Source organism: Cryptomeria japonica, chromosome 7 (assembly GCF_030272615.1).
Source record: "Cryptomeria japonica chromosome 7, Sugi_1.0, whole genome shotgun sequence".
In the NCBI taxonomy this organism is placed as follows: Eukaryota; Viridiplantae; Streptophyta; class Pinopsida; order Cupressales; family Cupressaceae; genus Cryptomeria; species Cryptomeria japonica.
Genome location: NC_081411.1, coordinates 87,846,932 through 87,991,110, shown reverse-complemented (window position 1 = coordinate 87,991,110; position 144,179 = coordinate 87,846,932).

Here is a 144,179-nt window from a genome sequence, read left to right as displayed (position 1 = left end):
GTTTTAAACATCATCCATATGTTGTAAATTGTAAGGTTAATACTATACCATGTTACCGAGCAAAGAACCTAGTCGATAAACCCTAAGGTTATCGCTATCGGTTAATGAAGGCAGAATGTCTACCAAGTGAAGTTTAGTATTCACCGAGTTGTAACCGAGCTATAACAGAATACATTAAATGGTTACATGCATTATTTAATGAAGGAAGCTCATGAGCTGGAACTGATTAGATGATTGGTATGCCGTGCATGAAGTTTGTTAATGAATCTATGGCAAAGGAAAATCGACATGAAGATCTACAACTCAGTTTGAACCGCAATACCCTAGCACAATTTCCAAGAAATGTATGCAAGTTCCAAGGAAGGGTAAAATGTTTTCAGATCGAAGGATACATTGAACCTGGTCAAAGTTTGAAGATCTGATGGCTATGATTGATCATGGGAAATGTGATCAAGGAGATTAAGCAGTTGGTGAATTGTTTATAAATAGGGAACTATTGATAAAACAATGTATGCAGGCAAATGTATGCACATGGATGCTACATAGTGATTATCGAGCACATAAGCTTGAAGACCTATTTAAATAATAGAGTATAGAAGCCCAATAGATGGACAAGATGAGTTCTATGTCTAGATTATATTGAGAAAATAAGAATATGCTTTAGCATTTTAGATGTGAAGTTGCAGAGAGATTTTATTACTGTTATTTTGTGAAGTGACATAAAATCTCTTAACCAAGTGGACTTAACAGTCTTATTTGTAAAACCCTCTAGCAAGGTGACATTTTGATTGAGTGTTTGAAATCCTTTAACAAGGTCACTTCTAACAAGGTGAAGATACTAATAGATCTGAGGGAAATCCCTTAACTGGATCACATCTAGCAATGTGTTTGTAATCTTTAACATGATTTGCTTTAAACTGAGCATACTCTAGAAGAGTATATTTCTTAGTGGATCCAAAATCCCATAGTGGTTTTCCCCTATTTGGGTTTCCACATTAAATCTAGTGTTATGAGGTTTATGATGTTTATATGGTTTTGAGTTTTCATGTTTAGCAGTTTGGTTATTTTACTGATGTATATGTTACTGAGGTTCAATCTGATGTTTTTATGGAGGATTAAGTTTGTATGATTCACCCCCCTCTGCTCACATCTTGTTGGCTATTAGATCTGTACATACATTAAGTATCAAAACTATCAATTGGTATCAGAGATTTGAACTCTGAAAGAAAAGTTTTAAGGTACTTGAGGTAAAGATCCGAAGATGTATAAGAGGGATGCACCGAAGTTGAACAAGTCAAGTTTCTCTACATGGCAGAAAAGGATGAAGCTGCACCTATTAGGAGTTGGAGAATATTTTGTATATTATCTGGAGAATGATTTCATCACACCGAGCACCTATCCATTGACAATGGAAGAGATAAAGGCAAAGTAAGAACATATCCAAGCAATGATTTAAATAACATCTAAATTGATCGACTCAGAGTTTAATGATCTAGAAGGCTGCAATTATGCAAAGGCTATGTGGGATAAGCTCATATCAGTATATGGAGTAGATGAACATGTTAAAAGAGCAAAAGTAGACAGTCTAAGAGGACAAATTGAATCTATGAGGATGAATGAAGGTGAGAACATAACTCAGTACAGTACAAGACTAAAGGAGATTGTCAATCAAATCAAAGGAGCAGGTGGAACTATTGAAGAAAAGGATATAACAAGTAGGTTGTTAAGAACCCTTCTACCAGCTTATGCAATCCGAGTCTCTGCAATCAATGAATTGAGGTCTATACCTAATATGCCAGTTTCTTTAGATGCTACTATTGGTAAGCTACATGCATTTGAGTTAAGTATTTTTGATAATAGTGGATCTTCGTTAAATAAAGTTGAATCTGCATTTAGTTCTTTCCATCTTGATGAATCTAATGATTACAATGAAAGAAAGTATAAGTACTCCGAAGGAGATCATAGTGGAGCAAGTGAAAGATTTCATAAGAACATGGAAGAAGTACACAAACTGTATGAGGAAATCAAAAAGTAGGAAGAGTTTGAAGCACTATTAGCCAGAAGTTTACCGAGAGGCAAAGGTAAGTATAAAGGAAAATTACCTCTAAAATGTTTCAATTGTGATAAGATAGGACATATGGCTTCTAATTGTCCTGACAAGGATTCTACTGAAAATAGAGATTACCGAGATGATAGACAGAAAGACAATCATTACAGAGGACATCGAGACTTCAGAAGAAGAGATAGAAAGACATGCTTAATAGCTGATGAGGAATCCAATGATGATAAATCAGATGAAACTAATACAGAGGAAGTAGTTTATGTGGCTATCAAAGATGGATTAGATGAAGAAAGGTATGAATAAAAATCCCTAATATCTCACATAAACACTAATGATTCTTGGATCATAGATAGTGGATGCTCACATCATATGACAAGTGATAAACACAAGTTTATTATGTTAGAAGATTATGATGGAGGCTATGTTAGATTTGTTAATGATGCACCATGTCCGATGAAAGGTAAAGGATCTATAACACTTCTTGACAATGCAAGATGAAATGATGTTTATTAGGTTGAAGGTTTGAAATACAATTTGTTGAGTGTAGCATAGCTAAACAATACAGGTTACCAAATAGAATTTCAGAAAGGAATTGTCAAAGTTCATGACAAGAATGGAAAGTTAGCTGCTACTAGGACACAAACAAATGGTAACACATTTTACCTTGACTCAAATTGGAACAAGTGTCTGTATGCAAAGATAGATGATACCTGGTTATGGTATAAAAGCTTTTGTCATGTAAATTTTGATAATCTGATCAAAATAAGTAAGAAGCACCAAGTAAGAGGTCTACTGAGTCTTGAAAAACCTGAAGATGCTATGTGTCGAGAATGCCAGATGGGTAAGATGACAAGATCAAGCTTTACAAGTAAGTCTTACACTTCTAAGGGAATTTTAGATCTTGTGCACACTGATCTTTGTGGTCCTATGAAAGTTCAAAGTTATTATGGTGATAAATATTTCATATTATTTGTGGATGACTATTCAAGGATGATGCCAGTAATATTTTTAAAAGAAAAATCAGAAGATTTTCAAATGTTTAAATGGTACAAGGCAAGAGTTGAAAATGAAACAAGAAGACAATTGAAATGTCTTAGATCAGATAAAGGAGAAGAGTTCACATCTGATGAGTTCAACTTATTCTACAATGATCATGGTATAAAGAGGCAAGTATATGCACAAAGAACACCTCAGCAAAATGGGATAGCCGAGAGAAGGAATAGATCAATTGTGGATTGTGCCAGAACCCTGATGATAGAAAAGAGGGTACCTCAAACATTTTGGAGAGAAGCAATCAGCACTACAGTTTACACCCTGAACCGAGTACAACTGAAGAAAGGTACTTTGAAGACACCATATGAAATCTGGTATGATAAGAAACCTAATGTAAGTTATTTTAAAATCTTTGGAAGTAGATGCTATGTACACGAAGATGATAGAAATGGCAAGTTTGATCAGAAAAGTGAAGAAGGAACATTTCTAGGTTATTTTTCTAAAAGCAAAGCATTTAAATGTCTGATCAAATCATCTAACAAAATAGTAGAAAGTGCAAATGTGAAAATTGATGAATTTGTAGAAAGCAATGATGAAGGAAATTCCAAAGAACCAGAAGATTATGATGAATTTGACTATGTTCAACCGACAAGTCCTACCGAGAAAACTGTTGAAGAAAATGAAGAGAATATCCAATTACCGTGTGATGAAGAAGATCATACAGAGCCTACCAAGCCTGTATTAGCCAAGTATGTCAGAAGACATCATGCACCAAGTCAGATTATAGGAGATAAGGATGATCCAGTGATGACAAGGAACAAACTGAGACAGAACACATGTTTGATATCTGAATTTGAATGGGGAATAGTGAAAGAGGCATTTAGCAGTGAATATTGGATAAATGCTATGATAGAAGAGATTGATCAAATCAGGAAGAATGACACATGGACACTAAGAATCTGCTTTGAGAAAATAAGAATTTGCTTTAGCATTTTAGATGTGAAGTTGCAGATAGATTTTATTACCGTTATTTTGTAAGTGACAGAAAATCTCTTAACCGAGTGGACTTAACAGTCTTATTTGTAAAACCCTCTAGCAAGGTAACATTCTAAATGAGTGTTTGAAATCCTTTCACAAGGTCACTTCTAACAAAGTGAAGATCCTAATAGATCTGAGGGAAATCCCTTAACCGGGTGACATCTAGCAATGTGTTTGTAATCTTTAATAGGATTTTCTTTTAACCGAGCATACTCTAGAAGAGTATATTTCTTAGTGGGTCCAAAATCCCACAGTGGTTTTTCCCTATTTGGGTTTCCATGTTAAATCTGGTGTTATGAGTTTTATGATGATTATATGTTGATGAATTTGCATGTTTAGCAGTTTTTTTTATATTGTTGAAGCATATATTACCGAGGTTGAATCTGTTGATGTTATGGAAGTTTAAGTTTGCATGATTCACCCCCCCGCCCCTCATCTTGTTAGCTATTGGCATCAGCTCTTTACATTAAGTATCAGAACTAACAATTGGTATCAGAGCTTTGGACTCAGGAAGAAAAGTTTAAAGGTAGTTGAGGCAAAGATTTGAAGATGTATAAAAGGGATGCACCAAAGCTGAACAAGTCAAGTTTCTCCACATGGCAGAAAAGGATGAAGCTACATTTATTAGGTATTGAAGAATATGCAACATATTATCTAGAGAGTGATTACATTGCACCGAGCACTAACCCAATGACCTTGGAAGAGATAAAGGCAAAGCAAGAACATATTCAAGCTATGATTGAAATAACATCAGCATTGACCGACTCAGAGTTTAATGACCTAGAAGGTTGTACTGATGCAAAAGCAATATGGACTAAGCTCATATCTATGTATGGAGGTGATGAACATGTTGAAAGAGCAAAAGTAGATAGTCTAGGAGGACAACTTGAATCCATGAGGATGAATGAAGGTGAGAACATAACCCAATACAATACAAGACTAAAGGAGACTGTCAATCAAATTAAAAGAGTAGGTGGAACTATTGAAGAAAAGGATATAACAAGTAATTTGTTGAGACTTCCCATTTTGTAATTGAGCAGTAAGCTCTAGGCACTTGGCCTTCCTACATGTGTAAGCCCCTATTGTAGCAGTAATATTCTCTTATTGCCCAGTAAGTGAATATTGTGGGTCACAAATCACACCGAGGTTTTTCCCACACTATGTTTCCTCGTTAAAATATTTTGTTATAGTGTCATTTTCATGTGGTTGCTTTTATCTATTTTTATTGCATTACTTTTTGTTTACTGGTATGCAGTATTAATATGTTCTACATGTTTTAAGTTAAGAAAATCTAATTACCGGTTAGATACTAATTCACCCCCCCCTCTCAGTATCTGTGGGAATCCTAACAGGAATTTGTATTGTTTATTTGATATCATTGTATACTTGGACTTATATTGTTTTATTATGATCTATATGCAAACATGGACTCTATATGATGATCTTTCTTTATTATGCATGTTACTCTATTTTAGTATGATGTTTTATGTGATGATGCTTAGATGCTTGGATTAGATTGATGATGATATTTATGAATGTTATTCTCTTTTTATGATAATCTATATGCATGGATTATATGTATGTAGAGATTGAATGGATGATGAGCTATATATGAATGATGCAATGATAAATGCTTTTGTTGATTTTCAATTTTGATTATCTTGGATGCAAATGAAATTGATTACTATCTTAAATGATATGCAAAATTAGGCAAATGTAATAATCTATATGGAAATGCAAATGAATGATTGATTTTGTTTTTGATGATGTAATGCAAATGATCTACATAAAATGTTTTTTATTTTTAAATGTAATGTTTATAATGATTATGAATGTAAGTGCAAAGATGCAACTAAATGATCGTTAATGGAATGATAATGTAAATAATAATGAAGATATTATACATGATTAATGAAATACACTTAATTGAATGCAACCTAATGCAATGATAAAAAGAAACTAAATGAAATGGATAATGATTAAAAAATGAATGCACCTATAATGATTTAAATGCAATTATTTTTGTTTGTCCAAGTATACTCAATCTTTATTTATGACCATTGATCTATTAATGAAATGATATTCTTATAATGAAACTGACAAATGAATGCTTATAATGAAGATGAATAATGAGCTAATGAAATGATCTAACTAAAAATTATACTACCATTCTTCATATGCTATCTTGTAACAGTGCTTTGATTTTATCATTGAGCTTTAAAATGTTGTAAGAAAATACAAGCAACTTGACATAATGATTCGAGATGACCTGAGTATTTCTTACATGGATTTTGATATAGCAAGTTAATACAAGAAACTTGATATAATGGATCAAGTTGACCTGAGTATTGCTTGTAAAACAGACAAGGATTATCTCCTTTCATGCATGACTTGGAACGTCCTCCTTGATCTTTTGCCGATCATATCTTGAGACAAGTTCATACCGGATTGAGAGATAAACCACAGACAACAATCAAAGAAAAATAATCATACCCTATCATAGCTTCTGTAGTCATGGACATCCTTGAGTTGCATAGAGTACATGATTAGCAATAAAATTGAGATATAAACACTGAATCTTGCATGTCATTCACATGTTCTAATGGTCATTAACTGATATAATCATCTTGATGAATGATCTTTGATAATCCTTTATTACTTACTAATTGATTCTTGGTTTCCTTGTTTTATGATTCAGTTATTAATGAAATGACTTGATTTTCGTTACTTTATTGCTTGTTATCTATTTCAAAATCCTAGATGTTTTTTATTTTTCTAAGTTTTCCGAATGTTTTAGATTTTCAAAGATTCAAAAGATCACCTTAGCAAAAGTAAATAGGATTTTGCCCCTAGTCGAAACAAAAATTTATTATGGATGTATAAATTGATCAAGATCCAAACCATAGCGGGATACAAATGCAGATTGATTGATTCTGATAAGATCTAAGACAGTGAGTATGACAAGTATGTCAAAGATTGATAATTGTTGATAAGCTGCATATTTATTGCTAAATAGTTTAGAGCAATGGATGCGAAAGACGGAATGGATTGGATAGGGTAAGATATGATGGAAGCAATAGATGCGGTAGAATGGAGTAGATAGGTGTGCAAAATGATCATATAGATGGAGGAACTTACTTTGTAGATAGCGGGTGTTTACCAAGTTTTGACCATCTAAATTTATTGCATATTTTGTTTGGATTTTTTTTTTTTAATTGATATTTTGAGAACTTTATATGCTTTTTATTGATTTTTTCAGAACTTTATATCTCAAGCAAATAATTTCTTGAGATGGATAGAATTGATAGGTTCGTCAAACCAATCACCCTCAGGGATGGATAACTTGTATGCTCCTGATCCATATGCTACTACTATAACAAAAGGTCCTTGTATACACCTAAAAATTGACTATGAGCAATTAAATAAATATTTAATATTTATTTAATAATTATTTGTCTATTAAATAGTTAATTTGAAAAGATTATTTTATTTAATTCATTTTCATGTCTTTCTATTAATTAATATTTTATTAATTAATTCATCTATCCTATTCTTCTAATTAATTAAATATCTAATATTTAATTATTCCTCTAACTAAGTTAATTAAATTTCTAATATTTAATTATCTTCTCCAATCAATTAAATATCCAATATTTAATAGTTATTCTCTTATCCTGTAGTCTCAAATATTAAATAATTTCTAAATTATTTAATCCCATCATCCAACTCATTCTTCCATCTCCACTTCACCTTCCCTTTGCCAACACATCAAACATGTGGCTAAGAGAAATATCATTTATCTCCAACTTCCAAACTTAATGAAAATTGTGTACGTACACATATTTCATAACCATTTCCTATATTCTCTTCAACACCCCTACATCTTAGGAAGGACTTGAGTCCACTTGTCCTAGCATGCCTAAATTTCCTCCAACCATCCCTAGATTCTCTTAGTCAGCAACCCAGTCAAGGTGAGATGAGTGACACTTGTCTTCTCCTTCCCCCTTTCTCTCAACCTTCACCTTTGCTCATAGCCATTCAAATCTGTAGATTTGATCATGACCGTTGATCTGAGCCACATCATCTAATCCTCTCAAAGTTTATAAAATCAAGAGCTTCAGTTGAGAGAGATTTAGACTTCAAGAGACTTCAAGTGCATTTTGCAAGCTAATCATAAGCATTCGTGAGTTTTACTTTTGAAGCAAATAGCAATTATCATATAGTATCATTTATCATAATCATTTAGTATAATCATGTAGCATTTGCATATCATAGTATCAGTTAACTACAAGTTATCAGTCCATTCTTCATATGCCATCTTGGAAGCCAATAGTGCATTGTTTGAGAGCACACCATCTGCAACCATGAATAGTGGAGTTAGGACACAATGAGACATAAATCATGAAGGTAAAATAATGTTTTATTTTAATATGCATTTTATGCAGTTTAATTGGTGGATTTTGGATTTCCTGTATGCATTTCTATTGTATTTTGTGAAACTAACTTATTGCAGGTAACATTCTAAGGATGAAATTCAAGCTCACACATTTTGGTGCCCACTGTGGGGCTAGATCTCATATATAACTTTAAGAATCTCACAAAAAAATAAAATTAATGTATTTGTAATGTAGATTCATGCATGTGTGAATTTTAATAGCACTTTTGTTTGATAGGTTAGCGCATTTGCATCATAGGTTAGCGCATATGTCATGTAGGTTAGCGTTTTTATCTAAAAATCAGCGCTTTCACATCCTAGGTTAGCGCATATGTCATGTAGGTTAGCGCTTTTGTCCGAAAATCAGCATTTTCACATCTTAGGTTAGCGTATATGTCATCTAGGTTAGCATTTTTGTTTGAAAATCAACGCTTTCACATCTTAGGTTAGGGCTTTTCTTACGCAGGTTAGCGCTTTTGTAACAAGGACTAGCACATTTGACAGATAATTTAGCGCAATGAAAAATTTTTAACCGTGATTTGAAATTAGGCTTGTGGAAGCCCACCTAAGGGTTTTGGATTTTCACTAACTTCTTTTTATTGCAGGTTTGGAGGAGTTAAGTTAGGATTTAGTGATTTCTTTTCTATCTTTTTCAAAGTTGGTTAAAAAGAAGTCATATTTCCTTTTGGGTAAAAAGAACTTCATTTTTCAATTTGGTGTTCTAAAAAGTACCTCACTTGTTTTTTGGGCTCTAAAAATAATTACATTTGCAAGGTAAAAAGAACAACAAATCAAACATTTACGTTCTTGCAAAGTTAGGACATTCACACCTCAAATTTTGGGCTCTAAAAAGAACAACAATCTTTTATTTTCTTGCAAAGGTAAAAATCACAATCAATCTTATATTTTGCAAGTTAAAAAGAACAATCAACTTGTCCTCTTACAAAGCAAGTTACTTTTTGCAATTATTTTCATTTTGTTGACCAGGATTTCCAATTCCTAGTTTAGAAAATCATTTGCTATGTGGGGCTAAAATAAACACCATGCTTGTTAAAGCAACATCTCCAAATAGGACTTAGCCAACAAATTGCTTTGAAAAGGTTAAAAAGAACGCTTGTATTTCGTGTCTTGAAAATTGTAGGTATATTCTCTCCCCTTAATTGGGTGATCAAAAATCTAAACCCACTCTTTTACACTTTCTTTACTTTCAAGAAATTAATCCTTTAGAGGGCCTGCCTTCCTGAGCTGCCTTGAGGGGGCCAGTGAGAGGGGAACGACCTAAAGTGGAAACGGGCTAATATAGAGTCCTTCTGATCCACTATAAATAAATCATGTTTGTGATGAAATTCAAACAACATGTGCTGATAAGTTCATACCGACACTACGTTTCCCCATAAACCGTATGGAGTGTAACCTCTATAGGCTAGGAACCTTCTGTATTTACAGAGCTGAAAGTGCCGCATGTATGGCCACATGATCGAAAGCCTTTACTAAAAACTATTTGTACTAGTTGACAAAAACCTTTTAGTTGTTCGCACAGGAGGTCGGACCTCTGAAGCAACTCACACACATACGGTTCCTAGTAGAGATATAAAGTTTGCCATGAGGAGATTTCATGGAAACTGGTATTTGGCTACCCTAAAGAAGTGAGTGCCGAGGGTGGACCCAGTAGGGTCAAACATCTAAATATCTGCTTTGAATAGTGTAGCCTCAGGGGAAACTCCATGTGAGATTCAACAACTATTGTCTCAGCCTACCATAGGGATTTATACTTGCTTGTGCTTTTCATTTATTAAAAATTGTGTCTGCTATGTCTATAACATGTTCCAAATGGTCAAAAATTGAAGAAAATTATCATCTACAAAAGATCAAAAATCAATAAATTTCTGAAAAAGTGTGATCAAAAGGATAAAACAAAAAGCATTTCAACACTTGAAACACCAACTCAAAATCAAAGTATCTAAACATCAAAATATCAAAATAATTCTTGAGGTAGTTTTTGTCTCTAAACCATCACGTATTTTCAAACTAGCTCAAACAACTAGGTTGCTAATCCTATAGGTTATTCCCAAAAGGTTCTATAAACATCAACATTCAACAAGCTATTGATTTAAACATCTTAAGTGCAAAAATCAACATCCTTGTCAATTCTCTCATCAGGATAATCAAATCCTCTATCACAAAGCTTGATCAATCTATACTAAGCTCCTAATCTTGGATATATCTTTCCTATTTTGAACTTAGGTTACATCAAAACCAAAATTGCACCAACATTGGAATCAAACTTGTAAACTGTCAAATGCTTATATGACTTTTAAGTATCACCTTAAGAAAAAAAAACCCAGCTACAAAGATACTCAGAAAAGAATAAGATTCTTGTATATCAATCGCAAGATCTTGCTGAAACATAGGACATTCCTACACTATTTCCGTCACTATTTACGTGGTTGCGGTACAAAATTTGATAGTGAAACTCTACAAAGATGTGCTTTTCAACAAAGAGACGCTTTATCCCAATGAACAAACAATAGTGGTAAGATCAATAAATCATATCTTCCTAAACCAATAATCACCTATTGACCTTGTCCTTGGGAACTTTCGACAACTTTGAAATAAACACATGTCAGTTTGGACTAGAGCCCAACATGGACAACTTAGAAAACAACAAGAAGTGGAGGAAGAAGATACTCTTGTATTCCACACTTTTAGTTTTACCGTTGTTAATGAAGAAGAAGTCAATAGCACCATTAAAGACCTTGAACAAGATTTCAAATTTGATAGGCTAATGGAAAAATTGTTGGCAAAACAAAAAGAGAAATATCTCTTGATGTTGGCAAAATCTGGAGCTAAACTACCACAAGACTTTAACATAGAAAGCTTAAAACAAGATGCGGAAACAAGTAACACCCAAAACACAGATGAGCAAAATAATAAAGATGTGAACAAAGAAAGTAACGAAGAAACAAGAAAAGAAAGGGATGACAAAAGAAAAGAAAGTAATGATAAAAGAAACAATGTGGATAATCCATTATCAAACCTTACTCAATAAATACAAACTCTACAACAATAGATACAAGACATGGAAAATCAGACAAGTTCCAAGAAGTATTCATTAGAAGACAAATGCCCATATCCCTTTGATAAAAAGCTAAATATGATACCATTTTCACAACATTGCGAGATTCCTAAATATGAAAAATACGATGGAAGATTCGATCCTCAAGATCACATTAGGGAGTTTTGTACTATGAGCATGGAATTTGATCACGATGAATTTTACCTTATGCGTCTTTTTCTTAGGAGTTTAAATGGACAATCAATGGAGTGGTTTTCAAGATTTCCATCTGGAATCAAATCCTTTGAAGAACTTGTAAATAGATTTATTTCACAATATTCCGACAATATAAGGAATGAAATAACAATGCTAGATCTTTGCAATGTTAAACAGAAGAATGGTGAATCCTTTATGATCTTTTTACAATGATGGAAACGCATGTTTAATAGGTATCCCTGGGATGTACCTGATCAAGAAAAAATGGACATGTTCATTGATAATCTTATTACTGAAATGAGTTATCGACTAAGGATGCAATGTCCTCCCTCTTTTGCCAAAATGATCGAAAATGGTCTAAAAATAGAGAACGCAATGGTAAAGAAAGGAGAACTAAAACTTTACAATAATTCATACAACAACAACAACAACAACAACAACAACAACAACAACAACAACAACAACAACAACAACAACAAAAACAACAATGACAAACCCAAGTTCTGGTCAAAGAATAGGAATGTCAGTAATGAAAGAAATGATGATAACAATACTGCGAAACAACAACAACCAAATTTCAATCTATCAAGTAAAATCCCAAGCAACAACAATCTAGAAAACAATAAAGCCAAGTCCTTTTTCTCTAATCCTCGAAGAAAATTTACAAATATTGGAGAATCTTTAGAATCAGCTCTAAAACCTTTGCTTGCTAACAAATTGATTGTTTTACCAGAAGCAAGAATTTATGAACCACCAGTCAAGCCAAATTGGTGTAATGATAATCATTTTTGCAATTATCATCGGAATAAAGGACACCTAACAAATGATTATCAAAGATTGAAACACATTATCCAAGATCTAATTGATAATGGAAGCATCGCGGTGGATAGCCATAAGATGAATGAATCACACTTGGCTTTTAAAACTCCACTTCCAAACTATGATAAATTGGAAAATGACAAAGGAAAAACCAAAGTTAATTACACTTATACATACGATGATTTAGTAAATGTTATCATTGTTAACAAAAATCAATCTTCACAGCCAATTAACATTATCACAAGAAGCAAAGCAAAGGTTACCTTTCCATGTATAGAAAAAGACTCAACATCCACATCACAACAATACAATTTAGTAGAGAAATTACAACGAATACCCACTCAAATATCAATTCTGGAACTTCTCAATATTTCACCTATGCATAAGGAAATTTTGGAGAAAGCTTTAGTGGAAACAACGGTTTCAAAAGATTTGGATATAGATCAATTCCAAAACATGGTAGGAGATCTTATAGCTCTTCATTGCTTATCATTTTCCAAAAATGATGAGGCATCCTTACAACATCCTCACAATGCTCCTTTATATGTTGAAGTCTCCATTAATAAAAATTGTGTCAAACATGTACTCATAGATGGAGGAGCTAGCTTAAATATTTGTGCATTAAGTTTGATAAAAGCTTTGGGATATTCAGAGAATGCAGTGGACCCGAAAAAGAAAATAACTATCAAGGCTTACGATGAAGCAGAACGTTCTTCTAAAAGAATTGTTGTGCTACCAATAAGGATAGGACCCATGGAAAAGGATACATTGTGTCAAGTTTTAGACCTGAATCTCTCCTACAAAATTCTTCTAGGAAGACCCCAGATTCACAAGATACAAGTAGTTCCTTCTATATATCATCAATGTGTAAAATTTCCTCATGAAGGGAAAGAGATCACTATAATTGCAGATTCTAGTCAATATTGCAATAATTTGAAGCAAACACAAGATACAAGAGTTCCACATAACAAAGAATTAGTATATCCTACTAAAGAAGTTCAAGCAAAGTTATGGGAAAATTTTGAAGAAAATCTCAAGTTAAATGATGAAGGAATGGGAAAGTATTCTTTGAATAATTTTTCACTCTCCCCTAAGTCATATGGAAAACCTACAGATATTCAATCACAGACATCAAGAAAATCAAAACATATGTTTAAAGGAGCCTTTGTTAGTGCTAGAACCCTTGAAGAGGAAAATGAAGACAAAGACATTCTTGGTTGGTTATACAAAGATGAAGATAAAACTATAGCAACAATAGTAGAAGTCAATATTCCCATAAAACAATATGGCAAATGATATGAAATCATGCAAAAGATGGGATATGAAGGAAAAGGACCAATTGGCAAGCAACATCAAGGTATTTCAGAACCTATTTGTCTGCACTCACAATCCATAGAAGATAAATCCAGTTTGGGATACCTAAAGTCTAATCAAAAGCAACACAATACTCAACAACAAAAATGGAGAAAGAAATCAGTCTCTAAAGGAGACAATTGGCAAGAAAAGCTACATCAAGCGACCGAAACAGTAACCAGTAAGCAAAAGAAGCAAGAAGAACATGAAAAGAAAGAAGAGGAGACTACCATCAAAGAGGAAGAAAAATATTGTCAACAAGTCCTAGAAATACAAACAAAAGAAAAATCTAAACAAGATATTCCAAAAGCAGTAAAAATAGAGATGACATAAATCAGAGAACTTTTTGCACCATACGACATTCCAGTATGGTATAGTGGAGTAATCTTAGATCAGGATTCAGAAACAGATTCCAATGAGTATGAATGGGGACCAGATGCCTTATCTACTACATCAAGTAAAGAACAAAATGAAGATCAAGAAGCTATTACAAAAGAAGACTTGTCTATTACAGAACAAAAGATAAAATTATAAAGAAGACAAGAGAAACTCAGAATTCAGAGAAAAGAGGTGTATGCAAAAAGAAAAGAGATGACAAAAACAATGACACAATGCCACAAGAAGTGTAAACAAGGATCAGATATGCAAGAACCATAGAAGAAATAAGCGATAGTCAAGCTGGATTAACTATTAGTCCAGAAGAAGCTGAATTTGAAAGGAGACAAAATCTATTAAAAGAATCCTCTTTATCATGTACACAAGTCTATCAACTCCAAAATGCAAATCAAGTCAATCAAGAAGAAATTTGTAGTACCAAAGACGTGTGTGTTGATATAATCCATTCATTTAAGGGACAAACATCAATTGAAGAATCAGTTGAGTGTGAACTACAAAATGCTAATATTAATCTTGTTAAGACTAATTCGGAAACACTTGAGAAAGACAACTCTGAAAAACATTCAATCTATAAAAATAACTATTCTATGCTAAATTATGATCGTTATGTCATGAACATTGAAACACCTAATGATGACAATGATTATGATTTACCCCTTCTTCATCCTAAACTAATTGATTCGGATAATTTAGATAACCTTGAACTAAATGTCTTTTCCAATGATCATGACTTAGCTATGTACCTTAACATTATTGAACCCATCCCACCTAAGATATCTCCCACTACAGAATCAAGTGATGTTTCTCATAGTCAAGAAAATGCTAAATTTTTCAGTCACAAAAGTGAAATAAAACAAGGAAAGAGACCTATTGTTGAAAACCATTTCATGGCAACATTAGATCAATCAAAAGAGAAAATAAATGGTGTATCTGATGGTGAAAACCTCCTTGAGGTGCCCGAAGATGGAAATTTTGACATTTTCCTGCATATTTTCAAGAGAGATCTGCTATCTTGATAGAACCAATAGAAGCAGTAAATATTGATACATCAAAGGATCCTAAAATACTTCATTTTTTTGCCTCATTATCAGAAAGAGAGAGGAAATAATAAATGGAATTCTTTAAGAAAAGACAATAAATTTTGCTTGGTCTTATGCAGATATGTTAGGGCTTAACCCAGATCTTATCATTCATCATCTTAATGTGGATTTAAAAGAAAAACCTATTAAACAAAAGCTAAGAAAGATGCACCCACATATTGCTCTCCTTGTAAAAACTGAGCTCAAGAAACTATTGGAAGTGTGTTTCATAAGACCAATGTCTTATCCAGAATGGGTTTCAAGTATTGTACCAGTATCAAAACTAGATAAAAGAATAAGGGTTTGTACACATTTCAGAGATCTAAATAAAGCATGTCCAAAAGATGATTTCCCACTACCAAACATCGATATCATAGTGGACTTATCGGTAGGACATGAGATGTTTTCATTAATGGATGGCTTCTCAGGATATAATCAAATAAGAATCACACCTGAAGATCAAGAGAAGACAACTTTCACCTATGCATGGGGAATATACTGATGGAATGTTATGCCATTTGGGCTTAAGAATGCAGGAGTGACTTATCAAAGGGCTATGACGACAATTTTCCATGATATGATGCATACATTTATGGAAGATTATGTTGATGACATACTTGCAAAATCTCACACAAGAAAAGAACATTTTAACATTCTAAGCAACATTTTTGATAGGCTGGAAAGATATCAATTGAGATTAAATCCAAAGAAATGTGCATTTGGGGTAGCCTTTGGAAAGCTCCTTGGGTACATTATATCAGCTCGTGGCATTGAAGTCGATCCTGGAAATGTTAAAGCTATCATGGAGATGGAATCACCTAAGAACATAATTCAATTGCAATCTTTATAAGGAAGGTTGCAATCAATCAAGAGATTTGTGTCCCAACTGGCCAATAGATGTCTTCCATTTACCCATCTTCTACATAAAAATGTTCCATTCAAATGAGATCTAACATGTGAAGAAGCTTTCTTGCAAATAAAAGAATATCTTATGAGTCCCCCAATATTGATATCACCAACCAAAGGGAAACCATTGTTACTCTATGTCTCAGCAACAAGTGTATCATTAGGTGCTCTCCTAACTCAGCATGATGATGAAGGAAAGGAAAGAGCAGTTTATTATATCAGCAGAACACTTGTTGGATATGAGTTAAATTATTCATCAATTGAAAAGATATGTCTAGCAGTTGTATTTGCAACTCAGAAGCTATGACATTATATGTTGATTCATTCTGTAAAACTAATAGCAAAGATAGATCCTCTCAAATATTTGTTGAGAAAGTCAACATTAATGGGGAGACTAGCCAAATGGGTTATGATACTGAGTGAATTTGACATAGAATATGTTGACCAGAAAGCCATCAAGGGACAAGTCATTGCTGATCAATTGGCTGATGCACCTTTACAAAATGACATGCCTTTGCACATCGAATTTCCTGATGCAAATATCTTGACAGTAAGTACAAACTTTTGGGAATTATACTTTGATGGTTCTTATACTCAATATGGATTAGGTTTAGGAATATTTTTTATCACACCTCAAGGACATACAATTCTGAAATCATATAGACTGTGATTTCCATGCACCAATAATACTGTAGAGTATGAAGCATTGGTTATAGGGCTAAAAATGGCCATTGAATGGAATGTCAAAGAACTACATGTCTATGGTGATTCACAACTTGTCATTAATCAAATAAATGATGAATATCAAACAAAGGATGATAAGCTTATGCCATACAAGGAGGAATTTAAAGGACCTTTTAAAGAAATCACATTCACTCAGATTCCCAAAAATGAGAATAAAGTAGCAGATGCAATGGATACAATAGCATCTCTCTTGCAAAATAAAGAGAATCAACAATGTTACAAAATTCTTGTGGAAGATATCTTAACCCCTACCATTCAATCGCAGCATACCTATTGAATTTGCCATATATCAGGAACCAGCCAATCCTTATACGATCAAACCTACCAATATTTGAAAGATCATATCCTTCCTTTGGAATTATCTCATAAACAATGAAGAAACTTTACCTGTCAATCCTCTTGCAATACCATTTTTGATGATATCCTATATAGGCATGGTCTAGATGGTACATTATTGAGATGTCTTGAAAAAGATGAATCTGAGAGAGTTCTTAATGACATTCATGCAGGTATTTGTGGTACTCACTCAGGTGGTTTAACATTGGCTAAGAAACTTATTCATATGGGTTACTTTTTTCCTACTATGGAAAGAGATTCATTCACCTATGCTAGAAAGTGTAAACAATGTCAAATTCGGGGAAATCTAATTCATGCACCAGCACAAGAGTTATATCCTATGACAGGATCATGGCCATTTTCACAGTGGGGCCTGGATTTGGTAGAAAAGATCAATCTCTCATCTTCTAATGAACACAAGTTTATTTTGATTGCTACTGAATATTTTACTAAGTGGATTGCAGTGCCTTTAACAACAGTGACAGGAAAACAAATATCATCATTTATTTTAAATTATATAATCTGTCGCTATGGAGATCCTATGACCATTATCACTGATAATGGAAGACCATTCAAAAATCAAGATGTAAAAGAGCTATGTGAAAAGTTTCATATCCAACATAGGTTCTCTACTCCATATTATCCACAAGGTAATGGTCAAGCTAAGGCATCAAACAAAACTATTTTAAAAATCTTGAAGAAAACAGTGAATGAAGCTGGAAAAGACTGGCACATTCAGCTAAATCCTACTCTTCGGGCATATAGAACTAGCTTCCGCACTCCAACAGGGGCAACTCCATATTATTTGGTCTATGGATCAGAAGATATATTACCTATAGAAGTAGAGATACCTTCTCTATGAGTATCCTTGCATGGTCTTATACCAGAAGAAGAACAAAGAGTCTCTCGATTCTAGGAACTAGAACTGATTCAGGAGCATCACCAAAATGAAACAGATCATTTAAAAGTATATCAACAAAGAATGGCAAGAAGCTATAACCACAAAGTCAAGCCACACATTTTCTAGATTGGAGACATAGTTCTAAGGGAAAATCCAAGAAATCAGCAAGATCGGGAAAAGAAGGGAAAATTTGAACCAAATTGGCTAGGACCTTTTGTCATAGTAGAAACATATGGATCAAGAGCATACAAATTATCTACCCCAGAAGGTGATTGGTTTGATGAACCTATCAATTCTATCCATCTCAAGAAATTATATGCTTGAGATATAAAGTCCTGAAAAAAATCAATAAAAAGCATATAAAGTCCTTAAAAAAAATCAATAAAAAGCATATAAAATCCAACAAAAATGCAATAAATTTAGATGGTGAAAACCTGGTAAACAAGCACTATCTAAAAAGTGAGTTCCTCCATCTATGAGATCACTTTACGCACCTATCCGCTCCATCCTATCGCATCTATCGCTTCCATATATCCTAGCTTTTCCATTTCTCTGAACCATTTAGCAAGAAATAAGTAGCTTATCAACAGTTATCAATCTTCGACATACTTGTCATTGTCACTGTCTTAGATTTTATCAGCATGTATCAATCTGCATTTCTATTCTATCATGGTTTGGATCTTGATCAATTCATATATCCATAATAATTTTTGTTTCTATTGGGGGCAAAATTCAAAATTCCTTTTGCTAAGGTGATCTTTTGAATCTTTAAAAAATCCCAAAACATTTGAAAAACGTAGAAAAACCAAAAACATCTATGGTTTTGAAATAGATAACAAGCAACAAAGCAATGAAAATCAAGGCATTTCATCAAACAACTGAATCATGAAACTCAGAAACCAAAGGATCAATCAGCAAGCTATAAAGGATTATCAAAGATAATTCATCAAGATGATTATATCAGTTAATGACCATAAGAACATGTGAATGACATACAAGATTCATTGTTTATATCTTGATTTTATTGCTAATCATGTACTCTATGCAACTCAGGGATGTCAATGACTAGAGGAGCTATGATGGGGCATGATTATTTTCTTTGATTGTTGTCTGTGGTTTATCTCTTACTATGGCATAAACTTGTCTTAGGATATGATCGGCAAAAGATCAAGGAGGATGTTCCAAGTCATGCATGAAAAAGGATAATCCTTGTCTATTCTGCAAGCAATACTCAGGTCAGCATGATCCATTATATCAAGTTGCTTGTATTAACTTGCTATATCAAAATCGATGTAAGAAATACTCAGGTCATCTTGAATCATTATGTCAAGTTGCTTGTACTTTCTTACAACATTTATAGCTCAATGATGAAATCAAGCACTGTTACAAGATTGCATATGCAGAATGCCAGTACAATTTTTAGTTAGATCATTTCATTAGCTCATTATTCGTCTGCATTATAAGTATTAATTTGTTAGTTGCATTATAATCATATCATTTCATTAATAGATCAACGGTCATAAATAAAGATTGAGTATACTTGGACAAATAAAAACAATCTGCATTTAATCATTATAGGTGCATTCATTTTTTATCATTGCATTAATTGCATTCAATTAAGTGCATTTCATTAACCATGTAAAGTATCATCATTATTATCTACATTATCATTTCATAAAGATCATTTAGTTGCATCTTTTTCACTTAGATTCATAATCATTATAAGCATATCATATAAATAAAAAACAAATCAATCATTCATGTGTAAATCCGTATAAATCATTGCATTAATTGCATTCAATTGAGTGCATTTTATTCAATTAAGGTACATATCATTTATCATGTAGTGTATTATTTGCATTATCATTCCATTTATCATTTAGTTGCATGCATTAAAAAAAAATAAAAAAATCATATAGATCAGTTGCATTTTCATCATTTAAGTTAAGTAATCATTTTCATTTGCATCCAGGATAAGTAAAATAAAAAATCAAAAACATTTATCATTTGCATCATGTAAGTCATTATCATCATATCATTATTCATCTACTCATTTGCATCCATAAAATCAAAGCATATAAACATATAGAACATCATCAAATAGAGTAACATACATTATAAAAAGCATCCTCATATAGAATCCATGTCTGCATATAGATCATCATAAAACAATAAAAGTCCAAGTATACAATGATATCAAATAAACAATACAAATGCTCCAAATCAAGTCACGGCTATCCTATACCACTACCACCTGATTTTGTCCATCTTTGTGGCTGTGGGCGAGAAGATCCTCCAGATGCCTATCTCCCATGCTCACCACTCCTCTGAGGAGGTCCCATGACCTCACCACTACTAGTGTCCATCAACATGGTGGTCTAATAACTACCTACTCTCTGCCTCTCTACAACTACCTCCTCATATCATCCTCGCCAATAGGAAGTCTCCTTCCTGGGCTGAAATAATGCTCTAATAGTGTCTGCTGAGAGAGTACCTGATCCAACCTACTGAATATGATCTAGAAGACCCTCAGTATCTTGTTGTCTCCTAATAGTTGTGTCTCTCTCGGTCATAAGAGTCTATATTTGTGCTTGAAGCTGATCAATCTATGCTCTCAGACTATCAATAGTATCATGTCCTGGCACATCATACTCTGGTATAACCACATCTGGCATATCCTGCACTAGTGCAACCTGCTCTGGTAAATCCTGTTGTGGTGCATGTTTGTATTTTGGTATGGTTTTGACATTGATGTCAACACCTACTAAAATCACTTTTGGAGATCTAGCAAACATTCACCAACAAGCAACTAGAACACAGTTACTAGTATATGGTACACCGACAGGACATAATGATCATTGGCACTTGGAATGGCATGGAAGACACTTGGTAATGTTGAAGACATCGTGTGGACATCTTATCTTGGAAGATTGGTCATTGGTATATTCATATTTGCATATTTTCTTTTACTGGCAAATAGGTCCAGGGTTATCTAGGGTTACACCAACAGACTTATCTTTTCTAGATCAGCATGGCATGCTATGGAGATGATTAATTAATGTTGTAAATGTATTAAGCTAACATGTTCAATCGGTTATTGCATAGGATATTATATTGTTTGTAAAATGTTTTTATTGTAATATCTTGTAGAGCCGACCTACTAAAATTAGGTCTTAGGTTATGGTATAAATGTAAGGTCTTAATTGTAAGATCAAGTGTGGAATGCGAAGAAGGCATACTGTGAAGGGATATGCGAGATTAAGCAAAGCTATACACAAAGACATCATTTGAAGGTGAAGCTATGGTTTTGTGAAGGCATATTAGCATTACACCAATACTGAATCTAGCATATGAAAATGATATTTCATGCAGTACATTCTTATTGGATTTAACCATCCAAGTTGTAGTCAGTGTAACTCCCATTTGTGTTTGAGCAGTGAGCTCTAGGTGCTTCGCCTTTCTGCATGTGCAGACCCCATTTATGTACACTTACTATCTACAGTAGTATCATCTAATTGTGGGTAAGGTTTCCCACTTTGTTTTTTCCCCTTACAGGGTTTCCACGTACAAATATTGGTGTCATGTGTTGTGGATGATTCTATGTTTTGATTTCATGCATTAATCTTTATCGGTATTGCATTTATCTATTAAATCTATCCACCGGTCTAACAGACTGTCTCACCGGTATTAAAGCAGTAATTGATTAAGTTGTTTTTGGTTTAAATTTTTTAGACAACTGATTCATCCCCCCTCTTTTTTGTCCCTGAGACCTAACAATTGGTATCAGAACTAAGTCTTCTTTTGTAAAAATTTAACAACTTTAGGAGATCCAATGTCTACTAATTATTTCAAGAAGGATAGTGCTAAACTTGATGGAACCATGGGATATGGAAAATTAGAATGGAGACACATCTAAATTGCATTGGAAAAGACATCTGGGATATTACAAAGAATGGTTATATTGGTCCTACTCAAAGTCATCCTAATCCACCTAACCTGACAAAAGATGAGGAAAATGATTGCAAAGCAAGAGAAACACTTTTGAGCACATTATCAGATTAGCAGATCATGGGACTATCAGATAGGTCTACTGCTAAAGCTATTTGGGATCATTTGGAAACACTGAATGAAGGATATTCCACAGTCAAAATTGCAAAACTTGAAAGCTTTCGGGTCAAGTATGAAAATCTGAAAATGGAAGAAGATGAAAGAATTTCTACTTTTATGGAAAGAGTAAATGAAATTGTTTTGGGTATAAAATGTTGTGGAGGAACTATAAGTGAAGATGAAATTATGTCAAAAGTTTTAAGAGGATTGCCATCAGCATACAAAATGAAGGTAACTGTTATAAATGAATTAAGAACAATGCCTAATACATCAGTAACTAGGGATACACTGATTGGAAAACTTTCAGCCTTTGAAATTGAGGAATTTAGTCCTGTTGCTACTATAAAGATAGATTTAGCTTTCAAAGCATCAACATCATCTACATCATCATTTGACAAATCTGATTGAAAAGCCTTTTATGTAGGAGAAATGGAAGAAAGTAGGAGAGAACTTGAAGAACTTGAAGAACTTGAAGCACTATTTGCAAGAAAAATATCTAAAGGTCTAGTTGGAAGTAAGTATGAAGGTAAAACACCCTTTAAATGTTTTAACTACAATAAGATTGGTCATATGGCTTCAAGATGCCCTGATAGACATGCTAGACTAAGAGAAGAAGCTATAAGGACATACAAACCTAACCCTGAATATCAAAGATACAGACTCAAGAAAAATAAGGACAAATCTTGTTATGTAGCTGATGAAGGAGTGACTGATGATTCTGAGGAAGATCCGGTAGATAATGGATGGGTTTTTATTGCTATAGTAGAAGATCAACTGACACCTATAGTGCAACTGGTAGAACAGGCCTTGGCAGCTAAAATTGAGGTAAAAGATGAATGGATAAATGATTCTGGATGCTCACATCATATGACAGGTGATAAAGGTAAATTCTTAGACTTTCAAGAATACAATGGTGGCTTAGTAAGATTTGGAGATGAAAAAGCTTGTCAAATAAGAGATAAGGGTTCAATATCTCTTGATGGTAAACATAACACTGACAATGTCTACTATGTTGAAGGTTTAAAGCATAATCTTTTGAGTGTTGGTCAGTTAGTTGAGAAAGGATTTTAGTTACAATTTAAGAATGGAAAATGCAAAATCATGAATAGAACTGGTTTAGAAATTGCAACTGATAATTAGACTAGAGGTAATATCTTTCATTTGAATAATAGTGAAAATACATGCTTGATTGCACATATAGATAAAATTTGGTTATGGCATACGAGACTTTGTCATGTAAATTTTGATTGCATGGTAAAGATCGGTACTACTAAGGCAGTTAGAGACTTACCTAAGATTGTCAAACCTCACAATACAATATGTAAGGAATGTCAATTTGGAAAATAGGTTAGAGCTAGTTTCAAAAGTATTCCTGAAAAATCTAATAATGCTCTTGATTTAATTCATACTGATTTATGTGGTGCAGCTAGAACTAAAAGCCTACAAGGTGATAGATTTTTCATGCTAATCATTGATGACTATTCTAGAATGTGTTAGGTTACTTTTCTTAGAGAAAAATCAGAAGCACTTGGAAAGTTTAAACTATTCAAAGCAATGGTTGAAAATGAAACTGGTAAGAAAATTAAGTGTTTAAGATCAGATCAAGGAGGAGAATTCACATCTAAAGAGTTTAATACATTCTGTGAAGTGAATGGAATTAGAAGACAGTTATCAGCACCATAGACACCTCAACAAAATGGAGTTGTTGAAAGGAAAAACATAACTATCTTGGATGTAGCAAGAAGTGTGTTATTAGAAGAAAATTTACCACGTGTATTGAAGAGAAGCAGTCAATACAGCGGTCTATACATTCAACAAAGTTCACATCAAAGGTGAAACTGGTAAGACCCCTCATGAACTATGGTTTGGTATCACTCCTACTCTTAAATATTTTAGAATATTTGGAAGCAAATGCTATATTAGAAGAGATGAGTATATTGGGAAATTTGATCCTAGAAGTGATGAAGGTATATTTCTTAGTTATTCATCTAAGAGTAAAGCATATAGATGTTTTAACAAGAGATTGCATAAAATTGTTGAAAGCACAAATGTAAAGATTGATGAACAATTCAGAGGGACTTCAAGGTACATAGATTCTGAACCGGCAACAAAAATTCTAATAAATGAACCTACACTAAACCCACCGGTATCATCTGAAAATTCCACTATGACTGAGGAACAACAACAAACAAAGACACCCCGGTATATAAGATTGAATCATTCTGAAAATCAAATAATTGGAAATAAATACAAAGGAGTTATGACAAGAGGAAGATTGGAAAATGAAGAGGTATGTCTTATTTCTCAAATTGAACCATCATCAGTTAATGAAGCATGTGAAGATAAGTATTGGACTAAAGCTATGGAAGATGAATTAGAACAAATTGAGATAAATAATACTTGGACATTACTTCCTCAGCCTAAAGATAAAAATTTAATTGGAACCAAATGGGTATTCAAAAACAAACTTAATGAAGATGGTAAAGTTATCAGAAATAAAGCAAGACTAGTGTGTAAGGGATATTCTCAGAAAGAAGGAATTGACTATAATGAAACCTTTGCACCGGTAGCTAGAATTGAGGAAGTTAGATTATTTTTGGCTTTTGCAACACATAAGAACTACAAAGTATATCAGATGGATATTAAATGTGCATTTCTGAATGGAAATCTTGAAGAGGAAGTCTATATTGAACAACCTGATAGATTTTCTTTGACAAATGACAAAGATATGGTTTGTAGGTTAAGGAAAGCTTTATATGGGTTGAAGCAAGCTCCAAGAGCTTGGTATGCAAGATTCAATAAGTATCTTTTGAAAATTGTTTTTTCTAAAGGTAATGTTGACAATATCTTATACTATAAAGTGACTAATGATGACATCTTGGCTATTGAAGTTTTTGTTGATGATATATTTTTTGGAGGAGAAGATGAATTGTGTAAAGAATTTTCTATCAAAATGCAGCAAGAATTTGAAATGTCTATGATTGGTGAAGTAAAATTCTTTTTAGGATTGAGGATTTCCCAGACTGAAAAAGGTATATTTTTGAGTCAATCAAAATACTTAAAGGAGTTACTCAAGAAATTTGGGATGGAAAAATCTAAACCGATAAGCACACCTATGACTACAAATGACAAACAATATTTAAAAGATGAATCTACACTAGTTAATCCAACAAGGTACAAATCTATGATAGGAGGTTTACTGTATTTAACACAAACAAGACCTGATATGATGAATGCAGTGTGTATTGTTTCAAGATTCTAGAGTAATCCTAGAGAAAATCATGAATCAACAGTAAAAAGGATTTTCCGGTACTTACAAGGCACCACAAATCTTGGTTTATGGTTTCCAAGAGATGAAAACTTTGAATTATGTGTATACACAGATGCAAATTGGGTAGGAGACATTGATGATAGAAAAAGAACCACCGGACGAGCATTTTTTCTTGGAAACAGATTAGTTTCTTGGTTGAGTAAGAAACAGAGTTGTACATCTTTATCAACAGCAGAATCAGAATATGTTGCAACAACAACTAACTGTACACAGGTAATTTGGCTTAAACAAATGTTGAAAGACTTGAAGGTAAAATGCAAAGAACCTATAACCATCTATTGTGATAACACAACAACAATTCATATATCTAAGAATCCAGTATTACATTCTAAAACAAAACATGTCTCTATCAAACTGAATTTTCTAAGGGAAAAAGTGGAAGCAAAAGAAATACAACTGGTTTATGTGAATACTAAAGAACAACTTGTAGATATTTTCACTAAACCTTTGCCTAAGGAGACCTTTGAATATCTTAAAGAAGAGCTTGGGGTCAAATCCCCACCGGTAGAAACTTAGAAAGTTGATGTCTGTCATCAACAACCAGAATTAATAGAGATATATTCTTACTCCAGCTTTGATGAGGAAGCTACTTCTCAGGGGGAGTAGTTGGTATTTTGTATAAAACAATTGGTATGTTGTAACTTAGGCATTTGACGTCAAAGGGGGAGAGATATCTATGGAAAAACACATTATCTTTATTATCTTTTAAGGAAAGATTGGTGTGAGAAAAATTTGGAAATCAGATGTTGCTCCCAGGGGAGAGATTGTTATTTAGGAGAGATTGTTATTTAGGAGAGATTTTGATTTCTGGTTATGATATTTTTGGAGATTGTTGGTTTTTGGTACTTGGCATTTCTGTTTTGGCAGATTGATAGTTTTTCCATCTTGTGTTGCCATCAATGCCAAAGGGGGAGATTGTTGGTATTTTGGTATGGTTTTGTCATTGATGTCAACACCTACTAAAAGCACTTTTGGAGATCCAGCAAACATTCACTAGCAAGCAACTAGTGCACAATTACTAGTATATGGTATACTGGTAGGACATAATGATCACTGGCAATTGGAATGGCATGGAAGATGCTTGTTAATGTCAAAGAAATCATGTGGACATCTTATCTTTGAAGATTGGTCATTGGTATATTCATATTTGCATATTTGCTTTTACTGGCAAATAGGTCTAGGGTTATCTAGGGTTACATCGGTAGGCTTATCTTTTCCAGATCAGCATGGCATGCTATAGAGATGATTAATTAATGTTGTAAATGCATTAAGCCGACATTTTCAATCGGTTATTGCATTAGATATTATATTGTTTGTAAAATGTTTTTATTGTAATACGTTGTAGAGCCAACCTAATAAAATTAGGTCTTAGGTTATGGTATAAATGTAAGGTCTTAATTGTAAGATCAAGTGTGGAATGCAAAGAAGGAATATTGTGAAGGGATATGTGAGATTAAGTAGAGATACACACGAAAACATCATTTGAATGTGAAGCTAGGGTTTTGTGAAGGCATATCAGCATTACACCGGTACTGAATCTAGCATATGAAGATGTTATTTCAAGCAATACATTCTTATTGGATTTAACCATCCAAATTGTCATTAGTGTGACTCCCATTTGTGTTTGAGCAGTGAGCTCTAGGCGCTTGGCCTGTCTGCATGTGCAGACCCCATCTATGTACACTTACTATCTGGAGTAGTATCATCTGATTGTGGGTAAGGTTTCCCACTATGGTTTTTTCCCTTACAGGGTTTCCACGTACAAATATTGGTGTCATGTGTTGTGGATGATTCTATGTTTTGATTTCATGCATTAATCTTTACCAGTATTGCATTTATCTATGAAATCTGTCCACCAGTATAATAGACTGTCTCACCAGTATTAAAGTAGTAATTGATTAACTTGTTTTTGGTTTAAATTTTTTAGACAACTAATTCATCCCCCCCTCTCAGTTGTCCCCGGTACCTAACAGTGCATGAAATCCAATCCCCTCCCCACCCACCTATCCAACTGCTAGAATCTCAGTTCGAGTAACTCTCTAAACCCATCGTCTAATCAAGGGAACATGATCCTCATCATCACCATCTGGCTGAATCTATCCAAAATCAATACCTCTCCCGCAACCCCCATCCAATCCAGTCACCCTACCTCCTGTCAATGGTAATCCTCTAGGTGATCTCATCCCTACCCTTCCAGTATCCCTCCTAATCCGTTCAACATCTCTCCCACCCATAGGATGAGGTCTCTCAATCCTACCAGCCAATCCAAATGGTCCTTTGCGGACTCTCAATCGATGTCCTCTCCATCCAGGTCTACCACCTCCATCCCCACCATCATCTCCACCTCTCCCAGCCTCATGAGAAGCTCTAAGCTCTCATCTATGTCTTTGTCTCCTGATAACAGGATCATTTGAATCATCACCATCATATCCAGAGCTAGGAGGAGGATCTGCTAGATCCGTAATCCGAGGAAATGGATGAGCTAATATATACTGAGCATAATTTGTAGTAACCCTAGGATCAAGAATGTGCAATCTCATATCATAAGCCACTCTCTAAGTAGCAACAAACTCTACATGAGCAATCTCAAATGACAAAGATGGTCCTAAATCTCGCCTATCTCTTTATCACCATGCATATATCATCACACCAGTACGCATAGGCTGAATGATACCAAATTGTCTCAAAATCCAACCATTCAACTATCACTCAACAATGAAAGGTGTCCGCCCAATAAGATATCTATTCTGTATAATAAGTGGTAATGTTTATGCATCATCCATCCATGGCTCACAATCAACACATGGTCTCCAAGTAATGCTATCTAAAGAATCAATCACCCAACGCCAATACTCCATCTTACCTAGCTTATGTTGAGTAAGGATACCTGCATAAAAATAAACATATGGCTGCCTCTCTCCACGAACTCTATGATGGATAGGCCGTGTAATAGCAATGTGCTCCCAACACCAGATCTATAATAAAGTACATTCTGTATATAAACTAGCACTCTCATCATACACAACCTGGTGAAGATCATGATATAAATGTGCCAACATGCAAACACCCCAAGCATATCACATCCGATGTTGCATCATGCTCAAAAGAGCCTCACTCCATCCAATAGAAAAACCTGACAGTCGCCTATCAGGACATATGAATCCTCCAATCAAACCAGCCAAAATAACAGGAAGAGTCTCATAGTATATCACCATATCTACCCATCAGATCTCTCATCTACCGATGCTCTCATCAACAAACATGACTCTGTAAGCCTCCATCCCAACTCGATCCTGATAATCATACTGCACTAGCTTGCCAGTCACTGGGATGTGCAGAATCTTGTAGACATCCTCAAGAGTCACACTAATCACACCCGTCGGCAAGTGGAAAGTGTTATGCTCACTGTGCTGTCTCTGGGCTAATGCAGTCAACAATCCTCTATTATGTGTAATCTCAGGCATAAATAATAAATGGCCTAAACCACAGGCATCTATATTTCTAATCTTATCTTGGGACAACTCTGGAAATAAATGACGTATGGCCAGTAATTTCTCCCAACATTGGAGAACATCAAGTTTCTCCTATTTTTCAAGAGAAATCAATCAATCAAATCAAACTGAATCAATCATCAATTATCAATCAATCAAATCAAACTGAATCAATCATCAATTATCAATCAATCAAATCAAACTGAATCAATCATCAATTATCAATCAATCAAATCAAACTAAATCAATCGATCAATCAAATCAATCAATCAAATAAAATTGAAGCAACTTAAGCTATCAAATCATTTTAAACCTATCAATCATGGTTTACTATCAATCACTGAGCTTAATCAAAAACTCTGCTAAGCTCTTGAATCAGAAACTAAATCGGTTTCTTAGAACTACTTAATCATCAAATCTATCAATCAAGCTAATCAGAGCTACTTAATCATCAAATCTATCAATCAAGCTAATCAGCGCTACTTAATCCAATAATCAAAGCTATCTATTGATCCTTTAATCATATAATCACTCAATCATGACTATATTTCATCATACATATGTATCAAACATGTTCAATCTAAACATCAAAGTGATTTTTAGCTTTTGTATCAATCAACAATCTCAAATTTAAGCAAAAGTGTTATCTTTTTATCATATGTGCTAATCAATGATGCATATGTGCTATTTTAAGTAAAAGTGCTATCCTTTTGAGCATATGCACTAATCAACCATGCATATGCACCGCCTTATGCATTTGCGCTATCTTTTTTATCATAAGCACTAACAAACGAAACATATGCATTGCTTTATGCATTTGCACTAACATTCTATGCAAATGTGCTAAAAAACAGAGCATATGCGCTAAACAATTCATTTGCGCTAAACAAAATTGCATATGCGCTAAAATAAATTGCAAAAGCGCTAATCTAAAATCAAAAAAATTGAAAATTTTCAAAAATTCAAAAAACAATGCCTAAAACATGAAATTTTGAACAAAAACTTGAAAAAAAAAGCTCGAGATAAGATACGTACCAAATAACCATACTCGGCTGGCCATTGATATCGCCAAACTCACTTGAATCGATGACACTCCACTTGAATCACCATTTTGGCCACCTCAGCAAGAATATTCTCTCCAAAAGCTGACAAGGATAACAATGAAGTTAAAATTAGCCTTGGTTAATTTAATATTTACTATTTGAAGAGTAATTAATTTAAAAAACGGGGCAATTTAATTTGTTTTTTTTACAAATGAATTTAATTGACTGAATTTTTATCACATTATCATGAGATTAATCATTCAAACTTAAATTTTCAACAATTTTACGATTAATCTCTTGAGGGGGCACACAATCTGGATTTTCAATCTCTATCGAGCATTATCGAGACTTGATTTAATCTTTGAAACAATGTTGTCTTGACTTCATTTCAAAGAGGGCCAAAATGTATACAACTAAAAATTGGCTATGAGCAATTAAATAAATATTTTATATTTATTTAATAATTATTTGTCTATTAAATAGTTAATTTGAAAAGATTAATTTATTTAATTCATTTTCATGTCTTTCTATTAATTAATATTTTATTAATTAATTCATCTATCCTATTCTTCTAATTAATTAAGTATCTAATATTTAATTATCATATTCTTGTAATTAATTAAATATCTAGTATTTAATTATTCCTCTAACCAAGTTAATTAAATATCTAATATTTAATTATCTTCTCCAATCAATTAAACATCCAATATTTAGTGGGTATTCTCTTATCCTATAGTCTCAAATATTAAATAATTTCTAAATTATTTAATCCTTTTATGCAACTCATTCTTCCATCTCCACTTCACCTTCCCTTTGCCAACTCATCAAACATGTGGCTAAGAAAATTAATATTTCTTAAATATTAATTTATCATTTACCTCCAACTTCCAAACTTAATGAAAATTGTGTACGTACACATATTTCATAACCATCTCCTATATTCTCTCCAACACCCCTACATCTTAGGAAGGACTTGAGTCCTTTTGTCCTACCATGCCTAAATTTCCTCCAACCATCCCTAGATTCTCTCAGTCAGCAACCCAGTCAAGGTAAGATGAGTGACACTTGTCTTCTCCTTCCCCCTTTCTCTCAACCTTCACCTTTGCTCATAGCCATTCAAATCTATAGATCTGATCATGACCGTTGATCTGAGCCACATCATCTAATCCTCTCAAAGTCTATTAAATCAAGAGCTTCAGCTGAGAGAGAGTTAAACTTCAAGAGACTTCAAGTGCATTTTGCAAGCTAATCATATGCATCCGTGAGTTTTAGTTTTGAAGCAAATAGCAATTATCATATAGTATCATTAGCATAATCATTTAGTATAATCATGTAGCATTTGCATATCATAGTATTAGTTAACTACAAGTTATCAGTCCATTCTTCATATGCCATCTTGGAAGCCAACAGTGCATTGTTTGAGAGCACACCATCTGCAACCAGGAACAGTGGAGTTAGGACACAATGAGACATAAATCATGAATGTAAAATAATGTTTTATTTTAATATGTATTTCATGCAGTTTCATTGGTGGATTTTTGATTTCTTGTATGCATTTCCATTGTATTTTGTGAAACTAACTTATTGCAGGTAACATTCTGAGGATGAAATTCAAGCTCACACAGTCCTAGCCAATTTGGTTCAAATTTTGCCTTCTTTTCTCGATCTTGCTGATTTCTTGGATTCTCCCTTAGAACTATATCTCAAATCTGGAAAATATGCAGCTTGACTTTGTGGTTATAGCTTCTTGCCTTTCTTTGTTGGTATACTTTTAGATGTTCTATTGCATTTTGGTGACATTCTTGGATCAATTCTAGTTCTTGGATTTGAGAGACTCGTTGTTCTTCTTCTTGCATAAGACCGTGCAAGGATACTCGTAGAGAAGGTATCTCTATTTCTATATGTAATATGGCTTCTAATCCATAGACCAAACAATATGGAGTTGCCCCTGTTGGAGTGCGGACACTAGTTTGGTATGCCCAAAGAGCAGGATCTAGTTAAATGTGCCAATCATTTCCAACTTCCTTGACTATTTTCTTCAAGATTTTCAAGATATTTTTGTTTGATTCCTCAACTTGACCATTTCCTTGTGGATAATATGGAGTAGAGAACCTATGTTGGATATGAAATTGTTCACATAGCTCTTTCACATCTTGATTTTTGAATGGTCTTCCATTATCAGTGATAATGGTCATAGGAACTCCATAGCGATAAATATATAATTCAAGATGAATGATGATATTTGTTTTCCTGTCACTATTGTTAAAGGCACTGCTTCAATCCACTTAGTAAAATATTTAGTAGCAATTAGAATGAACTTATGTCCGTTAGAAGATGAGGGATTGATTTTCCCTACCAAATCAAGGCCCCATTGTGAAAATGGCCATGATCCTGTCGTAGGATATAACTCTTGTGCTGGTGCATGAATTAGATTTACATGAATCTGACATTGTTTACATTTCCTAGCATAGGTGAATGAATCTCTTTCCATAGTAGGCCAGAAGTAACCTATATGAATAAGTATCTTAGACAATGTTAAACCACTTGAGTTTTTACCATAAATACCTGCATGAATGTCATTAAGAAATCTTTCAGATTCATCTTTTTCAAGACATCTCAACAATGTACCATCTAGACCACATCTATATAGAATATCAGCAATAATGGTATAGTGAGAGGACTGACGGATAAAGTTTTTTCATTGATTACAAGATAAATCAATAGGAAGGATATGATCTTTCAAATATTGGTAGGTTTGACTATATAAGGATTGTCTAGTTCCTGATATATGGCAAATTCGACAAGTATGTAGGGATTGGATAGTAGGGGTTAAGATATCTTCCATGAGAAATTTGTAGTGCTGTTGATTCTCCTTATTATGCAAGAGAGATGCTATTGTAGCCATTGCATTTGTTGCTTTATTCTCATTTCCAAGAATCTGGGTGAATGTGATTTCCTTAAAGTGTCCTTTAAATTCCTCCACTAGTGGTTTGTATGGCATAATCTTATCATCCTTTGTTTGATATTCATCATTTATTTGATTTATGACAAGTTGTGAATCACCATAGACATGGAGTTCTTTGGCATTCCATTCAATGGTCATTTTGAGCCCTATAGCCAATGCTTCATACTCTGCAGTATTATTGGTGCATGGAAACCACATGCTATATCATTTCGGAATTGTATGTCCTTGAGGTGTGATAAAAAAGATTCCTGTGCCTGAACCATATTGGGTATAAGAACCATCAAAGTATAATTCCTAAAAGTTTGTACTTACTGTCAAGATATCTACATCAAGAAATTCAATATGCAAAGGCATGTCATTTTGTAAAGGTGCATCGACCAATTGATCAGTGATGACTTGTCCCTTGATAGCTTTTCGGTCAACATATTCTATGTCAAATTCACTCAATATCATAACCCATTTAGCTAGTCTCCATGTCAATGTTGATTTGCTCAACAGATATTTGAGAGGATCTATATTTTCTATTAGTTTTACAGAATAAATCAACATATAATGTCGTAGCTTCTGAGTTTCAAAAACAACTGCTAGACATATATTTTTGATTGAGGAATAATTTAATTGGTAGCCAACAAGTGTTCTACCAATATAATAAACTGCTCTTTCTTTTCCGTCATCATCATGTTGAGCTAGAAGAGCACCTAATGATACAGTTGTTGAGGAGACATAGAGTAATAATGGTTTCCCTTTAGTTGGTGATATTAGTATTGGAGGACTCATAACATATTCTTTTATTTGAAAGAAAGCTTCCTCACAGTTCAGATCCAATTTGAATGGAACATTTTTATATAGAAGATGGGTAAATGGAAGGCATCTATCAGCCAACTGAGAAACAAATCTTTTGATTGATTGCAATTGACTTATATTCTTAGGTGATTTCATCTCCATAATAGCTTTGACTTTTTCATGATCTACTTCGAGGCCATAAGCTGATATAATGTACGCAAGGAGTTTTCCAGAGGTTACCCCAAATGCACATTTCTTTGGGTTTAATATCAATTGATATCTTTCCAACCTGTCAAAAATCTTGCTTAAAATGTTCAAATGTTCTTTTCTTGTGTGAGATTTTGCAAGTATGTCATTGACATAATCTTCCATAAATGTATGCATCATATCATGGAAAATTGTAGTCATAGCCCTTTGATAAGTCCCTCCTACATTCTTAAGCCCAAATGGCATAATATTCCAGCAATACATTCCCCATGCATAGGTGAAAGTTGTCTTCTCTTGATCATCAGGTGCAATTCTTATTTGATTATATCCCGAGAAGCCATCCATTAATGAAAACATCTCATGTCTTGCTGATAAGTCTACTATGATATCAATGTTTGGTAGTGGGAAATCATCTTTTGGACATGCTTTATTCAGATCTCTAAAATCTGTACAGACTCTTATGCTCTTATTTGGCTTTGATACTGGTACAATACTTGAGACCCATTCTGGATAAGCAACTGGTCTTATAAAACCCACTTCTAATGGCTTCTTTAGCTCAGTTTTTACAAGGAGAGTGATATGCGGATGCATCTTTCTTAGCTTTTGCTTAACTGGTTTTTCTTTTAAATCCACATTAAGATGATGCATGAAAAGATTTGGGTTAAGTCCTGGCATAACTGCATAAGACCAAGCAAAATTTGTTTGTCTTTGCGTAAAAAATTTCATGTAGTCTTTCCTCTCCTTTTCTGATAATGAGGCAGCAAAATGAAGTATTTTAGGATCCTTTGATGTACCAATATTTACTACTTATGTCAGTTCTATCAGGATAGCAGATATCTCTTGAAAATATGTAGGAAGAATATCAAACTTTCCATCTTTTGGCACCTCAAGGAGGTTTTCACCATTAGATACATCATTTGTTTTCTCTTTTAATTGATCTAGTGTTGCCATGAAATGATTTTCAACAATAGGTCTCTTTCCTTGTTTTATTTCATTTTTGCGACTGGAAAGTTTGGTATTTTCCTGATTATGAGAAACATCACTTGATTCTGCAATGGAAGATATCTTAGGATGGATGGGTTAAACAATGCTATGGTACACAACTAAGTCATGATCATTGGAAAAGACATTTAGTTTGGGGTTGTCTAAGTTATCCCAATCAATTAGTTTAGGATGCAGAAGGGGTAAATCATAATCACTGCCATCATTAGGTGTTTCAATGTTCATGACATAATAATCATAACTTGGCATAGAATAGGTACTATCATAGATTAAACATTTTTGAGAATTGTCTTTCTCAAGCATTTCCAAATTACTCTTAACAAAATTGATATTAGGATTTTGTAGTTCACACTCAAGTGGTTCCTCAACTAATGTTTGTCCCTTAAATGAATGGATTATATCTACACACACATCTTTGATACTGCAAATTCCTTCTTGATTTACCTCATTTGCATTTAGAAGTTGACATATTTGTGCACATGATAAAGTGGATTCTTTTAATAAATTTTTTCTCCTTTCAAAATCAAATTCTTCTAGACTAATAGTCAATCCAACTTGACTATCTCTTAGTTCTTCTATGGTTCTTACATATCTGATCTTTGTTTGCACTTCTTGTGGCATTGCTCCTTTTTCTTTGTCATTCCCTTTTCTTTGTGCATACGCCTCTTTTCTCTGAATTCTAAGTTTCTCTTGTCTTCTTTCTAACTTCATCTTTTGTTCTACAATAGACAGGTCTTCTTCTATGATAGTTGCTTGATCTTCATTGTGTTCTTTACTTGATGTAGTGGATAAGGCATCTGGACCCCATTCATATTCATTGGAATCTGTTTCTGAATCCTGATCTAAGATTACTCCACTATACCATACTGGAATGTTGTATGGTGCAAAGAGATCTTTGATTTTTGTCATCTCTATTTTTACTACTTCTGGAATATCTTTTTCAGATTTTGCCTTTGTTTATATTTTTAGGACTTGTTGGCAAGATTTTTCTTCATCTTTGATGGTAATCTCCTCTTCTTTCTTTTCATGCTCTTCTTGTTTCTTTTGTTTGTTGGTTACTATTTCAACTACTTGATGTAACTTTTCTTGCCAATTTTCTTCTTTAGAAACTGATTTCTTTCTCCATTTTTGTTGTTGATGATTATGTTTCTTTTGATTGGATTGTAGATATCCCAGCCCAGATTTAGCTTCTGTGGATTGTGAGTGTGGACAAATAGGATCTGAAATACCTTGATGTTGCTTACCACTTGGCCCTTTTCCTTCATATCCCATCTTTTGCATGATTTCATATCCTTTGCCATATTGTTTAATGGGAATATTGACTTCTGCTACTATTTCTATAGTTTTTATCTTCATCCTTGTATAGCCAACCAAGAATATCTTTGTCTTCATTTTCCTCTTCAAGAGTTCCAACACTAATAAAGGTTCCTTTAAACATATGTTTTGATTTTTCTGATGTCTTTGATTGAATATCTGTAGGCTTTCCATGTGACTTAGGGGAAAGTGGAAAATTTTGCAAAGAATACTTTCCCATTCCTTCATCATTTAACCTGAGCTTTCCTTCAAAAGATTCCAATAGCTTTGCTTGAATTTATTGAGTAGTATATACTGATTCTTTGTTATGTGGAACTGTTGTATCTTGTGTAGGCTTCAAATTATTACAATATTGACTGGAATCTACAATTATAGTGATTTCTTTTCCTTCATGAGAAAATTTCACACATTGATGGTATGTAGAAGGAACCGCTTGCATCTTGTGAATCCATGGTCTCCCTAGAAGAATGTTGTAGGAGAGGTTTAAATCTAAAACTTGACACAATGTATCCTTTTCCACAGGTCCTATTCTTATTGGTAGCACAACAGTTCCTTTAGAAGAATGCTCTGCTTCATCATAAGCTTTGATGGTTATTTTCTTTTTCGGGTCTACTGCATTTTCTGAATATCCTAAAGCATTTATCGAACTTAATGCACAAATGTTTAAACCAGCTCCTCCATCTATGAGCACACATTTGACACTAGTTTTATTTATGGAGACTTCAACATGTAAGGGAGCATTATGAGGATGTTGTAGGGATGCGTCATCATTCTCAGAAAATGATAAGCAATGAGGAGCTATAAGGTGTCCTACCATATTTTGGAACTGATCTACATCCAAATCTTTTGAAACTATTGTTTCCACTAAAGCTTTCTCCAAAATGTCCTTGTGCATAGGTGAAATCTTGAGAAGTTCCAGAATTGATATTTGAGGAAGTATTCTTTGTAATTGCTCTACTAAATTGTATTGTTGTAGATTGGGTGGTGGATCTTTTGCTACTCTTGGAAAGGTAACCTTTTCTTTGCTCCTCGTGATAACAATAATTGCTTCTGAAGATGAGTTTTCATTAACAATGATTACATTCAGCACATCATCGTATGTATAAGTGTAATTCACTTTGATTTTTCCTTTGTCATCTTTTAACTAGGATGATTTGCCTTTATCATAATTTGGGAGTGGATTTTTGAAAGTGAAGTGTGATTCATTTATTTTATGGCTATCCACTGTGATGGTTCCATTATTGATTAGATCTTGGATAAGGTGTTTCAATCTCTGACAATCATTTGTTAGATGTCCTTTATTCCAATGATAGTTGCAAAAATGATTGTCATTCAACCAATTAGGCTTGATTGGTGGTTCATAATTTCTTGCTTCTGGTAGACCAATTAATTTGCTAGCAAGCAAAGTTTTTAGAGCTGATTCCAAAGATTCTCCAATGTTTGTGAATTTCCTTTGAGGATTGGAGAAAAGGGACTTAGCTTTATTGTTATTTGGATTGTTATTGCTTGGGTTTTGACTTGATAGATTGAAAATTGGTTGTTTATGTTTTGTAGTACTATTATCGTCATTCCCTTCATTGCTGACATTTCTATGCTTTGACTAGAACTTGGGTTAGTCATTGTTGTTGTTGTTGTTGTTGTTGTTGTATGAGTTATTGTAAAGTTTTAGTTCTCCTTTCTTTACTATTGCGTTCTCTATTTTCAGACCATTCTCGATCATTTTGGCAAAAGAGGGAGGACATTGCATTCTTAGTCGATAACTCATTTCACTAATAAGATTATCAATGAATATGTCCATCTTTTCTTGATCAGGTACATCTCAAGGATACCTATTAAACACGTGTTTCCATCATTGTAAGAAGATCATAAAGGATTCATCATTCTTTTGTTTAACATTGCAGAGATCCAGCATTGTTATTTCATTCCTTATATTGTAGGAATATTGTGAAATAAACGTATTCACAAGTTCTTAAAAGCATTTGATTCCAGATGGTAATCTTGAAAACCACTCCATGGATTGTCCATTTAGACTCATAGGAAAAAGATGCATAAGGTAAGTTTCATCATGAGCAAATTCCATGCTCATAGTATAAAACTCCCTAATGTGATCTTGAGGATCAGATTTTCCATCGTATTTGTCATATTTTGGAGTCTTGCAATGTTGCGGAAATGGTATCATATTTAGATTTTAATCAAAAGGATATGGGCATATATCTTCTAATGAATATTTCTTGGAGCTTGTACCATTTTGCATGTCTTGTATCTTTTTTGTAGAGTTTGTATTTGTTGAGTAAGGTTTGATAATGGATTATCCATATGGTTTTTCCTTGTTTCTTCGTGAGTTCTTTTGTCACTATGCTCTTTTATTTTATCATCCCTTTCTTTCCTTATTTCTCCGTTACTTTCTTTGTTCCCATCTTCATTATTTTGCTCATCTATGTTTTGGGTGTTACTTTCTTCCACATCTTGTTTCAAGCTTTCTATCTTAAAGTCTTGTGGTAGTTTAGCTCCAGATTTTGCCAACATCAAGATATATTTTTCTTTTTGTTTTGCCAACAATTTTTATTTAGCCTATCAAATTTAAAATATTGCTCAAGGTCTCTAATGGTGTTATATTGACTGCTTCTTCATCAACAATGGTAAATCCAAAAGTGTGGAAAATAGGAGTATCTTCTTCCTCCATTTGTTGTTATTTTCTAAGTTGTTCATGTTGGGCTCTAGTCCAAACTAGCATGTGATTATCTCAAAGTTATTGAAATTTCCAAGTCAATAGGTGATTATTGGTTTAGGAAGATATGCTTTGTTGATCTTACCACTATTGTTTGTTCATTGGGATAGAGCATCTCTTTGTTAAAAGGCACATCTTTGTAAAGTTTCACCATCAAATTCTGTACTGTAGCCACGTAAGTAGTGATGAAAATGGTGTAGGAATGTCCTATGTTGCAATAATATCTTGCAATTGATATACAAGAATCTTATCCTTTTTAGAGTAGCTTTATAACTGGGTTTTCTTTTCTTAAGGTGATACTTAAAAGTCATATAAGCATTTGGCAATTCACAAGTTTGTTTGATTCCAATGTTCATGCAATTTTGGTTTTGATATAACCTAGGTTCAAACTAGGAAAGATGTATCCAAGATTAGGAACCTAGTATGGATTTGATCAAACTTCGTGATAGAGGATTTGATTATCCTGATGAGAAACTTGACAAAGATGTTGATTTTTGCACATAAGATGGTTGAATCGATAGCTTGTTGAATGTTGATGTGTATAGAACGTTTGAGTATAACTTGTTGGATTAGTAACCTAGTTGTTTGAGCTAGTTTGAAAAGTATGTGATGGCTTTTAGAGACAAACCTACTTCAAGAATTATTTTGATGTCGATGTTTTGATACTTTGATTTTGATCTGGTGTTTCAAGTGTTGGAAAGCTTTTGTATTCCCATTTTTGATCAAACTTTTTCAGCAATTTGTTGGAATTTTGCTCACTTGTAGATGATAATTGTAACGTCATAAATTGTACGCACTTGCTAAAAGCGGTACAATTTAACACCTAGTTTAGCACCCGCCTTGGCACAGTTGCATTTTGCATTACATTTCCCCTTTAGCACTTAATTAATCGAATTAATTAGGTCTAAAGGTGCTATTTCACCATTTTCCACATCACAAAGTTGGCCCCTTTCATTAAAGTGTGCCCCTTTCATTTTATTCCTCCAATACATCACTTAATAAAAAACCCTAATTAGGCCCTATTCTGAGCTTGGGGGCTTAATTTCAGGGGTCAAAACATCTCGAAATCACTTGTAACTTCGGGATTCTCTCTAAAATCATCATATCTGACAGTCCTGAAAATTTGGTGAAAAGTTGTCAGGACCGTGGCGCCCGGAGTGCACATGGTCCCAGACATTTTTCTCGAAATTTTAGGAGCGCGATCCAATCATAAAATAAAGCTTAACCCCAAGAAATTGGCAGGATATTCAGTCTCTAGGTCGACCAAAAGACGAAATTGCGACCTAGGGTTTCATACATAAGAGCTCTCTTTCTTCATTTGAAAGGATCCGATTTTTGTTTTCAGGAACTTCATATGCAGCGAAAGAGCAGATCTTTGAAGACTTCAACATCTTACAACATCCCTCTATCAAGCATTTATCAATTCCATTCATCCACTTAGGGCTAGGAAGACATTGAAGAACAATAGGAGATTACCGATTGAAGATTGGCTTGTACTCCTCCCTTGAGGGTTGGGTATGATTTCATGTTGTTTTCATGTCTTTACATAAGCTTCAATACATCATTTATTCATGCTTTAGATCACTTTTCATCTTGATTTAGAGCATTTACGTTATCATTTACAAGCAATTAGGGTTTACTTTCGAGGTTGCTCTAGTTTGCTTTCTTGCATTTTAGGACCTTGCACACACACTAGGTCTACACACACAATACATTTTACAAAACAACTTGGCTATTCGTGGAGGTGGAAATAACCGAAGTGGGGGTTTGACTAAGGCAAAACCCTATATAGCCACCCATACACCCTTTTTCAGATATCATTGCAGGTTTCGGGATTCAGACGACGCCGCGGGATACAGATCCGGAGAGAGAAGGTCGAGACAACACTCTGTATCAAATTGCAGAGCAGAAGACTAGGACGGGGACACTGGGTGCCTTGGTCCTACTAGGACAGGGGCACTGGGCACCCTGGTCCCTGGGACAGAGGTGTTGGGCACCCTGGTCCTCCGGACAGACAGCTTTCAGACAGCTTTCTGACAGTGTTCCAAAGTGCAAAACAACAATTTCAGATGCAGTTTTCAGGACAGTGGAGCCCGCGCCCCCATCCTGAACATTTTCAGTCCGATTTTGACTCCGGGTACACATCTGCATTCTTATTTCATCCTTGTATTTACAACTGTTCATTGTTTAATCTCAATTCTGCAATCTTGTTATTAGTTCATACTTGCATTTTGGGATTAGGGTTTGAACTTGCATTACTTGATCTTAGAATTTCAACAAGGGAATAGAAATCCTAATAGATATCCCGTGGCTCTCTCTTTCACCAAAAGAAGTAGCCAATTGTACGATATCTCTAGGCTCTTTCGTATTCCGTAATGTGTGTCAAAAGGTAGGATTAGGGCATGTTAACCTAGTCTCACTTTTTCCCCCACACATTTTGGTGAACCCGACGTGAATCTATCATTGCTTCCTCTTGCATTGCATTTGTTAGATCTAGATCTAGATTTAGTGTGTTTTCATTTCATTTTCATTAAAAAGAAAAAGAAAAAAAAAAAAAAGTGTGTTTCTTTGCATTGGGTGTTTAAGTTTTGTGTAATCTTTTCAAAATGTTCATGCTTTCAATGATTATTATGAGTATAGCCAAGACGAATTAGATGAAGCTTTAGATGGGTTTTTAAACCCTAAAGATGCCAAACCTTCATTTTACCAAAAACTCATAAACCTTGTTACTATGCCATTTCGTTGTGATGAGAAAGATAAGTTGAATGAGTCCTCTCAAGGGTACATTCCTATCAACTCTTCCACTAAATCTAGTAACATGGTTGTTTTCACCAATCCCCTCTATGAGGAGATGTCTCCTTTTGAATCAAAAGATAAACCTTTCAATAGATATGATCATGCTTTGTTGGATGATGCTCTTGATGACTTTGTGGCTTTATCGAAATCTTTAAACAAGAACAAAACTTCTAAATTAGTTAACATGATAAACTTGAATGAGCATAAAAAGCCTCTCTTTGAAGTCCAAGGAGCTTATCCTTCTCCCACCTTTCAAGTTTCTAAGTCACCTCTCCTTACTGTCCAAGGAGGGTATGATCATGATTCCTTTCATACTCCGAATAAACCAATCATCACTGTGCAAGGAAGAAAACCTATAAGTCCTTATAATTATGCCAAGCAAATAACTAGAGAGAGTTATCATGCGGTTGCCCATACTTATCATACCAGAAATAATAGGCAGCCTAGTCCTCCTCCTGTCATCCCAGTTTCCCTTCCGAATCCTCAACCGGTTCTTCCACAAGCTCCATGTATTTCACAAGTTCTTGGAAAGGAATATGATCTCATAGAACAACTTAAAGCTACCCCTGCTAAGATATCCCTTTGGGATTTGATTCAAACTTCTTCCGCTCATCATGGAATGTTACAAGATGCCTTGAAAGATTTGAATGTTCCTCCACCGAATACATCTAGTAATATAGCATCTTTGGTTAACTCTGTGATGAATCCTAAAGCTCAAATTGTGTTTACCCAAGATGAGTTGCCTACTAGTGAAATCCAACATCAATATGATCCCTTGATGATTGTGGCTATCATGAAAGACACTGCTATAAGGCGAACACTAGTAGATAATGGCTCTGGTCTTAATGTGTGTAGCATTAATCTTTTGCATAAGATGAATGTGGATACATCCTTAATTGAACCAGACTCTCGTCCTATTTGAGGCTTTGATAATGTGGCTAAAACTTCATTAGGTACTATCACCTTACCCATCACAGTGGGGCCTGTTACCTTGCCTACACCTATCCATGTTATGTCGAGAAATCTAACGTACAACTTGCTACTGGGGAGACCTTGGATTCACAGTATGCAAGCTGTCCCTTCTACATTGCATAGACAAGTTAAATTTATTTATAACAATAAGACATATACCTTGATAGGTGATACTAATTTTCAAGCTTGTTTGCAAACATCCACTTCTAAGGGGGGTTCTTCTAAGCCGTCCTCATCTAGTGATGAATCTTTAAATAAGATACCTATCGGTGAATCCTCACTCTCCGATGATCAAAATTCTTTGGATGAGTCTGGAGCTCTTGGAGAAGATTCTTCTCGACTTGAAACTACACATAAGAAGGATTTTGATCCTGGGAAGATCCTCGAAGACGACGATTGGGGATCCCTTGATTTTAATCCTACCTTTGTGGGTGAATATAAGGTTCCTTCTAGAGAAATTAAAGTTGAAAAGAAAGAAGAAACTAAAAATCAATCAACCTTACCTGAATCTATGAGTAATAATTTTGTGGCCGCCTCTCAAACTTCTTCTCCTCACATCTCTAATTATGAAGAGTTTGATTCTTTGTCTTATGAAAAACCACCTTCTCTTCCTGAAATGGCTGATCATTATGGTCATGGTTTCTGCATTTTTGCTAAGCATGGGTATCATGGAAAAGGTTGTGGTGCTCATGAACAAGGGATAAGAGTTCCTCTAGAGACTAATTTTCACAATTATGCCTTTGGACTTGGCTTTAATCCCTGCAAACGTACTAAAGCTTCTAAAAGACCATGCATTAGTGTTAATGCTATCTCTACATCTTTATCAATACAACATCCTAAGTATATTGATGGGGATCCTTCGTGTACCTATGCTTTGGATGTCTTCCCTACCGACGATGCTTTAGCTGAGTTCTTGGGAGCCTATGACACTCTTCCTCGTTATCATCACAATAGGGGACTCCCTTATTGTTTGAACACTGAAGCCTATTTTGGAAAAGAGATTGATAATGATGAGATTGTGAAAGAATTCCCTCAGTTAAAGGATACTCCTCAACAAAGTAATCTTCTCATAAGTGACACCACTGATGTTAAGATGGATCCTTGCAATAAAGAGAAAGTCATTAAAATTTGGAAATGTTTGGATGAAGAGGAACATAAACAATATGAAGAACTATTGCATGAATTCCCTGAGATCTTTGCTTGGGCATATTCTAACATGCCTGGTATAGATCCTAAGATTGTTACTCATAATATTGTCTTAGTTCCTGATGCTAAGCCCGTGAAACAAAAGATTCAAAAAATGAATCCTAAGGTGGCTCTGCTTGTTAAGGCTGAGATTGAAAAATTATTGGAGGCTGGATTTATCCGCCCTATTGACTATTCCCCATGGATTTCAAATATTGTCGCTGTGGCTAAACCAGACAACAAAATAAGAATGTGTACTGACTTTCAGGATCTAAATAAGGCTTCTTTAAAAGATGATTTCCCTCTTCCAAACATTGACATGATAGTTGATTCTACGGCAGGACATGCCTTGTTATCCTTCATGGATGGTTTTTCAGGCTACAATCAATTTTTTATTAACCCTCAAGATCAATTCAAAACTGCTTTCACCACTCCTTGGGGTACGTTTTGTTGGATAATGATGCCTTTTGGACATAAAAATGCCGGTGCAACTTATCAACGAGCGATGACCCTTATCTTTCATGATTATATGCATAAGATTTTAGAGGATTATGTTGATGATATTTTGGCCAAATCCTTTCTTCGCATGGATCATGTTAAAATCCTTCGTCAAATCTTTGAAAGAATTCATAAATATCACATGCGCTTGAATCCCCGCAAATGTGTTTTTGGTGTGGATAGTGGAAAACTATTAGGGTTCATAGTTTCGCATCGTAGGATTGAGGTGGATACTAAGAAAATAGATGCTATTGTCAACATGCCACCTCCTAGAAATGTGTCTCAACTTAAAAGCTTACAAGGAAAGATTCAAGCTATTCGTAGGTTTGTGTCTTAGCTTGTGGATTGTACCTTTCCTTTTACTCAACTTCTTAAAAAGGATATCACTTTTCAATGGAATGAGGATTGTCAGTAAGCATTTGAAGATTTAAAAGTGTATTTGGCTAGTCCTCCTATTCTTCAACCTGCCGAACCTTCTAAACCCTTCCTTCTGTATACAGCTGCTTCCTCTCATGCTCTCGCAGTATTGTTGGCACAACATGATAAAGATGGTAAGGAATGTCCAGTTTATTACATAAGTCATACCTTACTCGATTATGAGACCCGATATTCTGCGATAGAAAGACAATGCTTGGCCTTGGTATTTGCAACTCAGAAATTGAGACATTATCTTTTAAATTCAGAAGTCCATGTCATGGTAAAGTTTGATCCTTTGAAGCATCTTTTCTCTAAAACTGATTTATCAGGATGTCTAGCTAAGTGGGTTATGATGTTAACTGAATTTGACCTTAAATTTGTTTCACAAAGAGCAATTAAAGGACAAGCGTTGACCGATCACTTAGTTGAGGCCCCTTCACCTTTCTCCTTCCCTAACCCCGAGTCCTTTCCTGACGACTTCATTCTTTCTATAGAGAAAGATGAAACTTGGGAGTTATACTTTGATGGCTCTAAGTGTCGTACGGGATCGGGGGCAGGTGTTGTTCTGATTTCTCCTACAAAGAAACCCATTCCCTTATTCTATCGTCTAAATTTCCTGTGTACCAATAACATTGCTGAGTATGAGGCTCTTATAGCGGGAATAAAAGCAGCCTTAGCTCTGAACATAAAACACATACATATCTATGGAGATTCACAATTGATTATAAGACAAGTAACAGGAATATATCAAGCAAAACAAGACAAATTATCACAATATAAAGATCTTGCCATCTCTTTATTACAGAAATTTGATTCTTATACCATGGAACCTGTTCCTCGAAAAGATAATAGACATGCGGATGCAATGGCATGTGTGGCTTCTCTTGTATCTTTAGAGGACCCTGTGGTTGATCTTAAATTTGTTATTCACAACCTTATTTCTCCAGCTATTGTAGACGATTCTAGCTTGGTAACATGTTGTGATTTTATAGACTCAGATGAATGGTACTCGCATATCGTAAGATATTTGACCGATGGTATCTTTCCTGATTCCGCTAATAGGAACACTAGGGAAAGAATCTGAAAGCTGTCTGCTAGGTATATCATTCTTTCTAATGTCCTTTACCGAAGGGGTTATGATGGTCTTCTCCTTCGTTGTCTTAACAAGTCAGAAATCCCTGTTGCTCTTGAAGAGGCACATTCAGGTGCCTGTGGCGGGCATTTTGGGGGCAAATCCTTGGTTCATAGATTGCTTCGTATGGGATACTATTGGCAAACTATGCAGAAGGATTCCTTTTCATTTGTTAAAAAATGTCATCAATGTCAACAACACAATAATTTGATTCATGCTCCTGCCCAAGAACTTCATTCTCAAGTAGCTTCTTGGCCTTTCTCCGCATGGGGTTTGGATCTGATTGGAAAAATCTCTCCTCCTTCATCTCAAGGACACACCTTCATTATAACCACAACAGATTACTTTACGAAGTGGGTAGAAGCTATTCCCCTTCGCTCTACTACTGCTGAAGTGATTTGTCAATTTTTTCTAGAAAACATCATTTCTCGATTCGGGATACCTTCTACTATAATCTCAGATAATGGGACATCATTTAAGAACAAGGACGTGAAGAAATTCCTCGAGAAGTATCATATCAAACATCGATTTTCTACACCATACTATCCTCAGTCAAATGGTCAAGCCGAATCATCCAATAAGATAATTGAACAAATTCTTCGCAAAACCGTGAATAAGCATGGTAAGGATTGGAGTAACTAGCTAATCTATGCTCTTTGGGCTTACCGAACGAGTGTATGAATTGCCACAGGAACTACTCCTTATAATCTTGTTTATGGTGCTGACGCTATTATGCCTTTAGAGCTAGAGATTCCATCACTTAGGGTTTCTCTCAAAGGTATAGTAGATGATGACTCTTATAGAGAACAATGACTTCAACAGCTTGAGATGCTTGATGAACAGCGTATAAACGCTCTTGAGCATATTCAAGCGTATCACAAAACTCTACAACAAAGCTATAATGATAAAGTTATTCAACGTTCCTTCTCAGTAGGTGACTTAGTCCTCTATGAGAATCAACGCAATGTGAATGCCTTACCTATAGAAAAGGGAAAATTCAGTCCTAATTGGCTTGGACCATACATCGTTATTGAGGATTATGGATCAGGTGCTTAAAAAATAGCGGATGTAGATGGTACGCCTCTTAAAGAACCTATAAATGCTATGCACTTGCATAGATATTATGCTTAATTCTTCATTCCTTATTTATCTTCTTTTCAATTCTTCAAACATTGGATAATATGTTAGTGTCTCTTAATTAAAGCAAAATAGAATTAAATGTTATGATGTTTTGCTTCGTTCTTGACAAGTGTGTTTCTTTACTTCATGGTTTGTCTTGAATTCATTTATGTAAATTGTGAAAGATTTACATTCCATTATGCTAACATATTATATAGTGTCTTTATGTGTTAAGTAGAATCGTATCATGTTGTGTTTAAGTTCAGAATTAAATCACATTAGTTATATGATTCTTAGACTTAATGCATATGTCTTCCTTATCATCAATGTAGTACTTGATTAAATATTTAATTAAGTCACACATGTATCAATTTAATCATGGAGCATTGAGAAATCAATCACATGGAAATTAAATTCTGAACATACATGTACATTTACCAGATGTATTAGATTTAATCAAAACAAAATATACATTGTTTTAAGCATTAAAGATAACACATTTGAGACAAAAGAGAAGCATGTATATATACATATATATATATGTGTGGATCGTATACAAATATAGGTCACTGTATATCCAAAATGTGACCTCTCTTTTACATCATAAAATCATTTCCTATCCCTAGGGCTAGTGGCTGGAGAGTGTCGACTGGACGCTCCCTCCTGATCTGGCCGTGAAGGTGGACCCATGGGTGTGTAGTGCGATACAGACCGTGAGTGACTCCGAGAGGAACTCCTATGATCCCTATCCATAAGGATCGCGCGATAGGTGGTAGCCTCGGCCTGAGCCGCTGCTAGATCTCGCCGCACCTACTGGAGGTCCTCTGATAGGACTCTCTCTCTCTGCCACGCCTGCTGGAGGTCCTCTGATAGGACTCTCTCTCTCTCCCTCCATATATCTACCTGTACTTGGAATGGGGAAAACAAGTCCTCATGCCGACCCGCATTCCCCTGAGGCCTATAGGCAATCTGTGAGGAACTGGGGATTTGTGCTATCATGGAAATGTTTGTCATTGCCTGCTGAATTAAGGAACACCACTCCTGCACATTAGCTGTGGCAGTAGAACAGATTTTTTGTTAGTACCATTCTATATCATCAAAACATTAATCAATCAATATAAAACTACTATACCTGGATCTCCCTCACGCCAGTAGGGATCATGATATGGTAGCATCTGTGCCTGGGCACCACTAGGCTCCCCTCGCTCGAATAATCTGTGCACGATGGGTGTGGGCTAGACGGTACTAGGAACAGGTCTCCGTATCACCTCATGTTCCCCCTGTTGGGGAATAAGAGGTGGATCCAGAGCTATGGTATCGTCTCCTGAATGGTGGGGAGTTGCATCTGACTCCTCCTCATCATCTTTATCCTCCTCCTCCTTGTCCTCCTCATCATCCTCATCCTCATCCTCATCCGCATCATCACCTGCATCTCCCTCGTCCTCCTCTCTATCTGTATCCTCCTCCTCCTCCTCGGCACTGGGCTGATCGCCTGTAGGTGGATCAGGATCTCCCGCCTCCTCATGACCCTCTCCCTCCTTTGGCTCCTCTGACCTGGATCCCTGGTCCTCGTCTTGGTCTCCATGTCTCCATGGGCCTGGATAGCCTATCGGATGATCTGGTGGAAAGATAGGACCTGGATATGATCTCATAAACCATGAGACGTACCTACGCTGTACTCCAGGCTCTGCAGAGTAGTCAGTGACTACATCCTGATCAGATCCCTCTAAGTCTGTAGTCTCGATGTCATCTATCGTCGGTCTCGCTACTGCTCTAGGTTTGGGAAGGACCCGTGAGTGTTGAGTATAGATGGGCACATCGGCTGGAACACACTGCTCTAGCCCAAACTGCCTCCGTACTCGGTCGAAGTAGAAAGGGACTATGATGTGTGCATATCGTCCCCATAGTAGGCGGTTCCTCTGTAGGCATGCTAACTGTCTCTCCATCCCATCCCATCTGTGCATCCATAGGTAAGGTCTCCACACTGTCACCTCGGCTGTCAGTCTGTCAAAAATCACTCTCCAATATAATAAATCTCCAAATCTCCACTCGTTGGTAAGTGGATAAGCGAACACCCTAGGTCGCTCTCTCGCTGTACTCAGCGGAAAGCCGACGGGCCTGGTGCATGTGAAGTGCTCTAAAATCCACACCTGCAGAAGTGTGCATGTCATCAAACTGAACCCCTGTCCAAATACGTACTCCTCAAGGTCGTGATAGAGATGTGCAAGCATACTCCAACCCCAAGCATACACTCTCCTATGTCTCTCCATCGCTCTGATACACCATGTGAGACCCCCATGCATGTGTGTCCCTCGCCCATTAGGGCAGAGGGCTAGTGCTATGATGGCTATCATAAGGCATCTCAGAAGGGGTACCTCCCCTGTAGGATGTAAGAGCCAGCTGACCATGATGCGACCTCTCGTCTCGCTCAACATGACTCTCCCTATGCAATACACCTTCTCTCTCTGATGATCCTCCGCTGACTGATCAGTCGCGTATGTAACAGTCGCTCCTCTGATAGGCAGACGAAGTATACAGTACACATCCTCGAGTGTAACTGTCAGCTCCCCTACTGGAAGATGAAATGTGCATGTGTCAGGATCCCATCGCTCCATCAATGCCATCAGCATCGTAGGATGGAACCGAATGGTTGGCATGAGGATCACATACCATAATCCTACTATCGATAGTGTGTCTCTCTCTGACTGAGTAAGCCGTGGAATCTGATCTCATAAACTGCGAAGAATATGTCCCGCTGTATGCTCTCTCATGTACGAAAGGCCCTGCAACACAAAAACATAACCATAATCAGTACTCAATCATCAAAATCACTAATGCAAACTGTCGAACATCGTGTGCTAGTCCTGAAACCCCTCACCAAGCCCTGATTGGGGACCATAGTGTCCTGTTAGGGACCATGGCGCCCTGTCAGGGACCATGGCACCCCACAGGGACCATGGCGCCCTGGGTGGGCCCCGGGTCAGCCTTCAGGGCCTGCATATGATCACAAAAAAGTCAAAATGCAGAAAATCAAAAGTCAAAGTTTAGTCAACTCACCTCGTCCAGTGGCTCGTCGTCAATCATGGCCTGGCGCAGGATCTCAACCCTCGTGGGACGCTTCGGTCGTCGTGAAGGCATGATGATAGCTATGTGGGCTCCGCTGCAATGAATAGTACTCAGAATCAACAAAGTGACAAATGCAAGTGTCTCTTTCAAGGTATATATGTTCATTCTTGTACCTTTATTTTCAAAACCCTAATTTTCCTCTTTCACTCATTTCATCATAACTTGAGTTTGGGAGATGCGATTTTCGAACCGTTTGTTGCATAGGAATTGTATTTTCAGTCCCCTACTCTCGGGATGTTCCAAAAAGTTCTCTGATGAAGCCTTTTCAGTGAACATCCCTCATCAATAGTCTCTTACACAATTTGTCATAAGTAAACATGCTACCCTGTTTCACCTCCCTAATAAGCAAGTCGAAACAGGGGGGGGCATACAGCTACTCACAAATTTCATCGCTTTCCTTACTAAGCATTAGGTGATTTTTGTGATCTAACATTTCTTTTGTAGGGTGCGGTTCCTAACTGTGTACTGCAGATGCCGCTGGGGGCTTCGTCCGACAACTTATGGATATATCCTTTTTCAAATAATGTTTACTTTATGTACTTTAGCTTGCATATGTACGTAGTACTCATATGACTGCTAAAGTGGGGGCTAAATGTAATGTCATAAATTGTACGCACTTGCTAAAAGTGGTACAATTTAACACCTATTTTAGCACCCGCCTTGGCATAGTTGCATTTTGCATTACATTTCCCCTTTAGCACTTAATTAATTGAATTAATTAGGTCTAAAGGTGCTATTTCACCATTTTCCACATCACAAAGTTGGGCCCTTTCATTAAAGCGTGCCCCTTTCATTTTATTCCTCCAATACATCACTTAATCAAAAACCCTACTTAGGCCCTATTCTGAGCTTGGGGGCTTAATTTCGAGGGTCAAAACATCTCGAAATCACCTGTAACTTCGGGATTCTCTCTAAAATCATCATATCTGACGGTCCTGAAAATTTGGTGAAAAGTTGTTAGGACCGTGGCACCCGGAGTGCACACTGTCTTGGACATTTTTCCCAAAATTTTAGGAGCGCGATCCAATCATAAAATAAAGCTTAACCCCAAGAAATTGGCGGGATATTCAATCTCTAGGTCGGCCAAAAGACGAAATTGAGACCTAGGGTTTCATACATAAGAGCTCTCTTTCTTCATTTGAAAGGATCCGATTTTTGTTTTCAGGAACTTCATATGCAGCGAAAGAGTAGATCTTTGAATACTTCAACATCTTACAACATCCCTCTATCAAGCATTTATCAATTCCATTCATCCATTTAGGGCTTGGAAGACATTGAAGAACAATAGGAGATTACCGACTGAAGATTGGCTTGTACTCCTCCCTTGAGGGTTGGGTATGATTTCATGTTGTTTTCATGTCTTTACATAAGCTTCAATACATTATTTATTCATGCTTTAGATCACTTTGCATCTTGATTTAGAGCATTTACGTTATCATTTACAAGCAATTAGGGTTTACTTTCTAGGTTGCTCTAGTTTGCTTTCTTGCATTTTAGGACCTTGCACACACACTAGGTCTGCACACACAATACATTTTACAAAACAACTTGGCTATTCGTGGAGGTGGAAATCACCGAAGCGGGGGTTTGACTAAGGCAAAACCCTATATAGCCGCCCATACACCCTTTTTCAGATATCATTGCAGGTTTCGGGATTCAGATGACGCCGCAGGATACAGATCCGGAGAGAGAAGGTCGAGACAACACTCTGTATCAAATTGCAGAGCAGAAGACTGGGACAGGGGCACTGGGTGCCCTGGTCCCTGCGACAGAGGTGCTGGGTGCCCTGGTCCTCCGGACAGACAACTTTCAGATAGCTTTCCGACAGTGTTCCAGAGTGCAGAACAGCATTTTTCGGTGCAGTTTTCAGGACAGTGGCGCCCGCGCCCCCATCCTGAACATTTTCATTCTGATTTTGACTCCGGGTACACATCTGCATTCTTATTTCATCCTTGTATTTATAGCTATTCATTGTTTAATCTCAATTCTGCAATCTTGTTATTAGTTCATACTTGCATTTTGGGATTAGGGTTTGAACTTGCATTACTTGATCTTACAATTTCAACAAGGGAATAGAAATCCTAATAGATATCCCGTGGCTCTCTCTTTCACCAAAAGAAGTAGCCAATTGTGCGATATCTCTAGGCTCTTTCGTATTCCGTAATGTGTGTCAAAAGGTAGGATTAGGGCATGTTAACCTAGTCTCACTTTTTCCCCCACACAATAATTTTCTTCAATTTTTGATCATTTGGAACATGTTACAGACATAGAAGACACAATGTTTTAAATAAACAAAATGCACAAGCAAGTACAAATCTTATGGCAGACTGAGATAATAGTTGTTGAATCTCACATGGAACTTCCCCCAAGGCTACGCTATTCAAAGCGGATATTTAGATGGTTGACGCCACTGGCTCCACCCTCGGCACTCACTTCTTCGGGGCAGCCAAGAACCAGTTTCTATAAAAAATCCCCATGGCAAACTTTATATCTCTACTAGGAACCGTATGTGTGTGAGCCGCTTTAGAGGTCCGACCCCCTGCGCCAACAACTAGAAGGATTTTTGAAACTAGTACAAGGGGTTTTTAGTAAAGGCTTCTAGTCATGTGGCCATACATGTGGCACTTTCAACTCTGTAAATACAGAAGGTTCCCATCCTAGAGAGGTTATGCTCTATAGGTTTTATGGGGAAACATAGTGTCGTTATGAACTTATCAGCACATGTTGTTTGGGACTTTCATCACAAACACGGTTTATTTATAGTGGATTGGAAGGACTCGGTATTAGCCCATTTCCAATTTAGGTCGTTACCCTCTCACTGGCCCCCTCAAGGCATCTCAGGAAGGAAGGCCCTCTAAAAGATTAATTACTTGAAAGTAAAGAAAGCATAAAAGAGTGGGTTTGGCTTTTTGGTCACCCAATAAAGGGGAGAGCATATACCTACCACTTTTGAGACACAGAATACAAGTGTTATTTTTAACCTTTTGAAAGCAATTTGTTGGCTAAATCCTATTTGGAGATGTTGCTCCAACAAGCATGGTGTTCATTTTTAGCTCTTTTAAAAATCTATGTGCAACTATTTTAGAGAAAATACTAAAAATGCAAGTTGCATGCTGTGAATTTATCCTCTTAATTAAAATAGTTGAACAAGATATGATATATTACTTCCCAAATGAAGAATTTTAATTAACTAGATGATGAAATGCATAAAATTCACCTTAAATACCATCCTGCACATGCATGTTAGTAGTCTAAAAAATCTAATTTCTTGGACATTCAAACCTGCAAGAAAATTTTGTTAGTTTTCTAAACAGAAGCACTAATCTTGCATATGCGCTATCCTTTTGCTCAAAAGTGCTAACCTGCAAATCAAAAGCGCTAACCTAGGCTACAAAAGCGTTGCTCTGTGGATACAAAAGCATGATTTTTTTGACATATGCGCTAACCTAGGACACAAATGCGTGAACCGGTAATACAAATGCACAAACTTTAAAACAAAAGTGCTAACCTAGAATTCTTATGCACTAACCTATTCTATAAATGCGCTAACCTAGAAGGCATATGCGCTAATCTGCAAAACAAAAGTATTGTCAAAATTCACACATGCATGAATCTGCATTACAAATGTGTTAATTTCACTGTTTGTGAGATTTTTAGAGGTATATGCGAGGTCCATGAGCCCCACAGTGGGCACCAAAATGTGTCGACTTGAATTTCATCCTCAGAATGCTACCTACAATAAGTTAGTCTCACAAAATACAAATGGAAATACTACAGGAAATTCAAACTCAACCAATGAAATTGCATGAAATACATATTAAAATAAAAAATTATTTTTACCTTCATGGCTTATGTCCCAATGTGTCCTAACTCCACTGTTCCTAGTTGCAGATGGTGTGCTCTCAGACAATGCACTGTTGGCTTCCAAGATGGCATATGAAGAATGGACTGATAACTTGTAGTTAACTAATACTATGATATGTAATGCTACATGATTATGCTAAAATGATAATTGCTAATTGCTATTTGCTTCAAAAACTCACGGATGGATATGATTGATTGAAAACTATTTTGAGGACTCAACTCTCTCTCAACTGAAGCTCTTGATTTTATAGACTTTGAGAGGATGGGATGATGTGGCTTAGATCAACGGTCCTGATCAGATCTGTAGATTTGGATGGCTATGAGCAAAGGTGAAGGTTGAGAGAAAGGGGGAAGGACAAGACAAGTGTCACTCATCTCACCTTGACTAGGTTTCTGACTGAGGGAATCTAGCGATAGTTTGAGTAAATTTAGGTATGAGAGGACAAGTGGACTCAAGTCCTTCCTAAGATGTAGGGGGTGTTGAAGAGAATATAGAAGATGGTTATGAAATATGTGCACGTACACAATTTTCATTAAATTTTGGTAGTTGGTGATAAATAAGAAATTAATTTCCTTAGCCACACGTTTGATGAGTTGGCAAAGGGAAGATGAAGTGGAGATGGAGGATGAGTCAGAAAAGGGATTAAATAATTTAAGAAATTATTTAATATTTTAGACTGTAGGATAGAAGAATAACTATTAAATATTAGATATTTAATTGTTTGGAGGAGATAATTAAATATTAGATATTTAATTAACTTGGTTAAAGGGAATAATTAAATATTAGATATTTAATTATTTAGAGGAATAGGATAGATGAATTAATTAATAAAATATTAATTAATAGAAAGATACAAAAGTGAATTAAATAAATTAATCTTTTCAAATTAACTATTTAATAGAGGAATAATTATTAAATAAATATAAAATATTTATTTAATTTCTCATAGCCATTTTTAGGTGTATACACATATTATCTAGAGTAGTATCATCTGATTGTGGGTAAGGTTTCCCACCATGGTTTTTTCCTTACAGGGTTTCCACGTACAAATATATGTGTTATATGTTGTGGATGTTATTAACTTTCTGTTTCATACATTAAATTTTACCATACTGATAAAACTGTCTACCAACATTAAGTTTGGTTTACCAGTGTTAAGCATTAAGTTTTGGTTAAGTTAGTTTTGGTTTGAATTTATTGGACAACTAATTTAGCCCCCCCTCTCATTTGTCTCTGGGACCTAACAATATCTTTCACTTGAATAGCTCTGGCAAAAGATGTTTAATTTTTCAAGTTGATGAAATTTTGTTGTGGCATAGAAGGATGCATCAATGAATTTTAATAACATTATCAAGATACGTTCTACTAAGGCTATGAGAGATCTTTCTAAGTTGATGAAATCTACTAACACTATGTGCTAGAAATTTCAGTTAGGGAAACAAACTAAAATATATTTCCAAAGTAAGAAGCATTTTTTCTGATGGATTATTGGATCTTGTGTAGACTAACTTGTGCGGAGCTCGAAACTTAGAATCTTGCAAGGAGATAGATATTTTATGTTGCTAATTGATGATTATTCAAGGATGATGTGGGTTACCTTCTTAAGGGAGAAATATGAAGCCCTAGAGAAATTCAGTATTTTTAAAGCTATGGTTGAGACTGAGACAAGTTTGAAGCTGAAGTGTCTGAGATCTAACAGAGGTGGTGTGAATTCACTTTTGGTGAGTTTAAGGCATTTTGTAAAGAGATTGGGATATGAAGATAGTTGTTTACTCCAAGAACCCCTCAATAAAATGGAGTTATGGTAAGGAATAACAAAACCATTTAGGAAGTTGCAAGGACAATGATGATTGAAGGAAATGTTCCACATGTTTATTGGAGAGAAGTTGTGAGTATTGTTATTTACGCTCTTAATCATGTGCATATCAAAGGTGATACTAGTAAGACTCCTTATGAATTATGGTTTGGTCATGCTCCTACTATTAAATATTACATAATTTTTAGAGGTAAATTTTATATCAAATAAGATGAAAATCAAGGAAATTTTGATGCTAGATGTGATGAAAGAATATTTCTTGGTTATTATACTAAAATAAAATCATATCGGTGTTATAACAAGAGACTAAGAAAGATAGTTGAGAGTGAAAATGTCATGGTTGATAAAGACAATAAGAGATACTACAATTTTTGCAGAAATGATTCACATGATCAAAGTGATAGTGCAAATAGAGGAAAGCAACTGCAGACCCAAAATCAAGTTTAGATCATTTTGGTGAATCCAGTAAATCAAGATGAAGGAACTATTGCAAGTATCAAAGAAAGAAATCATGAGTCTAAAATTCAAGAAAATCCTAAGATTCCGAGGTATGTAAGATTGAAACATTCTAAAAAATCATATCATAGGAGATATAAATAAAGGTGTTTAGACAAGGAGAAGAATCACAAGAGATCAAGCTGAGTATTGTTTGATTTCTAAGATTGAACCTAAAGATGTTAGTGAAGCATGCAAAGATAAACATTAGGTAAAGGCAATGGAAGAAGAATTGAATCAGATTGAGAAGAATAATACATAGATTCTTGTTCCCAGACCGTAGAACATAAAAGTAATTGGAATCAAATGGGTCTTCCAAAATAAATTGAATGAGAAAGGTAAAGTTATTACTGTACGTTAGGAAATAGGAAATCATCACAAGACAAGATAAACATAATAGCTCAATCACAAATGCATTCATTGCAATGATCTATCCTAAACAACATTCAATAGAGACATGAAATGAAAACATTCAAAATTAAAGACATATGCAAACCAATAGTAGATTTGAATGCTCCTTCATGCGGCTCCATTGTTCTTCTTTCCTCTTCAAATGGTTTGGTTGTGGATCTCACCTACAAGTGCACATACATGACTGAAAGCAAGATTGACATTGATTATTGATCAAGAGTACTAGAAGCGTAAATTTGATAGTCTGATTAAGGATTATTAGCCTTGATTGATGAAGATCATCCAATTTATAGAAAAATTGGAGAGATGACAAGATTAGCATGATTCAATTCAAATGGAAATTGCAAATCAATTATGTCAATTATGACAAATTATGACAAATTATGCACTTTCTATGCAAAATTTGTTGATTGATAATTTATGACAAATTATGACAACTTCTATGTCAAAATTGATTGATTGTCAATTATGACAAATTTATGACAAATTGAAATGTCATTTCCATGAATTTAGGAGAGAAATAGGAGGAAATTAGGAATTAGAAAATTAAGAAATTAGGAAATTGATGGAAATTAGAAATTAGGTAAATTAATTAATAATTTGTCATTTATTAATTAATTCACAAAGAGGAATAATTAGCCAATTAAATGAACATTTAATTGCAATGAGAAGACTTAGGATAAATAAATAATTTATTAATCCTAAAGGAAGAAATGACACACAAGGTTAAATGATTAAATCATAAAACCCTAGAAGATGAATTAGGTCTTGATGAAAGATAATTAACTTGATCATGATTTGATTTTGGATTGATAAATGACCAATGTGATAAATGATTTGATTGAGAAAATGTGCCAATTGACGAGGAACAATGACAAATTGATCCAAATTGACATATTTAAGACAGACAACGATCGATGACAAATCGATCGCAAAATGACAAGATCAAACAAGATGACAAGAGTTGATGATAAATAGATTGCAAAATGACAGGATTGAAAATGACCACGATCAATGATGAATTGATCGCAAAATGACAATAATGATAACATATGCATGCCCCCTCGAGGAATTGGCCGGAAGCATGCAGAAAAGAGGCCAATTGATCGATAAAAATGATAGGATTGAACGGACTGACAATCGAATACCGGATGCATGAAGGACAAGCGATTGAAGATGAAAAAGACTGTGACCAACATAAGATGAAGAGAGTGCACGTCCATCTATGCACTAACAAAGATCTATAAATGAGGCCAAGAGAGTGAAAAAGTGCTCATTTACACTAGCCAAGGAGGAGAATTTGTTGCTCTGGACAAGAACACTTGCAGAGAGATGGCGAACATTCCAATTGTGGATCACCTCAGGGAACGTGTATGCACATTCAGACAATTGAACGACGCTGGAGCAGTGGTAAGGATCTCAAATACCCATGTGTTCACTTTCATGAATTTTGATTGCTTGCAGGACATTGCGAGGCCCACTGGGGATGCCGAAAAGGACTCCTGCGCTTGTGTAGGGTGAATCCTGCGCTTGTGTAGGGTCTTCTGCGCTTGTGTAGGGAGACACAGGCGTAGGTTACCTGACATAGGCGCAGGTTACCTTACACAAGCGCAATTGTGCAATGCAAACCCTAATTTTGGTCAAAATGATATGCCAATGATCCGAAAAAAGGGGACAAGGGTAGAATAGGTCAAATTAGATGAAAAACACCTTGATTAAACATGAAAATGAGGAAATGCAACCCATAGGAGCAAACCCTAAAACTGACAAAATTTGCCCAAATTGTGATTCAGAGTTGACAGTATCCGTTGATCACACGGGAAAACTGACTAGATTGCTTTATGCTACGACATAGACTCAGGAGCACAGAGAGAGATACCTTAGCAGGACTTGGGATATACTATGTCACATTCATGCCTGAGATTAGGGAAAACACAGGACTACTTACCGCATTAGCAGAGTGATGGCATTCAGAGACTTCCTCCTACCATCTGGCAACTGGAGAAGCGACGGTGACACTGGAGGATGTATGGCATATCCTCCGCATTCCGATTCATGGAGAGATGATAGAGTATGACCCAGTGACAGGGAGAGACGCACTGTGCAGATTATTTGAGTGCGATGCAGATGAGTTGGATATTGTCGAGAGGGAGATTGGCTGGGAGACTATGGCATCAAAGTATGATCGATGATACGTGGTGATAGCAGTGGTGATAGTATGTCTACTGGTAGGAGACAGATGAGGAGATGGATTCCCTATTGGATGGGGAAGAGTGCTAGAGCAGATGGCGACAGAGGGGATGGTGTATGCATGGGGACCATGTGTACTGGCTATGCTATATTTTCAGCTGCATCAGATAGCATATCAGGGAGTGCAGACATTGAGCTGTGGAGTCACATTGCTCCAGGTATGGGCATTTGAGCACATAGCCATATGTCAACCAATTACAGATAGACAGGTAGTACCACACCGACCATATGTGTATTGCTATGGGGGAGCATTGAGATAGGGTCCTTTTGGATATATATTGTACTGGTGACATGAGCTAGACAGATTGAGAGAGTTCATATGGAGGCCATATTGTGATTGTCTGGGATGGTCAGATGATAGTGAGGAGTTACCATATTGTAGACAGGAGAGGTACCTGATTGGGTGACCAGTGAATCGCCAGAGAGTGATTGAGTTGTACCTACTAGAGAGAGTCAGACGATAGTTTGGAGAGAGGCAGGATGTACCCAGGAGGACTGCACACTTTGCCCGATCTCACAGAGAGATGAGTCAGTGGGGGAGTATGATTCAGCCACACACAACATATGCGGACTTCTCATAGCTACAGCAGAGACAGTGGGATTGGAGATCAGATGTGACAGACACCGGGACAACAGATGAGTATGAGAGATGGTTTGCACGACAACGGCCAGTGCCATTGACAGATCTGGATATTCCAGTACCGAGGCGACAGGAGGACTTCCCACTCATAGGAGAGGAGGAGGGAGATGATGAGGATGAGGAGGATGAGGATGGGGATGAGGATGAGGATGATGATGATGATAGAGATGAGGAGGGTGGGGATGAGGAGGAAAGAGACGAGGATGGGGACCAGGAGGCATTACAGGACATACCCATAGAGCCAAAGATAGCTAGGACAGAGGAGATGGAGATATTCAAGGCTACCATAGCGAGTCAGCAGGATCATATTGAGACTTTAGAGAGAGAGCATGATTAGTTCAGAGCGGAGATAGCTAGACTCACAGCGGCTCAAGATGCAGCGATGGCTCAGGCACAGCGAGAGGAACAGAGAGTCACTGAGTATATTGGGTCAATTCAGGATGCCAGTGTACGGGAGCTAGGACAAATGTTGGTAGAGATCGGAGAGGAGATACGCCATTGGAGGACACTATATGAGAGTGCAGTTCCACCAGAGCAGAGAGCACCTTCATATCGGGCACGATCGAGGACAGAGAGCAGGGCACGCTCTCGGAGGTCATTGAGCAGCATGGGGGTGAGTGGACCGATGAGACCACCACAGCTAGGACCAGGAGGAACATCATCCGTGAGACATGGCAGGGATGAGGAGGACCGAGGGAGAACCCAGTGATAGAGGCACGTGCTCCTTAGACAGATAGTGGACATTATGTAGTTTGACATTTTGTAGTCAACCTACGGGCCATACTTAGGACAGACAGTCCAATTTTGTACTCCGATTTTTTTGTGACAGATGATATGATATGCATCAATATGATGGGATACAATGTGTTATGACTTATGTTATTTTCCATGCATGGATGACTTATGCACTGTTTATGTACCATTGTGGAACATGTATGGATGTATTTTTTTTGATGTGTTTTGGATGCATTTATAATATGAAATGGATAAAATGCTTGATGTGATGCTTGATGTAATGCTCGATGTAATGCAAATGTACTAACCAAATGGATGCAGGATGCAGCATATGTGTGTGGGGAAATCGGAGCACTAAACTGAACTGACTATCCGAATTGACGGAAGAAATGTTAGTAAGAAGAAATGAGACAGAAGACAGTTAGAGATGAAGAAAAACTTGCTTTCAGTAATGCACTTTGTAGGTGAGAACCTTTATTTTTATGTAGCAAAATGGATGTGTAGCATCATGGCATTGAAGGCCAGAGCTGAAATGCAACCCTTTTTGCAAAAGATAGACACATCACAGACAAACAATAATCACAATCAAGAAAAGGACCATGATCCATCCCGGTCACTCTAAATCACTCAGTGACATCATCGAGCAACATAGGAACATGACCGAAGCCAAAGATAAATCAGTAAAAAGATAAGATGCACAAATTCCAACAAATCAAACAAACATCTTAATCTTCATTGTCAAAAGTTGAAAGTACTGATAGGACGATCATGCTGTCTGGTTTCAGGACATGTGGTACCCCGTCTAAGACAGGACACAGTCTGGTTTCGAGTATACCACACCCTGTATAAGACCCATGATAGTAGAGACAAGGACAAATGATTTTGATGGTAATGTTCGATTGATATGACAAGTGCGATCAGTTTGAATGTCTGGTTTGAGTAAAAAGTTCATCTATTTAAGCGTGATTTCATTAAAGCACAATGTTGGATTGCGTGTCATTGGAGGTATACTCAGTGATCTGTCTATGCACAAAAAGAGATCCTTTATTGACAAAATGCGTGTTTTTGGATTTTAATGTTTTTGAAATGTTTTTGCTCATTTTTTCAGGACTTTTAATGATTTTTAGGGATTTTCATTTTTTCAGTTTTTTTTGTGAATTATTTCAGGACGTTTTTAAATGTTTTTGGAAGATTTTTTCAGGACATTATATGATTTTTATGATCTTTCTTCAGGACATTTTTCAATTTTTATGATCTTTCTTTAGGACATTTTTCAATATTTATGATCTTTCTTCAGGACATTTTTTAAAAAAAAAATTTTGTGAATTATTTCAGGATGTTTTTAAATGTTTTTGGAAGATTTTTTCAGGACATTTTTAAATGCAAAAGTTCTAGTGATCGATCATGACAAGGGAACGCACCCAATGTGCATCAGAAAGACATACATAGACTGGGACCAAGAACCGAGGTATGTAAGACAATGATGTTGACCAATAATGAGCCTGGAATAGGACATCGAGTCAAGACAAAGATAGACATGAGAAATCGGCCGAGAAAAAAAAAGCACAACTTAGTGGTCATGATAGATGACGGAGCAACGATCTCATTTTACACATGGCGCCTGTTTGCCAGGTTTTCACCAAGGTACTTGCCCCAAGCACCTGTTTGCCAGGTTTTCACTATTGGGCGAATCATTTTTCTTTGCTCTTTTTTTTTTTGCTCTTTTTGTATTTTTCAATTTTTTTGTATTTTTTCATTTTTTTGATTTTTTTTTATATTTTTCCTCCTTTTGATTTTTTTTTTTTGTATTTTTTCAGGATCATATTTGAAGAAATACTGATAGAAAATTATGCCCAGTACTTGCGAAGATGCATGCTATTTATAGGATTGGATAGAGGTTCACCTTCCGGGGTAGCAAGCTGATATGCCCCCAAGCCATATGCTGCAGTTACTATGAAAGGACCAACCCAATTAGGTTTAAATTTACCTTTGATGATGTCAGTAGACTGTGCATTCTTAGGGTTTGCCTTTAAAACTAGGTCTCCCACTTCGAAGTGTCGCCCTTTGACCTTCTTATTATAAGAGCGACGGAGATGGTTTTGATATGCTTGCAAATGTATCAGAGCTGTCTGACATTTCTCATCCAACATCTCAAGCTGATGCAGCTGAGAGACTCTGTGTGTCTCGTCATCAATCAGATGTTGCAAGGAAACACGCAAGGAAGGAATCTCCACCTCCAAAGGTAAAATAGCTTCCGCACCATACACCAAGGAATAAGGTGTTGCGCTAGTAGGTGTGCGTATAGAAGTGCGATAAGCCCATAGTGCTGGATTCAGCTGTACATGCCAATCTCGACCAGCATCATTGACAACCTTTTTCAAGATCTTGATAATGGTTTTATTTGATGCTTCAGCTTGACCATTCCCCTATGGATAGTATGGACTAGAGAAACGGTGTTAGGTATGAAACTTTGCACAAAGCTCTTGAACATCTTTATTCTTGAAAGGACAACCATTATCAGTGACTATGGCAAGGGGAACCCCATACCGGCATATGATATAATTCAGCAAGAATTTTGAAATTTGAACAACCCTCATATAGGTCATGGGGATAGCCTCGATCCATTTTGTAAAATACTCTATGGCTGTAATGATGAACTTGTGTCCATATGCAGAGGTCAGGTGAATCTTGCCAATAAGATCCAATCCCCATTGAGAAAAAGGCCACGGAGATATGACAAAATGAAGCTCTTGGGTTGGTGCATGAATGTAGTTTCCATGAATCTAGCATTTGTAGCACTTCTTAACAAAATCATGAACATCTTTTTCCAGAGTGGGCCAATAATACCCAGCACGAATCAAATTTTTAGCTAAGCTTAGACCATTGAAATGGCCCCCACATATACCATCGTCAACCTCGTGTAAAGCCGTTTGTGCTTCATCAGAATCCAAACACCTAAGGAGGGTATGGTCAAAGGAATGGCGGTAAAGGGTGTCAGCGATGATGACATATTTGGCTGTCTGTCAGATAAAGGCTCGGCATTGGTTAGCGAAAAGGTTGGGTGGTAAGGTTTGGGATTTCAAATATTGATAGACGTCATTGTACCATGGGGAATTGGGACCAACAAGAACGCACATCACATCCGCTATCGGAATGTCAAAAGAAGGAACCAGCAATTGTTCAACTAAAAATTCACATTTGTCCATATTGCTTGGCATATTCAACATGGAAGCAATTGTAGCCATCGCATCTGCCGACTTATTTTGCATTCTTGGAACTTGATTGAAATGGATAGCCATGAACTTGGTCTTGAAGAAATCTACCATATTCTTATAGGGAATAAGCTTTTCATCTTTTGTTTCGTAGTCATCATTCACTTGTTGGATGACTAATTGAGAACCTCCATAGACTTGCAAATGCTTGACATTCTAGTGGACTGCTACTCGGAGTCCTGTAACCAGTGCTTCATACTCTACAATGTTATTGGTGTAGGGGAAAGTTATTCTATAAGACTTTGGAATAGCATCACCTTGAGGGGTGACAAACAAGATTCCTGCTCCGGACCCGAACTTGGTATGGGACCCATCAAAGTATAACTTCCATTCATTAGATGATGTGAAAGCAAAGACTGATTCATCTGGAAAATCGGTCAACATGGGATGATCATCAAAAATAGGAGCCTCTGCAAGTTGATCTGCTATGACTTGTCCTTTTATGGCCTTTCGCTCCATATACTCAATGTCAAATTCACTGAGAATCATGACCCATTTTGCTAGGTGACCCGTCAAAGCTGCTCGGCTAAGAAAATATTTTAAGGGATCAATTTTTGCAACCAACAATGTTTGGTGGCTCAACATATAATGTCAGAGTTTCTGCGTTGCAAATACTACTGCTAAGCATGCCCTTTCAATAGTTGAATAATTTAGCTCATAGCCTACCAGTGTCCGACTGATATAGTAAATAGCTCGCTCTTTGCCATTCTCATCTTGTTGGGCCAAGAGAACTCCTAATGCCATTTCAGTTGCAAAAATATACAATAAAAATGGCTTTCCATCTATTGGAGGCATTAGAATAGGTGGCGACAGCAAATATTCTTTAAGAGCTTGAAAGGCTGATTGACATTGCTCAGTCCATTCGAAAGCAACACCTTTATGCAATAGATGCTGGAATGGATGACATTTGTTGGCCAACTGAGCTATGAAGCGGCGGATTGAGTGGAGCTTTCCTTGCAGACTTCTTAATTGTCAGAGATTTGAAGGTGGAGGCATATCCATTATTGCTTTGACTTTGACAGGGTCAACCTCAATGCCTCGGTGAGAAATAATGTATCCTAGTAACTTTCCAGCTGTGACACCAAAGACACACTTCTTTGGATTGAGCCTGAGTTTGTAGGTCTCCATTCGGTCAAAGATTGGGCCCAGGATGGCCAGATGACTATCTCTAGTGATAGATTTGCATAACAAGTCATCAACATAGTCCTCCATCAAAGTGTGCATGAAATCATGAAAAATTGTCGTCATTTCTCTTTGATATGTTGCACCTACATTTTTAAGACCGAAGGGCATCACATTCCAACAATAGGTACCCCAAGCACAGGTGAATGTTGTCTTATGCTGATCTTCAGGAGCAATGCGAATTTGGTTATAGCCGGAGAAACCATCCATTAATGAAAGCATCTCATATCCAGCCACCATGTCCACTATGATGTCTATGTTTGGCAATGGAAAATCATCTTTAGGGTATGTTTTATTGAGATCCCTAAAATATGTGCAGATTCTGATGCCCCCAGTTACTTTGCTAACTGGCACTAAATTTGAAATCCAGCCTGCATAATCAATGGGTCTGATGAAGCCCACATCTAGCAATTTTTCTAATTCCACTTTGACCAAAAGAGCCACCTGAGGATGCATCTTTCTAAGTTTCTGTTTGATAGGCTTGGCATCTGCTTTTAGTGGCAAATGATGAAGAACCAATTCTGGATCAAGGCCAGGCATATCTGCATAGGACCATGCAAAGTTGATCTTCTTCTCAAGAAAGAAATTGACAAAATCTATTTTTTCTTGTTGTGAGAGGGAAGCAGCAAAATGAATGACCTCAGGGTTGTCAGGTGTACCCAAATTGATTTCCTCGGTCATTTCCACAAGTAATGTTGATTTGTCCTGACTTGATAGGGGTATGTCCACTCTTCCACCTTTGGGCACCTTAGAGAGGTTTTCACCCGCAGGTACGTCTTTTCTTTTTACTTTTGTATGATCAGAGAGTGCCTTATGGTTTTCACCCAAAGATCTATTCTTTTGATTTTTTATTATTTCTTTTCTTTTTTCATTTTGATGACTGGAAGAGGGAGTTGACTCCCCAAAATATGCCGTGGAATCTAGGTCAATAGCAAATCTTGCCTTATGATCACCTTATGGTATGCCTTCCCGTAGTCCAAGGAATTCTGCAATTGCTTCGTCATTTTGAAAATAGTCCAATGTGAGCGATTCTTGTTGGTCATGTTGGATAAGCTGGGGATAGATGAGGGGCATATCATCATCAGTTGTAAGGAGAGAGAGGGCTAATATGGTAAAGATATGAACATCTGTAGTGTCACTATCCGAACTGCTTGTATCGGATTCGGAGCTTGGATCCCAAAATGTCTCTATCCAAGCGTGAGGACAGGTTTTAGGAAGAGGAGTTATTTCATGTTTTTCTTCCATAGGCAAGTTATCAGGGTCAATGAAACTATTATCGAGGGCATAGAAACTAGAAGAAAAAGAACTCCACTCCCATTCATTAGAATCAGTTTCGGGTCGGGGATCCTCAGGTGTTATTTCATCATCAGAATCATGCCCTTTTCTACACGTGGGCATTTTGGTAGATGTGGATCCAATTCGCAATGGTACAAAACCTAACCCTAAAGTTAGAGGTCATCTCTTGGGTATGACAGGTTCTAGCCTTCCATTGTTGTTCAGGCTTAAGCCACTGCAACCATCATATCCTTTCTTTTGCAGCATAGTAAATCCTTTGCCATATCGTTCCACTGGCAACCTGACAGGTGGGGTCTCAGTTGGATCTTTATAAAGCCAATCTATGACATCATCATCTACAGTTTCTTTGTCAAGTTCACCCCATCTTGTAAATGTAGGAGGCTGATATTGAATAATGACCTTAGGTTCCTTTTGCAATAAATGCGGTTTGCCATATGATTTTGGAGATATTGGCAAATTCCCAATGAGAAATGTCTGATCCATTGAATATTCTCCACATCCTTGGTCTTGTATCTTCAATTTTCCTTTGACAGCCTCTAACAATTGATTGGGATCCACATAGCTATGTGATTTGGCCTCTCTGTTGACTAGGACTTGCTGTTGAGGGGTATCCTTTAGAGTAGCACAAAATTGAAATGGATTAGGATCTCCCGGAATTGTTATCTCAGTTCCATTGTAAGGATATTTCAAACATTGATGATAGGTGGATGGAACTGCTTTCATTGAATGAATCCATGGATGGCCAAGGATCATATTACAAGGGAGATCAAGGTCGAGGACTTGCAGGAAAGTGTTTTCTGTCACTGGACCAACTCTGATAGGCAATGTAATTATCCCTTTGGATGGGCACTCAGCATCATCATATGCTTTGATTGTTATTCTTTTAGAAGCATGAATGTCATTTTCTGTATATCCAAGGCCAATAACCACTCTCAAAGTACAAATATTAAGACCTGCTCTGCCATCTATCAAGACTCATCGGATTTTGCAGTTATGAACAAAGACTTCAAGGTGTAAAGGATCATTGTGAGGGAGCTTGTCGGGTGAGATATCATTGTCAGAAAATGCGACATTTCGGGAAACGGCTAAATGTCCAATCCGGGCTTGAAATTGGTCAACATCAATATCTGTCGTAACAGTGAACTCAACTAAAGTTTTATCCAGGAATGCACGATGCATGGGAGACATTTTCAATAACTCAAGGATTGATATTTGTGGAGGTGTCTTTCCTAGGTGATCCAAAAGATTATACTAACTTGCAGGAGTTGGCTTGGGAGGAGCTGCAGGAGCTCCTTTCAGGACTATCTTGGATCGACGAGTGGTGACTGCACAAGAAGGATCTTGTCCCTTTATTCTCAAGGTAGAAACATACTCGGTTGATGCGCGAAAACAATTAATGACATTATTATAACCAGAACTTGCATAATTGGCTGTTTGGGCAGAGTTGGAAGAAGACGCTTTTCCCTTGTCATGATCAAGCAAAGGAGTTTTGAAAATAGTATGATCAGTGTTAGAGGTCGGATGGGGTGGATCTACCTCAATTAATCCTTGCTCTAGAATCATGTGTTTCAGTTGGAAACAGGATGTAGTTTTGTGTCCTTTAGACCGATGATATTCACAGTACGCATTATCATTCCACCAATGTGGTTTTACTGCTGGTTCTGCCTTGATATCTGGTAGCTTAATAAATTTTGCTTGTATCAATTGTCTCATTACTGATTCAATAGGCTCTCCCAATGGCGTAAATTGTCAAGGAGGCCCATCCCGCAATCAGAAGGGTTTGCGCTGCTGGTTTTGTTGTTGACCTTGTTGTTGATTATACTGTTGAGTGTGCTATTGTTGAGCAGGCTATTGAGTAACATTGCTCATTGGTGCTTGATTTTGTTCCATAGTTGACATATTAGGAACACTCAATTTCTTGATCATGAATGGGGGTTGATTTGCATTCACCGCTCTTGCATCAACAACTCCATCATTAGTGACATTCTTGTTCTTATACCAAAATTTGTTTCTATCCCCCGAATAATTGGTATTGTCATTGTCTTTATTGAGCTTGATAATTCCTTTAGCTACCAGAGCTGTTTCAATGCTCATTCCCTTCTTAATAAGTTTCTCTATAGTACTGGGATTTTTCAACTTTAGCTCATACATCATTTCTGGAACCAAATTCTGGATAAACAGATTCACTTGTTGTTCTTCGGGTATATCAAGAGAAGAACGACTATACAAGCTTCGCCATCATTGCAAGAAAGTCACTAATGATTCACCTTGCTTTTGCTTGGTGTTGCATAAATCTGACATGGTCACATCACTGTCGATGTTGAACGCAAAATGAGATAAAAACTTTTGAGCCAATTCAGACCAAGTTTTTTATATTTCCTGGCAAATGTGAATACCAATCCATAGCTTGTCCCATGAGACTTCGTGCAAATAAGCACATTAAATACGTCTCTTCATAGCTTACCTCAGTACATGCCGCAAAAAATGCTCGAATGTGATCTTTTGGATTGCCATTCCCTTTATATTTCTCAAAATTAGGTGCCTCAAAATGCTTAGGGAATGGAGGCATGTGTACACTCTTGTCAAATGGATTAGGACATAAATCTTGATCTGTATACAACTTCTTTGTTCCTTTAGTTTCTAATGCATCAACTTTTCGTTGCAACTTCTCAAGTTGTTGCGCAATTGTATCAGAATTTAGAGGTCCATCATTAATCCCAGTTGGTATCCTTTGTCGATACATCACATTTCTGATCGGTTGTTGATACTCTTAAATGGCCGTTTTTGGTGTTTCTGGCATATAAAGTTCTTGATACATCGCTTGTTGCTGCGGTTGTGCTATGCCTTGATATTGACCTTGTTGTTGTGCTTCTTGGAGCTTAGGTTGATATTGCAATTGAGTAGGTTGTTGATATTGCACAGGCACCAATTATGGTTGTAAAGTAGGATAGCTTGCTTGCCTTGGCACATATTGTGGCACATGTTGGTGTTAAGGCTGATGGATCGGAACTTGTTGACTTTGTGCCAATTGTCGTCGTGGTGTATATCCCATCATTTGTAAAAAACTTTGTTTAGGCACTTTTCATTGCTTCTCCTTAGGATGGGGTATAGCACTTGCATTAACTTGCTGTGTTGTTTTTCCAATCCATTGTGATGGTTGCAAGTTTGCATTAACTTGTAATGGTGCCGAAGGCGCTGCAATTTGTTGTCGAATGTGAAATTGTTGTTGTTGCACATTACTTGTTTGCACATTCGATTGTACCTTTTGTATATTACTCAATTGTTGCAACAATTGTTGTTGGTGCAAACCACTATCTGTAGCTCTTTGTGTTGCCATTATTGAAGGATTTGTTGCAATAGTATTCGGCAAAGATATTGAACTTAACAGGACATAAGAACTTTGTTGCATCGTGGAATTATTTTGGACATTGGTGACATTAGGCATTCCAATTGTGAAGCTTTCCTGCATCTTAGATTTTGATCCCACTTTATGCATGTAAGGAACCACTTCTTATTGAGGGACAGCTATGAATACTTGCGTGCTCTTCATTTGATCTTGTGTTACAGGTGTTGTGTTGAATAGTGGATTATTTATCATTTCAAATGGTGACTTTTGAGGAATAGTCACTGTCAATGCCTTTGAAGCACGTTTACTCATCAAGGTAGGTTGAGTTTCTTGTTGTGCATCTTCTTCATTTGGATGTAGGGAAAAACTTAACAACTCACCACCTTGTTGTTCTTGCACATTGATTTGGTCACTTGAAGATGTCACATTACTCATCATGTTAAGATACTTTTGTGGAAACATCTTAAAGACTTTGTTCAAGAACTTATCCATCTTTTTTGCTATCTTCGGATCTTGAAGGAACATGTCAACATCATCAGAAGTATTAGAATCGGATGAGGAATCTGGTTGGACATTTGGATTCATTTCTTGGTGAAAGCCTTGATCTAAACCAAATCCTTGTGAGAGGGTTTGTTCTTCATATAGTGTTTGGTTTTGAATGTCATGTTGTAGGTGTGGTTGATTCAAATTGAAAGGGGCACTTCCTCTTGGAGTTGGTGGAACACTCCCATGTCCTGGTTTCATAGGTACAAACACTAGTTCATATAATGGAGGTGGCCCAAGTTGAACCGTTCCATATGGTGGTAGAGATATGTTTGAGGAACCTTCAATTTGTACTGTTTGACTGGTTTGAAACTGTGAATTTGCTATGTTGTCCATGGGTTGATACATTGGTTCGCCCATCTTTTTAGATTTTGACCTTGTCTCAACAGGCATGTCACTTGTGCAAATGCAATGTTTTTGGAATTTTCAAAGATAATTTATGATATGCAACTAAATGCAAACTATATAGACGAGCATGCAATCTATGTTTTTGGTTGTTTTCGAAGATTTTGACAAACTTTTGAAATGCAAATCTAAGAGAGGGACCCTTAGGAAATTGGAATGATATCTAGACCTTAAAGGACAAAAGGACATAAGTGACAAAAGGACAAATGACAAAGTCTCCCCTATATTCTTGGATACTAAGCTAGGTTTGAGCAAATGATATTGATGACAAAAGGACAAAAGATTTGATAAGGTCTAGACTTCTTAACAATGACTTAGGGTTTATCAAAGATTAGGATTACTCAAGTATGACAAAACCTAATTTTGGCACTATATGCAAAAGGACATTACTATGCAAGTGACCTTAATATGATATGATAATGACCTAAGCTTAATGAAGAGACCTAGGGTATGCAAATATGAATGAATGACAATGATATGACTTTGATGCAAGAGGACATATGCAAATGGATGACTCTTATTCATATGCAAAGGAATATGACTTAGGTGACACCTAACCTTGGTACTTGACAATGACTTTTGCAAAATGCAACCTAGGATGAACTTAAATGTAAGTTACATGAATGTTGAGACAAGATTTTGAACACTATTTGACAACCATGTTTGAAGATGAATTCTGAATCTTGATAAACTTTTGTTGGATGGATGTCTCTTGGGTTTAATCTTATGTTGGATCAATTTGTTTTGCTTTTTGAAATGGGATGCAATTCAACTTTTGACAAGCAAAGAATACAAGATATTGCAACTTAGACTCAAGACAATCATGCCCATTTCCACATTTCTTATGGTAGGCAAAGACATTAGGTACTTGAGAGGTAGACTCATTATGGGATTCAAGGAGAATACATAGATGCTTGACCCCACGGGCTCCCCTCCACAGCACTCACTTCTCAAGGCAGCCAAGCATCAGTCCCCATGCAAATCTCCCCATGGTGAACTTAGTATCTCTTCCAAGTATCCGAATTTGTCCTTCTCAAGCAACTAGAAGGGTTTTTGGCCTCTAAAAATAAGGTGTTTAGTAAGGATTTATGTTAAGCATTACTCCTTGATGTCACGCAAGCGTGATTGAGACATTAAGCCCATCAAGATACCAAAAAGATACCAAACAAATGTAGTCGTGCAAGAATGATTTAGACCAAGAGGCCCTACTTAGATGTTGATATGAGAAAGAGTCCAAGGGTCATCACTTCCCAAGTAATTGCAATTCCCACGTAATACTTCCTTCCAAGCTTTCGCTCATCGGGTATTTTTTTATAGTGAGTTAGAATGCCAAGGAATTCTAGCCATACTCACTTTGGGCCGTTCCCTTCTCACGATTATCACTTGCTTGCAAAAGCAAAGTGGTCGGGAAGGCAGGCCCTCTAAAGGAGACAAACAATCAAAGACATGAGCATGGTATCGAAGATCTGGATTTCTGATCACCCTAAGAAGGATGAGAGCATACTCTCCTACTCCAATGCCACACTCAACAATCAAAGCACAAACACGTTCATTCCAACCTATTTAAAAATCACTAAGTGCCTAATTAAAAATCACAAACACAAAGTTTGGTTGTTTCTCCAAGGCAACCTGCAAAAACCCGAGTTAGAAGTTTGATTTGTTGTCTTTGGCTATCGATTTTGCATAACACATGTTAGTAGTTTGATTTATTGTCTTTGCCATGCGTATGCCAAGATTCTGCATAGATAATTAGTACCAAAATCCAAAGCACAGAAAACAAAATGCAAAAACTAAACAAATTTCAAATAAAACACTGCATTTTTACCCCTGTTCTGGACTTTACACAGGCGCAGAACCCATGAAACAGGTGCAGAATGCAGGACACAAGCACAGAATGTCTTCAACACAAGCACAGAATGCTCAACACAGGTGCAGGATGCAGGACATAGGCGCAGAAGTCTCCAGAAAACCTTGCACGACCCAGTTTTTGGGTTTTTTTGGCCTGCAAATCAACTTGAGAGAACTCAAAACACCATAAAGAGGTTAGAAGGTTAGTGTTCACATCGGGTTCACCAATTAATGTATGTTAGGAAATAGGAAATCATCACAAAACAAGATAAACATAATAGCTCAATCACAAATGCATTCATTGCAATGATCTATCCTAAACAACACTCAATAGAGACATGAAATGAAAAAATTCAAAATTAAAGACATATGCAAACCAATAGTAGATTTGAATGCTCCTTCATGCGGCTCCATTGTTCTTCTTTCCTCTTCAAATGGTTTGGTTGTGGATCTCACCTACAAGTGCACATACATGACTGAAAGCAAGATTGACATTGATTATTGATCAAGAGTACTAGAAGCGTAAATTCGATAGTCTGATTAAGGATTATTAGCCTTGATTGATGAAGATCATCCAATTTATAGAAATATTGGAGAGATGACAAGATTAGCATGATTCAATTCAAATGGAAATTGCAAATCAATTATGTCAATTATGACAAATTATGACAAATTATGCACTTTCTATGCAAAATTTGTTGATTGATAATTTATGACAAATTATGACAACTTCTATGTCAAAATTGATTGATTGTCAATTATGACAAATTGACATGTCATTTCCATGAATTTAGGAGAGAAATAGGAGGAAATTAGGAATTAGAAAATTAAGAAATTAGGAGATTGATGGAAATTAGAAATTAGGTAAATTAATTAATAATTTGTCATTTATTAATTAATTCACAAAGAGGAATAATTAGCCAATTAAATGAGCATTTAATTGCAATGAGAAGACTTAGGAAAAAAAAAAAATTTATTAATCCTAAAGGAAGAAATGACACACAAGGTTAAATGATTAAATCATAAAACCCTAGAAGATGAATTAGGTCTTGATGAAAGATAATTAACTTGATCATGATTTGATTTTGGATTGATAAATGACCAATGTGATAAATGATTTGACTAAGAAAATGCGCCAATTGACGAGGAACAATGACAAATTGATCCAAAATGACATATTTAAGACAGACAACGATCGATGACAAATCGATCGCAAAATGACAAGATCAAACAAGATGACAAGAGTTGATGATAAATAGATTGCAAAACAACAGGATTGAAAATGACCATGATCAATGACGAATTGATCGCAAAATGACAAGATCGAACATGACAACGATCGATGACAAATCGATCGTTAAACGACAAGATTGAAGGATTGATGATAAATTGACTGCCAGATGACAAGATTGATAAGAGGACAACAATCGATGACAAATTGATCGCAAGATTGACAGGAGGACAAAACCCTAATTAGGATTGACGATGTCCAAAATGATGACAAATAAGCACACACATTGATGCAATAGGATAAGATCAATTAAAATCATGACTGGACAGTGTTGTCGACAAGACCAAATTCGAGAGCAAGATGAATGAAGAATGTAGAAGAATGACTCGATGTTCGCAAATGATAAAAACGAAGTACGAATCATAGGAGAAATGTTAATGCGACGCAAAAACCTAAAATGAGGCAATGCGCAAATGTTAAAGTATGACTCCGCAAGCCTTGACCATTTTTAGGTGTCTACAATTACAAACAAAGGTATACTTGTTTATAAAGGATATTCTCAAATGGAAGGAATTGATTTTGAAGAGACTTTTTCTCTAGTGGAAAGAATTGAAGTTGTTAAATTTTTTCTTGCTTATGCTACTTACAAAGATTTTAAATTTTATCAAATGGATGTCAAGTTAGTATTTCTAAATGGTGAATTGGAAGAACTGTACATAGAGAAATATGATAGATTTCTATTCATTGATCAAGGTGATATGTTGTCCTGGTTGAAGAAAACATTATATGGATTGAAGCAAGCACCTAGAGAATGGTTTGCTAGATTAGACATGTATCTACTGAAACTTTATTTTTACAGAGGTATTTCTGATAGTAATCAGTATTTCAAGATTAATCATTATAACATTTTGATTGTTGAAGTTTTTATTGATGATATCATTTTTAGAGGGAATGATGGTTTATGCAAATAATTTTCTAATGAAACGTGGAATGAATTTTAGATGTCTATTATTGGAGAGATGAAATTATTTTTGGGATTGCAATTTACTTAGCTAGATTAAAAAAACTTATATCACAGTCTAAGTATGTGAAATATTTATCGAATAAGTCTAGTTTGGATGATACAAAGCCAGTTGGAACTCCTATGATAATCGAATGTAAGTTTACTAAGGATGATGATTCTCATAAATAAAATTAGACTAGTTACAAATATATGATTGGTGGATTACTTTATTTAACTCATACCATGCTTGATATGATGAATGTTGTTTGTCTTATTGCTATATTTCAAGTTGATCCTAAAGAATCTCATGTTGTAACTATTAAAAGAAATTTTAGATATTTGAAGGGAACTGTTGATTTTAGTTTAAGGTATCCTAAAGATGATAATTTTACTTTAAATTTTTTTATTAATTCTAATTGGGTAGGATATGTTGATGACCGGAAGAGTACTAGTGGTAGTGGATTTTTCTTGGGAAAGGGATTAGTTTCATGGTTGAGTAGAAAGCATAATCATATTTATTTATCTACTCCAGAGGTAGATTTATTGTTGTTGCTAATAATTGTACTCAAGTACTATGGATTAAGAAGATATTGAAAGATATCAGAGTATTATATGATGAACCTATTACTATCTATTGTGACAATTCAAGTGCAATTAATATTTCTAAGAATTTGGTGTTGCATTCAAAGAATAAGCATATATATATCAAGTTTCACTTTTTGAGTGACAAAGTAAATGAGAAGTTAGATTGCAGTATGTTCCTACAAAGGAATAGATTTATGATCCTAATCAGAATAAATTGCATGGGTATGCATCAATTCGATGCATTTCATAGTCATATATTGTAATTTAGATTGATGAGTGGAGGCTACTACTCAGGTGGAGTAGTTAGTGAATCAATTTTATGAGTTGGTATTGTGTTTTGGGGTGCAAATATGTTCCTTTTCCATTGATGTCAAAGGGGGACAAAATCATATGAAAACAGTGTTGGGAGAGAGTCTTGTAAGGGGAGAGAATAATATGAGAGTTATTGATTTATTTGACATTGACTATTTTTCCCATCATTTGTTGTCCTTAATGCCAAAAGGGGAGCTTATTGGAGATTACTGAAAATATGTGCTTGAGAGATATTTGAGGATGTTTGAGAGATGTGTTGTCATTCTTAAGATTAATGACAGTCCCAAAGATACTGAGAGGGGGGGGGGTGAATCAATATCTAACCAGTGAGGAGAATATTTAAACTTATTAATAACTTTGCATCCCAAAATAGTGTATCGGTAAATAAGAATTAATATACCAAATAAGAATAATAGAGAAAGCATAGAGAACACACCATAACACAAGATATTTATTGAGGAAATCCGATGTGGGAAAAACCTCGGTGGGATTTGTGACCCACAATATTCACTCACTGGCCAATGAATAAATATTACTTACAATGAGGGGCATGCACATGTAGGGAGGCCAATTGTCTAGAGTTCATTGTTCAATAAGAGTCACACTAACTACAAAAGTGGATTATAAAATCCAATACAATGTAGTACTCCAAATCAGTATCAATTATGCCAGGTTTAGTACCGGTTTAAGCTCATTCTATAACCAAAACCTTATACAAAACTTGCCTTGTGCATTTGCATATAACATTCTTCCTTTTCCTTACTTTCTTACTCTCTCTCACATTTTCTCCTTACAAAATGATTTACAAGATCTCATACATATATATGTCTATTACAATGTACCATGTTGGATTTACAAAAGATAATTACATTTAAATACAATAAACAAAAGTTTATTCCCTGTCGGCTAGGGTGCCTGTATGCATTGTTACTGTTAGGATTCCCATAGATACTGAGACGGGGGGGTGAATCGGTATCTAACTGGTAATTAGAATTTTTTAACTTAAAACATGTAGAGCATATTATAATAGTGTACCGGTATGCAAGAAATAATGCAATAAACATAAATAAAAGCAACCACATAAGAAACACACCATAACACAATATTTTAGTGAGGAAACCCGGTGTGGGAAAAACCTCGGTGGGATTTGTGAACCACAATATTCACTTACTGGCCAATAAGAGAATATTACTTACAAGAGGGGCCTGCACATGCCAGAAGGCCAAGTGCCTAGAGCTCACTGCTCAATGGGAAGTCTCACTAACTTACAATGTGGATTATACAAATCCAATGTCTTGTACTACTTTACAATAGCATCTATAATGCTAGATTCAGTACCGATTTCTGCTCTACTTCTTACATAAACCTTTTAACCTATATTTTGCATAATAGGTCTGCCTAATTATTTTTCCTTATTCATTCCATCTCGTTACAAAATGTCTTACAATGACTTCTTATATATATAAGTCATTGTACAATGATATCAAGTTTGCTTTCAAAGTTTTTACAATAATAAACAAAATATAATATATCAAAAATCCTATCGGCCTCTGTGTCGGTATGCTTCCTTTCTCTGCTGGTGCCGGTGGTCTGAGTGCCAATGTAGAGTGTGATCTGTTGATGCCGGTGCCATAAGATTGTAAGGTTTCCATCAATGACAAAACCTTCAATCACCTTCAATGTCTCATTGAAGTGTGCATATGCCAACAATATTCCCCTTTGGCATTGATGGCAACACTCATGAGAAAATTCAAAAGTGTATCGAAAACTGTAATCCAAAAATGTGTTACCAAAAAAATGTGTGCTCCCCCTAAGCATATGATTCCTGTGATATTGGATTTTCTCATACCACTACTCCCCCTTTGGCATCAATGACAAAGGTTTTCAAGATGTCAATTAGAGTTGTAGTCTCAACCTTGTACCTGTGTGGTCACCATTTGAAATATATCCGCCAAAATTAAGTTTATACTCTCCATAAATTTCTTATTGTCCTTTATAGTTGCATCTATTCTTTGAACTATACTAGTGAGGAGTTGCATATACTTTGCCAGTGTCCTTTGTCCCTATACAAGTGCCTCAGATATTTCCTTCCGCATGAATGCTAGATAGTCCAATCTTGGACTCAGTCTTAGTCTCAAACTTTTTTCCTTATCCACTATTCTCTCCTTTTCTCTTCCCAACTTAAGTAACTCATCCTCAAAATTTGTTATCTTCTATTCAAAAACTGATAGTGTATCCGGTGAGTTAACAAAATTGTCTGCAAGTTTATTTATTTCATCATGTACCTTGCTCATTTTCTTATCTATGTCAGTTGTTAGTAGGTTTGTCTTGCATATGTCTTTATACAAAGTTTTGAACTCTTTCAGTAAATTGCTTAGTTCTAGTAGAAGTGTGTTAAATTCCCTTGTACACTTCTTTATCTGATCTTCAAAGAATTTTTACTTTTCAAGTTCCATCTTATCCTTCAATGCCTCTTCCTTTATTTGCTCAATTGTCACTGTGTTCTCAGTGATGTTTTTGGACAAAATGTCAATTTGACTTAAAGAATCTTTATTTTCTATGTTACAGTTAGGAGCTAGCCTCTTCAAAATTGGGATTGTGTCATCTATAGCTTTGTAAGCCTATGAACTACAATCTGTTATCCTTTTGATAGAATCTAAAAGTACTTCTATTACATTTGTTGATTTATAGCCTAGTGATGGGGAACCAACATTCTAAATACCGGCGGTGGTAGAAGTAACCAAGCTTGTTGTGACCTCTGGTAGGTGAGTTTGTGTTTCCATTTCTTTAAGCAATGGTTTTTGATCTTCTCCTATTACCGGTGGCTCTGTTTCCATGTGAACCTATCCCTGTTCTGAAGCCTGTTGCTCTTCTTGTCTCTCTGTTTATTGCTCTATGTCAGTTTCAGTCTGAGTCTCTACATGTTGTTCTTTGTTATCATCTGCCGGTTTCTCTTGAGTTTGATTAGTTTGCTCAGTTATCGGTGGCTTACTAGCCATGTCTGTCTTACCAGTTGTATCTTTATCTACCATAATGTTGATCTTTTGTGTATCAACATCCACTATGTATAAGACTTTAGGATTAGGATTTATATCCTGTTCATTCATACTTTCAACTACCAGTTGATCTTCAGCAGTTGTTATTGTTACCAGTGGAGTGATCAAAGGAGGTGGGGGTAAGTTTTCTTTTACTTTGATACTAGGAGGTCCACCAACTTTTCCTTTACCCTTGTTCTTGTTCTTATGATATACCTTTATAGGTTTGTGGCTCATGTACTCTTCTTGTTTTTCTTTTTCAACTAGGAATATATCCCATGCATTTTGTGTTTCTTCAGTCACCTCATTAACTCTTCCAACCATTAATGCAATATGCTGGTGTGCAGTAGAGAATACTGACCGGTTGGCTTCTGCAATTAAATCATCTATTTGTTTAGGTGAGTTCACTAGGTAAACAACAAGTAATTTTTCTATCTTGATTTTCTTGTCAAGCTCTACAACAGCTTGTCTTCTTGCTTCCAATCTTTTAAATAATTCATTTGGTACTTCATTTGCCACTTCCATCAAAAATTTCTTATACAGGTCCATGTGCAAAATAACACTGTTCTTAACTTGTTCTTTTTCATCTACTATTAGAGTATCATACAATTTCTCTATATTCTTTAGTTTCCCTGCCTCTATAATTTCATTTAGCAATATGTCAAGAGGGGCCATGTTTTGTTGAGTCCTCTTCTTCTTCTTTGGTGTCAGCTTCTTCTTTGGTGTAGTTTTCTTAACCAGAGATCTCACTGCTTGTTGTTTCTGTCTCATTCTCCTTGGTGAGGGTGTGGTTGTCAGTGAAGGATCTCTTTTCCTTACAACTATCTTGAAAGTTGCAGGCATGTCATTCTCCGAATAAGTGCCTACCGATGATAGGTGAGTTTCAGGATGTGGGGCTACTAACTCATCCTCAGTGATACTGGTTTGTTTCATCACATCTTCTTTAATAGCCTTTACCTATCTAGAACCTCTTCTCACAACTGCTTCAACCTTTTTCACTCTCTTCTTAGATTGAATTTTTTTTTCTATGGTCTCAGCACTACCAAATACTTCTTCCTTTGGTTCATTTGGTGCTTCCGAAAGTGCTTTAGCATAAGTTTCAATGATAAGGTCATCATTCTCATAACCCATTTTTGTTACCCAAATTATCCTTGGGATGACTGCTTCCATACATATCTCATCCTTTTTTATTACAAAGCATATGTTATCCTTATACTTGTCAACAATTTTTTGTGACAATCTGATTCTCTTCTTCATTTTGGCCTTTAATGCTTGAAAGTGTTCATGAATATTATTTTCCTTGTCTTCACCCATGTTATAGAATAGTTCTGATAACTGTTTACCTACTGGTATATCAAATCCAAGTTCTTTATAGCCTATACCGGGAACCTGTTTGGTTATGTGTAGCATCAAGCATACAAGTAGATTTCCAAACCTAAAAGTTCCTTTCTTATCTCTCTTTATCTTTCCTAAGTTGTAAATTAACTCAGCCTGTAACCATTCACATATGTCAATTTTCACATTGTCTGTAATCATGTCATAAGCACTATTAATGCATAAACTTGAAACTGAGTTAAGTCTATTTGCATGAGTGGCTTTATACCCTAAAATCATGCTGATAAATCTCACATTTATGTTGGTTACATTATTGACTCTCAAGGACCTTTTGTCAGATGTTGCACCTGTTAGTTTAGTTACAAGGTCATTTGAGACCTTTTTAATCTTGTCTAGTCTTTTACTGGTTGAGGGTAACCCTGTCACTACTTTGACAACTTCCTTGTTAATTTTGTGAATTGCATCTAACCAGAAAAATTCACCATGTACCCTGCTTAAGACTATCCTAATCACATCCTTGGGAAATTTAGGAATGCAGAGGATTTCAGTAAATCCTAGGGTTTCAATGATTTTATGTTTCGGTTTTACATTTCCAGATTCATCACATATGATAGATTTATACATTATTTTGATCTCTTCATCTCCTAATTCCTCTATGTTGCAATGGATGTAAATTCTGGGGTCTTCAGCATAAACAACTCCTTTTGGAATTTGAGAAAAAGCACCTACAGTATCATCTTTCTTTGCTACTTCAAGAACTAACTGAAACACAGGCCTAGGGAATTTTATAACCTCGACTACAATAGGGTTTGCTATATATTCAAGTGTAGAGGTGGATGCCATGATGATAAATACCTTTTTCTACCTTTGGATGGATTGATTGCTGAAATGCCTTTGCCTCTTTGCTCAAAAATCTTTAGCTCTGCAAATTTCGTGCTCTTCAAATGTTTGAAATCTCGGTGAAGTGAAATGGAGCTAAAATCACAAATTTAAAAATTCTATTTTCCATCGACCCTATTTAATGCATGTCAGTTAAGTAGTCACTTAACATTGTCTACCGGTAATGAAGTAATTTCCAACTTCTTACCATTAACTGAGGGAATAATATCACATGTCTCATTTATTGCCAAACCCTCAAAGAAGATTTTCTTCAATTTGATGAAGAGCTTCCTGCCGGTGGAGTACTACTCTGTCCTGCCGGTGAAGCACTACTTTGTCCTACCGGTGAAGCACTAATCTATCCTATCGGTGAAACACTTATTTGTTCTACCAGTGGAGGAGTATTCCCAACATTTAGGTCAAACTTTCTAATCCATTGTTTTTAGAATTCTTTCTTAACCTCTTCAACTTTTTCTTTTCCTTTCAAGCTAGAGCTTTTGTTGTCTACCGGTGATCCTTTGCTTCTACAGAATTTTGCAGTATGCCCAATCTTGTTACATGCATAAAAAGTCACATTATTTTTCTGAATAACTTTGCCATAACCTATGCTGGTTTGTGTTCTACATTGATTATATAGGTGTCCAAATCTTCCACAAACCTAACATCTTACATTCAATCTACAATTTTCAGAGTTGTGACCAACTTTGTTACATTTTGAACATTGACCAGTGGGTGTGTTGATGTTCTGATAATTTCTAGATCTACATTGATTTTCTCTATGCCCATACTTATTATAGTTAAAGCATTTTCCATTGAATTTATAAGCATTAGGTTGTCTTACTAGTTTACTGTGATCCTGTGCGTTTGCAGTACTGGAGCTTTCTCCTACTTCAAAGCCAATTCCACAAGTATCACCATTAGGTTTCTAAATCTTCAACAAGTCACCAAGTTCTTCTGAGATTTTCTTGAATTTGTCTTTGTGTTGATTTGCAATATCCAGTTCTCTTTCTAGGACTTCTTTTTGCTTCATCAGTTCATTGGAGTCATTCTGAGTGTGCATCAGATCTGTCTTTAATAGGTCATTTTCATAGCTAAGTCTTGTGTTCTCATTTGCTGCATCACTTATTCTTTTGGTCAATTCTTCTTCATTCTTCTTCCTATCTTCAATTTCTTTATAGAATCTCATAATCATATCTTGCATCTCATTCTTCATTGTTATGTTCTCTAGTTTCAACTCTCTTATCTCATCATTAAGTGATTCCTTTTCATCATTCTCATTTTGAAACTTTTCACATAATTCTCTTCTCTTGTTTCTTGCAATGGTAAAATTCTCTTGAAGTGCTTGAATGATATCCTGAGCTGCCTTTAGATCATCTTCAAGTTTGATGTTTTTCAAATTTTCTGCATCATAGTCTAAGAGAGCTATTTCTAGTTGCTTCATCAGATTTTCCATCTTTACCAGTGTCAAGATCTTCCTCAAGTTGTTAGGATTCTGAAAATAGAGGACCAGGCTCTAATACCAATTGTTAGGATTCCCATAGATACTGAGAGGGGGGGGGGGGGGGGGTGAATCAGTATCTAACTGGTAATTAGAATTTTTTAACTTAAAACATGTAGAGCATATTATAACAATGTACCGGTATGCAAGAAATAATGCAATAAATAGAAATAAAAGCAACCACATAAGAAACACACCATAACACAATATTTTATTGAGGAAACCTGATGTGGGTAAAACCTTGGTGAGATTTGTGACCCACAATATTCACTTACTGGCCAATAAGAGAATATTACTTACAAGAGGGGCTTGCACATGTAGGAAGGCCAAGTGCCTAGAGCTCACTACTCAATGGGATGTCTCACTGACATACAATGTGGATTATACAAATCCAATGTCTTGTACTACTTTACAATAGCATCTATAATGCTAGATTCAGTACCGATTTCTGCTCTACTTCTTACATAAACCTTTTAACCTATATTTTGCATAATAGGTCTGCCTAATTATTTTTCCTTATTTATTCCATCTCCTTACAAAATGTTTTACAATGACTTCTTATATATAAGTCATTTTACAATGATATCAAGTCGACTTTCAAAGTTTTTACAATAATAAACAAAATATAATATATAAAAAATCTTGTCGGCCTCTGTGCCGGTGGTCTGAGTGCCGGTGTAGAGTGTGATCTATTGATGCTGGTGTAATGCTTTGCTGGTGCCATAAGATTGTAAGGTTGCCATCAATGGAAAAACCTTCAATCACCTTCAATGTCTCATTGGAGTGTGCATATGCCAACAGTTACCATTGTCAATGAAGTACCTGTCGGTGTATGTAGATGTCTATTGCCAGTGTCGGTAACTATTGGTGGCTTACCATATGAATGCCAGAAGTTTTCCAGATGGTTGCCATCAATGATAATATCAACTATTCTCATAAGAGTGTAGAATGCCAACAGTCATTGATGTCAACATATTTCTATATATGTGATAGTGATGCAATGAGTTTAGTGAGTTGGTTTTCTTTGTATTTAGAGGTTTGTGTATAAATGATTTTGTATAATTTTTAAAGGCCTGGACAAAGAATTGAGTGAGTAATGGATATTCCTATTGTGGCTGGTTTTTGTGTTGTCCAATGTTGCCAGAATATGTAGTATTTTGATCTGCATTGCTTCGAATTGTAATATCTTAATATGTGGATCTGCAGGAGTATTTGGGATGTTGATTTGTATCTTTAATTCAATTGGTTTGTTGTTCGGAGCTCTGCAAGTTAGTTTTCCAAGTTTACAGTCATTCCAATTAGTGTTCTTCAAGTTCAGTATAATGATGATGTGATTCTAGTAATTTGAGTTTTAGCGAATGTTACGATTGTAATTTATGATGCTTGTGGATGTTTCTAGGTTGTGCACCTTTTGTGTTGATTGTCTGTATTGATCATTGTGCTCGTGATTAATGACTTTCTCTAGTATGTTGGTGTTCTTCAGATTGGTGACCGAAAAGATGCTTGTAGTGTGTTGTGGATATTCTATGCATAATTCTTGGAGGTGTTTCATATTCAAGGCATGTGATATAGGTTTGTACTATGTCTAAGCCAACATTGCTAGGTCCAAATTTGATATTGTAGCATGTTATGTTATATTTTTTTAATTAGGTGTGATGTGTTGAGCTCACCTTGTTGATATTGCCAAGGTTGATGTCATGTATAAATAAATGTAATATCTTTGTAGCTGAGAATGCCATGGATGAGTCTATATGTGAATAATGTATTAATGTTTTGGACATCGAGAAGAAGTATCAAAAGCAATTTGTTATGTTCTTAACCAACACTGTAACCATGCATTATGAGATATTATTTCTTTACTTCATGATCTTTTTAATGTGACCTGAATCTATTTGTAAGATAGTGAGTCTTCCCAAGGGTTGTATCCCTTGTTATTTTTGGAGTAGTGAGTTGTTAGCAACAACGAGGGAAACCTAAGGAGGAGTGAATTAGTTTTCATTGGATTTAAAAGCTCAATAACAAATACAAATTTGGTAAACTACAACAATAACAAAGATAAGCAAATTGATAGCACAACACACAACTTCAAAATTTTGACATGGAAAACCCTGTTAAGGGAAAAACTACAATGGGAACCTGTCCATAATAAGATGATACTCTGCAATAGTATGTCAGAATAGTTAAAATGGGGAATGCACCAGCATTAAGAGACACATCCTAGAGCTTACCTCTCAAGATAAAATAGCTCTAAAGGATACAAACCTCTAAGAAGTCTCAATAACTTACAACAAGATTAGACTACAATTCAGAAGGAATGAACTGCAATAATAGCATCTGCAAATGCCTAATGATAGTTATGGTTAAGCACTTTTGTCTTCTCTACAACACCTGAACTCAATACACCACATGGAAAGATGAATCCTTTTTCTCACATACACCACTCTAATAATTTAGACACAACCTCAATACCAGAATTACGTGACTACATCACATATCTATATAATTCATCAACCTTGACAACAAGGTCAGCTAAACCATCAAGTCACAATCAAAACTTACATCACACGATACAAAGATCAACCACCAAACCAGTATAATGATTTAAATGATGTAACATGGACCTAAACCAAGCCTTCAAATAAGAAAAACCACCAAAAATTATGCCAAGGTCAATCGCAACACGTTACACCACCAGGAATACCACATAACATGAAGAACATTACCGGTTCAACAAAATCACCAAGAACTCACAAAACAATCAATTTGAATCATCAAACCAAATAGGACACAATTAGGAAATAGTAGCAAGCACATTACAATCATCAACAATAGCTACACCAACACCACTTATCAAATCTTCACTGATCAACATTTGAAATTCAAGAATACTCAAATAGTAGCAACTATCATGAAGAAAGATAACTTACAGAGCACCAAATCACGAATCATCTAAAATAAGATACACAAGACCATTCCAAACAATCTCCCAAAAACTTAGCTCAAGATCTGATGACACTAGAATATACCAAAGGAAATACTGAACTCTAGAAAGCACTGATCAGAAAAACAAACTGCAAACCAGATCATATGATATGATCAATTAAGCTTCTTGGATCACCATAATTGATATAAAAAGATATAATGATACTATAAATAATCCATACACCAAACCTTGATCCCAATAAACCAATATACAAATATTGAAGTAATAAATCACATAAATATATTGACATCAATGACAACAACGTATCCTAGAACCTGCAATGTCCAACAATCTCTCTCTTTGGCATTGATGGCAACACATGAATCTGAAAAACAATCAATGCAAATAAAGAAAAATCTCTAGAAAACTCCCCTTACGATCAAGCAGATAAAATAGTTTTTCACATTCTTCTCTCTCCCTTTGACAACAATGCCAAAGATTCTGAAAAATAGAAAACTAGAGTCGCTCTCCCCCTTAAACACACTAACTAGTCCAATAGAGTCACAACACCAACTCATTAATCTAAATAAAAGGATAAGACTTTAAAGTCTAGTAGATTGATACCAATCAATGCATGTAATTCCCATTAGGAGGGTTGGATACCCCTAACTTGTCTCTCAAATAGGTAAATGTATTTGTAGGCAAAGGCTTAGTGAAAATATCAGCAATCTGTTCCTTTGTAGATACATATTCAAATTTAACTTGCCCTTCACTGAATTTTTCTCTCAAGAAATAATATTTGACTAATACTGTTGGCAAATGCACACTCCAATGAGAAATTGTAGGTGATTGAAGGTATTGTCATTTATGGCAACCCTGCAATCCTATGACACTGACAGGCACCAGTACCAACAAACTCTACATAGATAGATAGCTCACCGACAACAACAAAGATTATTACCGGCACCATGGCTGATAGGATTTTGTTTATTGCATAATGTATTTAATTGTAATATCTATTTGTAAGCCCACATGGAATATTGTAATAAGACTCATATAAGTATGAGACCTTGAAGATCATAATATATTTAGCATAATATAGGATATGATGAGTGAATAGTAAGGTAGATTTTGGAGTAAGGTTTATGGTTATTGTAAGAGCTTAAACCGGTATTGAACCTGGTATAGCAGATGCTTTTTGTAGTAGTACATCACTTTGGATTTCTATAATCCACTTTTGTAAGTTAGTGAGACTTACTTTTGTAATTGAGCAGTGAGCTCTAGGTAGTGAGCCTTCCTGCATGTGCAGGCACAACATACTATAAGTAATATTCATTTATTGGCTAGTGAGTGAATATTGTGGGTCACAAATCCCACCAAGGTTTTTTCCACACCGTGTTTCCTTGCCAAAAAGATTATGTTATGGTGTTCTTTCTATGTTGTTCTTATTGCTCTTATTTACTGCATTAATTCTTGTTTATCGGTACACTATTTTGGAATGCAATTTACTTAATAAGTTCAAAAAATCCATTTACTGGTTAGATACTAATTCACCCCCCCCCCTCTCAATATCTTTGGGAATCCTAACAATTGGTATTAGAGCTTGGTCCTCTATTTTCAAAAGCCTAACAGCTTGAGGAAAACCTAAGAAAGCATTTGGAAACAACTCTTTCAGATTATGATACAGAAAAGTTAAAGAATATGAAACTTGAAGATGATCTAAAGACTGCACATGAAATCATTCAACGACTTCAATAAAATATCACTATTGCTAAGAACAAAAGAAGAGAACTTTCTGAGAAGATGCAGAGGGATGATGATAAAAAAGAAACTCTTAATGACCTTGTGAACAAGCTGAGATAAGAAAACAATGCTATGAGGAATGAGATGCAAGATATGACTGGGAGGTTTTGTAAAGACATTGAAGATAGAAAGAAGAATGAAGATGAATTGGTTAGAAGACTTAATGATACTGGAAATGAAAACACAAGAGTTAGTCATGAAAATGACATGTTGAAGGCAGATTTGATGCATACACAAAATGACATAATTGAACTCTTGAGACAGAAGGGAATCTTGAAGAATGAATTGGCTGTTGCAAATCAACACAAAGAGAAATTCAAGAAAAGTTCAGAGGAACTTGATAACATGCTGAAAAATCAGAAATTCGATGGAGATACTAATAGCCTTGGCTTTGAAGTTGGTGAAATCTCTAGTACTCCAAACAATCATGATCACAGTAAAACAATAAGACAACCTAATGCTTACAAATTTAATGGAAAATGCTTTAGCTGTAACAAGTATGGTCATAGAGAAAATTAGTGTAGATCTCAAAACTATCAAAACACTAATGCACCCACTGGTCAATGTTCTAAATACAACAAAATTGGTCATAACTCAGAAAATTGCAGAATGAATGTAAGATGTTATGTTTGTAGAAGATTTGGACACTTATCTAATCAATGTAGAACACATACCATCATAGGATATGGAAAAGCTATTCAGAAAAAACAATGTGACTTGTTATTCTTGTAACAAGATTGGACATATTGCAAAATTATGTAGAAGTAAGGCATCACTGACAAATAACAAAGGACCCAGTTTGAAAGGTAAAGAGTGAAGAGGTAAAGCAAGAATTTTCAAAATAATGGATTAGAAAGTTAGATCAAAATGTTAATGAAGCTATTTCTTCACCGGTAGAACAAAGTATCACTCCACCGGCAAAAGATTCTTCATCTAACTGAAAAGAAACCTTTTGAGGGTATGGCAATAAATTGAAAAACATGCTAGTTTACCCTTGGTTGATGTTAAGAAGTTGAATTGCTCCTTTACCGACAGATGTGTTAAGTTTCACTTAACCGACATGCATTTATTATGGTAGTTGAAGGAAATGACATTATAAAGCAATTGTTTTTCACTATTTTTCCTTCACTAAGAATTCAAATTTCCTTAGAGCGCGAAAAACATGAGAAAAGACATCCACAACAAGAAGTGAAGCAAATAATTCAAGCATTCAAACCTAAAGGCAAATTAAGGTATGTATATAATGGCTTACTCCTCTGCACCTGAATTCATTGCAAACCCTATTGTAATTGAATTGGTTTAACATCGTAGCCTCTTATTTAAAATCATTCCCAAAGTTGTGAAGCAGGATGATACCCTAGGAGCATTTTCTAAAATACCCAAAGGAGTTGTATATGCTAAAGACCCTAGTATTTACATACATTGTCATATTGAAGAACTTGGTGTTGATGAGATAATGAACATGTATAGGATATTAATTTGTGATGAAAATGGTAATGTGAAACCGGAACATGAGATAATTGAAACCCTAGGTTTTGTGGAGATACTTAGCATTCTTGATTTTCCCAAGGAATTTATAAGGATTGTATTGAGAAGAGTTCATGGGGAGTTTTTTTAGCTAGATTCCATTCATAAGATAACTAGAGATATAGTTAGGGTAGTGACAGGCTTACCTTCCACCTGTAGCAGGCCTGATAAAGCTAAAAAGGTTCCAAACAACACTGTAATGACCCTAACCACTACAACACATGATAACAAATCCTTAAGAGTCAATGATGTGAAGGATATAAATGTAATATTCATTAGCATGATTCTAGGATACAAGACTACACATGCTAACAGATTAAACTTTGTTTCTAGTTTATGTATCAAGAGTGCTTATGACATGGTAAACAATAATGGAAATATTGACATATGTGAATGGCTAAAGGATGAGTTAATTGACAACCTGAAGAAAATTAAAGGTGACAAGAAAGGCACATTCAGATTTGGTAACTTACTTGTATGCTTGATGTTATACATCACTAAGGAAGTTCCCGTTATAGGTAGAAAAGAATTTGGCTTCGACATACCGGTAGGAAAACAACTTTTGGATATTATTAATGGCATGGGAGATGATAGGGAAAAGAACATAATTGAATAGTTTTAGGCATTAAAGACTAGAATGAAGACTAGGCAAAGACTATCTCAAACCATAGCTGATAAATACCAAAATGAGATATGTTTTGTTATAAAGAAGGATGAAATCTTGATGGAAGCAGTGGTTACAAGAACTGTTTGTGTTACAAAGATGGGTTATGAGGTAGATGAAAACATAATAGAAACATATGCAAAATCCCTACTCAAAGCTCCTAAAGGACTAACAAAAGAAGTATTTGGAAATGCTGAAACTATTGAAAGCAAAGTTCAATCACTGAAATGAAGGAAGAAAACCGAACAAACAATTAGAAAAGCAACAAAACAGGCAAAATAAATTAAGGAAGACTTGTTAAACATTACTGGTATCAAGGAGAGTGACTTGGAAGGGATACAACCGGAAGCACATCTTTTGCCTGTTGCTACCTCCTCTGATAGTGAAAAACCAGTAGAATTCAAAAGGGTAGAAAGAAAAAGAAAACCCTCACTGGTACCCTCTCCTACACCCAAGAAATCTAGAAAGAAACAACAAGCAGTAAGGCCTCCAGCAAGGAAGATGACCCCAAGGAAAAAGAAGGAAAAACAAGTTATCCCTCCCTTAGACAATCTTTTGAATGAAATAACTGAAGATGGAAACTTGTCAAATGTTAGCAAGTTGTATAGTACTTTTAAAAATGAAGAAAACAAAAGTATAGAAAATAGTGTTATTTTACACTTAGACATATACAAGAAATTTTTGATAGAAGTTGTAGATGATCTACCAAGTGACTTCTATATAAGATTAGATGCAAAAAGATTAGCAATTGTGGAGTTGGAAAAAAAGATAAAGGTAGAAAAAATGCTTGTAGTTCACCCAGTGAAGTCAGCAGAAGAAATTGATGAACTAATAAGTGAGGCAAACAGGACTGTATTTTCCACCGATCACTAGCATGTAGCTTTAATGGCTGGCAGAGTGAATAAGATATCCAAAGAAACAACAAACAAATGGGAGATCATCTTTGTGGAGAAAGAAAAGCAAGAAGAACTAAAATGGCCAAAAACTTTTAGAGTCTATCAAAAGGATAAGGATAAAGGTAAAGGCAAGGTAGTTGGTCCCCCAAGCATAAAAGTAATAGATAACTTGCTCCCACCTCCTTGTGATACTCCACTGGTTGAGATTATTGATTCACCACCAGTAATAGATAATATTGAGAGTATGGAGACAACACATGAAGATACCAATCCTGATTCAGAGGTGTTATATACTATGAACATTGATACACAAGAGGTTAACATTATGGTTGATAAGGAAACTGTTGAGAAGAAAGATGTGGCAACTGAGCCACCGACAGAGAACATTGCAGTAGAGACACATGTTGAGGATATAGTTGGAAATATTGAGATTGGGGTTGAAACACATACTGAACAATCAGTTGATCCCCTTGGAATTGGAATGGTGACAGATACCACTGATGCACACACTATAAAAACCTACTGAGTTAGAGCAATCGGCTACTGATAACACAGTAAAATCTATTGAGATATCAACAGTAGATAGTTCATAGGTACATACAGAGAAACTAGTAGAAAACACTAAGACACAATCAGAGAAACCAATAGAGGAAAGCTCAAGAAAACCAACAGAGGTACACACTGAGAAATTAGAAGAGAAAAAGGTTGAGGTAAAGGTTCAAATAGGGATACTGCCACCGACAACAGCTGAGAAACCCAAGCCTTTGCTAGTTGAGATGCAGACTCAAACTGACCTATCAGAGGTCAACACAAGCAAAGAGGTTACTCACATTGGTGGAATGCAAATTATTAAGGTAGTTGGACAATCTTCTGGTTCCTCATTAACATAATTCCGACTGACAAATGTAACAGAGGTATTATTGGATTCCATCAAGAAAATAACATATTGCAATGCACTTGCATATAAGGCAATTGATGATACCATCCCAATTTTGAAATTGATTGCACCCAAGTGCAATGTGGAAAATAAAGATTCTTTGAGCCAATTAGATACATTGTCTAGGTACATCACTGACAACCTACTAATAGTTGATCAAGTTAATGAGGAGACATTCAGTGGGAAGGAATAAATAGAAAGAAAAATCCTTTGAAGAGTCAATAAAGAGATGCAAGGAACACATTGATACATTATTACCAGCACTAGGAAAAGCAATAATGGACTTTAAGAAGTTGTACATGGATTCATGTAAGACTAAAATTTTTGATAGTGGACATAGATAAAGAGACCAGCAAAGTACAAAAAGAAATAAATGATATTGTTGATAATCTCATTGGTTCATCAGAACCCATATCAGTAATAGAGAAGGAAATAGCAGGCTTTGAAAAGAAAATTGAAAAATTTGAAAAAGATAAGGAGAGATTAAAATTCAAGGCTAAGGAACTAAAATGCAGACTTGGTCTGAAACTTGACATTCTCATCTCTTTGAGAAAAGATATTTTAGAGTCACTTGTTCAAGGACTTGAGACACCGGAAGAGCAAATACACACACTCATCGGTACCATCCAAAGGACTGAAGCAACTTTGAAGGATAGTGAAAGGTTCACTAATAGCTTAAATTTTATACTGGTAGATCTATATCACATTGTAACCAACTGGTTAGAGGGATCCAACTAAGAACTACACTTAGTTGATATTTTTGATAACCTTTGTCATTGATGTCAAAGGGGGAGTAGTGGATATGAGAAAAATGATGATAGAAGAGATCATCCACTCAAGGGGAGCAAATAGTTTTGGCACACAGTTTTGGTAAGATTTTTAGACAATACTTTTTGGATACATTTTTTACTTTTTCTCTGATGAATACTAAGAGGGAGGGGTGAATTAGTATGCCAAATATCTTTGTACTTAAACACTTTGCAAGACTAATAGTAAGCCGATAAAATAGTTTAGCAGACAAACCAGTTAACACACATGCAAACCAAATAGCAAGTAATGCATTCACCCACAGAAGCACAAACACCATAACATAAGAGATTTTGATGTGGAAACCCAAATGGAAAAAACCACGGTGAGATGGAACTCACAAGTAACTATCTGCAGAATAGAAACCAGATTGGTTAAGGTCTTACAATGTTCTTTACTAGAACAAATCCTGTTAGGAATATCAATCTCTGTTAGGAGATAAGTCCGATTAAAGACTACCTTGCTAGAGGATTTTAGATCCACAGATGTGAACCACCTTGTTAGAGGATTTACAAGAGGCTTTTAGGCCTACCTAGCTAAGGGATATAGACTTGTTGAAGATGTGAGTAATCAACAAGTGAGTGATCTAGCAAATAGCACAGATTGCTTGGTTAGATCCTTGATAGCTCACTCTTCTACACATTCATACTCTCTCTAACTCTTCAACCACCTTAAACCCTAGCAACAACATCAACAACCTAAAACCCTAGACATGATGTCCTTATAAAAGAATCTGATTTCATGTCGGTCCAATAGGATTACAATACAATTTCCTAGGTTCAATGCATCTAGACATATCTGGTAACATGACACAAAAAGCACTATTAAAGTGTCGGCACCATCAAACAATCAGTGGATGGTAGCTCATCACAAAATGTCGGTTGGTAACTCATCACAAAGTATTATCGGTTCATACAAAATACAGGTTCAAGCAAAATGCTAGTTGCCAGTTTGACAAAATGAAGACTGGGAAATATGTGTTATGTTGCTTTGATCCTTCGTACCGCTTGAGATCCTCAAACTGCTTGGGGTCAACATACCGCTTCAAATCGGTAATCACTTTCTGTAAAACACCAATAGTCTAATGACTATAATGCATCATATCGGTTGGAACATGTACCGGTTGAGCTTTAACTAATAAATACAAAAATGATCTCAATGTAAGCATGTGTCCATCAATGACAATCACAACATAATCATCAAAAATGCCAACAATCTCCCCCTTTGGCATTGATGGCAACAATTAGGAAATTTTGACATCTAAGTGTTTTACAACAAAAATATGCCTAAATCAAAATGACTCCCCCTAAGCATATACACTATCCCTTTTGCAGAAAATACAATGTATACTACTTCTTATCAGAAATAACATGAAAGCATACATTAAAACATTCAAAATTTATACTTCTCCCCCTTTGCCAACAATGACAACAAAATATTATAGACTAACACATGTGTCATTTAAAAGAATAAGAGTTTATAACAATAAGGAATAAAACTTGTCAAAAATAGATTTAAAGTCCTACAAGAATTGTTTCATAGATAAATACTAGGAATCAAGTAGGGAGGTGGCTACTTCTTTCTCTATCTACATCTGGGAGACCTGTTCTTCCATGGCGTCTATTATGCTCATCTCTTGTGTCATCATTAAGGCATCCAGATTAAGATAGCACTTCTGAAGTATTTGCAGATGTGGGAGTAGAACCAGTTGTAGCTCCTGCAAATCTCATGACCGGGTGCTGATCTCATGTTCTATTTTAGTTGACTGGATATGAAACCGGTGAACGGTTTCCCCATAAGTTGTAGAAGAGTCATATGGCAGCTTGAGGGCACTCATATACAACTACAAGTCATTTTGAAGCTTCTGCTTCTATACAAGCACATCATCATAGAAGAGATGGGGTTGGCAAATATTACTTAGTAGTAGATTCCCCTCATCCAGAGGATTCCTTATATCCTTTTGTGCTTTTTGCAACTCAGACCGGAGCTCATTAAGATTCTTCACTAGGGCAATGTTGAGAGCCTTTTGATGCTCTTTCTTGGCATTTGCCTCTGCTACCTCTTCTAGGCTCTGCACTTGATCATCCAGTACGGTGCACATGAGCTTCAATTAGGCCAATGATGAGTTAGTGTTGGGGAGGTTTGTACCGGGTAACAAACTAGTAAGTATCCACCGCAGCTTGGATCACATCTTGCTCCTTTTTCCTCCATATCACTTCAAGGTGTTCTTGAGCAGCCTTGATGCTCTGCAGTAGCTCCATTTCACTTGCAGACTGAAGGTCAATGGGACTGGTGAGGTCAGCCGGTTTGGCTTGACTACCAATTGCCTTAGGAGTCTTCATCTGTGTGCTCTTTGCTATTTCTGCTTCCTTGTCCTCCTCTACCTTCTTCTTCTCCACTTCTTTTCTCTTTTCCTCTTCCTTATCCTCCTCTGCCTTCTTATTCTTTGCTTCCTTCCTCTTCTCCTCTACCTTATCTTCCTCTTCCTTCTTCTTTTTTGCTTCCTTTCACTTCTCTTCTTCCTTTCTCTTCGTCTCATCTTCTTCCTCTTTCTTCTTACTTGCATCTTGTTGTTTCTTTTTCTCTTCATCCTCTTCTTTTCTTTTCTCCTCTTCTTCTTTTCTCTTTTCTTCCTATTTCCATTTCTCCTCATCTTTTTCCTTCTTCTTCTTGTCCACTTCCTTTTTCTTCTTCTCCTCTTCATCCTTCTTCTTCTTCTCCTCTTCTTTCTTCTTCTTCTTTGCTTGCTTCTTTGCTTTCTCCTTTTTGTCCTTAATTTCCTTTTGCTTTACTTCTTGTTCTGCCTACTTCTCCTGTCCTGATGCTTCCGATGGTGTACCCTAAGAAACATCCTCTCCATCTAGAGCATCGACATCAATAGTGTCAATAGGTTCAACAACTGAATTTCCTTCATCATCAAACACTTCATCTGGTTCTGTCACTACTAGTTCTTGTTCAGCCTTCTTGCTAGCTTGAAGCACTTTATGCGTATGAACTACTATTGTCATATGCAGATGAGTGTCTTTTTTGACATCATCAATTCTTCCTTCCAACAAATAGAGTCCTCTTCTTCTGGTGAAGAAGAGTCCTTTATTTTGGTTGATGACATCAAATAACTCTGAATTGGATAGGTCAGGAAAGTATTGAGTGAAAACTTTCTCCCTGATTTCCTATTATTTCTCTATGGCAATGTGCCATTTATTATCTAGGGACTTATACAAAGAATTTGGTGTCTCAGATCTAATTTCTGAGGGTGACCAGTCATTAGCACATAAATACCTTATAACTTCTTTCTCTACTTCTTCCTGTTCTTCATCATCAAAATGATCTACTAAATCATTTAACAATTTTCTCCTAATGTTTTTAATTGTTTTTTGACAATGTGTCAAAGGTTGGTAGGAAGAAATGTCAATATTTACCGGTGTAGATGATGTCAGTTCATTCTTTGTCTTTTTCCTTGCTTGCCGAGTCTTCTTAGGCTTTTCCTCAGACATAGTTTCTTCTGAGTCAAGTGAATTGTTCTTAGTCTTCCTCTTTCTCTCGAAGACTTTTGCAGGTGCCACTTTCGGTTTCTTCTTAGCAGGTGACTACTTGGTCACTTTAGGAATAGATGGAGTAACCTATGCCGATGCCAAAGGCACTACCTTTCCTTTCCTTTCAGGAGGTTCTTCAACCAGTGTTACCCTTTCCAGATAGGTGTCAGTTCTCTTTTCCTTAGGATCAAGAGGCAAGGCAAGTAGGGTAGAAGCATGCCTATCCAACATATCATACATCACCTCATAGCCCATTGGCTCCACTTCCTCCTGCCTGGGCTCAACGGCCTCCATTATGCATTGATCCACCTTGATGAGAAAGTAGATTTCATCTTCATACATCTTAACAATGTCACTGGATATCCTCATCCTCAGGCTCATCTTGCTTTTGAACTCATCAAAGTACTTGTTCAGAACATCAGGGTAGCTAGTTCCGATGACTTGCAAACTTTCTTTGATCTGCTTGGTAATCGGTTGGTCCGTAGACCATTGAATATCTCCCACTCCTAGGAAGTAACTTTGGAAATAAAAGAATAACCCGACCAGTAGCTGACCAAACTTGAACTTTAATGCATTATCTTGTTTGATTGATTTCAGATTCAACAGGAGTTGCCTTTGCATACCGCTGCAGAGGTCAAATGATGCATCTTCCTTGATCATTTGGTAAGCGGCATTTACCACTGCAACAGATACAGAGTTGATTCTGTTGGCAGAGAATGTCTGGTATCCAATCACCATACATGCACATTTCACGAGGTCATCCTTGATGGAATTAATAGTCATTCCTCGTGAGTCACTCAATGAACCGGTGAGCTTGGACATTTTCATCTTGCTGACCTTCCTTAGGGCTAGCACTTCTCCTATATTGCAGAAACCGGTGACGGCATGAATAGCTTGTGGAGTGATATCATGCGTTCTCTCTAGGTACATCTTGTCACCATGAACTCTACTTAGAATGATTCTAATGTGGTCATCTGTGAAAACCTCCAAGAAGTAAACTGCATTGTGAAGTTTCTTCTTCTCCAAAATGCTATACTTCGGTTTGATCTTTTTATCCTTCCCATAGAATAGACCTAGCTGTGAATGGATCACAAGAGACCCTAGGTCTTCGATTTTGCACTCTATATAATTTGAAATCCCTTCTTTTACTATAACCCTAGCCGGTACTTGTGACAAAGCATTATATTTTGATTTTCTTTGAATGAAGTCTATAGAATCAACAGTTGCACTAGAACTATCACACGATGCGGAAGCCATGACAAAATAGAAAGCTTGAGAAATACATTTCAAGAATTGAGAATTTAGGGCTTTGCAAATTCCATTTTGCCTTTCACTTCTCCGGTTGCTAAATCATCGGTTTGAGTTCTTCTCTTGACCATTTGATATTTGCTTGTGAATCTCCTTCAAGGTTTCTTAAATTTCTCTGAATCGCACCACAAATCACTTTTTCGTCGCTCTGCACTTGAAAACCTTCTTCCCTTTGAAAAAATGATAGTGAGAAATGATTTGAAAATTCCTTCTAAACATATTCCTCACCTACCATAATTAATGCTCCACCATTAGGGCGTAAACCCTAATTTGCCTTTTACCGTTTCCGGTCTTCCACCAAATGACAAGTATCGCATATCGATTAAGGTCGTTTACCATTGTAAACTGGGGGTTTGAAACATTTTGTCATTTGCTCCCCCTAAGATTTTCTTATGCTTAGTTTGTTGGTTCGGATATTTCCACACTAGGTGCAGAAACTGGTTCTTCTTGTAACACCGTTGGTTTCTTCTTCCAAGTTTTGTTCATATCTGCTTGAACAATGTCAATATCAATCTTTCCTTTGGGAGTGACCGATATATCATCTGATATGTTCTTTCTTGATCTGCAGAATCTAGCAATGTGACTTGGTTTGTTGCAGTGATAGCAGACCATTCCAGGTGCTCTCCAAGGTCCATTATTCATGTTGTCATTCCCCCTCCTACATGTTGCAGAAGTGTGACCATGATTATGACAGATCAAATAGTTTTCTCTCCATCCGGTTGCCGCTTGATAGCCACCACTTCTTGACTAATGATTGAAGGCATTAAACTGGTTGTGATTCTGATTTACAAAAGGTTCAAGACCTACTCCTTGAGTCCTCTGAGGATATCTACTAGTGTTGTTCATAACTGACCTACAGTCAGATGCTCTATGCCCAAACTTGTTGCATGCATAACAGTTACCATTGAATTTATAGGATCTAGGCTTATCATTTAGGAAATAAGGAAAATTATTGTAAGCCTTACTCCTACACACATTTGCAGTATGTCCTTCTTTAAGACAGTTAAATAAAATAGGTTTAAACTTTTTCTTACCTTTATCCTTTGATTCTGGTTGTTTCTTTGATGCTCCAACACTTGTACCAGAGGTCTCACCTTCCTCATGGCTGGAATAACCAAGTCCATTAGTATTCTTGACAGGTTTGGCAGATTCAAGATTTTGCTCTAGCTTGACAGTAGTCTTGTTGAACTTAGCAAGTATTTCCTATGACTCAAAGAGTTCTTTGGAAATAGCAGCATTTGTTTCCATCAAGTTTTCATTCTCAAATATGGCAAGGTTCACTTCTCCTTGCATGTCTTCCTTTTCCACTTTGCTCGCATGGAGTTGAGCAGTTAGAGCACTGATCTCTTGCTTCAGCTTGGAGATCTCATGAGCTTTGTCTTTCACCAGATCTTCATTTTTCCTCCAGTTCTCAAGCTCTTGACACATTTAGATAGTCAGTTCTTCTAGCTTCTTTCTTAGGTTGGAGACTGATTCATTCAACTTTTCTACTTCTTGAATTAGGTCTTCCATATCTGCTTCATCAGAAGAACTATTTCTAGATAGCTCCATCAGCTTTTCAGCATGTTCTCTCCTCTTTGCTTGAGATGCCTTATATTTGACCATAAGATCATCATAGGCTTTCTCAGACTGAGTGAGTCGATGAGTAAGTTCCCTTAATGTGTAATCCACCATATTTCTTTCCTAGTGGTTAAACTTATAGAAAGATAGCCTCTGATACCAATTCATGAATACTAAGAGGGGGGGTGAATTAGTATGCCAAAAATATTTGTACTTAAATACTTTGCAAGACTAACAGTAAGTCGATAAAATAGTTTACCAGACAAACCAGTTAACACACATGCAAACAAAATAGAAAATAATTCATTCACCCACAAAATCACAAACACCATAACACAAGAGATTTTGACATGGAAACCCAAATGGGAAAAACCACGGTGAGATGGAACTCACAAGTAACTATCTACAGAATAGAAACCAGACTAGTTAAGATCTTACAATGTTCTTTACCAGAACAGATTCTATTAGGAATCTCAATCTCTATTAGGAGATAAGTCTGATTAAAGACTACCTTGCTAGAGGATTTTAGATCCACATATGTGAACCACCTTGTTAGAGGATTTACAAGAGGCTTTTGGGCCTACCCGGATAAGGGCTACACACTTGTCGAAGATGTGAGTAATCAACAAGTGAGTTATCTAGCAAATAGCACAGATTGCTTGGTTAGACCCTTGATAGCTCGTTCCTAATGCATTCCAGCATTACTTCACTCTTCTACACATTTATACTCTCTCTAACTCCTCAACCACCTTAAACCCTAGCAACAACATCAACAACCTAAAACCCTAGACATGATGTCCTTATAAAGGAATCTGATTTCATGTCGGTCCAATAGGATTACAATACAATTTCCTAGGTTCAATGCATCTAGATGTATCTGGTAACACGACACAAAAAGCACCGTTAAATTGTCGTTGCCGTCAAACAATTGGTGGATGGTAACTCATCACAAAATGTCGGTTGGTCACTCATCACAGAGTATTACCGGTTCATACAAAATATCGGTTCAAGCAAAATGCTGGTTGCCAATTTGACAAAATGAAGACTGGGAAATATGTGTTCTACCGCTCTGATCCTTCGTACTGCTTGAGATCCTTGAACCACTTGGGGTCAACATACCACTTCAGATCGGTAATCACTTTCTGCAAAACACCAATAGTCTAAGGACTATAATGCATCATACCGATTGGAACATGTATCGGTTGAGCTTTAACTAATACATACAAAAATGATCTCAATGTAAGTGTGTGTCCATCAATGACAATCACAACATAATCATAAAAAATGCCAGCATTCTCATGAGTATTGCCATCAATGCCAAAGGGGGAGATTGTTGGCAAATGCACACTCCAATGAGAAATTGTAGGTGATTGAAGCTATTGTCATCGATGGCAACCTTGCAATTCTATGGCAGCAATAGGCACCGACACCGATAGACTCTACACTAACAGATAGTTCACTGGCAATGACAAAGATGATTATCGGCACCCTGGCCAATGGGATTTTGTGTATTGCATAATGTATTTAATTCTAATATCTTTTTGTAAGCCAACATGGCATATTGTAATAAGACTCATATAAGTATGAGATCTTGAAGATCTTTTTGTATGTAGCATGATATAGGATATGATGAGCGAATAGTAAGGTATATTTTGGAGTAAGGTTTATGGTTATTGTAAGAGCTTAAACCGGTACTAAACCTAGCATAGCAGATGCTTTTTGTAGCAATACATCACTTTGGATTTCTATAATCGACTTTTGTAAGTCAGTGAGACTTCCTTTTATAATTGAGCAATGAGCTCTAGGCAGTGAGCCTTCCTACATATGTAGGCACCACATACTGTAAGTAATATTCATTTTTTGGACAGTGAGTCAATATTGTGGGTCACAAATCCCACCGAGGTTTTTCCCACACTAGGTTTCCTTGCCAAACATATTGTGTTATGGTGTTCTTTCTATGTTGTGTTTATTGCTCTTATTTACTGCATTAATTCTTGTTTACCGATATAGTGTTTTGGAATGCAATTTACTTAATAAGTTTAGAAAATCCATTAACCGGTTAGATACTGATTCACCCCCCCCCCCCCTCTTAGTATCTTTGAGAATCCTAACAAATACATGTTTAGCCTTTAAATGTTGCACCAGATTCTTTGACATATTAATAGCACTAGAATTATCACAATATATGATAGTAGGCTTGTCATAGATAACTTTGATATCCTTCAACATTTGCTTCATCCAAACTACCTGATTACAGTTACTAGCAACATCAATATACTCAGCTTCTGTAGTAGATAAGGACACTGAATCATATTTATTACTTTCCCATGAAACCAATTTCTTACCCAAAAATAATGTACCACCATAGGTACTTTTTTGGTCATCCATATCAACATTCCAATCAACATAAGTGTAAGCACATAACATGAAATCATCATTCCTCAGATACCACAAACCATAATCCATAGTTCCTTTCAATTATTTGAATATCCTTTGAATAATAGTGACATGACTCTCTTTCAGATCAACTTGATATCTATAAGCCATGCACACAATATGCATAATATCGGTCTAGTCTGAGTCAAATATAGAAGTCCACCAACCATAGATCTATATAAAGACTTATTATCTTTTGAAGATTCATCATTTTTAGATAATTTGTAGCCAGTCGTCATAGAAGATCCAACAAGTTTGGAGTCATCTAACCCAAACTTCTTCAATAATTCCTTCATATATTTAGTTTGAGATATAAAAATACCCTTTTTAGTCTTGGAAAACTGCAATCCTAAGAAAAATTTCATCTCTCCTATCATAGACATTTTAAATTATTTTTGCATATCACTGGCAAACTGCATGCTCAAGTCATCATCTCCTCAAAAGATAATATCATCAGTAAAGACTTCAACAATCAAGATGCTATCATTCTTAATATTGAAGTACAAATTACACTCAGTACTACCTGTTAGGGTTTCTAGCAGATCCGAAGCAAATATGAACTAACAATTATATGTTGATTTAAATACAAAAGATAAAAGAATAAAATAGGACACAGATAACATAGAGATTTAATGTGGTTCACCCAGAATGGGTTACATCCACCACACACAACCATCCAATCTTTCTTATTATCCAGCAAAAACAATACATCAACCTTACAATGCCTTAAGCATCTCAACCACTTATAACATGTGTTTTTTGGGCAACAAACAAAGTCGACCTTTTTAGGGTTTAATTACAATGTCAGTTTTATTACAATGTCGGACCCCGGAGAGGATACGTGTTGAGTGTACAGTACTTTGCTAATCAGCCACATATCAACAATCTCCCACTTGGAGACTGATACTAGATGACACCACTGTACTCGCAACATCCACTGGAGAAAACACTAGGACTCAACTGGTATAAATTAAATAGTATAACGATTGGAAATCAAGTTTGTTGGTTTGTTGTAGTAATAGGTTTCTAGCTTCTCAGGTCAAATTTGATCCACTACTACAAATCCTTCTTCTTCATCATGTGAATTGTTTCCTCATCTTGTCAGGGTACTTCATCATAAGATCTCAAATTTGCTTCACTTATACTGTGGGATCCTTAGTTATTGTTAGTTTTTCTTCAAATAATGCAAACTAGTGTAGAGATCTCAGAGCCACCACCCACAATTTGTGAGATATTATCTTGTAATATGGATAAATCTAGACAAAAATTACATTGAAAAGTGAATTACAACAGATTACCAAGCAACACTTATGATAATTGACTCATCCAAAAAAGATCTAGATTACTATACGTGCATGAAATTATATGCAAGTTTTCCCCAGTGGATAGGGGATATTTTTGTGGGTGACTCGTATAGGGTAATCTCAACCACTATAAATATTTCAATATTTTCTAACCATAGATTTTAGACAGTTCCCCAAGAGAGTTACCATTTTTTGTTGGTTCCCTAAAACACACTTAGGTAGGGTTTTTTTCTCACTATCCTTCATGGACATAAACCAAGTTGAGCCCTCGAATCATGCATGGAGAGGCCAATAACTCTACACCAGGTTTTAGAAAATTTAGGGGGGAATTGGACCAAGAATGTGACAGGGATATTTTGTTGGCTATCCTTCTACATTTTGGGCTTTCTAAAAACCCAGAATGGTGTTCCCTTAATGCCTATCCAATCTCCACACCACACTTGCAGATGATATTAAAACAAAGAAAATGACCTCACTCTTAAAAGGGAACTTAACAAAGAGGGAGAATGTTACAAAGTGGCTATCTCTTAGTTATCCTCAACCTTCTTCGGAGTGTGAGGAGATTGTTTGACAAATATCTACATATATAGAAAATGAAAAGGATATTCTCATATTATCAATGTTAAGGCACGTTGTCGATGAAGCTATGAGCACAAAACTATATTATAGAAAATGATTGAAAGAAATAATCAGTGTCTTATCCATTGGGCAACTAAAATTACAGAATGCAAGATAAAAATGCAACAAAACTTTAATATAATAGCTTTTTAATCTTGAGACAACACCACCTTATAGTGTATCTCATCTATTTATCCCAGCCCAAAATACTTATCAAAATCCATGTATGAGCCCCATTCTATCTGCAAATCTTATCTAAGCGGTTTAACTAACTCCTTAGGTCAGAGCATAAGATAGAAAAAACATGCATCACAACAATGCAAAAAATGAGAAAACCCTTGATCTCACTCATTTAAAAAAAATAGTCATACATTGGAGAAAATAAATTCGGACAAAGTGTTCATTCATTTCATAAGCTATTTTTTGTCACATATTATATTACATACAAGTCCTTCATGAACCTACCAATGAACTAAGATACAAAACCCATTTTATTTTTCTTCTAAAATTTCCTATTACAGTCTACTCACTTCACCTAAACCTACTATACATGACCTTGGATTTGAATCCAAATTGTCTTGACCCAATTTCTCGACCCTTGTCTCATGGCTCTGATTTCCCTTTTATAAGAATATGGGAGCAACAAGATTCAGGCCAAAGGAGACACCTATCCTAAGCTTATAAGATTGCTTGCTACTTTGTTACAAAATATTCCTGACAGTCTCTCAAAAGACTATCCTTGCTAGCATTAATGATGAAGTAGAACTAAAATTCCTAACTATATTTTGGTAAAAACAAAAACTTTTGAGCCATGCCACTATCATCACTGATATTTCCAGATGGACCATGAGATGCACCTTGATATATTCAAATTATTTTCCCCCTACCAAAGAGAGTTTATATCCCACCAAGAGGTCAAATCTCCCCTCTACTAAAAGAGGAGTTCAAGCCTTCATGCCCACGATCAAAGAAAATAGAAAGAGGAGCTTGTAAGGGAACAAAGAAGGAGGAGAAGTGGTTGCATCTTGCATGTCATTACAGAAATGGTTGGCTGCCACACCCTCACCAAACTTAATCCTCTCCTATTCCTTCATGAGGTTCCTTTAGTTCTCTGCCAATGGATGACAGAGAAGATGAAGAGGATGTATCGTGTAGGGTTTGTTCTGATAATAAATTGATTCCATGTCTCCATCAAATATAAGCATACTCACTCCCAGAGGGGATCCATTCGGTATCATAGAGCTTAGTGTAACTGCTGGCACAATACTCCTCAAAAATTATCTTCATCGTGTTAAAAACCTTTTGAGAAGATAGTGAATTTTTTGTTCTTTGTACCAATTAATGACACCACACAATCGTATTTATAATGAAAATACCTCTCTTGGCGGTGTTCATACATGTGAAAAAATCACCATTTCTTCTTTTCTACTCATCCCACTCACAAATGGATTCAAGAAACTATATCCATCAAATCAAGAACATCGTGAGACTTAAATCATCAATTCACTTCTTTTTGGAAAAGTTCACCTTAAGTCAATAATTTTATTTCTTATTTCTTGACTGTAAATTCTCTACTTTAGAATCTTCTTCTTTGGATACTGAGTCTTTATCTATTGAAAGTTTCTTAGCAAGAATTTCTTGATTTTTGTCTAACTATGAGAATCTCTGATAGTACACATCCTCTAATTTTGTTGATAGGTCTTTGAAAATTTTGTTTCTAGCTCAAAAAATCATCCTTATCCATTTCATCGCTCTAAAAATCTTGATTCTCTTTTTGTGGTGGCACTGAAAACATGCAGATGTTTACACCTCACGTGTTGACATCTTTATCCTACTAATATGACTCAACCCAACAAAACAACTTTCAAATTGGTATTTCATGAGTCGGTTGGCATCTTCTTTCTTTGACTTGTTTTTTCTTCTTCCAAGTCAACAGACTTGTCTTCTTTTGTCTTTCTTTTCTTGCATGAATAAGAATGAAACAACCACCTTTACCTTTTTTGAAAGACACTCTACATCCATCATAGATCTGTCTAGCATGGCACGTCGCATGATCACCATTGGTCAATATCAATATTGACCTTCCAACATAGCAAGTGGGCCCTTTGAAACTTGAGGGAGCATCATCAAATCATCCTAGAATCTCTCCTCTATCAACTACCCTCTTATTAGACTTTCTCAACCCACTTGGGACACATGGCATCATCCTATGATGTCGCAGTCCTTAATCTCCCCGCATCTTTCATCATGGGACTACGAGAGCCAATTGATCTTCTCTTCCATTATGTGCATCTTTTCATAGTCCATCCAATCTGGTCGTTATCCTTTGAGCATATTTTCTACATAGGTCATAACATCTCCATCTATTTGAAACACATGTAAATTTATGGGACTTTTAGTTTCTCATCATTTAAACGTGGAAGCATAATCCAAAATATCTTAGTCGTACATAGGGAAATAAAAACCTATAGAAATATTAAAAAGTGCGGCCCGACCATAATGCAAAAGACATAGTCTTTATGGAAAAATTAAAAGGTTGGTAGGAGACAACATCTTGGGAAAGAAAGCAGTCCCCTTTTGATGATGGAACAAACCCTCAAGCTTAAAATGAAAAAGGTAACACAATTTTATAATAGGCTTGGGTTTTAAAACCCTAAATCCTGAGGGTGAAAATAGAGAACAACAGTGATTCAAAATGACCAAAATCATTGTCAGGGACACCAAATTTTGCATAGTTATTTTCAAGATTATCACCTAAGACACACAACTGGGGGTCAAGGGTAGGACCATCCTCAATCCCCCAAAGACAAAAAAGAAAAATAAAACAATATAAATAAGTGATCCTGGATCAAAGAAACCTAGAGCCCAAGCAAGTAAGTGAAAGGGGGAAACCCGAACAACAATCCTTGAAAAAACAAAACAACAAAAGAGAGAATGAAAGAAAGAAAAGATAGATAAAATGAAACAAATGGAAGAAAAGGAAGGGGGCCCACCTATCTCAAAGAGAAATATGGCGTGTGATTTGTGAAGGCACAACATAATATTCTTTTAAACTCAATGTTGATCTTATAGCCACAAAAGCTGAAACCCTAAAATTTTGCAATTCGTTCAAGTTTTACACATTCTCTAGAACACTATATACAATGCAAGTTTGGTATAAAATTCTTTGATAGATGCAAAAGTTTATATAGAAGGCTCTAATACCATATAATAGTTGGTATATAATTATTTATATCATGCAAGATTGGCTAAATATTGTAGACACATAATATAATCTAGGTACTTCATGAAGTAAAAAGATAGATCAACTATAAAATAATAATGATATTTTATCAAAAAATAAATTAACCATACATAATTGAGATTAGATAAAGGAACTCCTTAATTATATAGGCCAACGTGAGCACATTATTGCATAATTATATGACATTTATATTAATCTTATGCCTTGACATTACCATAATAATAAATATTAAATTCAACTTAGGAAACAACAAGTAAATGTGATAGGATAAGACCATGTGAGAATTAAAAACCCTTGAAATATACCTATGCCCTATATGTACCATTGGAAAAATTAAGTATCATGTGTGAAAGGGACCTTGGTAAAAAAATAGTCAGCTAAAACACCTTTTTCGCACAAAAAGTTATCAATACTAGATACATCAGATCATCTTAACCAAGACATAATAATTAAATAAATGGAAAAAATCATTTACAAAAAATTAGATAAGGGTAAGTATATATTATATTAAGACTTTACCAATATAACTCATGAATGATTTATGGTGTATCAATTACAAGAAAAATTGAAATGATAGAATTTATGTTCATATTTTTCTCAATCTTTGATTTATTAGCATTTTATTAATGGTAACCTCCTCTATTTAATTTCTGTAAAAAATTGCGCAAGTCTATATAACTATATCGTAGCATTGTAAATTGCACCTCATGTAATTCAACTCTACATAATCACCTTCACTTTAAGTTTAATTGGAGAATCCCTTCACCTTTCTGTCCACTTGGCTTGCCTCATCACTCTCACTTTTGTCATTTTCTAACTCTGCTAATTGTTTGACTCATAGATGCTAGTGCATCATGATGGTGTCCCACAAATATGTAGTATCAAGGATGTTTTTAGAGCATTACACCTATGATTGGAAGAGTTTGTAATGCCTCATGTATCGACATCATTTTATCTTACAAGCTTCATATCTTGCCTTCATAGCTTCATTTTGGCTCTCTAGATTCATTCTATTCAATCGATTCTAGCTGTCTATAAATTTGACTCACTCTTTCTCTCTTATTGTATTGAGTCTTAATATTTTGGTTTAAACTTTGCACTTGAAACTCTATTATTAATATTATTGCTTCATACTTGAGAGGGTGTTGTGCTTATTTTTTGCTCCAACAAGCTCTTTGCTTTTGGGTGTGGAAGGGAACTCTCTCCATCTATATCTCTCATCATTATTGCTTTCTTTTTGATCTATTATCGTATTGATCATTTTATCTATCAATCAATCCTAGTTGTTTGTGGAGTCGAAAACACCGAAACATGGGTCTAACTATGGAAAACATCTAAAAAATAGCTGCAAATTTTTCCTTTCTATTTTCTGTGTAGGTTGCTAAGAATAGTTATTTTGTTGGATATTTTATTATGTGGAATTTTGTATATCCTCTTTTCCTTTCCTTTATAATTTTTACTTCATAGTTATAGTCATTGTACTTCCTATAGTATGCTCATCTTATTTACAAAAATGAAAAATATTAAAATATTGCTTGTCACTTTCTACATGACACTGTGTACTCTATTTTTATAGGACGCTAGTTTGTCTCATTGTTGTGTACGACTAGCACATACATCCCTAGATAAAGAGATAACATTACTCAAAAAGTATTTGTGATGTCCTCTTTTAGATTTTGTACTCAGACTATTAAATCTATGAGATACTTGATAGCTTTAGGCTTTGTACTTATCCTAAGTGGAGAGGTTGATTAGTGAATCCGTAAGAAGTTGTTATCTACTTATTGAAATGTTTCTCTTTCTCCCCTATACATACATAATTATCAAGAATTTAATATATCCTTTGTTAGATGTTTTCAAGGAATTATTCTAGTGTAGTGATGTGAAGACAAGCTTGTGTTATCCTAGTTTACAATATTTCATTAATACTAAAAGTATTGGTGATCTTAGAACTCTATTAAGAGTTTATGTCATTTCCCTAATTAGTATTTTTTCTCTTTATGCTTCATGTCATTTTAACCCATTTGAAAAAGGGTAATTTTCATAGTTGTAGTAATTTCAATAGCCTTCAGTTTTATTTTCTCTTCGATTTAAAAACTTTTGTTAAAGTATACTATACAAATTACAAACATTTTAGATATTGCAAATGATGTTTATCTCCCAATTTTAAAAGAATAGCAACTTTACAAAATGTTAAAATGGACTAATTTATAGATCAAAATAATTCACTTCATGATTTTTCGAGTTTCAACTTAAGAGTCACCTAAAGTCTTTAGAATCCATGTTTTACTCTTGATTGAGAGTTTGTGAATGATAGGTTATTTTTCAATATTTAAAAATTTTGGCGTTAAGTGTTCAACATTTTAGGGATCTCATGTTATAATTATTAGGTGTTTTTAAAACTCGTCCTAAATAAGAATTTTCTACTTAAAATAATCTGGAAACCCCTCCAAACATATTTTTCCCCTTTTAATTTATTATCATTGAGGATGCTTTATTTTTTGCATCCATTGGTTGACCCCTATTAATATGCATTTACAATATTTGAAAAACTTCAAAATGGAAGCTGGCATTTTGAGCCAATTTACATATAGAAGATAGCAAGTTTTTTCTATTATTGGGTTCAAACGACCTAATGTTATTCTTAACTTGCATATTGCATGTTAATTGTCAAAATATGGGTGAAATGAATAAGGTTTGTTATTATTTAATTTTGTATGAATTGTGAGATGCAAGTTAGTGTCAAGAGTTAATATGCATTAGGATTTTGAAGAATTAATATTTAAAATGATTAAAAAATAAAGAAATAGAATACAAAGGGAGTTGCCATTCCATAATGTTATTAGATCTTTCAATTTAAACAAAAAATCCAAGCTACAATTATAACAATTAAATTTGAATTATGATTTCCTATAGAATAATTAAATAGTCAAATGTAAATGCTTTCAAAATAAAAAGAATTTAAAATTTAGAGCTTTTGGGCTTTGTAAATAGTAATATTAAGACAATTATTAATCTAAAAATATGTGAAAATATCTACCGAATAATTTATAAATGATAAGAGACTACTTGGATGTACATATTTTTGGTGAACACATCGTAGGACTAAGAGTGGGGTTAAATCGGACTAAAGCTTAAACTAATTTAACTTTAAGCAAGGACTAGTTGGATGTACATATTTTTGTTGAATACATTGTAGGACTAAGTTGGGGGTTGAATCAGACTGAACCTTAAACTCATTTGTCTTTAAGACTCTTAAACCTCAAACCAGAATTATGTTATCACTCCAATAATAAAACATGAAACCACAAAACACAATACACAAAAGAACAATAGATTTATGTAGAAAATCCAAAGCGGGGAAAAACATTGGTGATAATTACACTCACAATATCAAAAATTTATTACAATTGATTACAATATTAGATATTCCTATCACCATTATCCCTACATAAGACTAATTTTGTGTGAAGTTGGGTTATGCTTGGCCCACATTCATGAAGTATGAGCCTTCCATAGTCCACAAATATTTGCGGTTCTCATTTGAAGGACAATTCAAAATCATACATTATGGTGGTTTTCAATTCTTGTCTGATCATGAGAACTCTACACTTGCTTACTTTTAGTCTCAAAAACCACAACTGATCGAACTTTATGTAGATTTCTTATTCTTATGAATCTAAATTGTATAGCCAAGGGAATGGATGCCTTATCCTTAGGTAATCCTTTGGGTCTTCTTTGACTACTACCATAAGGATCCCTCCTTTTCTGTGGATATAGAAGTATACCTTCCTATCTTAAAGGTAATGAGTGAACCTTGCCCTCAATAAGGAATCCCCCTCCCAATAAAATTAATATTACTTTAGGATCTTATTTGATTTATATCGCTAAGGATCCTTTCACATTTGTGTATATAAATGTAGCTCTTCCTACCCCAAAATGAGTGAACTACAATCTAGACAAGTAAACCTTCATACTTATAAAGGTGATATTCCAAGAATCCACTAAGAATGATAATGTCAATATTGGATTAGCATCAGGTCTTTATCATGACTTCGTAAATTATAAAGGTGATATTCCAAGAATCCACTAAGAATGATAATATCAATATTGGATTAGCATCAGGTCTTTATCATGACTTCGTAAATTATGATATTAACACTATTTGATACATTCTCTGCATGGTATCATATGAGGATAGCATCTCATTCCATTCTTTCCACACACTTGTTAATCTCACAAGACTTCTCCAAACGCCAATTTCCATCTCCATGGTTGCAGTCCATTGATGTGTTTTTAAATAAACTAATATATTTACTTAACAAAATTGCATTACTTAAGTATCAACTATTATATCAAAACTTATTTATACTAATTTCAGTATAACTTATTAAAGCAGAAACTGCAAGAAAACCTATTATCTGCTTAGAAATTTATGTTACCAAGGCAACCATTTGTATGTGCACTCAAAAGGCACTATGAAATTTACTCCAAGGCAACAAATTATTCCTTTGCGAAGTCTTGGATCAATTTCATCAGTAGAGAATTTTCTCACCAGTCGTCTGCTTCCATCATATACATGAATTCCTTCTTCACCATACGTCACAATCCATCCGCTGTTGTTAACTGAAATAAGTCGCCAGCTCTTAGGCAAACAGATATCCACTCGACACCACCTCTTGGAATCTCTATTCTCTTCTCCGTTCTCTAATTTCCACACAAACTTCCACTTTTTGTCAATCAAAATTAGCTCACCGACATCACTCCCAACTAAATCCCAATACTTACTAGCAATGCTAAACGCGATATTCTCAAATTCACTCTGATAATCTTCATATGTATTTTCTGAATATCTGAAAATAGCATCTTCTGGGGGTGAAATTTTAGTCCAGCATCTCTCGGAAACATTCAATTCTACAACCCCTCCATTGCATGATCCATGATCCAACCAGTAAAATCTTCCTCTATGGTAGACCCCGTTCTCTGAAGGCCAAAAGTCATCTGAATCGCCCAGACTAAATTCACAATCTTTCCACGTGTTGGATGACGAATCATAGACTCTAATATACTCTCGGTAATTGCCTGTCACCATAATGAATTGCTCGGTGCAAAAGTCAAACGCTATTGCATAAATTCTGCCGGTGCCTAGAGGAATGCGTGTCCATGTTCCCCTGCTCTGTTCGTCGCAAATATAATAGGTATAATTAGCAGCAAGCAAACAGAACATGTTGTTGCACGCTATTTCTACTATATGGGAATCATCACTAGCGTGATAAAACTCTCCATTTCCTTCCAATACCCATGTGTGTCGCGTCTTAGTCTTCCTAACATAGCATTGAAATAAGAAGGCAGAGCTGGAAGAAATATGTATGTTTGGATACATTCTTTGCATGGTATCATATGAGGATAGCATCTCATTCCATTCTTTAAACACGCTTCTTAATCTCACAAGGCTTCTTCGTGGGAGGAGCCTTGCTATAATATTCAGCGCGATTTGATCGGGCAGATTTCGCCAAACGCCAATTTCCATCTCCATGGTATACTAGATGGCTAGTTCTGCGTTTTTTCCTACTCGGCCAAGGGAATGTTCTAATGTAGCTCGATCAGCATTTAGTGTGACGTTTCAATTAAGGATAGCGACCTCACGTTTAAATGTGGCGGCTTTTCTGCTTCAATGCAGGGTACGACATTTTTGAAAAAATTATATTAATCTAAAATAGATCTTTGTAGTCGATGGAATGGCATTTTATCGTATTAAGAATCGTAATAAAGAGAACACGGACAATTTATTTCGGTGATTTAAATTGCAGGTACAATAATATAACAAAATTCCATATATAGCTAAAAACTTACGCAGCCCTTTTTTGATGCACACCTCACATACATGAGGATTGATCTCATGCATCTTTACCACCTTAGGACATCACTTCATATTTGTTTTAGTCAATTAGTGTCGAAAATATTGTACATAAAATGTTTTATGTATAAGTGTAAAACATTCTTTTGGGTCATTAGTCATTTTAATTAGATTTTGTATCTTAATCCTACAAAATATGATTAATATGATTTTCAAAATTTTCCATATCTTTTATCTTTATATCTTACTCATTCTTGTTTGGCTTTGGTAATAGTTGTTATATTGTATTTAACTCATCTTATAAATCATTGACATTCTTAAATGTGCTTGCAAGATGCAAGAGTAGTTTTGATCAAGTCTTTGATTTGGGTATAAATATTTCTAAATCTTTTATTTTACCATTATAGTCTTTGATTAAACTAAAACTTCCCTTAAATAACTTATCTTAGTGGTTGTATTTTATTTCGAGTATTTTTCACTAAATTAAGTAATATGAATTCTTAAGGAAGCTACTTTTAGCACTAACAAATCTATCATTTCATGGTAACTTTCTCAACTGACCCAAATATGTCATCATATTCGTGTGTCTTACTATGTTATAAATAATAGCAAAAATGGGTAAAATTTTAATATATAGGTTGCGTGTTTCATCCTGTTTGTTTCAAACCACATTTACTACGGGATTTTTGTGTTTATTATGGTTCCAGACAACTCAGGCTCAACAGTTGAAGTTGGTGCTAGAGTTGCTGCTACGAACCTTCATGGCGCCACCGAGAAAACGCCCTCGCAAGTTTGTACCGAAAGTGTTTCCCTAGGTATGTCCTCGCCTGATGTTGTACTTCCAATTCAAGATTTTGACAATGCCTGTGACTGGAATGAAAAATGTACTTTGATAGGATATTTTATGGGTAGGATCCCTCCTGAAAGCATGCTTCGTGATTGAGTCCCCAAAGCCTGGTCTCCTCATGGAGTTAGGCTTGATGGTGTCCAAAGTCTCACGAAAGGCTTTTTTCTGTTTCGTATTTCAAACCCTTCTCATGTAGAAGCTATTCTCTCACATGGGCATTGGACTATTAGGTCGTCCCTTTTGGTTTTCCAGTGTTGGTCTCGTGATTTTTTTGTTTCAGATGACAACAATTTGCGAGTTCCAATCTGGGTTGAATTTCCTGGTCTTCCTTTGCCTTGTTGGCCTTTTATACAAACCATTGCTCAGTCTGGTGGCAAAGTTGTTTGCCTTGAGCTAGACGGTTTTTTTAATGCCCGTCCCCAAAAGAGGGTTTGTGTAGTGGTTGATCTTTCTCGCAACTTTAAAGAGACTGTTGATATTCAAGTGGGTGGTACAACCTTCACCTAGAAGGTGCTTTATTTGAACCTTCCCAACACTTGTTATCGCTGTCAGTTGGTGGATCACAAGATCAGGGATTGTCCCCTGGCAACACCGAAACTGGAACCCCTTGTTAAGGAGTCTAGGTCTCCTCTGATGGAGGTAGCCAAGAAGGATGAATGGACCATTGTGATTCGCAAGGGAAAAAGCCTTGCTATTTGAACCCAGAAGACTCATCGGTTCCAATTCTCAACCTATGATGGATCCTCCTGTGTAGTCTCCACCCTCCCAGACACCTCTCACTCCAGTTTCAAGCCCTACTCAATAGGGGAATGTTTGCACTGAGGGTGTTGCTCGCCCTCCATGGGTGCGCACACCTCAGGTTGTGTTTGTGATTTCCACTCCACACTCTCTATGCTGTTCTTGTAGCCCTTCAGGGCGTGCTGAGATTATAGATGGTCATGCTAAAAAATGATGCGTTATCACTAGTGGGGACCCAAATTTTTTGCACAATAGCTCTCCTCTCTTGTGGACAAGGAAGATATGCTGGTTTTATCATGAATTACATCTCATGGAGTGTTCGAGGTCTCACAGACCTCACCATAAAATATTATGTTCGAGATGTTCATCAAAGTTTTGTAGGCCTAGATGTTCTTTGTCTCTAGGAAGTTAAAACTGCAGGTTTCATGCTAAATGTAGCATGCCATGTTATTTAGCCAGATAGCTTTATTTTTTCTTCCTAGCATGAAGCTGGTCGAGGGGGAGTTCTCACTTTCCTTTCACCTCGGTGGTGCAATGCAGTTTTTTCTCATGGGGTTCATCCCATGCAGTGTGTCGTCTGGGTTTTGCTTTCAATCGACAATCATTCTGTTGGTATCGTTAATTGTTTATGCTCCCAATGATTCGGTTAACAAATCTCACCTCTACGTAAAAGCATAAACCTGTGTCACACGTTTACAAAGGGAAAGGTTAACACAACAATAACTGTTCAATTTTGTCCCCATAAAAGTGTCATTTGCATTTTGAATTTGAAGATGATGTAAACTAATGAAATGTGTAAAATTTGTTTAAGTTTAAGTCTACTATTTTTTGAAATTTTTTTGTCAATAATTTATATGGTTTGTTATCTTTAAAGTCTATTTTTTTATTGCTAAAAAACATTGAAAATGAGGGGGTTTAATTCCCACCATAAAAGAAAATTTAAATCAACTTTTTCTTATTTATTCTGATATCCATTATAGATGACATATATATTGCATGAATAAAAAAAATATTTTTGATGTATATTTTCTTTGTTATAGCATTTAGAAGTTGAATATGCCAGAATTTGATGGTTTTTGTCTCCAACCACAATTTGTCTATTCAATTTATGATAGTCAAAAAACTAAAAATATCCTTTTGGAGAAGACTCCCTCTTCTAGTGAACCATATTTTAAAATTTTTTTTTTGGAAGTGATTTGATATTTTTTTTTTTCATACCAGCTTGTTATAGAACAAAAGAATACCTAGTCGGAGTATTTTTAATTTTTTATATATTAAATGTAATCAAAACATTATAAAAATTATATGAGTAGAATTGTGACTTCAATCTCTACAAAAGGGTATTTTTATTTTTTTAATAATTTTAATTTACCTATTTAATTTTATTGCAGAAGTGACAAGTTTCAAAAAATCATCATTTTTGTTGATGTGGCTGCCACTTGGCATTCCACATAGACAGTTCCAGCTGGAACTATTCAAAATATTTTGAATTTCTATAGTGTAATGTATTGAAATGAAATAAATGTTCTGACCAAAAGTGTTCTAACTGGAACATTTCTGACCAGAAATCCATTGCCACGCGAGCGCTACGTAGCTGCCAAGTCAATCTGGCCAGAAGCATTTCGGTTCGAACCCTTCTAGCTGGAATAGGTACTGTTAGCCTAAAGTGTGACACAAATATGTACGATTACCCCTCTGGAAATGGATTGCAGATACTCTTCCACTTGCCACTTGGGTCATGTGTGGAGATTTCAATATGGTTTAGGTGACTTCTGATAAGGATGGTTTTTTGCCTTTCCTTTGGACAGCTGGAAATCGGGAAGCCCAGTACTATATGCATAATAAATTTGGTCTTTTCGACCCTAACACCAACCACTGCCATCCTAATGGGGTCTGACACACTTGGTCAAATTTCAGAGTTGGATGGGACAGAAATCTTAAAAGGATTGATCGTACTATGATATCTGTGCAATCTTTTTTCTCTTTTTGTGAGGATCATGATCTGCTCGTCACTCCTCTTGTGACTGTGACACTGTAAGACCACTTCCACATAAAGTTCCACATTGAACGACAGACAGTGAGGCGGCGTCCTTCCAACACGCAATTCTTCCTCAACACGTCTCTTCTGCATCACTAGTTGATGATGACCCACATTCAATGAGTGTGGAATCTTGAACCAAGGACACGTCATCACACTAGTTTGATGGTGTTGTGGCAAGATGCCATTTCTGTCTCTATAAGGTTTTAGCTTATTTATGTTAGGCAACTTTCCACCTATCATAGGCGGTTGTACGATGTGCCCACCAAAGCTCTATGTGCTACCACAGAAGCTTTGGCTGTGAATCCATTTGATTCTTCTCTACAATTATGTTTAGCCCAACTCTGCCATCAGAAGCAAGTTACATATAGTCACTCTGCCAGAGGAGCTCAAATCAAAGCCAAGTTGCACTGGCTCAAAGTTGGCAATAGGGTTTCTAAGGAATTTTTCCTGGCTCTATGTGCTTGACATACCTTTGTTGGGATTAAGAGAATCAGAGAGGGACAAGCTCTCCTCACCAAGCTGCATAACATTTTGTAAGCCTTTGTCTGACATTATGAGAAGGTGTTCATAGTGTAGGGAGATTCTCCTACCAATAACAAATCCTTATAAGATTGCTTAGCTATTGTTCCAAGATGGCTCACTGATTCATAGTAGGCCTTTTGTGACCTCCTTTTGACCATTGATGATATCAAAGAAGCCGCTTTTTCTATGGCCGATGACAAAGACCTAGGTTGTAATGGCTTCCGCTATGAATTCTACAAATCCCTTTGGCCTTGTGTTGGTCCTGACCTTCATAAGTTGTATCTAGAAGATTTTCATTCCCATTCCTTGGGAAAAATGATCAATCAGGGCAATATCAAGTTTATCCCCAAAGCTAGGGATCCAGAGGATATTTGCAATTGGCAGCCTATCACCTTTCTTAATGTCTCTTATAAGATCATTGACAAAGCTTTGGCCCTCAAGATTCAACATTTTCTTCCACTTATTGTCCACCTGGAACAAACTAGATTTATTAGTTACATGTTTATTCTTAACAATATTATTGTTGTTTGGGAAGGTATGGATTTAGCCAAACACTCTCAACAATAGGCAATCTTTCTTAAGATTGACTTCGCTAAAGCATATGATCGCATTGAGTGGCCATTTATCTTGGCTATGCTCAAAGTTGTCAGCTCTGGTCCCTAGTTCATCCAATCGGTTTAGATGTTATTCAGAGATGTTGCAGCTTACATCACCATTAATGGCCGACAGTTTGAGGCTTTTGACCTTTTCAGATCCTTTCGCCATTGGTGCCCTCTGACCCCTGCCTTATATGTTCTTGCAGCGGAAGGGTTTGGCTACTTACATGCTAATGCTATTGTTGTTTGCCATGTCTGTGGTATCTCCCTGCCTAAGTCACCTTCCCAACATCTTAATGATCACTTTGTAGATGATTCCTTTCTCACTCGCATTGAGGATGAGGATAATGTGCAGTCTTCTCTTTAGTGTCTCAACACTTTTTGCTTGGCATCTGGTTCATCCATTCAATGGCACAAGACGCAATGCTACAGGGAATCCTTTCTTCCTGCTCCATCGTGGATCCTTTTGTATGGCTTAAAATGGCTCCAACATGGAGAAATTTTTCACTTTGTAGGCATTCTTTTTTCCTTCAAAGCTTCGCCTTTAGATCTCTGGCAGGCGGTCTTAGCTAGAATCGAGAAAAGCTTGCCTACTGGATCATCAAGCCTCTCTCTTTGGCTGGTAAATTCCAAGTCTTCTCCAAAGTGTTGGCCACTACCCATGTTTATTTCTCTTCATGTTGGGCACCCTCTAAGGCCTCTTACATGAAGTTGGAAAGACTTTTGTGGGCCTTTCTTTGGGCCTCTGGGTCTGACCATAGTGGTTTTCATAGGTTTGCTTGGGATTACTTCTATCTCCCCAAGGAATCTGGAGGGCTTGGCCTCATGTCTATCCAAAACCAAGGTCTGGCTTTATGTACTAAATGGGTTATCAGAGCCTTATCTGGTGATGAGGCCTAGAAAATTATTCTCTAAAATTGCATTTCTCCAGGCTTCTCACCCAAAAGGCTAGCCTAGAAATGGATTGGTTTACGAGCCTTGCTCACCATGAAAGACCATGTTCAGATATAGGGTACCTTTATGGTCAAAAGTATCTAGCATGCTTGGGAAGCTATCAAGCCTTGGCTCCGATGGGCCGATGATGACTTTTGGGACATATTATCCATGAACCAACACAACCTTTGGTTGTCCCCTCTTTTTGAGGTGCAAGGATTACCTCTAGCCAAGATTTAGGGGGTCAGTGCTCTACACTTTCACAAACATGACATTCATACCCCAAAGGATGTTTTTCCCAGATCTAATATGATCCTCCAGTCTTGGGAAGACCTCCAAGTCCACTTTCATCTGTCTCGGCCAGATCAACAGACTTATGACCTTTTGGTTTTGGCCCTTCCCTTAAATTTATTTCATAAGCTCAACATTTGGTCTGGTAGACCTTGGTAGAAAGACTGGAAGTGGTACCTTGGACTCCTTTTCACAACTACAAACCCAAAATGGGTTATCTCTGGTTGGTTTCTTACTTGCCTATGGTTCATACTCTCAATCAGTGGTGGCACTTGCAGTCTTCCTAGACTGCCTAGAGATTCAGGTTTTTTGTTGTTTCATTCACCATCACGGTGCCTAAGACTCCACACTTTTATTGGTGTGTTATCTTTCAAGGCTTGCCTTTGGGTGCCAAGCTCAAGCATTTGGGTGTGCATGATCCTCGATAACCTTTTTGTAGTCACCTAGAAACTTTTATGCATATTTTTGGGTTTTGTAAAAGAGCTCAATAGTATTGGAGCTTGATTCATGATTTTTTTTGGCCATTTCGGCCTGAGCCATTCTCCTAGAACATGGGCCTTCTTGGTGATTTGCCTAGAATCCCCTTCAAGTTCTCCCAGATTTGGCATGCTTTCAGAATGTAAATCATTTTCACTCTTTAGAAGGATAGAAATGCAATTATTTTTTCTCACAACTGCTTGGATATTAATGTTTTTCTTTATGCTAAAGCTTTCCTTTGTAACAATGTGCTAATGCAAATTCAAGTACAAGCTGACAAGGTGGCCCTTGAGGTGTCCCACCTTTAGGAGCTTCTTCGGCACTGGGGCAATGCTCCTTGTGCGATTTCTTGAGTACTGTTGGACTCTATTTCTGCTGATCATACTCTTCCCTGTGGCCACCTTCATAGTTGTAGCTCCTCCTCCTGCCACTCTCAGACCCCGCGGTCCTAGCCTCCTCGCCACCCATCAGGCAGGAGAGATGATTCTTGGTGTCATCGGTCAGCTTCCCCACCATGATGTAGCTCTATCTCGGTGTGGCCCTTTGATGCTCCTGTGGTATTTGTTCTTGTTGTTGCTGACTCTGGGTGGCCTTCTACCACCACTGACAAGTTTCCTCACCTATCCTTGGCAATCTCACCTCCCAGGTAGGAGGAAGGAGAAATTGTTAAAGATCCTAAAGACGGGTGGTCTATGCCAAACCCGACCCTTGGCCCCACTGATGTATGGGACAGGAAAGATGACCCTGATCCTCCTCCCTTAGATGCCTCTGCTTTGGCTTCCTGAGGGAGTTTTTTGATGAATAGCTTGCTGCTTTTGTTTCCGGCCTCTGGCCAAGTGACTCTCGCGGGCTGATCTCATATCCCTCGGCCTTTTTTGTGAATATGTACTTTAATATTTTTATTTATTAGAGAAGGCCTATTCATCAAAAAATCTTTGAAAAGAATCCCTTTTTTTTCTTTCTCATTTTTTTAACACATGGTCTTATTTTTATCTTTTTGAGGGTTTCTAAGGAAATGTTAGAGGTTACATCCCATCAAAGTAGTAAAATGAAACCACAAATTCTTGTGAATCATCTTCCCTCCTCCAATGTTTTATACTTTTTGTTCACCTCTAATATTTTCAAAGTTGTTGGAGCTGTATCTAATTCTTCACCTATTATCTCAGTGTATTCTCATCCACTTTTTTATGCTCTTTTGGACCATGTCTAGATTTGAAATATAGGAATATTTGATTATTATATTTTAATGGAAATATCCTAACATTAAATTTCTTCTCAGGATTTTATCCTTATACATTCCATTCATTTATTCGGCGTTGTACGAAATTCAATAATGTTGGAATATTAGGGTTTATAGATAAGCTCTTCTAACGATGTCTTATGGATAGAATAGTTTTTCTAATTAGATCATTTTTGGAGGTACCAAATAGTCCAAATCAGTTTTTTCATTATAGCTACCCAATGTCTATGATGGTATTGTTGGCAATATTACATTATAAGGATATTGAGAAGGTTGTTGATGATTATGGACATAACTGATTAAAGATGTTTTACTATCTTCATATTATTATTTTGTCATTGATGTCAAGAAATTGATTTTCTAATTCAGTATGATGTTGCCATATCTTGAGAAGTATGATATGAAGATTTTAAAGAAGTCGATAAAGACACAGGAAAGAATATGATGAATAAGGGGATAAGTGATTCAATGGGCAACTACTACCGAATCAGACAATGATGAGATCTTCATGTTTTAGATTGTTTTAAAATCATACATATGTTGTAAATTGTAAAGGTTAATACAATACTATGTTATCAAGCAAAGAACCTAGTCGATAAACCCTAAGGTTATCACAGTCGGTTAATGAAGACAAAATGTCTACCGAGTGAATTTTAGTATTCACCAAGTTGTAACCGAGCTATAAAAGAATGCATTAAATGTTTACATGTGATATTTAATGAATGATGCTGATGAGCTGGAGCGGATCAATGATTGGTAAGCCATGGAAGAAGTTTGTTAAGCGAACTAAGGCAATGGAAAGTAGGCAGGAAGATCTACAGCTCAGATTGAACCACATTACCCTAACACAAGTTCCAAGGTGAATGTGCAAGTTCCAAGGCGAGGTAAAACGTTTTCAGTCGAAAGATACAATGAACCTAGAAAAGATTGAAGATCTAATGGCTATGATTGATCATGGGAAATGTGATCAAGGAGATTAAGCAGTTAGAAGATTGTTTATAAATAGGAAACTATTGATAAACAATGTATGTGGGCAAGTGTATGCACAGGGATGCTACATAGTGATTACCGAGAATAGAAGCTTGAAGACCTGTTAGAATAACAGAGTATTGATGCCCAACAGATAGACAAGATTAGTTCGATGTCTAGATTGTATTGAACAAATAGGAATCTGCTTTAGCATTTTACATGTGAAGCTGTAGATAGATTGTATTACTATTATTTTGTGAAAGTGACAGGAAATCTCTTAACCGAGTGGACTTAACAGTCTTATATGTAAATCCTCTAACAAGGTGACATTCTGATTGAGTGTTTGAAATCCTTTGACAAGGTCACTTCTAACAAAGTGAAGATCCTAATAGATCTGAGGGAAATCCCTTAACCAGGTCACATCTAGCAATGTGTTTGTAATCTTTAACGAGATTTACTTTTAACCGAGCATACTCTAGAAGAGTATATTTCTTAGTGGGTCTAAAATCCCATGGTGGTTTTTCCCTATTTGGGTTTCCACATTAAATCTGGTGTTATGAGGTTTATATTGTTCATATGCTTTTGAGTTTGCATGTTTGATATTTTTTGGTTATATGACTGATATATATGTTACCGAGGTTGAATCTGATGTTTTTATGGATGATTAAGTTTGTATGATTCACTCCCCCCCTCTCATCTTGTTGGCTATTGGATTTGTACTTATATTAAGTATCAGAACTATCAGTTGGTATCAGAGCTTTGGACTTCGAAAGGAAAGTTTAAAGGCACTTGAGTTAAAGATGCAAAGATGTATATGAGGGATGCACCTAAGCTGAATAAGTCAAGTTTCTCTACATGGCAGAAAAGGATGAAGCTACATCTATCAGGAGTTAGAGAATATGCTATATACTATCTGGAGAATGATTTTGTTGCACCAATCACAAATTTGCTATATACTATCTGGAGAATATGCTACATCTATCAGGAGAAGAAGAGATAGAAAGACATGCTTAATTGCTAATGACAAATCTGGCGATGATAAATCAGATGAGATTGATATAGAGGAAGTTGTTTATGTGGCTATCAAGGATGGATCAGATGAAGAAAGGTATGAAGAAAAAGCCCTAATATCTCACATAAACACTAATGATTCTTGGATTATAGATAGTGGATGCTCACATCATATGACAGGAGATAAACACAAGTTTGTTATGTTAGAAGATTATGATGGAGCCTATGTTAGATTTGGTAATGATGCACCATGTCCGGTGAGAGGTAAAGGATCCATAACACTTCTTGATAAAGCAAGATGCAATGATGTTTATTGGGTTGAAGGTCTGAAATATAATTTGTTGAGTGTAGCACAGCTAAACAACATAGGATACCAAATAGAATTTTAGAAAGGAATTGTCAAAGTTCATGACAAGAATGGAAAGTTAGCTGCTACCAGGACACAAACAAAAGGTAATACATTTCACCTTGACTCAACTCACAGTAAGTGTTTGCATGCAAAGATTGATAATACCTAGTTATGGCATAAAAGGTTTTGTCATGTTAATTTTGATAATCTGATCAAGATAAGTAAGAAGCACAGAGTAAGAGGTCTACCAAGTCTTGAAAAACCTGAGAATGCTATGTGTCGAGGATGCCAGATGGGTAAAATGACAAGATCAAGCTTTACAAGTAAGTCCTACACTTCTAAGGGAATTTTAGATCTTGTGCACACTGATCTTTGTGGTCCTATGAAAGTTCAAAGTTATTCAATGCCAATGTATAAATCCCACCCTAACCTCCACCTCCACCTCCGGGGGCCACCCTGCAGAATAATGAACTGGGATGTGGGCATAGTGAGAGAGTAGGGTAGAAATGGACCACTTCGACAACGATGATCAATGAAACGCTCCCAAACTCGATTTGATACGTACCATGCCCACTATCTAGCCAAAGTAGGAAAGCTATCTAGCAATTTGTGGATGATTATTCAAGGATGATGTCAGCAATGTTTTTAAAAGAAAAATCAGAACCTTTTCAAATGTTTAAGTGGTACAAGGATAGAGTTGAAAATGAAATAGGAAGACAACTGGAATGTCTTAGATTAGATAGAGGAGGAGAGTTCACATCTGATGAGTTCAACCTATTTTGCAATGATCATGGTATTAAAAGACAAGTCTCTGCACCGAGAACTCCACAGCATAATGGAATAGATGAAAGAAGAAACAGATCTATTGTGGATTGTGCTAGAACACTGATGATTGAGAAGAAGGTTCCACAAACATTTTGGAGAGAAGCAATAAGCACAGCTGTTTACACCTTGAACCGAGTTCAATTGAAGAAAGGTACTTTGAAGACACCTTATGAAATCTGGTATGGCAAGAAACCTAATGTAAGTTATTTTAAGATCTTTGGAAGTAAATGCTATGTTCATAAAGATGATAGAACATTTCTAGGATATTCTTCTAGAAGCAAAGCATTTAAATGTCTGATCAAATCATCTAACAAAATAGTAGAAAGTGCAAATGTGAAAATTGATGAATTTGCAGAAAGCAATAATGAAGGGAATTCAAAAGAACCAGAAGACTATGATGAATTTGTCTATGTGCAACTGAGAATTCCTACTGAGATAACTGTTGGAGAAAATGAAGGAAATATCCAGTCACCAAGCGATGAAGAAGATCATACAGAGCCTACCAAGCCTGTATTAGCCAAGTATGTCAGAACACACCATGCACCAAGTCAGATTATAGGAGATAAGGATGATCCAGTGATGACAAGGAACAAACTAAGACAGAACACATGTTTGATATCTAAATTTGAACCGAGAATAGTGAAAGAGGCATTAAATAGTGAAGATTGGATAAATGCTATGACAGAAGAGATTGATCAAATCAAGAAGAATGACACATGGACACTGGTCCCGAGACTGAAGGACAAAAATGTAATCGGTACAAAGTGGATCTTCATAAACAAGCTAAATGAAAAAGGTGAGGTTATTCGGAACAAAGCAAGATTAGTTTGCAAAGGTTATGCCCAAGAAGAAGGAATTGAATATGGTGAGACTTTTGTACCTGTTGCTAGAATTGAAGGATTAAGAACATTGTTGGCATATGCTGCTTTCAAAAACTTCAAGGTATATCAAATGGATGTCAAATCTGCATTTCTGAATGGAATATTAGAAGAAGAAGTTTTCATTGAACAACCTGAAGGATTTTTTGAAGACAATGATAAAGATCAGGTATGTAAATTGAACAAAGCTTTATATGGTCTGAAACAAGCACCTAGAGCATGGTATGAGAGATTGCACTCTTATTTGATTAAGATTGGTTTTATAAGGACAAGTGAGAACAACAACATGTACATGAAGAATGATGAAAACACTAATCTCAGCCATATTTGTTGATGATATCATATTTTGTGGAAATGACTCTTTATGCAAGAACTTTGGAAATGAAATGAGCAAAGAATTTGAGATGTCATTAATCAGTGAGATAAAGTATTTTATAGGCTTACAGATACTGCAAATGAAAAATGAGATTTTCATTACTCAATCCAAGTACATAAAGGAAATATTGAAGAAATTTGGAAAGGAGGATTCAAAACCAGTAAGTACTCCTATGACTACCAACTATAAACTATCAAAGAATGATGAATCTGCATATATTGATGAGACACTCTACCGATCCATGATTGGAAAACTACAATATGTTGTTCATAGTAGGCCAGATATAGCACATGCAGTAGGTATTGTTGCAATATTCTTTACAGATCCTAAGGAAATACACATTGTGGAAATCAAAAGAGTTTTCAGATACTTAAAAGGCACTGAAGATTATGGCTTAGTATATCAGAAAGGAAATGATTTTGATTTAAAAGTTTATACTGATGCTGATTGGGCAGGCAACATTGATGACGGAAAAAGAACAAGTGGAGGAGCTTTCTTCTTAGGAGAAAGACTAGTGAGTTGGCTTAGCAAGAAACAAGGATGTGTTTCTTAGTCAATAGTTGAAGTTGAATATGTTGCAGCAACACTGAATTGTACTAGCATTGCATGGATCAAACAACTATTGGAAGGTATAAATGAGAAAGTTACTGAGCCAGTAACTATATTCTGTGACAATACTAGTGCCATTAATATTTCAAAGAATCCTATTATGCACTCTAAGACAAAGCACATATCTATCAAATATCATTATCTTAGAGAAGAAGCTCAAGAGAAGAAAGTGGTGTTGGAATATGTTAAGACAAAGGAGCAAATAGCTGATATCTTCACCAAGCCACTACCAAAGGACACTTTTGAATATCTCAGAAGTAAGTTAGGGGTCCTACCCCTATCTTCTACTCACTAACCGAGTTCAGTGAAAGCATCACTTCGATGAATCTATTGAATATCTTTTGGGGAGCTGATGCTGGAGTGATACACTTTAGAATGTTTTTCTGAAAGTGTACTAGAAGTAATACTAGAATAATATAGAGAATGATACAGGGAACAGGAATTGAAGACAAATGCTCTAACCGAGACTCAGTTGATACACAACAGCAGGAAACAACTTCTTACAAAAAGAAATTATGTTTTAGTTCTATTCTTTTTGGCATTGTTGTCAAAGGGGCAGAAGACCTACCCAGGGGGAGAAGACCTACCAAAGGGAGAGAAGAATGAGAATATATGAGAGAATACTGAGAGAAGACTACAAATTGAAATAAAGACTGAAAAACAGAAGATAACTCTAATGTATGGGGGAGAGCATTTCAAGCATTCTAGAATCACAGCAATCCGAATCTTTTAAAGGTCAAATCAATTGGTTTTCCCATCAATGCCAAAGGGGGAGGTTGTTGGCAATATTACATTATAAGGATATTGAGAAGGTTGTTGATGATTATGGACATAACTGATTAAAGATGTTTTACTATCTTGATATTATTATTTTCTCATTGATGTCAAGAAATTGATTTTCTAATTCAGTATGATGTTGCCATATCTTGAGAAGTATGATATGAAGATTATAAAGAAGTCGGTAAAGACACAGGAAAGAGTATGATGAATAAGGGGATAAGTTATTCAATGGGCAACTACTACCGAATTAGACAATGATGAGATCTTGATGTTTTATATTGTTTTAACATCATACATATGTTGTAAAATGTAAACGTTAATACTATACTATGTTATCAAGCAAAGAACCTAGTCGGTAAACCCTAAGGTTATCGCAGTCAGTTAATGAAGACAGAATATCTACCGAGTGAAGTTTAGTATTCACCGAGTTGTAACCGATCTATAACAGAATGCATTAAATGTTTACATGTGATATTTAATGAATGATGCTGATGAGCTGGAGCAGATCAATGATTGGTAAGTCGTGGAAGAAGTTTGTTAAATGAATCTAAGGCAATAGAAAGTCGGCAGGAAGATCTACAGTTCAGATTGAACCGCATTACCCTAACACAAGTTCCAAGGTGAATGTGCAAGTTTCAAGGCGGGGTAAAACATTTTCAGATCGAAAGATACAATGAACCTGGACAATATTGAAGATCTGATGGCCATGATTAATCATGGGAAATGTGATCAAGGAGATTAAGTGGTTAGAAAATTGTTTATAAATAGGAAACTGTTGATAAACAATGTATGCATGCAAGTGTATGCACAGGGATGCTACATAGTGATTATCGAGCATAGAAGCTTGAAGACCTATTAGAATAACAGAGTATTGATGCCCAACAGATAGACAAGATTAGTTCTATGTCTAGATTGTATTGAACAAATAGGAATATGCTTTAGCATTTTAGATGTGAAGTTGTAGATAGATTGTATTACTGTTATTTTGTGAAAGTGATAGGAAATCTCTTAACCGAGTGGACTTAACAGTCTTATATGTAAATCCTCTAACAAGGTGACTTTCTGATTGAGTGTTTCAAATCCTTTGACAAGGTCACTTCTAACAAAGTGAAGATCCTAATAGATCTGAGGGAAATCCCTTAACCGGGTCACATCTAGCAATGTGTTTTTAATATTTAACAGGATTTGCTTTTAACTGAGCATACTCTAGAAGAGTATATTTCTTAGTGGGTCTGAAATCCCACAGTGGTTTTTCCCTATTTGGGTTTCCACGTTAAATCTAGTGTTATGAGGTTTATATTGTTCATATGCTTTTGAGTTTGCATGTTTGATAGTTTTTGGTTATATGACTAATATATATGTTACTGAGGTTGAATCTGATGTTTTTATGGATGATTAATTTTGTATGATTCACCCCCCCCTCTCATCTTGTTGGCTATTGGATCTGTACTTATATTAAGTATCAGAACTATCAGGTATTTCTATTAATTATACACCATTTTCCTAGCATTTTAACTTGGGCTTAGAGATGAGTTGACTATAAGAGATTTATCTTTGGAACAAAATGTTCAATAAGATTTTCTTATATCAAGTATGGCTGATTAAAAAATATGTGTTGAAACATAGGAGAGAAATGTAATTTCTTAAGCAGAATGGATAAGTGGTCTCTCCTAAAATTTTCATTTATTATATCAACCTCTGTAAACTATATAAATGGTGACATCACCCCAGAAAACATTTCCTATTATTCAATATGGCTTACATCTTTTGAGAGGTATATTTTAATTCTATAAAGGAACCTTTTAAGTTGAGACCAATAAAAATGCCCATATGTAGATGTTCATTATTCTCTTACCTATCTATTATACGATCATTTCCAATGTTAGAATTACAATTCCTAACCGGGCCATCACAATCAAACGACTAGTACTCATATCTTAGCATTCCATCATCTATTCTAATATTTTAAATAAATCTATAGAATTTAATTGCATTGAATCACAATTTCATTATGAAAAAATATGCTAAATGATCTAGTATATTTTTTTCTTCAATAGCTAGAAACACAATTTGAATTACTTTGGCCTATAAAGGAATAGATGACCCATTTTTCACTCCTACTAAAATAGAATTATGAAACTTCCAAACTTTTTATAGATATAAAATACTATTAGGTTTATATTTTTCTTCTTTTTTGGAAAAACACTATTACTCCATGAATCTAAAAAACAATATAATTACAATGTACAAACTTGTCCTCCCAATAAGAGATGAGTGGGAGTGGGAGTACTCCAAGTGCTAGGGTTTCACGTGGGGAAGATGTTGCATGTAGGGAAGATGAGGAGGATGGTGATGGGAAAACATAGGATGTCTTCGTTGCATAGGAGGAAGTTTTTCTAAAAGTCAATTGTATTTTACTCGCAAGAATGCACCAAATGGTTCTACAACTAGTCAATTAGATTCCTACGCTTAGCTAGGAGTGAACTAGGTGTTCTGGACATGAACAATAATTAATAAGAATGCCTAAAAGTTTCAAATCTAGTGCCACCAAACTAGGAACATTGCATGGGAAAAATGAAGTCTGACATTTAGTTATTTTTAGAAACTTTACTGCAAAAATTACATTCAAATTTTAGAGGGAAAATGCTGGTCAAAATTTTTCAAAACTACCTACAAATCTTCCACATCTTGTGTCCTTGTATACTTTCGCTTTATTATCATATTTTTAACAAAGGACCAAGACTTCTTATTGGCTTCAACTAATTGACGCAACTCTACTTGCATTGTCTCCAGGTGCTTTTTTGTAGACATCATCCCTTGATGACCAGTGCATGACAATTGCTATATTTTTTCTTTAATGGATTGAATGACCTATGTAGCAACCTCCTAATCTAGTTTTCCATTTTCGATAGTCCCATATAGGTCTTCAATGAACTGTTCAACACGAGATAGTAAAGAATGAATTCAAAGCTAATTTAATCATTAATTTTATCTTGTGCCTTAATATATTCTTTTATCATTATTTTTCTTAGCTCTTATCGATTGTAGACATGTTTCCCTATTAGTGTCCTCCAAAATTGCCTCATAAAAATGCAACAATTTCAAGTATATCTTCTTTATTTTTCTCAAAACTGGGAGTTAGTCTTCCCATAGATGAATTGAAACTTAGATATTAATATCCTCCTTCCCAATCCCTTGAAACAAATGATTCGAAACTACTATTTGGCACTACAATTGAATGTAATCTAACAAAACTTGGTGTATCATGCCCCCTCCTAATTTCTCAATCTACACTCTCTAACTAATTGTCGTAGGGTTAAAAGAATTTTTAATTACACATCTCCAAGACAAATGTTGTTTTAGAGTAGCCTCAATGCTTGAGGATGGCCAAGCCAAATCAGTTGGACCAAGGAGTTGACTGATATACTTCTTCAATTTAGTATTTTCTACCTTGAACTCCTCCTTGGTCTACTCCTTATCCTGCCGACTAAAAATGGTGCATCAAAGAATCATCATCTCCCTCTTTATTCAACTAGCCAAGATCCACCTGCTAGATTTGGAATTCTTGTTCCATCATTTCGAATTGAGGATTGTCAACTTTTGGCATGACAATTAAGGCATTTTTGATGACTAGATGATTCGTCTATACATACAAGGGCCAAATTGTAGTCCTGTTTCTTACCCTTAGCAGTCGTGATAGCTTTCTCTAATATAGAGAAATCTATTTAAATCAACTTCTTATATGTTCTCCTTATGAACCATGGAACACGCAAGCCAAGGGATGGAATTGGTAGAAGCATATATTACCTATAAATTATTTATTTCTCCTAAATGTCAGTGTTCCTCTCTAACATCTTGATACTCTTGCATCTCATTTTGTGGTTCCTTTGTAGCTTCCTTTGTTTTATCTTCAAATTTATCTTTTATAATCACTCTAGTAGGGACCTATTATTCTCGAGTCCTTTTTTCCTTATATTTTCCTACCTTATGCAGTCTCTCTATCTTGTGTTTCAGCTTCTTCTGCAAATTGGTGAGAATTAGGAGGAAGTGTTTCATGATTTTCTTCTACTTCTTTTTTCAAATCTCTCCCGAGCATAAAGAGAAAAGCTTCCTTAGTGGCCTTAAAAAAAAATTAGTATCTTGAGAATTAGTATAAGGCACTTACTATTGGTGTTTAGTAAGAATTTATGCATCTTCAATCTATACCTTAGAGGAAGGCTTCTTTCTTCCCAGTAAATCTTCTTTTTGCTCATGAGGCAGTTGTTTTAAATATTTCTCTTTATCGAGATCTACCTTAGTGTTGGTTTCTATTTGAATGGTGTCATAATGTGGTTGTTGGGAGGAATGCTAGATGTAGGTGAAGAAAATGGAATCTTGTATTGAAGAGTTGGAGTTTGTCTAATATCAGGAGTTTGGGAAGAGGGTCTTTCAAATTGAAGATTTTTATATTTTACTCTCTACCTCTTCCGTTTAATTAATTCAGGACCTTCTTCACCTTCTTCCACTTCAAAATAGTCCCTTGTGATATTGATTGATGGACACCCTTATTCTTCAGTAGCCTTTTAAAGACCCTTCTTGGCTCGATAGGAGAAGGTCTAACTTCCTCTTTATCTCTACTTTTTGTTGACCAAGTGCTTTGATGGATTAAGGAAGTGATTGGGTCTACAGGAGTACTAGGTTATTCTTTTCTCTTTCTAGATTGATGAAGAGTAGAGGAGGAAGGGGTGGCTTGATTGGTACCCTAAAGTCACTTTATTTTCTTATGTACTTTTGAAGAAAGATGCTCCATATATGGTCTAGCATGACCGGTTAGGTTTCTTAGAGAAGAGTGTTTCATTGAGAAGGAAGAGGACACATAGGATTTTTCTTTCCTTTTGAGGGGGTGGGGCCTTGTTGCTGAGATGGAATCTCAACAAAAGGAATTGGGAGAATATGATATAGATTTCCTATCCATTCTTTTGTCCAAAATAGTACATCTTTGGTTCTTAAATCTATATTTTCTTGTTCAACCAAATCAGGATCAACATTATGAATATGAATCTCACAATATTTCTTCTTTTCCTACAAGGGGTACAATAAGTTGTCATCTCCATAGGCCTTATATTGGTTTGAAACCCATAGATTGGTAGATTCTTATGTGAGGCTCAAACTTAACTTGCAATAATCTCTTACCTGAAACTCATGATCATTGATTCAATTTCCTAGTGATCTTCAAGATTTGGCACATGTGTAAAGTGATAACCCACAACTTTACTAAATGTGATAATGGGATCAAATTTATCCCTCTCAATATCTAGCAAGTCTGGTAATAAATTGAGAAACTCAATTTTAATATTCTTTGCTACTTTCATATCTAAGGACTGGATACCTACTACAATTGAGAGCTGAAAATAGGGCTTACATTTATTTTTTATTAAATTATGTGCATCTACTACCTACCCACATAACTCCAAAACAATAAGACAATCAAAAGGATATCTAGATAATTTTTATGGAGCGATTGTGCACCATGCCACTCTTATATATGTAAAGGTTTTGAATAGATATAAATAACTACCAAAACACCTAATTTCATTTTTTCCCTCTACAGATATTCCCTTTCTTAAATCTCATTCAATAGTTCTAATTATTGAAAAAAATTAAGAAATCATTGATCACCTAGTGATATTTTGTAGTCCTATCCTACTGCAACTAGGGGTAGTGATGACATATAAGAGTGTTGGGAAGAGACCTCTCTCTCCTTAGTCTGAGATAGATAACTTGCATCACAAGAAATTAGACAACATATGAAGCCATGTAAAATCATGAATATGTCTCCACTCACTAGTATGCTCATCTCAGTTATCATTGATTATCTTACCCTAGTCAATATACTCCTTCCTGGCCGAAATTTGTTTTGATGAAGAGAAACATAAATGGATGAAACTCCTTCCCATTAGGTAATCCTACCACTCTACAAAGGAAAGTGATGTATTCTTCAATATCTATATGGAAATATGCTTGATGAAAGATTTTGATGTACTCCATCAGGCTAGGCTTCTTAGTTTTCTCCATAAAATTTTCATTTATATATTTCATGGGGTCTCCTTCCTCCCAAAAGTACAACTTGTTAGTGTTTAACTAGATCTAAAGAAAATACAAATGAATGATTAAATGAAGATTTGAATATGCAATGATGAAGAACAATACAAAACACAAATAACACAGAAATTTAATGTGATTCACCTAAGATGGGCTAGATCCATAGAATACGACTATCCAAATTTTTCTTATTATTGAGTAATACAATACAATACCATCAAAATGTGTTTTTCATTCCAGCTTCTTATAACATCCAATTTTTAGGGCAACCTACACAATTGGTATTTTATGGTTTTTCAATGTCAATTTTTCTCATGAAGAAAAATGCCAAAAAAAATTCTCAAGGATATGTTACGAGTGTACAATACTTGCATGATTAGTGGCCACATACCAGAAATATCTGACTTAGATATTAATTTGGCTTCATATACTAAACAATCTCCTACTTGGAGACTGATCTTAGATGACACTATTGCACTTGCAACTCCCACTAAAAAAAACTCCTGGACTTGATTATTCCTTAATTATATGATTTTCAGTCAAGAAAGCCAATCAAAATTGATGAGGAAATTATCTTCTCCTATGTGAGTGTCTTTGTCAACATATCTATTAGATTGTCACTTGTGTGAATCTTTTCAAGTCATAATTGATGATCCTCCAAAATAGACCATATGAAGCAGTACCTATGTTGAATGTGTTGTGTCCTAAAATGAAGAGAAGAGTGTTTTACAAGATGAATGACAATTTGGCTTTCAGTTTATAATGGTATATCATCATTTATCTTGCCTAATTTCTCTAGAAAATATTATAAACCAATCATTTCCTTGCTAGCTTTAGTAGCAGCCACATACTCAGCTTCAGTGGTTGAAAGTACAACAACCTTTTCCAATATACAAATCCCACTACCTATAGTTTGGGCTATAATAAAAGCATACCTTATAGTACTCCTTGTGTCAATATCAACTGCGAGATCAAAGTCAACATATCCTTGTGAGAAAAATTTGATCCTGTAAAAGATAATACCTTGGTAATAGTACCTTTCAAGCACTTGAGAATCAATTTGATAACATTTCAATGTTCCATTTTTTAATTCCACATATGCCTTCTCACAACTCCCACTACATCTACAATATCTGGTCATCTACATACCATTGTATACATAATACTGCTAATAGCTGATGAATATAGAATGTTATACATTTTATATGCCCCTTCTTGTGCCTTTGGAAACATTTCCTTAGTCAATTTGAAATGACTAGCCAAAGGTGTACCAACTACTTTTGAATTTTGCATGTTAACTCTTTTCAACACCTTCTTTATATACTCATTTTGGGACAAAGTTAATGTTCTATTTTTTCCATACCAAGGATTTTCTTAGCTACACCAAAATCCTTTATAGCAAATGAGTTTGTTAATTTCTATTTAAGTTCATTTATATGCTACTTTAGACCAAAAAACAAGCATATCATCAACATAAAGTATCAAGATAATAAAACTATCACTATCCAATCCCTTAAAATAAATATAATAATCAAAACGTCATATGTGGTAACCTTGTTCAACCATGAAACTATCAAATTTCAAATACCATTGTTGACATGCTTTCTTTAGGCCCTACAAACTCTTCTTCAATTGGTACACTAACTCCTCCTTATCTTTGACCTCATATCCTTGGGGTTGCTACATTTATATTTCCTCCTCCAAATACCCATAGAGAGAAGCGATTTTAACATCTCGTTGTTCAAGATATAAGTATTCCATAGCCACATGACTTAGAATAGTGCTAATTAATGTTACTTTTATAACTAGAGAAAATATTTCATCAAAATCTATACCTTTTTCTATTGAAAACCTTATACTACAAGTCTAGCCATATATTTTTTGTGTCCTTCTCCATCAGCATGTAAACCCTTTTATTTGGCAAGGATTTTTTCCCTACAAGTAATTAAACTAAGTCCCAAGTCCGATTATGCATAAAATAATTCATTTCCTCTTTCATGCCTAGCTTCCATTCCTTCTTGGCATCCACTTGCATTTCTTCTTTATATCATTCTGATTCACTAGAATCGGTAAATAACAAAGAATATAAATAAGGAAAAAATATTTTAAGAAGTCTACTTATCCTCGTCGAATGGCTAAAACTTGTAGGAGTTTGTGGGACGTTTTGTTTTTGTTGAGCATCAGGCACCAATGGTATTTTATTTTTAGGAATCTCATGTAGCACAACATATTCCTTTCCAACCTATTCATGCTTAATTCTCTGCATCTATTGTTTATACATGACCTTTTCGTTAAATTTAATATCCCTACTTCTAATTATTCTTTGATTTTTGAAATCCTATAATCAATAACCAAACTCATCTATTCCATATCCAGTGAAGGTATATTTTTTAGATTTAACATCAAGTTTGGTTTTATTTTCTTTATCAACATGGACAAAAGATTCAGAGCTAAAGTTCCTCAAAAAAGAATAATTTACCTTTCTATAAGTCGATGCCTCCTTTGGAGTGCCACCATCCAAAATATTTGAAGGTTCTTTGTTTATTAAATGAATAGAAATATGTACAAAATTTGCCCAAAAATGTAGGGGCAATCCAATAGGAAATATCATGCTCCTTGCATCCTCCATGATGGTCATATTCATTCTCATAGACACCATTTTCTTGTGGGGTTCCTAGAACCCTTTTCTTTCTAATTTCATTATAAGAATAGTAATCTTCAAATGCTTTGCAGCAAAACTCACATCCATTACCAAATCTAAGAAACTTTAAAAAATTACTTGTCTCATTCTCAACCAAATATTTCCATTTCTTAAAACATTCGAAAACATCTAATTTTTGTTTTAGTTATGTTTAAGATCATGGTGGGCCAAACAACCCCTTAAGTGGCAATGACAATTACAAAAATGGAGTTAAACAACTTGATGTAAATATTTGAATAAGTTACCAATATTATTTTAAAAATATGTAAGATTAAAATCTATAGGAAATTGAGTGTAGTTTCCAAGATACTAGTTGTTTTCTGAAAAAATAAGATCTATTTGAGAGAAATTTAAAATATCAATGTAGTAGTAGTAAAATTTTAGGAAAAAGACAAGAAGCAACTATCTTTCTGATCACCCTGACGATAATAGAATCATAATATTTTTTTATAATATTTTAGATAAAAGTAAAATAATCATGTATGGATGTGACACATATTTTTAAATTTTTTTTAAATAAATAATTAATTATTTTTTTTACTATAAATTTTTAATAATACAAAAACTCATATGTAAGACCATCATAAGTTGGTCAAAACTTTATGAAAGTCAAATTTGTTTAGTCCTATAGTATATAGATCATATATTGTGACACATGTTTAAGATTCAAAAAATGTGACACCATTTGACAATTATAGATATTTCTCAATCATCCTATCAATCAAGACTTTTGTCAGAATATCGCCACTTTGCGGCCCCTCATGATCCTCCAGATACATTTTTATGAAATACATCCTTGTTTTCTTAGTTATATCATCTACAAAAATAACATAATAACAAGAGCCACCAAGAGAGGATGCCTAAGCTACTCCCCACACATTTTAATGCACAATCTCTAATTTCTCATTGTTCTTCTCCTTCCCAACCTTGAGAAATCTAGCTCTTTTCTCTCTACCATAAACATAGTTTTCACAAAGCTCTAAATCAATTTTCTTTTGTCCTAGAAAAATAATTTAAGAGTCAATAATTTTAATCCCTCTCACTCATGTGCCCAAGTCTATGGTGCCACATTTTTGTATCTATTATGGTAAAACCTATTGTAGTTGTCCTTGGGTTAACTTTTTCTATAACAAGTAAGGTAAAATAAGTATTACGAGTATAAAAATATAGTGTACCTACCTTTCCACTTTTAGCTACTCCTAATTCCCCTTTAGTGACCTTCCATACATTGTTTGTAAAGGTAACTATGCATCCTTCACTACTTATTTGTTCTGCAAAAATTAAATTTCTTCTTAAATTAGGGACATCCCTTACCTCCTACAATAACTAGTCATTTTCATTCTATAACTTAATTTTTATCTTGCCTTTTCCAACAGTTTGATAATGGTTATCATCACAAAAATATACCTGTGTAAACTCACCTTGAATATAATCTATATGATGGACTTGAAAAGCACTCAAAGGGGGGAGTGAATCAGTGATACCAAAAACCAAACTACTTCAAACACTAACCGGTAGATGAACCTAACAAAGATTTTAAACACAAAGTATGTAATCCAAAATGATATAGAAACATCCACAAAAAGTAAAGCATCACCCATAACACAAGTGTTTGTACATGGAAAACCCAAATCCATAAAAACAATGGTGAGATGGAACTCACAATTTAACTATCTACAGTAATAGATAACTGTCTGGTTAAGGTCTACTAAGTGCTTTGCTAGGAGAAAATCTTGTTAGAGATCCCAAGCTTTATTAGAATCTTATACCATGTTAAAGGTAGTACCCTGTTAGGAGTAACCTTGTTGGAGGATTTAAAATTCTAAACTAATGGATCACCGTGTTAAAGGATTTATAAATTGAAGCTTGTTAGAGCTTACCCGGTTAAGGGATTTGATTCTGCTGTAATGGTTAGAAAACAACAAGAATGGTTTGATTTGTTTTGAATAGCACAATACTTTCTTAAGGTTGTTCTAAGCATATTCAACACTGTTATTTGACACACTCTTCATCCTAAAACTTATCACTCTTCAACAAAATTTTTTCTCTCTTCATGCATACATCATTATCATAACATCTCTCTCAAATGATTCACTAAGATGTCATTAAATAGATTCAAATTTCATGTTGGCCTAAGGAAATTAAAATACAATTTCCTAGGTGCAGTGTATCTAGTCAAGTTACCATAACTCATCAAAAAAATTGGTGCCTAAGTAGTCGGTGCTGGTAACTCATCATAAAAACTAACAAATACTGGTTGGAACAATTAATAGTAGTTTGAATAAAACATATGAACCGGTGTCCTTGAATCTTCACTTGATCTCCATCTTGATCTTCATCTTGATGCTGACTTAGTATAAGAACAAGTTATCTCTTATGCACATACCAATTCATAGAGTACCGGTTAGAGATTAACCACTAAGTATATCGATTGACAATGTAAACAATTGAAGTTACACCGGTAGTCAATATAATCATATGTGTGTGTGTGAGTGTTTCATCAATGATAACAAATGATGAATACATTACAATCATCATCAAGCCAACAATCTCCCCATTTGGCATTGATAGCAACACTTAGAAACTTTTACAATAATACTGCTAAGTGTGCATACACAACAAATTTACACATATACTCATGCTCCCCCTTAATGCATATATTAATAAAAAAATTTCAAAAGCACACATACATATTTCTACTCCCCCTTTACAATAATGCCAAATTTAAAAGGTAAAATATATACATATGTATATAAAAAATTTGTATCAAAGTGTTCAAAATATATAACAACAACTTTAAAAGTTCATGCATTAGCTAATCTCTTAAAAATAGAATTGTAGCTATTCTTAATCTATGACAAAGCATTTTCCCATTATTCGAGAATGTTCTCAATATACTCGAATGTAGACATCAACTGTGAATCGAATTATTTCATTGAGTCCAGTGTGCAGGTTTCAGGGGTTGCAAGAATAGCTTATCCATTGGAGTAGGCTATTTGAAGTATGTCTACTTGTGATGTGAGTAGACTTTTGAATTATTTAAGAGATCAAAGTCTCTCTGCCTTCTCATTATCATATATGTCTAGTATATTATGCAAATATTTCCAGTCTTTAAGAGATCAGAGCCTCTCTACCTTCTCATTATCATATATGTCTAGTCTTTAAATGTCTTCACTTTCTACAGTATCCACAATCATTTCTTCCTCTAGATTGAGAGATTCCATTCTCTGACTTCTCTCATGACTTCTCATGATTTCTTAGGATATTTCCTCTTTCCTTCGATCTTCCCCTATTCTTTATATTAAAAAAGGTAGCCAATGATGTTTAAGTTTGACCTATTCTTTTCTATCACATCTGCTTATTTAGGATAACACCAACACCATCATCAAATTTTAAAGTGTTTGTACCAAAGACAAAGTTACTTACAAACCTATTCCAACTTTCTTGCAAAGAATATTAAATTAAAAGAGCTCCAACCTCTTCATCAAAGTTTATATTCAGAGAATTCAATTGATGGGTAACTGTATTAAATTCATTTATGCAATTTTCTACAGATCCTTCTTCACTCATTTTCGTATTTAACAAATGCATCATAAGAAATACCTTATTCAAAGGTAACCATTTCTCGTACAAATTATCCAGTGCCTCAATTGGGGCTTCCATCATTATTGCTTTTAATATATTGAATTTTATAGATAGTACAAAGTACAATTGAATTATCCTTAGTTCCTTTCTATCTAGAATCCTCAAGTCTTCATCTAACATTGTTCTAGGTTTCTTTTTCAAACATTTCAATGACCGCCATAGATCCTTTTGATATAGGTAATCCTCCATCTACATTTTCGATAGATAATAATTTTGTTTATTTAACTTGTCAACCTTAACTTTTGTTTCTTCCATTGCTTACACTAAAATTTGAAAGTCCCTGCCAATTCATAGCCACTCCCCTCTAGTTACTTTAACATACACATAGGAGTCATATTTAGGAATGTGGAACACATATTCTATAACATACAAAGAGATATCAAGGATAAGATTGTTGAGATGGCCCTACACTCTCCTTTTATTGGGCTTGTAATTCCATGCACACACCATTATCAAGTTTAGATATTACATTGCAATTGGGAACCCTTTTGGCAGAGTAAGCCCTAGATGGACCAATGAGGTAGGGTAAGTAGCCCTTCCATTTTCCTTGGCCATAATTTTCAACACTCATTTAGTTCCATATGACCAATATCATCATCTCTATTATCCCTATATGATGAGTGTAATTTAGTGGGAAATAGGTAATAATGAAACCTGTACTTAATGGCTACTACTCTTCACCCAAACATCAACAATTTTGCACTCAAAAGAGTCATATTAGAAATAATGTTGAAAAAAATGACATCAATATAATTACTCTTATTGGTGATATATAATTAGAAAAGAAAAGTAGAATATCAATTCTAAGAGACTATACTATGAACATGAAAATTAAACTACAAACTATCACTAGTCGGGGATTGGAAGATCCTTGATCCAAAGCTTTATTTTGAGGCTTGAAACTTATCAAGGATCAATGATTATTTTATCTCCAATCCTCAATTAATACACACCATGAGATATGAGGGTTGAGGGTCATTACTTCTCTAGTACCCAAGAGATTATATGTTGGCATTCATCCATAAGGGCCTATTAGACCTTAATGTGATGTTTTATGGAAAACTTCAAATTAAAAGATCAAAAACCTGTTATACAATGTAAGGACACTACCTTCAATAAATGGGATCCACTTGATGGTGAAATTATTGAGATAATGTCTCTTCATGGTTGTATCAAGAAGAAGATTAAGATCCAACAAAAATACCCAAGAAGATATATCCAAAAGTATCAGCCATAGTGCAGAAGATGGGTTATAAAGGACACAGCTTGGGGCTGAAAGAGAAAAGAATCAAAGCACCAATAAATCTCATCCTGTACAAGTATAATAGGGCTTTGATTATATTCTATTACATAAGATCACTATCACTAGCACCCACCGAAGCTTTTGGATGTCAAAGACTTTGATGAAGAGAAGTTTCATGAAATGCCTTTTAAACATGAATATGACATCTTCTTTGACACCCAGATCAACACCATCACCCCCATAACCACTTCCACCATGCATGAGCTGCAACTTGTTCACCATGAGCTTATAGATTGGGACCAACAAGATAAATTTGTTCTAGACATCTGTGTTGATGACAATGTTGTCATGACTCTCCTAACTATGCATAATTTAGAAGACTGCAACAGAGTTCATGGTATTCAATTACATAAAAAAGGATACTTAGGTAATTGATTCAATGCCCTTAATCGCAAAAAATATAATAAAAACAAAAATCATGATTCCCTAGGTGAAAACCTCTCTAAGGCACCTTTGGTTGAGGAAACAAAAATGGCATATTTGAAAGTGAAAACCTGGATCAGGCACTTGAGGATGAGGAACTTGACCTTCCTACCATTGGCCCTCCTCAATAGGATAGCTCAACTTTACTAATAGAGGGAATATACACTATCAATGTGGGCACTGAAGACACTTCGAAGAACATGCCCATTGCTAAGTCCATGTTGGATCAAGAGAGATGGGACTTTACCAATTTTCTCACAAAAATAAATATCAATTTTGCTTGGTCGTATGTTGACATGTCAGGCCTAGCTCCCGACTTGGTAGTTCACAATCTTGTTGTTCATCCAGATACAAAACCAGTAAAGCAAACTTTTTGCAAGATGCATCCACATATTGCATTCTTTGTCAAATAAGATCCTCAAAAGATGTTCAATGTTGGATTTATAAAACCAATAGACTATCCTGAGTGGGTAACCAATGTTGTACCTATCGACAAACCTTCCAGGGCCATCCATATTTGCACAAATTTCTAAGATTTGAATAAAGCCTTCCCTAAGGACAATTTCCCACTCCCTAATATTAACATAATTATAGACCTCAGAGTGGGACATGAAATTTTATCACTTATAGATGGATTTTCTAGATATAATCAGATTAGGATCATAGAGGAATACCAACACAAACATCATTCACAATACCATGAGGCACCTTTTGTTTTCTTGTCATGCCTTTTGGTCTCAAGAACGTCGAAGCTACATACCAACGAGATATGACAACAATTTTCCATGACCTTTTGCACAAAATCATGTAATATTAGTGGATGATCTTATAAGAAAATCCAAGACAAGACACAAGCACATCCCTATCCTAAGGAAACTTTTTGATTAATTGGAAAAATATAAACTACAATTGAATCCCAGGAAATACATCTTTGGTGTCACATTGGGGAAACTGCTAGGCTTTATTGTTTTACGTAGAGTCATAGAGGTTGATCCTACAAAGGTGAAATCTATCATGGAAATGCCTCCCCCAAAGACCCTTAGAATGTTGTTCATCCTCCAAGGAAACCTCCAATCCATCAGACTCTTCATCTCACACCTTGTAGACAAATGTCACCTATTTTCCCACCTATTACACAAGAATACTTAATTCAAATGGGACTATCTGTGTGAGAAGGATTTTGAGAAACTCAAATAATATCTTGCATCCCCTCTAACTTTTATGCCTCATATTCTAGGATAGCCACTTCTTTTGTACATATCAGCTACTATAGTGGAATTGGTGGCATTATTGGCACAACAAATGATTAGGGAAAAGAGAATGCTATATACTATATTAGTCACACATTAGTAGGGCATAAGCTATATTATACCCCTATTTAAAGAGAATTCTTAGCACTTGTCTTCAACACACAAAATCTTCAGTACCACATATTTAACAATAAAATAAAATTGATTGCTAAGATTGACCCTCTGAAGTACCTCTTGTGAGAGGTTACTCTCACTAGCATAAATTCAAAATCGGTCATGTTGTTAAGTGAATTTGACATTGAATGTATAGATACATAAGCAATCACAAGACAAGTAATAGCAGACTAGTTGGTCGATGCTCTTCTTCCAAGTGATCACCATACCCTCATAGAATTTTCAATTTAATTCATATTGACGGTCATTACATCCTCCATGTGGAAGTTATACTTTGATGATTGTTGCTCCTAAACTAGATCGGGGGCAGCTATACTATTGATCACATCCCAACAAGATTTCATCCCTAAATCATACAGGATATTAGAATTACATGTCTATGGTGATTCCCAACTTGTCATTAAACAATTCAATGATGAGTATCAAACAAAATATGTCAAGCTTCTTCCTTATCCAGTATGCTTGAAGACCTCAAGAAACATTTTACATCAATCAAGTTTGATCAGATTCCATGTACCAACAACAGAGTTGTAGATGCAATGACGACTATTTGTTCCCTCCTTTAGATGTTGGCACATAGAAAAAAATGTGAGTTTTAAGTCCAAAAAATCTTCATACCGGCATATGATCTACTTGAGTCTAAAATGGTGTGTGTACTCGTTGCTCCCAAAACCCCTTTGTATCAAGAGGCATTCACTTACCTAAGAGATAACACCATTCTACCACACCTCACCAAAACCCAACAAAAAATATTTATTCACCGATGTGCACATTATACTTGTTGGCATTTTGGCACTAAGTTATCATTGATGTTAATTGGTGAAGATGTGCAACCGGTACAGGATGCTTTATCGGTTAATAGGACAAGAACACTCTACTGGAAAAGGGTCTTACCATTATGTGTCTCCTAAACCAACTACGTGTTGGTAGGTCATGTCTTGATTGGTATGATGCCATATGGAGTTGAGGTGGTGAGTGGGTTGTGGTTGATGAAGCCTCATCGATGGGGTTGATGAAATAGATAATCGTCATTAATGAAGGAATCGCAAATCAAGGGATTGCATCAGACCGATTCTAGCTTGAGGAAGATCGAATAGCTGGCACCTGGATCAAAGCAAGAAGATCAGATTGAAAGAATACCTTGAGAAGGAAACAATAGAGGCATTAATAGCAGTTTGATAGCTGAAGGTTAAGATAATGGATCACGCTTTATTTTATCTCGAAAAGGTGTTTTAGAAGGCGTGAAAATGGCAGAGATGAATAGATGGACACCAAGAAAGATTAGATCATGCAAGATCTGATAGGATTTGGTTTTTCTTATAGATGGTGAGGAAACCCTAACCATCAAATTTTGAATTGCCTTTTGGCAGGAAATCATCTAGTAAGAGGTGTGAGCTCCAGACAGAATAGAGTTGATGTTGTGAAAATTGAGAGGAGAAAAAGGGGGAAGAGTGAGTGAGGAGAAAAACTGATGAAGGTAATTTGAGAAAGTTGCCATGAGAGAAAGGAAGCAAACTGGTGAGAGGATCCTACTGGTAGTATCATAGTCAGATAGTTGAATCTAACTTGAAAGGTGAGGTAGAGCAGGTAGCATCCTAGTGTGATACAGTGAGTTGAGAGACTAAGTGTTAAAGGGAGAGAAAGATAGCATAGAGTTATTTGATTCAAGAGTTGTAGAACTCATTTGCAGCAAGAAGCTTTAATTGTATTCAAATAGTATTTCAATATACATCACCTAGTTGAAGCTAGGTGCAGGGGTTGGTGCTCCTTGGGTTGGTGCCCTAAAAGAGTAGGGGTTGGTTTTCCTTGTGTTGGTGCCCAAAACCTTTGTAAGTTGGTAATTTACCTGTGAGGCTAGATTGGAGTAGTAGTCTCCAGCAACTCTTCTCATCGAGGTTTTTCTCATATTGGGTTTTCCTCGTAAATCTAGTGTTGTGAATCTCTTGAGTGTGCATGATCTCCTTGTTTTTTTTTTCTTACATTGCTAGTATGATTCTTTAGTGGTTAAGTAAATAGTTGATTGTCCAGGATTGGATATAAATGAGTTAAAACTAAGAACCACTGATTCATCACCCTCTTAGTTGTAATATGTGTTCATCAATTGGTATCAGAGCCTAGTTCCCAGTTAATTTTAAAACCTTGGGTAGACTCTAGACCTTGACCACAATTGCAAGATGTGAGTCTACTTCCTCAAAAGCCCCCATGTTTGATGGATCCAACTATTCCTTTTGGAGCAGAAGAATGGAGACCTGTATTTCATCTCTTGGCTTTGATATGTGGATGTCAGTCAGAAATGGGTATGTCATTCCCAATACTCTTCCCACTGATTGGGATGCAAAAGAGAGTATGAGAATAATGCAAAGGCAAAACATACCATCTTGAGTGGACTATCCGATAATGAATTTGTCAAATTCATGCAATGTCTCAGAAAAGGAGACATGGGACAAATTGCAAAGGTTGTCTGAGGGAGATGTAAAGGTCAAGGAAGCCAAGTTGCAAATGCTGAGGAGCCAACATGAAATCATCAAAATGAAAGATGATGAAAAGATTTTAGACTATCTTCACAGATTTGATGAAATTGTTAATACTATCAGAGGACATGGAGAAGAGATCACAGTGAGATTCTTGTCAAAAAGATACTTAGATCTCTCACTCCCAAATATGATACTAAGGTGTCAGCCATAGAAGAAGCCAAGGATCTGAAGACTTTTACAATGGATGAACTATTTGGCTCCCTGACAACCTATGAGGTGAGAACAATCAGTGTGACCTCCACAAGGAAAGAGGTGGTATTCAACATCACCAAAAAGGGAAAAGAAGCTATTACTCATAAAGAGTCCAGTGAAGACTTTGATACTGAAGTAGCAAACTTTGTTAGGAATCTTAAAAGAGCATCAAAACACTACAAGGGAAAGCTACCTCTTAAATGCTTCAACTGCGGGAAAGTAGGACACTTCGCTAAAAGTTGTCCTCATAAAGAAGCTAGTGGAGATGAGTCAAGAGAATTCAGAAGATCTTTCGACAAAGACAGAAATAGGAATGACTATCAGCAGGGAAGAGGAAGCTACCCGAACCAAAACAACCTATATAACATTAAGGATGACACAACAGATGATGAAAATCCATTAGAAGATGATGACCATGAGAATGACTGAAAAGTAAATCTCTTCAT